This window comes from Ambystoma mexicanum, chromosome 3p (genome assembly GCF_040938575.1).
Source record: "Ambystoma mexicanum isolate Mex_15411 chromosome 3p, UKY_AmexF1_1, whole genome shotgun sequence".
Taxonomy (NCBI): Eukaryota; Metazoa; Chordata; class Amphibia; order Caudata; family Ambystomatidae; genus Ambystoma; species Ambystoma mexicanum.
The window spans coordinates 2,174,928-2,317,922 of record NC_090925.1 but is presented as its reverse complement, the minus strand read 5'-3'; the positions used below and the strand labels follow the sequence as shown (position 1 = coordinate 2,317,922).

Below are 142,995 nucleotides of genomic sequence, written 5' to 3'. Positions count from 1 at the left end.
GGCTGTCTGGCACAATCTGGCTATCCGGCACAATCTGGCTATCCGGCACAATCTGGCTATCTGGTACAATTAGGCTAAATGTTGAATGCTGCTATCTGGTGCAGTCAGGCTATCTGGCACAATCCGCTAAATGCGAAATTCGGCTATCTGGCATAATCATGCTATCTGGCACAATCAGGTTACCTAGCACAGTCGGGCTAAATGTAGAATGCTGCTATGTGGCACAGTCCGGCTATCTGGCACAATCAGGCAAGATGTTGAATGCTGGCACAATCAGGCTATGTGGCGCAGCCAGGCTGTCTGGCACAATCATGCTAAATGCGAAATGCTGCTATCTGGCACAATTAGGTTACCTGGCACAATCAGGCTGGATGTGGAATGCTGCTATCTGCCACAATCATGCTAAATGCGAAATGCTGCTATCTGGCACAATTAGGTTACCTGGCACAATCAGGCTGGAAGTGGAATGCTGCTATCTGCCACAATCGGGCTATCTGGCACAATCAGGCTAAATGGGAAATGCGGCTATCTGGCACAATTAGGCTATCTGGCACAATCGGGCTATCTGGCACAGTTAGGTTAAGTGTGAAGGTAATAAGGAGGTTATGGGTTAGCCAGTTTAGTGGGGGGCAGTAATGGCTGCACCCCCTGCCCGTAACCGCACTTACTCAGTCAGTGGCTGATGGGTTACAGTTGCGGGCCCCACAGGCTAACACGGGCCAACACAGTCTGGAGTTGTATCTGCAGACGCTGTCCTTTGCCTCGGGTCCTTCGCCGCAGGGGCTGAAACGGGCAGTGGGCTGCCCTAGCACAATGAATGTTATGAGGCACTGGGCCAATCACGGTAAGTGGTGGGATTACGCCTTGGTAACAAATCATGGCTCAGAGGAGAGATGGGAGGTGGAGAGAGGTCAAATCGTGGCAACGGGGCTCGAGAGAGGGGTTTTGGGCGACAGTCCCACAAAAAGGAGCACTAGGAGGGGCTGGGGGCTCTAAAGCACCACTCACCTGTGCCAGGGAGCAAATTAGATAAAATCGGAAGTCTGTTCCGATGCAGGCATCAAGCAGGATGGGGCTCTGGGACTCACCCGGAATGCAGCAGTATCCAAAAAAACAGCTTGGGCTGCAGGCAGGGTGATTACACCCTCCTAGGCATTTCGGGGAGGGCACTAGGCCCAATCAGGAGTTCGTGGTAAAGGGGGACACGAAGGGGCTATGGGAGGTGGGGGGGGGCTAATGCAACTGCCGTGAGGCAGCCTGGTGCAACAAAAATAGATACATATATAAAGCTGCACTCACCCAGGCTGCAGCTGGAGGTGAAAAACCAGCGTGGATTACACCCTCCAAGGTGTTTCAGGGAGGGCACTAGGCCCAAAGTGCGTGTGTTTGTTACAAAAGTCCTCATTGATGTAAATGTAGCTTAGAAAAGTGATGCAACCAGTGCATTAATCCTTCTTCATGGTCGGCAACATCTGGACATTGGAACTTCCTCGAGTAAAGTTAGGTTATATTTAACTTGACTGCATTATTTCTATTTTATCAATAAATAGACCTTGTCCAAAAAAGGGAGGGGGGGCTGTAGGGAATCAGTATTGCTGAATTGAGAGTCCAGGTTCATAAAAATATCTTTATTCAATACATACAAATTGGGCACGCCTTAGTCGGGTTTACAATTCCCCTGAATGAGTTGTCACCCCATTAAAACAAGACATTGGTGGTGAAAACGACATATTATCAGAACTTAAATCAGGCATTTATAACTGCTATTTCCAAGCCTGTCAGGATCCTACCCACTGTTTTAACTTCAGGCCAGTCTCTCTTATTAATACCCATCTGAAAAGTTTGGCAAAATACCTACCGCATCGATTGAAGAACATCATTGTATCCTAAGTGCCGAAATTCAACAGGATGAAAATATATCAGTGATTCCCACCACGGCGGGGGAAGTCAATGCGCGGTTATATGTGGATGATATTTTACTCATGATTAGAATTTCTCTGGGGAAAGGGAACTTTATCTGTCTCTCCAGGCAGCTGGTGTAGCAAGTGGCTCGGATGAGCCATCGCCGAGGATGGCTCACAGTTCTGTTCTGGGTCTTGGGGCCGGCTAGCCTTTCCTCTTCAGCGGTCCTCACTTTGATTCTAACCTCCTAACCATGTCCCCTTGGTGCAACTCTCTGAGCCAATCTATTTGTAACTGTATGACAGCGGAGGTTGTGTACAATGAATGGCTGTTTGACAAATTGTTTTTCCTACTCAATTCTTGGGTGAGGGGAGCTGAGCATGCCGGACCACAGGCCACATTTCCTGGACCCCATACGGTTTGCACTACTCATGTTTTGGGGCTGCGCCCATTAAAGGTGCTTTTTCCCCTAGATGGGACCAGGGGATCCTTCCCATGCCACAAGAGGACCCTTCATTCTCTAGCTTGGATAGGCATCAGCCTGCATTGTCACCCCAATGGAGGTTCCCAGAGTGTGGCAGGGCACTTCATCACAATATATATCTGTAAAGACCAGAGGGGGAGCCTGCACGTCCGCTCTCTATATGGTAGAGGGGAGACACAGAGACCCCTGCCAAGATTCTCTATTATTGGTACGTGGTCGAGCAATCAAGGCCTAGCTTCTCAGGAGGTGATGCAAGCTGGTTCTTAAGTACAGTGTAGTCCCCGAACACCCGCCGAAGGAATATCCACACACTGTATCGGGTAAAACACAGTCTTTATATAATTAATATTCAAGGTCATATACACAATCACGATAACTCACTTTGTACTCCGAAAATCAACAATGGTAAATATGTACAAGTCTAAAGTGGTACCACTAACGTTATTAGATCTCCTTAAAGTGCATACGGTCCGAATGACACACAGATCAAAATAAAGAGGAAACCAGCAGTAGAGAGAGGAAGGAAAGCAAGATGGTTGAGCAATAGGCAGAATACTGGTAACTACCGTTAAACACAGCTCTGTGTGGAGATACCCCCACCTGGGCAACCTGTAGGAGAAAGATACAAGCCCAGTCCATATATTGTTCCCACTAGACTTTCCAATAGTTCTGCAACCCCAAAGTACCTGGCGTTGTAGCGTTCCTCATCAGGGAAATCGACAACCCTTCTTGAGTGCCCTCCCTTTAAGGCAGGAGTCACGGGTTGTCGAACGTCCGATGGAGAACAGGTTCAGCTATGACATGAAGTGGCAGCTTCGTTCCTAGCAGTGCTCGTTGACAGGGAAGCGTTAACGTCCTGCCAGGAAAAGGCATGCGGGGCACTTCAGTGTCGATAGTTCTGGACCGCAAAGAGTTGAAGAACTGTGGCCCAGCAGGGGCATTGAGTCATCGGCGTCTCTTTGGTATTTGGGTGGCGGGAAACCCACTGGTGGATGCTCCTCTGTGCGTCGACGGTCAGGCTGGCATTCGCCCTTTTTTCATCAAGCATTGGGACCGATGGAAATTGAGCCGCCATCACTTGTCCCATTATGTTTGACGCGTTCCTGGGCTGCAATCTAGTCTTTTTTCCAACATGGTCGCTCCCAGCTTATCAGTGTACAGTTGCCGCCGGCTCGTCGCGTTTCAACTGTGTTTGTTTCTCTATCTTGCTGTTGCCACGCTCCTGGTTATTTCCCTTGGCTTTGCTGAGCCCTGCCTTTCCTCGGGTCCTTGCCCTCTCTCTCTCGGTTCCTTCTTTTTCATCTTCCCTTTCTTCCCACTTTACTATTGGAATGCCCTCATTGTTCCGTCTGTGTTCACCCGCTTCCTCTCCACTCCTCCTCCCGAGAGGCTACAGTGTTTTCTCCCCGGCGTCTCGCCCTTCTCTCCTGTCTACTACTCTCTGTTTCTCCTTCACCAGGGTTCCCTGAGTGCCCTCTCCTACTCAAGGGCTCTCCCTTATACTACTGGTGCCACTACTGACACTTTCCTTACCTGTTCGAAGCTTCGTGTCTCGCATTGATCTTCAGTGCCTTTTCAAGTACATCCCTGCTGCAAGGAGGTTCTGGGGTTTTTCGCCTGCATGGCTTTTTCCCCTTTCTGGCTGTCACGGTCTCGGGCCCCTGGTTTCCGGAAGTCCTGCGCAACCAGTGTGGCGTCGTTCCGTGGTAGACCGTATCTTCTAAAAAAAGAAATCATCAGCCAAAGAAAGAAGAAAGTAGACGTCCAAAGATAACTCTTCAGGTGAGGAGGAGGGGGAGGTAACAGAACTAGAAAGTGATTTGGATATTACCGACAAACCCCCTATTTGTGACAGTTTGCAACGCCAAACACCAACCAAGATGGCTACGCCTGAACAGCTCCAAGAATTGGTTACTGCAGTTCAATCCCTTAACTTGGAAATCCGGAATCTCAATCAGGAAGTACAGAACCTTAAAGCAGAGAACAATGTACACCGACAATTGGTGTCTACTCGGGAAACACGTTCTGATCTCCCATCACTCCCTTTGTCTGTGGCAGATTTGATGGCACACCCAAATCACTCAAAGAATTTATTGAAGCCTGTAACGTGTACTTTGCCTTCCGACCTACAGCATATTCGACAGGTCTGAGCAAGGTAGGGTTTGTGGTTTCCAACATGACCGGAAACGCTTTGGCCTGGGCCAACCCGTTGGTCACTGGACATGATCCAGTATTACAAGATTGGTAAGCCTTTCTTACCAAACTAAGGCAGACCTTTGAAAGACCAGAAATAACCTATATGGCATGTGAGGAGCTCTTGGAGGTACACCAAGGTCGGATGGATCGTTTGTCCTACATCACAAAGTTTAAAGGGCTAGCCGCCGAATCCACTTGGTCAGAGCAAGCACAATTTACCATATTTCGCAGAGGTCTCAAGGAGGAACTAAAAGATGAACTGGCAAGAGTTCCTCGGCCTGCCTCTTTCTAAGTGTTTGTGTCAGTAGTCCTACAGATGGAGCACCGAATCAATGAATGCAGGCAAGAGAGAAAGAGAGGCAAGGGAATAACAAGTTATCCTGCCCCCATACCTCCTCACTCACCTTCATCGACTACCATGAGCAAGGAAGAACCAATGCAAATTGGATCCATGAGAGCCCCACTAACTCAGGAAGAGCGGAAGAGACGTAGAGACTTGGTTCTCTGCATGTATTGTGGATCCTCTTCACATCTGCTTCGGAATTGTCCTCAAGTCCCTCCAAGGCGGTCGGGAAACGGGGTGCCTCGAACCTAGGGGGGACAACGGTTCGAGGATTTACTGGAAGTCCCTATGTTTCCTTATCCATCACACCTTCTACACAGTCAGATGATACTCGTTTGATGGTGGTTACTCTACACTTGTCCTGGAGGGATAAGTCAGAGGAAACCCTCGCTCTTATAGATTGCGGAGCAGCAGGCAATTTTGTGGACACCTTGTGGGCAGAAAGGATGGGGATCCGACGCATTCTTAATCAGGAAGATCTCAAGGTGGAGGGAGTTGATGGGACTCCTCTTTGTTCGGGTCCCATTACCCATTCCACGGAACTGATCAGCCTTACCATCCAACAGCATAAGGAGGAAATTTCTTTCAAGATTATCCGGGCCTCTCATTTCCACATCATCCTGGGCATCGCTTGGCTTCGTCTACACAATCCCACCATAGACTGGTCTAAGAACACCCTCAGTTTTCTGTCCCCCCATTGCTGACGATCCTGCCTTCAATCTGCCAGCTACCTACCAGCGCTTCTAGAGGCTGTAGAAGCTCAACCACGAACTATACACTTGATTCCCCCTCAGTTTCAGGTATATCGTCAGGTCTTCATGGAAAAGGCCGACCACGATCTTCCACCACACCGTCCTGAAGACTGTGCTATCGATTTAGTACCCGATGACTTAGTTCCTTTTGGCAGGATGTTTTCTCTTTCCCTAAAAAAAAAGGAAGTGCTCCGGAAATACTTGGATGCCAACCAAACCAACGGCCTTATTCAACCCTCAAAATCTCTGGCCGGTGCCCCATTGTTTTTCATAGCCAAGAGAGACTCTACAGAGCTTAGACCCTGCATTGACTATAGAGGGATCAACATGGTAACCATTCAGGATAGATACCCCATGCCACTGATTGCAGACATACTGGAGGCTGTGAGAGGTGCCACAGTTTTTTCTAAGCTCGACATGAGAAAGGCTTATCTTTTGCGCATCCGAACAGGCGATGAATGGAAGACGGCGTTCCGAACACCTTATGGTCTGTACGAGTATAAGGTCATGCCGTTTGGTTTGTTTAATGCACCTGCCAGTTTTCAACGATTCATGGACCGCACATTTTCAGACTTACTATTTCATTCAGTGATCATTTACCTGGACGACATCTTGGTATTTTCCAAAACCCACCAAGAACACATCATTCATCTCCACAAAGGTTTCCGTCGCCTTCAAGAGAACCATCTTTTAGTGAAACCCAGTAAATGTGAATTCCGTGTTTCATCTGTCCATTATTTAGGATTCATACTCTCTAAAGAGGGGATAAAGATGGACAATAAGAAGGTCTCAGCCATCCTGGACTGGCCATCTCCTAAGACTATAAAAGAGGTCCAGAGATTCCTGGGGTTCACTAATTTTTGCAGGAAATGTATTCAAAGTTTTTCAGCCACTGTAGCTCCTATTACTGCTCTTTTGAAGAAAGTAAATCAACCCTTCGTTTGGTCTCCTGCAGCTGAGACAGCATTTCTAGCTTTGAAGCAAAGGTTTAGTTCTGCACCCATTCTGGTTCAACCCAATCAAGCCAAAAGGTTTATTGTAGAGGCGGATGCCTCAGCCAACGCGGTAGGAGCTGTTCTCCTGCAGGAAGAGGAAGGAGAAGAACACCCCATTGCATATCTCTCAAAAACTCTCACCTCCAGTCAACAGAATTATTCTGTTATAGAGCGAGAACTATTAGCCATCAAATTGGCATGTGAAGAGTGGAGGCATCTGTTGCAAGGAGGAAGTCAACCCTTCCTCATTAGGACAGATCACAAGAATCTTAGATCTTTACAAAATATGGAATGTGTAAACACTCGCCAAGCCAGGTGGGCACACTTCTTTGCTCATTTTGACTTCGAAATCACTTATGTACCAGGTACTCAAAATGTGATTGCAGATGCACTTTCCCGTCGATATACCACAGAAGATTCTTCACAGAGCCTTAAAGAAAGACTGTTCCCCAACAGAGTGTTTATTGGTTTTGCCTCATCATTCCTCTCTCAAGTCAGGTCTGCCACCACTAAAGCACCATTACCCGTTTTTTCCTCACCTCATATTCAGGTGAACATGAGAAACGGTTTATGCTTTGTTGACAAAAGATTGTTTTTGCCGAAGGTCAGCTTGCAGCAGAAGGTGATATCTTGGTGTCACGACCACCCCACCGCAGGACATCGGGGTGTGAAGAACACGGAGGCTCTTGTTCAAAGATCCTTCTTTTGGCAAGGAATGTCATCAGACATTAAGAAGTATGTCCAAGCGTGTGCACAATGTGCTCGAAACAAGACTTGTAATCAGAAACCCATCAGATTATTGGAACAGATTCCTTTACCTAGGGTGCCTTGGGAACAAATTTCTACAGATTTTGTAGTTGACCTCCCGGAGTCTCGAGGTCACACGTCATGGTCACTATCGATACACTTACCAAATTGGCTCATTTTTCCTCCTTCCCGGGAATCCCTACGGCCTCCCAGATGGCAGAGGTATTCGTGCGTGACATATTTCGATTGCACGGATTGCCTACTAAAATCATCTCAGACCGAGGAAGTCAATGTACCTCTAAATTCTGGGCTGCTCTCTGTCAGAGACTGGGAATCGAACAATCGCTATCCTCAGGTTTCCATCCTCAGACTAACTGACAGACAGAGAGACTTAATGGTACACTGGAACAATATCTTCGATGCTACACTAATGATACACAAGACAACTGGTACGATCTACTGCCCACTGCAGAATTTGCTTATAATAATAGCATCCATTCTGCCACGGGACTGAGTCCTTTTTTCTCAACCTTTGGTATTCACCCGAGAAGCATTATACCGCGTTCGGAATCTGCAGCGGTATGTCCCACCATTGAAGACCGTTTACAGCAGATTACAGAAGTCCATCGAACTGCTAAGGCAGCCCTCGTCCAAGCTCGCGTCCGGTACAAACACTCGGCGGATCGAAGACGGATTGAGGATCCCACAATTAATACTGGATCAAGGGTTTGGTTGTCCACCAGATTCCTTCCGAGGTGGATTCACCCGTCTAAGTTGTCACCCAGGTTTGTGGGCCTTTATACGGTGACTTCTCAAATTAATCCTGTGGCCTTCCGACTTCAACTGCCCACTCGCATGAAAAGGATTGATCCTGTGTTCCATGCTTCCTAGTTACGCCCGGCTTTGGCTAGCATTCCTACAGCTCCTCTGGGTCCCTTGGTAGAGGAACAGGGTCATGAGGGTGAGGAATATGAAGTAGCCAATATCAAGGATTCCCGTTATCATCATGGACGGTTGGAATTTTTACTCTCTTGGAAGGGTTACCCGTCATCCGAGGGCTCTTGGGAGCCCAGTTCCAATGTTCACACCTCCCGTATGATTAAACAGTTCTATCGGGCCCATCCGGGTAAGCCAGGGTATTCCTGCTTTGGAGGGGGCATACTGCCATGCACCCTTTTTTCGTCAAGCATTGGGACCAATGGAAATTGAGCCGCCATCATTTGTCCCATTACGTTTGACGCGTCCCTGGGCTGCGGTCTAGTCTTCTTTCCAACATGGCCGCTCACAGCTTATCAGTGTACAGTTGCCGCCGGCTCGCCGCGTTGCAACTGTGTTTGTTTCTCCATCTTGCTGTTGCCACGCTCCTGGTTATTTCCCTTGGCTTTGCTGAGCCCTGACTTTCCTCGGGTCCTTGCCCTCTCTCTCTCGGTTCCTTCTTTTTCGTCTTCCCTTTCTTCCCACTTTCCTATTGGAACGCCCTCATTGTTCCGTCTGTGTTCGCCCGCTTCCTCTCCACTCCTCCTCCCGAGAGGCTATGGTGTTTTCTCCCCGGTGTCTCGCCCTTCTCTCCCGTCTACTACTCTCTGTTTCTCCTTCACCAGGGTTCCCTGAGCGCCCTCTCCTACTCAAGGGCTCTCCCTTATACTACTGGTGCCGCTACTGACAAGTTCCTTACCTGTTCGGAGCTTCGTGTCTCGCATTGATCTTCAGTGCCTTTTCGAGTACATCCCTGCTGCAAGAAGGTTCCGGGGTTTTTCGCCTACGTGGCTTTTTCCCCCTTTCTGGCTGTCACGGTCCTGGGGCCCCTGGTTTCCGGAAGTCCGCCGCAACCAGTGTGGCGTTGTTCCGTGGTAGACCGTATCTTCTAAAAAAGAAATCGTCAGCCAAAGAAAGAAGAAAGAAGACGTCCAAAGATATCTCTTCAGGTGAGGAGGAGGTGGAGGTAACAGAACTAGAAAGTTATTTGGACATTACCGACAAACCCCCTATTTGTGACACAGGCCTTCTCCAGCAGGAGAAGGCCTGACCGTCGACAGGCTTATGATTGGTTTGGACCTTGAAGGTAAACCCGGTAAGGTAGGGTCTAAAACGCCTAAGGCTCCAAACTATACTAAAACATTCCTTTTCAACAGTAGCCCACCTAAGTTCCCTACCCTTAAGTTGTCTATTGATGAATATGATCGGATGTTCTCTTCCTTTGTCATCTAACTGGGACAGGACAGCTCCAATTCTGGTGTCGCAGGCGTCAGTTTGAAGATAAAGGGCTTGCTGTAATCAGGCGCGCACAACACGGGTGCCCTACACAGACTTCCATTCAAGCCATCAAAGGCTCTCTGACAGCCTTCTGTCCAATTAACCTTCCTAGGTTGTTTGGGCGGAGTCAACGCTGTCAGGGGTGCAGCTATGGTTCCATAGTCTGCCATGAAATTGCGATAATACCCAGTGAGGCCCAAAAAGGCTCTCACCTGGGTTTGTGTAGTGGGAGTCTCTCAGTCCTGTGCATTCTGTATTTTACTGGGGAGAGTTTGGATTGGACCCCCTCCTACCTCATGACCAAGATAGGTGACTTTCCCCTGCGCTATCTGGCACTTGGTGGCCTTGATAGTGAGGTTAGCCCTTTTTAACACCTGCAACACTTTATCCAGATGAGTCAAATGCTCTTTCCAGGTGGAAATGTAGACAGCAATGTCGTCTAAGTAAGCCACGCAAAAGGCTTCCAGCCCACTGAGCGCATGGTTGACTAATCTCTGGAAAGTGGCAGGGGTGTTCTTCAGCCCAAAAGGCATGACTCTAAACTGGTAGAGTCCTTCTGGTGTTGAGAACGCCGTCTTTTCCTTGGCATGGTCCGTCAGAGCTATTTGCCAATAGCCTTAGGTAAGGTCGAAGGTGCTCACAAATTTGGCAGCACCTATGGTGTCCACAAGCTCATCAGCCCGGGCAAAGGGTGCGTGTCAGTTTTGATGACGGCATTGACTCCTCAGTAGTCCACACAGAACCTCCAATCCTTGGTACCTGCCTGGGAACCTGCCTTGAGGACAAGGACCATGGGACTGGACCAGGAACTGGTTGAGGGTTCAATAACACCCAGATCCAACATCTTGGCGACCTCAGCCTGGATGTGGTTCTTGACGGTATCCGACATACAGTAGCACCTGCATTTGACAGGCACACTATCACCAGTGTCATTCTCGTGCCTACACCACAGTGTAAGGTCTGTGTCAGTGAGAACAGAGAGGCGTACTGCCGGAGCAAAGTCCTGCAGGCCCTCTGCTGCTGTGTCGTCAGATCTGGAGAGAGATGTACTCCCTCCGCTGAGCCATCCTGAGGGTTGCTATGCTGCAAATCAGGAAGGGGCCCACTCTCATCCTCTTCTTGCCCGGAAGCTAGCAAGAGACATGAGACTTCGGCCCGCCTGTGGAAAGGCTTGAGCCTGTTAACATGGACTAACTGAGGGGCAACCCCAGAGGCTCCCATGTCAACCAGATAATTGACCTCGCCCATCTTGGAGATTATCCTGAAGGGTCCAGTAAACTTATCTGCCAAAACACGAGGCTTGGTAGGCTCCATCACGAGGACCTCCTGACTCGGAGTCCAATCCACTTGCGATGCTTTAAGGTCATGCCAGTACTTATTCAATTCCTGGCTGGCCTTAAGATTCGCTGTCTGTGTCACCCTCCATCTGAGGCCTAACACATAGTCCCCAACTTGCTTGGCGGGACCTGGAGGGGTGGCCTCCTAACCTTCTCGGATCAAGGCGAGGGGCCCCCTCACGGGGTGCCCAAAGAGTAACTCAAAGGGGCTGAAACCAACACCCTCTTGAGGTACCTCTTGGTAAGCAAACAGCAGGCACGGCAGGAGAAGATCCCACTTCTTCCTGAGGGGCTCTTCTAAAGCACCGATCATGCCTTTGAGTGTTTTATTAAATCTCTCAACCAGACCATTGGCCTTGGGGTGGTAAGAGGTGGAGAACTTATAGGTTACCCCACACTCTTTCCACATGGTTTTCATGTAACTCAACATGAAGTTGGATCCTCTATCAGAGACAACCTCCTTAGGGAATCCAACACGGGTGAAAATGCCCAGCAGGGCCCTGGCAACCACCTTGGCCGTAACCGTCCGAAGGGGTATAGCCTCATGGTACCTGGTGGCATGATATACTAAGACTAGGATGAACCGATGTGGGAGGGTCAAGGGGACTGACAATGTCAATGCCCACCCTCTCAAAAGGTGTGCCAACCACTGGCAATGCCAGACAACTGACAAGTTGGGCGGGTCCTGCAGTGGGACTCCACTTCTACTCCCATTCGTGGCCAGCAGAAATGGGCAGAGAGCCTCTGCTTGGTCTTCTTTGTACCAAGATGACCAGCCAAGGGCACCTCATGTGCCAACTACAGCAGGAAGGGCCTGTAAACCTGGGGTACCACCAACCTCTTGAGGGCACCAGGTTCAGGCTTAGTGGGCTCACTAACAAGGAGCTCACTCTCCCAATAAATCTGAAATGTCCTAGGTACTTCTCCTCATGCCTGGGACAGGGCCTGTGTCCTCAGACCCTCGAGAGTGTGGCACTCTCTCTGTCCCTTACAGAAGTCCGCCCGGGAGAGTCCCCCTTCAGCCAACAGGCATTGAAGGTCGGGATGATCCTCCGGGTTAAGAGCCTCTCCCACAGGAAAGTCTTCTGGCTCGTCTCCCACAGGAGTTGAGACGGGATTTACCACTGGACCCAGCCCGTCAGGAGCAAGGATCCCAATGGGTGCTGTCGAAACAGCGGGAAGAGCAGGGGCTCCCTCCATATGGGCGGCCTTCTTACTCCTCTGTTTCTTTCGTGCCTTGGGTTTCCCCGTCGGCGTCGGCAAGGGTACCGGGCTTGCAGCCGGACCCCGTGTGACCTGCGATTGGGTGACTGCCACAGCAGCCATGGGTAGACCATCCGTGATCATCCCCAATTCGACCAAATCGTTTCCCAACAAAATGTTCGCAGGCATGTTGTCCAGGACTGGAAGCTTTGCTGTCTTGTCTCCAATCGTAATGTTGACTAAGGCTACAGGCAATAATTTGGGAGGCTCACCAGCTAACCTGGTGGTTCTCAGAGGAGCACCTACATAGTCCTCTGGCTTGAGCAGGGTACTGTCCACCACTGTCATACTTGCCCCAGTGTCTCTCAAACCAGTAGAAGGCTGGCTATTCAAGAGGACACTTCTCAAAAACCTACGAGTGTTTTACGGGATAGTTGTCAGTACTTCTGCGTACTGGTCCCAGGCCCCAAGGGACACTAAGGAAATCTCTACGGGAGCACCAAAGGTGATCCCAGTAGAGGAGGGGAGGATGGTGGCCTCCACCTCAGGTATGGAGTAGAGATAGGTCAGGCTAACAGCCTGGACTCCAAGTGCCTTACCCTTACACTTGGGTCACCCCTACGGTGATCCAGAGCCCCACAATCCCAACATGTGCCGGGCGTGCGGGGTACAGTACTGGAACCACTGGGACCCTGCCTTGCAGCAGGCGGACCACTACTCTTACTCCCACCCACAACAGACTTATCCCCACTAGGTTTTTGGGTGTTCGGAGAGGAAGGTTTTGGTTTACCTGACTGACTGCTTTTGGGATTCCTCAGCTTGCTGAGAGGCCCCCTTTTCTTTGTTCTTGACCTTCCCACTGGAGTCCTTAGGGGACACCCGGTGGGAGACCCACTGGTCAGCCAACCTAGCCAGCTTAAAGGGGTCCAAAATGTTCTGGTCAGCAACATACTGACGCAGCTCTGGTGAACAGGCTTCCGGAAAATGCTAAAAAAAAACAAGAGGTAAGACAATTCAACAAACGTTTTCACTTTGTAACCATCAATCCACCCCATCATGTTCATGTGCGCAGCACTCACCCAGTCAACCCAAGACACATTCTCTCGTTTCTTAAAATCCCTGAACCGTTTAAGATATTGGGTAGGCGTTTTGCCAAACTTTGAGATTAAGGCAGACTTCATGCACTCATACTGACCCCTCTCTTCCACACTCATTTTCAGATAACAGTCATATCCAGTTTGAGGCACTCTGCTTAACAAACACTTAGCCCAATCTCTCTTATCAACATTGTGAATTGCACAAGCCATTTCAAATGCTTCAATCCATTGGAGGATATCAGAACCCTCTGCATACACACCCACCAAATCTTTCATGAACTTGTTTGCTGGGGACCTGACACTCTCAACTGGTTTTGCTGAAGTCTCCACTCGAGCTTTCTCTAGCTGGATTCGCTGACATTCAGTGTCCTTATCTTTGAGTTCATGATCCCTATTTTTGAGTTCCACTTTCTGTGCCAACTCCTCTTTCTTAAGCTCAGCATCTATTTCCAACTTGCGATATTCAAAGGCCAACTTCATCCTTAATAACTCAAGTTCTAAAGAACTGCTGGTGTTCCGAACAGAGGCAGCAGGAATGGTGGCATTCCCAGAATCAGTTTCGACGACAACCCCCGGGGTAGAGTCCTCATTGGTTGCATCCCCCCCTTCAAGAGTTTCACAATCGATCTGGTAGTCCACCAGGGCAGCTATCAGCTCAGCCCTAGACTTATTCACAAAGCCTAATTCCCTGGCTTCACAAGCACTCTGGAGAGCCTCTAAGCTCATCCGAGTCAATTTACCATGCGTAATAGATTCCATTGCTTGTAATGCAGTTATCTTGTACACGACTAAACCTTAATTTAATCAAGTGCAGATATCCTTCGTAAGTGGCACGGTTAACACTGAGTCTTAAAACCATAAGCATCCCACTGCAGCCACCAACTGTAAAGACCAGAGGGGGGGGGGTCTGCACTTCCGCTCTCTATATGGTAGAGGGGAGACACAGAGTCCCCTGCCAAGATTCTCTATTATTGGTACGTGGTCGAGCAATCAAGGCCTAGCTTGAGGTGATGCGAGCTGGTTCTTAAGTACAGTGTAGTCCCCGAGCACCCACGAAGGAATGTTGTTAAGGAAAGCGTCTCGTGGGCGCTGAGTACCTGAACTTCCAGTTGATGGTCGTGGTGAAGTAGCCAGGCTGTCCGACTGATGGTTGCTGAATGTGTGACGCGAGGAACCAGCGCAACACCGACCCTGAATCAAACAAGGTTAGCGGTGTGCCGGCTCCCAACGCCACGGATGCGCACTTCCCTGATTTGCGTGGCGTCGGGACAGTGCAAGCACTGACAGGGAAGGCGGGTCTTGACTGGAGGGATCCACGGATAGTAGCAAAAGGAATGCTCCAGTAGTAGCAGTAGTCCGATGGATGAATTTGGCAGGGGAGGAAGCAGGTGGAAGAGGCGGAGAACACAGGAAGGCAGGAGGCAAGAAACCGAACTAACAAGCAAGGGAAAAGGAAGGATCAGGCTCCAGAGCTTAAGAAGGAGAGGAGCAGACAGGCAAAAGGAGGCTGGAAGGGAATGGACCACTGGGGCAGGACAAGGAACCGGGGGCCAACAGGAACAGGAAGGAACTAACAGGGAAGGACGAGGAGCAAGGACTAGAAGACTGGACAAGGTGTTACAAGAGTAACACGGGCGAGGACACGATCCGGAAACAAACCGCGTTGAGACGCGGTTTGTTCCAACAAACTGGCCCTTAATATAGGGCAGGCAGCACCCGGGAGGCTTGGAACGCAATCTGCGCTGTCCCCGGGTGCTGACGCGCCCAGAACGAGGCTTGGGAAGCAAGCCTGCAACTTCCCAAGCGCTCTGTGGACTGCGCATGCGCGGAGGACGAAAGACGGCCTTCCGCGCCTGCGCGAACCATGCAAACGGGAAAACCCGGAAGCGGCATGAGCCGCAAATGACCGAGGGCCCCCCAACCTATATCGGGGGTAGATGCGCCAGGATGGGAAGCGCCGGGACCTGCAGATGCGTCCCGCACCGCGCCCCATACCCCAGGTGAGTGGCATGACACTATGTCCCCTCCCAGAAAGGCCAGGGGACCCAGGTTTCCAAGGGAATCGGAGATGGAACTCGCGCACCAGACGGGGTGCATGCACATGACTGAAAGGTTCCCAGGTGCGATCACAGGCAGGGTAACCCTTCCAGTCTACCAAGTACTGAAGTACACCCCGTCGTATGCGCGAATCACAGATCTCTTGTACCTCAAATTCAGGAACTCCGCTGACATCAACAGAGGCAGGACGGGAAAAGGACCGCTGGAAAGTGTCAACCACGTAAGGCTTCAAAAGGGAGACATGAAAGACAGGATGAATCCGCCAGGCCTGGGGTAATAGTAGGCGATATGCTACGGAGGACAAACGCTTGGTAACCTTGAATGGGCCAAAATAACGGGGAGCCAATTTGGTAGGAAGATTACGCACTGGTAGATTTTTGGAGGACAACCATACTAAATCACCCACATGGAGTATGGGTTCAGGAGTGCGCCGCCTATCAGCTTGTTGTTTCATGCGTTCCTGTGCCTCTGTAAGAGTTCTGCGTGCCAACGAATGTTGCTTCTGGAGGGTAACAACCAGATGATCAGCAGATGGAACTGCACTGGGTGGTACAGGATGAAAAGGCACCAATTTAGGATGCTGACCAAAAGAACAGAAAAACGGACTAAATCCGGTAGCGGAATGTTTAGTATTGTTGTAAGAGGCTTCGGCAAGAACCAGATGTGTTTTCCAATTGGTCTGAGTGGCATTAGCAAAGCACCGAAGGTAGTGTTCCAATGTTTGATTAGTCCTCTCAGTCTGGCCGTTGGTGTGTGGATGATAACCCGAACTCAAGGCTCTGTGAATGCCTAGATGATTGCACAACTGACTCCAGAAAGAGGACAGGAACTGGGATCCACGGTCGGATATGATTTTTTCTGGTAGTCCATGCAACCTATAAATTTCTTGGAAGAACGCCAAAGCCATCTGGGACGCCGTGGGTATCCTGGGGAACGGGACAAAATGGGCAGTCTTGGTAAAGCAGTCTACTACCACCATAATGCAGGTATATCCATCAGACGGAGGAAGGTCCACGATGAAATCTGCGGCAATGGTATGCCATGGGTATGGAGGTATCTCTGTGGGATGAAGTAACCCCAAAGGCTTTTTTCTTGGAACCTTGGTCTGGGCACACATAGGACAACTCTTGACATACCGCTCGATTTCTTCGGCCCAGCCTGGCCACCAGAATTGCCTGGAAATTAGTTCTTGAGTGGCTTTTATGCCACGATGTCCACCCACTCGGGAACCATGGAACCCGTGTAGTACAAGAGTCCGAAGAGAGACCGTGGGTATGTATAATCTGTTCCGATAAAAAAGCAACCCATTGCGTTCGGTGATCTGTGGTCGTTCCAAGAGACTCGACCGAGCTGGATCTATTCGGGTGTCTTGTACTATTGTCTGGAGATGAGGGGTGAGCGTGAGTAGAAAATGCTTCGGAGAGATCAATGGCTTGTTATTACAGTCGCTCTTAACGTCTCCTTCCATGGAACGGGATAAGGCATCTGCCTTCAAGTTCTGAGCACAAGGAATGTAGGTTATGTGGAAATCATAGTGAGAGAAAAAGAAGGCCCATCGGGCTTGGCGAGAGGTACGACACTGAAGTGAACGTAAATACTGTAAATTGCGATGGTCGGTACGAACTTCCACCGTATGTCGTCCTCCGAGGAGATGATGCCTCCATTCTTCAAATGCTGCTTTTATGGCTAACAGCTCCTTCTCTATCACGGCATAGTTCCGTTCACTGGGAGTGAGTTTACGGGAGAAATATGCCACAGGATGTTCCATGCCAGATTCGGATTGCTTCTGCAGGAGAACCGCACCAATAGCGAAATCGGAAGCGTCTGCTTCTACGATGTATGGTGTCTCGTCATTGGGATGACACAGAATGGGTGCTGTGCTGAAGGAATTTTTCAAGGCGTCAAAGGCCATGGTAGCCTGTAAATCCCAAAGAAAAGGTACTTTGCTGCTGGTTAATCGAGTTAAAGGAGTCGTAAGCTGTGAGAAATGGGGTATGAACTGTCGATAAAAGTTGGCGAACCCTAAAAATCGTTGCAGAGATTTCAGATCGAGAGGTTGGTTCCATTCCTGAATGGATCGTATCTTAGCGGGATCCATGAAGACGCCTGATCCACTGATCACATAGCCCAAGAACTCCATGCTTCCCTTGTGAAAAGAGCACTTCTCTGCTTTTGCGTACAGTTGATTCTGGGATAACCGTCGAAGGACCTCGCGTACGTGTTCCACGTGTTGTTCTTGGGAAACAGAGAAAACGAGGATATCATCCAGGTATACCCAAACTGAGACGCCGATCAGGTCACAAAATACGTGGTCCATAAAGCGCTGGAAGACCGCCGGGGCATTACATAAACCGAATGGCATTACCCGGTATTCATAATGCCCGGATGGTGTTTTGAAGGCCGTCTTCCATTCATCGCCTTCCTTTATCCGGATCAGATGATAAGCTCCACGGAGATCTAGCTTGGTGAAGACTTTAGCTGTTCGAAGTGATTCCATGATATTCCGGATCAATGGCAGTGGGTATCTGTCTTTTCGTGTAATATCATTCAATTGGCGGTAGTCAATACAAGGACGTAAAGTACCTTCTTTCTTCTTCACAAAGAATAAAGGAAAACCAGCAGGAGATTTCGAAGGTGTTATGTATCCTTTTTTGATGCAGTCATCCAGATATTCCTGTAAGACTTGTTTCTCGTTTAGGGACAAGGCGTAAATCTTCCCATGAGGTATTACCGAACCTGGTATCAGATCAATAGAACAATCGAATGTTCTGTGAGGAGGTAGAGGTATATCCCTGGGCTCGGAAAAGACCATTCTAAAGTCATCGTACTCTTGAGGAATGGGCAGCAATGAACAAAGACCAGGTGGACTACTGCTTCTAGCAAGAGGTGTGGAGATGACGATGTTCTGAGACCTGCCAGGCGAACAACAATTCTGAAGGCAATGAGCGGAAGCAAAAACCAAAGTGCGTGTTTCCCAATCGATGGTGGGATTGTGGCATAGCAGCCACGGTAAACCCAAAACTACTGAATATGATGGTGATTTGATGACGTCCAGGGCGATTCTCTCACCATGTTCCTTAATCTGGACAAACAGACCCATGGTATGTTGACGTATAGGCCCCGAAGATAAAGGAGTCCCATCAATCACCTCCACTGGCAGAACATTCTTCCGGGAAAACAAAGGTATACCATGCCTTGCTGCGAAGTTCTCATCGATGTAATTACCAGAAGCTCCACAGTCCAATAAGCCGAGAACATTCACCTCTTTGCTTAAAGATTGTCAATTTGATCTCCAGAACTAATAAAACAGCAGGTTGCATGGGCTGAAGCAAGGAGCAGAGGCCGGAAAGGACTGGAGGCGAAGAGAGACCTGTCGTTGCCTTTCCAATAGACGACAGGTCTTTTAGTTTTCCGACTTCCGTTGAGGGCGTGAAGGGCAGGTACCCAAGTAATGCCCAGCGGCTCCACAGTACAAACACAGTCTTAGAGACCTTCGGCGTTTCCGTTCTGCTTCGGATAACGGACCCCTAACAGCCCCCAACTGCATGGGTTCTGGACCGGATTCCGAAGACCCAGGAATCCCAGTAGACGTGTTTGTAGGTCTGGAAAACAACCTCTCGGTTCGACGTCTCTCTCCTCTTCGTTCTGCTAGTCTGTGATCGATCCGCAATACTTGTTCCACAAGTTGTTGAAGGGTGTCGGGCTCAGGAATGTGTAACAACTCGTCTTTATATTCTTCTCTCAATCCCCGACGAAACAGAGTCTTTTGGGTTACTTCAGGCCACTGGGAATCGGTGGCCAATTGCCGAAAGCGGCCAATATAAGCTATTATGTCCATGGCTCCCTGCTTGAGGTCCATCAATTGATTTTGAGCCGCGGAGGCCAGATTGGGTGATTGGAAAACCTCTAGGAAAGCTTTTTCAAACGCTGCAAAATCGTTGAGAATGGGACTATTGGCAGCCACCAAAGGCGTTGCCCAAGCAAGTGCGTTCCCAGTCAAATTACCCAGAATATACCCAATCTTGGCCTTGTCAGAGTTGAAGTAAGTGGACCTGAAGAGGAAGTGTATCCTACAATGATTACAAAACTCGACCACACGTCTTGAATCACCATCGAATTTGATTGGTGCAGTATGAGCCATTGCACCTTCACCCTGAGGTGTAGTCCCGGTACCTTGTGCCACCAACTGTTTCAGACCAATGTTCTCTTGATGGAGTGCAGTCATCTCGGCTCGAAGGGCCCGCATCTCTTCCCTGAGTTCCAGGGATTCATCCATCTCAAAATCAGAAGGTAGGCGTCTCAATCTGTTAAGGAAAGCGTCACGTGGGCGCTGAGTACCTGAACTTCCAGTTGATGGTCGTGGTGAAGTAGCCAGGCTGTCCGACTGATGGTTGCTGAATGTGTGACGCGAGGAACGAGCGCAACACCGACCCTGAATCAAACAAGGTTAGCGGTGTGCCGGCTCCCAACGCCACGGATGCGCACTTCCCTGATTTGCGTGGCGTCGGGACAGTGCAAGCACTGACAGGGAAGGCGGGTCTTGACTGGAGGGATCCACGGATAGTAGCAAAAGGAATGCTCCAGTAGTAGCAGTAGTCCGATGGATGAATTTGGCAGGGGAGGAAGCAGGTGGAAGAGGCGGAGAACACAGGAAGGCAGGAGGCAAGAAACCGAACTAACAAGCAAGGGAAAAGGAAGGATCAGGCTCCAGAGCTGAAGAAGGAGAGGAGCAGACAGGCAAAAGGAGGCTGGAAGGGAATGGACCCCTGGGGCAGGACAAGGAACCGGGGGCCAACAGGAACAGGAAGGAACTAACAGGGAAGGACGAGGAGCAAGGACTAGAAGACTGGACAAGGTGTTACAAGAGTAGCACGGGCGAGGACACGATCCGGAAACAAACCGCGTTGAGACGCGGTTTGTTCCAACAAACTGGCCCTTAATATAGGGCAGGCAGCACCCGGGAGGCTTGGAACGCAATCTGCGCCGTCCCCGGGTGCTGACGCGCCCAGAACGAGGCTTGGGAAGCAAGCCTGCAACTTCCCAAGCGCTCTGTGGACTGCGCATGCGCGGAGGACGAAAGACGGCCTTCCGCGCCTGCGCGAACCATGCAAACGGGAAAACCCGGAAGCGGCATGAGCCGCAAATGACCGAGGGCCCCCCAACCTATATCGGGGGTAGATGCGCCAGGATGGGAAGCGCCGGGACCTGCAGATGCGTCCCGCACCGCGCCCCATACCCCAGGTGAGTGGCATGACAAATGTCCACACACTGTATTGGTTAAAACAGAGTCTTTATATAATTAATATTCAAGGTCATATACACAATCACGATAACTCACTTTGTACTCCGAAAATCAACAATGGTAAATATGTACAAGTCTAAAGTGGTACCACTAACGTTATTAGATCTCCTTAAAGTGCATACGGTCTGAGTGACACACAGATGAAAATAAAGAGGAAACCAGCAGTAGAGAGAGGAAGGAAAGCAAGATGGTTGAGCAATAGGCAGAATACTGGTAACTACCGTTAAACACAGCTCTGTGTGGAGATCCTCCCACCTGGGCAACGTGTTGGAGAAAGATATAAGCCCAGTCCATATATTGTTCCCACTAGACTTTCCAATAGCTCTGCAACCCCAAAGTACCTGGCGTTGTAGCGTTCCTCGTCGGGGAAATCGACAACCCTTCTTGAGTGTCCTCCCTTTCAGGCAGGAGTCACGGGTCGAACGTCCGACTGAGAACAGGTCGAGCTACGACGGTGAAGTGGCAGCTTCGTTCCTAGCAGTGCTCTTTGACGGGGAAGCGTAAACGTCCTGCCAGGAAAAGGCATGCAGGGCACCTCGGTGTCGATAGTTCTGGACCGCAAAGAGTTGAAGAACTGTGGCCCAGCAAGGGCGTCGAGTCATCAGCGTCTCTGTGGTCTTTGGGTGGCGGAAAACCCACCGGTGGATGCTCCTCGCCGTGTCGACGGTCAGGCCTTCTCCAGCAGGATACAGTGGCGACGATTCGGACAAGAGCATCCTTGGATCAATGAAGTTCTTAGGCAACGGGAGCACGGCGGCTCCAGTCGGCGACGGCCGTCGTCGACAGTGGCGGACAACAGTCCGGCAGCTTCTCCTTGGAGTTCCGCAGCAGTCCCCGTATCGGGTCGGCAGCCTGTCGAAGGTCTGTCTACCAGGTAGCTTAGGCAAAGATCAGCTGTGCACGATGGTCCCTCGTAGCTCGGGAAGAGGGCGCCTTACCAGGTCCTCTCTGGGTCAGTTCTTGAGGCACAGCAGCTTTCAGATTGCGAAGGAGAGCAACAGAAATTCTTCTCATCCAGCAGGGCTTCAAGATCAAGCTTCAGTTACTCCAGTTACTGGTAGTGGACTTCAGCTTCTGAACACGATTCCTAGCAGTGAGAGGTCTCCAGATATACTGTTGAGCTCCCATTCATTCCGCTGGGTCACACTCAAGCATCCAATCACAACTATGGGCATTCATGCAGGCAGGCAGCCAATCAGGCACACGAGGTATTCAGGCCATTCACTTCTCTCCAGACACTCACAAAAAGTTATGTGTATTGGGACAAGTACCGAGCCATTCAACACTCCAAACTGCATTCATACCGTTTCGGGCAGGGCTGTCTCAACCATTGTGTCAAACACCAGATACTAGACAGCCACAACATAGAATGTATATTCATCACACACTCCATTCCCCAGGTCCCACCCATAGGCGTACCCACAACATACGGTCGTTGAGAAGGCTCCAGCCAGTCTGGTCGGCACTTCCCTACACTACCATATACAGAACTTACACCCAAGGGGAAGGGACAGAGGCAGGGCTTCCCGGGACTTTGGGAAGATCAAGGTAACAGGTGATGGAAGGCAAGAGGCCATGGGGGCCATTTTGTCTCCATCAGGAATCTACCGATTCCAATGACAGGGCCTGGGCATCCCAAAATGGAGGACGCTCAGGGCACCAGTCATTTCAACACGGCGCTGCCACCAGCCCGTACCCTGCTCTGTGGGTCACACACAGGTGCCCAAAAACATACAATAGGGGCACAGAGGTGCACCCCTACCCATGGGTGACATAAGGGTATCCCATGGGTCTGTTCACCAAACCAAAAGAGAGAGAGCTGCACCGCCAGGAGTCCCACATGAACTTCAGCGCAGAAAACACGACAGGACACACGATAAAAAGCAGTAAAGGACAAGGATACAATGCATTTCCAGCATCACAATGTCAAATTGTAGATATTATATGGGGGCGCTGTTGAGCAGCCTGCAGAATGGCTGCTTAGCTTGGAAGCTCCGTGCCTGGCCGCTGATTATCCGACTACATCGGCGGTTCCGGTCATGATCCGGCATTTTCATCTGGCCCCCTGTGCTGCTGACTGCCTGGGCTACCTGCACGTCTGATCCCGAGGTGAATCGGACCCCCCAAGACCCCCATCCGACCATTACGCTGAGCCTCGCTGGAGGCCGACCCCGGGCCTGCGGAGTGCCGCGGTGACTGCTGCGAGCCGGCTGCGTGCCGCTGCATCGGCGGTTCCGGACATAATCCGGCATTTTCATTTGGCCCCCTGTGCTGGTGACTACCAGGGCTACCTGCACTCCTGAGCTCGAGGCGAATCGGACACCCCAGACCCCCATCCGACCACCACGCTGTGCCTCGCTGGGGGCCGACTCCGGGCCTGCGGAGTGCCGCGGTGACTGCTGCGGGCCGGCTGGGTGCCGCCATCTGGACCTTCCGCCTGCTGCCTCGGACCTGGCGCCTCCGGACCCAACACCTGCCCCGGAACTGGTCCACTCCACGCGCGCAGCCTTCCCGGCTGGACCCGGGCTGACGGAGACCCCCGCGTGTGGCGTGCTCCGGTCCTGCGCTGCTTGGGGGGGCGAGCGGGACTGCCGCGGTGGCTTGCACCCCCTTCCTTCCACTTTGGACCTGCGGCGAGGATCCCGTCCTGACCGCCTGCGGGGGTCCACGCCCGGCGCCCTACAGCGGGCGCTCCGACTCTGCCGAGCCGCTGGGGTGCGCGGCGGCGCTCCCATCCTGGGTCCTCTGCCCACCGCTGGAACTCTTGGGCTCCCTGCTGATCTCTCCCCGCTCGGAACTGCGGCCTACAGGTGAGGAGCTCTGCGCTGGGGCCATCTGCCAGCTTTGTCCCCGCGGCGGCTGCCTTTCCCCTTCCCCCCCCGGATTGCCTAATAACAACCCTGGGGACCCATTGGAGCTGCTCACGTTAAAAGAGGTCCCCCTGCCCCCCTGGCGGTTGCGCAACTGGGTTTCCTGAAATTGGGACCCCCTCACAAGTCGACTGACCGGTTGGGCGGTTAACTACATACCCACGGAAGCTGGTCGCCGCACTACGCCTAGTGCTATCTGCCGACGTTGCCACACCTGCTGCAGACCCTCCACTCCATAGTGGCCCGCCTCCTCCTCGCCACCAATTGCCCCCACGGTGCGATCACACAGCACCTAGACTCCTACTTCCTGCAATGTCGAGCCGCTCCAAGGGGACTGCCAAAGGGGGTACCATGGACAGGTTCGCTAAGGCGATTTCTCGAGCTGAAGCGGTCCACATGTCGCCCCCACACGAGGTGCTCGATAATGAAACCATTCCCGGAGCTGCGGCGCCAGATCTTACCGCACTAATGGAATCGATGGCAAAAAACTTCGCCTCATTCCACGAAAAGCTTGACGACATCAATGCAAATGTTGCCTCACTCAAGACTCGGGTGGATCAGGCGGGATCCAGAATCACAGAGGCCGAAAATAGAATTTCCACTAACGAAGATGCTATACACACGCTCCAAGACACTGTGGCCTCCCTGTCGCGGGACATGAAGAGTGTAAGGGCGAAATGTGACGATTTGGAATCTCGTTCACGCAGGAACAAACTGCGCATCATCGGGGTTCCCGAGAACGCTCTCAAAGGGCGGATGGAAGACTCTGTGGAGGAACTGCTTAAAGTCCTGCTTGATAATCCGGCCCTCTCCCCATACTTCACGGTGGAGCGTGCCCACCGGGCCCTATCACCGCGACCTAAACCGGGCGACAGCCCTAGACCCATAATCGCTAGAATCCTCAACTACCGCGACAGGGACCTCATCCTCCGCCTGTCACGAGAGAAGGGTGACCTACGTCTGGAGGCCCACACCATTAGAATCTTCCCGGATTTCTCGGTGGCGGTGCAGCAGGAGAGACGTCAATTTCTCGGCGTTAAGAAACTGCTCAGGGAGCGCAACGTCCCATATGCCATCCTGTTCCCCGCACGGCTCAAGATCACCCATAATGGCAAATTGTACTTTTTCACCGTCCCAGATGAGGCGGTAAAATTCATCGAGATGCAAATTCCGCTCCACAATCCGGGAGATGACCACGCTGGCGACATCTGAACGCGCACGGTGTGGCCCAACGGAACTTACTGAGTCTACTGATCCCTGAGTTGTGATATGCTATTGGCAACATGGTTTTGTTTACTATGATGTTGTGGTTCGCTACTGCATGCATTTGTATTGTGGCCTGGCTCCCGATCATGGGGCCAATGCATCATTAATCCGGCCTTCCCTTTAATAATTACTGTCACTTGTCGCTTAAATCGCAATGCCTCGATGCCTCTGCGGCAGCCCTTACTCCCTACTTGAGATGGGGGGGCATCCGCCATGTGACTGCTGTAAATGTTTGAATTGTTATTGATTTGCTACGACGCATATGCTGGTCCCTGTTTCCCACTTAGATAGGCGGGGCCATACACTGAGTGACCGCCGACACTGCTCGTCTTGTAACGGAACCACCTGGTTCCAAGCGTGCTAGTGCACGGCAACGGCGCACCCCACTGCGATTGCACTGTTCTTGGATACACCCTTGTTGTGGGTTAGCCCCTGTTGGGCTTTTGGACAGTCTGAGCCAAGTTGGGGACGGCTCAGCTGCGAACAGTTTGGGGAGGGGAATGTTCACACTGCTAATCTTGGGTTGGTGGTGAGGGTGGCGGGCGGGAAGGGGGAATTATTTAAAAAAGGCACACGAGGTTTCGCGGTGCGTACACTGAAGGGCACCAAGCGCACTCTCAGCCCCGACTACTTGGGCTCACACTACCCCTGGACATGGGATGTTCACTGAGTCACGCATTGTGCGATTAATTACTCACTAATGAAATGCCTACTGTCATAATGTCCTGGAACATCCGGGGTTTAAGCAACCACACCAAGGCCCGTAAAATCATGGCCTTTGCTAATAGGCATAGCTGTAGGGTATTATTTCTACAGGAGACACACTCCAATGGTCACATCCCAAGGACCATAGCCCCATCATGGGGCCCCGCTAGATTCTTCACCTCTTATTCCTCCCAGTCCAGGGGCGTACTAACGATGATTCATAAAACCATCAAATTCATATTGCATAAAAGCTACATAGATTCGGAGGGACGTTATGTTATATTACACTGCACTCTGATTAATAAGGAATATCTTCTGGTCAACACTTACTGCCCCAACATAGACTCTCCCGAATTCTTTAGCGCGGTAGCCACCATACTGCTGGGCTTCGTGGATGTACCAATTATATGGGGAGGTGATCTGAACCTTATTCTGGACACTGTCCTGGATAGGACTGGTACTGCTACCAGAGCTCTGTCCAGTGCTGCACGTCAGCTACGTAGCCATATACAGATACTGAAAATTTGCGACGTCTGGAGGACACTGCACCCCCAGCGACGTGAGTACACTTATTACTCGTCTGTGCATGACAGCTCGTCTAGGATAGACCTGTTCCTAGTGTCAAGGGAAATTATGGGCAGGGTGGAGGGCTCCTGGATCCTACCCCGCACACTATCGGACCATGCCCCAATCACAGTCACGGTGGAACTGGTGATGCCCATCCCGATGTTCAGCACCTGGCGCTTTAAATCCGAGGCTCTCAGAGACATTGTCTTTAAGGCTGGAATATTGGCTGACATCGAATCTTTCTTTGAGTGTAACTCCCTTCAAGATACATCAGCCGCGGTGAGGTGGGGCGCCTTCAAGGTGTATATTAGGGGAATATCTATTTCCAGAGAGGCTGGAGTGCTGAAAGCGATAAGAGCTGCCCTTGGGCGCTCCGAAGCCAAATTGAAACAACTTGAGCTCCAATGTACCACGGCTGCTGACCCCGGCACTTTCGCCCAAATTAGTGTTGAACTCCAGATATATAATACACTCGCTATTAACGAAATCCAATACTTCAGCCGCCCACAGGCCGCAAGGAAATATGGGGAGGGGGACAGACCCGGGAGAACGCTAGCAACACTAGTTAAAAGGGAATCTGGCCGGACGCAGATTACCTCCATCAAAGACCAACATGGCAACCCACAATGGGCGGACCAACGTATCTTAGACATATTCACTGACTTCTATAGATCCCTCTACTCCCAACCTACCAAACACACCGAACGACACATGCGCGAGCTCCTTGACCAGATCCCCACCACTGAGATATCCCTTCACACCCGGGACCAACTGGACTCCCCGATTACATTGGACGAGATAGTGACGGCCATTTCAGACCTACCCAAAGGAAAGGCACCGGGCCCAGACGGGCTTACCACTGAATTTTTCCAGGAGCACGTCGCTATCTTGGCCCCCAGGCTGCTCGAGATCTGGGACGAGGCACTGCGTGTCTCCGTCCTTCCCCCTTCCATGCGCGAAGCTGTCATCACGGTGCTGCTCAAACCTGGTAAACCTGACTATGAATGCGGATCTTACAGACCTCTTTCCCTCATGAACCTCGACACCAAAATATTTGCTAAGATCATAGCGAACCGCTTTCTACCCATTATGCCAGACTTGGTTCACGAGGACCAGGCAGGCTTCGTCCCCGGTAGGTCCACCTCCCACAATATCAGACGGTTGTTCAACGTTATGTCCCGTATGGACCACGACGTCCAGGCTGTAGCGGTCACTCTGGACGCCCAAAAGGCCTTTGATATGGTCTCCTGGAAATATATGTGGCTGGTGCTTGAAACAATGGGCGTTGGCCCGAACATGATCGGGTTCATCAAACTACTATACACCTCCCCTGTTGCAAGAGTAAGAGCTAACTCACTGACATCTGACCTCTTCACACTTTTCAGGGGTACCAGACAGGGTTGCCCCTTCTCCCCGATCCTTTTTGCATTGGCAATAGAGCCGATGGCGGACTATGTCCGTTCACGCCATGCCCGCAAGGGAATACGACTGTTTGATGATCCCGAAATCATTTCCCTATACGCCGACGATGTCCTACTGTATATCAGGGAACCCACGGCCCATCTTGACCCTATACTAAGAGATATCACTCGCATCGGCACCCACTCCGGGTTCACGATTAACTACTCGAAGTCTGAGATCTTCCCTCTTACTAAATCCACCACACAACCCACCACCGAATACCCCCTCCGTTGGTCTCCGGATGGTGTCAAATATCTGGGTGTGCAAATTTCCCTAACCAAATCCACCTTGCTCACCGATAATTACTCAGCTGTAGCACAGTTAGTTGAAACCAAGCTTTCACGGTGGCGCGCCCTCCCATTATCCATGACAGGTCGTCTCTCCCTCATTAAAATGATTCTGCTGCCTAAGCTCCTTTATACCTTCAACAACATACCTGTATGGCCTGGAATGGAATACTTCTCCAAACTACATGCATTATGTGCACAGTTCCTATGGCACTCCGGTGCTGTACGCAAGAAGTGGACTGATATGGTGCTTCCATACAAGCGAGGGGGAATCTCTGCTCCGGACCTGATGCTGTATTGGACTGCGGCCCAGGCCCAACACGCCACTCATTGGTACCCCGGTTCTCCTGCCCGCCCACATGTTAAGTTGGAACGACTGACAGCCGACGGCACTAACATAATGTCCCTCATACTGCATCAGCACTATATATCTAACTCCCCTATCGATCCAATCAGTGCAACCCTGCGTGCCTGGGCACGCCTGTTGTGTCTGTCATCCGACTCCTACCCTTACTATAAATGGCTCCCGATATGGGCGTTCCCGGGCCTAGAACCCACGTATGACACTGCTCTTGCCCGTCACTGGGGCGCATTGGGATACCGGGCATTGTCGGATTTCTATCCGGAGGGCCGGTTCATTAACCCCCAAACATGGAAACAGGGGCACACCGGATCCGCTCTAGAGACCCTCCAATATTATAGGCTCCGAGCAGCGTTTCGCACTAAATGGCCCTCATTCCCAGATGAGCCCCCTAATAACCCGGCGATCGCATATATCACCAACTCGGGCGGCGCCCGCGGCGTCGTCTCTTCATTATATAAGATCCTACAAGACACCACCCCGACCCCAGCGCTCAGAGCACGTGACGAATGGGCAGCTGAACTGGGCCTAGAAATTTCCGACAGAGTCTGGGAGAAAATGTGCCTACATACCCAAAAGGTCTCTCTCAATTTCCACCACCGGGCCATGCAATACAAACTCCTAAACAGGCTTTACTACACGCCGCACAAGACTTCGAAGTTCACCCGCACCACGGTGCACCCCTGCCCTCGCTGTGGAGCAGAGGGAGCTGACCATCTACATATGTTTTGGTCCTGTAATAAACTATCTGGATTCTGGGAAAGCATTCTAAATACACTCACCGAGATTACCGAAACCGAGGTCGATTCTGATCCCTTAACAGTCCTTTTCGGGGCCTGGAGAACGGAGGACACTAGACGTCTGGCTAAATTTTTAAACATAAGCTGTATGATAGCCAAGAAATGCATACTCCATAGCTGGAAAAGTTCCTCCCCTCCGGCCTTTAAGAAATGCCTGAATTTGCTCACCTGGTCGCGAAACTGTGAGGAGGAATACCTGGCCATGCTCCCCGCCCACTCTCGCCCCAAGAACACCTGGGTTGAATTTAACACCTATCTTAATAACCAAAGTGAAAATACACCCACGACTGACCTGTCCCCTGCCCCACAGGGGACACTCCCCGCATCATGAGGCCTTATATCCTCTGCTTAAGGCCCACCCTGATGTTATTACTATGACTGCTGTACTGTGATTACTTTGTTGCTCAAGAATAATATGTTATACACATGTGTTGCCTTGATGTGTGTGCCTTGTGAACCTCTGCCTGCAAAAATAAAAGTTTAAAAAAAAAAAAATGTAGATATTATATGGAGAAGTCTGCATGAGCATTCCTGATTATTTGTGTTTGTGTCGAAACCTAGGTCTGCGGTAGTCAGGCCTATCTTCGCGCAAAGATCGATGTTGTCTATTTAGTTCTTCCTCAGGTGTCCAGCTTAATAATTGTGCAGATATTCTTTATTTTTAACTGTCACGTGTCGGCTAGCGATCACTACTGGCTAGTAAGAACTCTGCCCTTGTCCCAAGCTCCGCTCAGAGAAAGATCTTGCCTTCTTCTAATGCGACGGAGGAAGCTATCGGCCACTGGCCTGACCACAGAGGATGTCCCCCCTCGATCAATTCAGAGCTGATTTGGTGCTCTTGCTACAATTATTATAATTATAATTTCTGGGCCTCAAAGTGTGTTTCTTTTCCCAGCTCACTGTCACACTTCCACCTAATGCTCATATAGTGACACAGAGATTGACAAAGAGAAAGAATTTGAAGAGAGAGGCAAAATGCATCATATAACGCAGTGCTGCAGTGCTGTTGATTAGCATTTCAGTGTGCCAACGTATCCCAGAGTCTAGAACGACTAACTTTGTATAAAATAAGTGTTTTATTTAGATTCATATTCCCTCAGTTCATCTTGCTAGATAAACACTTTGCTGAAACATCTTTATCATGGTTAATGACACTCAGTTTTTCTCACTAGTTCAACATAAGATTCAAACACATCTGTTTGGTGGGTAACCAGTCGTTTTTATTTAATTAAAATCAATAGACATCAATTCTCTCATCCTGGGCTTAAGTCATGTTCCCAATACAGGAAGCCCTGGCACAAGACTTCTAAAAACAAATCACAATGCTCAATTCCCTAAAGCAATACTCTTTGGAGCAATGTTGTATACAGGTATGCAAACCTATTCTATGGTTTCCAAACTAAAGCAAAAGCTTAAATCAATAAAGCAATCATGTGTGTTTCAATATATATACGACAATATTTAATGCAAAGCACAACATCACAGCTAAGAAACAGAATTGTTGCGCAATATTTAATCAAATATAAACCCATTGCATCTCAATCTGTAACATGATTCTAAGGCGTGGCTCGGAGCTAGTACTCCGTGCACCCTCTGGCATGACATCAGCATAAGCACGAGCCGCAGCCCCGACGTGTGGGAGCATGAGCGGCAGCCCCAACGTGTGGGAGCACGAGCGGCAGCCCCAACGTGTGGGCTTGCAGCATATTTATAGGGTCCCTTGCTTAGAAATCCCCCTTACCATAAAATGCTGTCACTTCGTGGGCAAATCCCCTGCTTCCAACTCTAATTTGGACGCCTCCCCCTTATTTGCATGATGTGGGTATGCAATATGGGGAGTACCTCCCCTTAGCTTTCTGCTGAATTATCAAGTCTTGGCTTCAGGTTAAATTATCTCTAAGGCACTAAATGTTCCTAGTTCGAGGAACTAACACAATAATTGTTTGTCTTAGTTCTTAAGCAAAATGCTGTTTTATTAAGTTTATAAAGCAGATATGATTCACTGCTTCCTCGTTATAGCTGCATGTTATGTTCATTCATATTGGGTTAATGTACTGGCTTGCGCAAAACTACATATGTAAGCGTGTTTGCTTGCATGTATATATGATATGATCAAGCTATCAAGCTGCTTGCTTTGCTATAATAAATGGTTACATAAATGAATAAATGAATGAATGCTAACACAAACTTCTCACTTTGTGTTTGTTACACTGCTAATAAAGGACCCTAGAGGCTTAAAGTGCTATGAGTATACTTGTGCCGTTTTCAGCACTACTGTTGCCTTTTTAAGTTTTGCATTCTAGACTGCTCTTCAGACATGCATCACACTATTTGCTCTTTCCCTTTAAGCTACTACAGTCTGATGAATCTGAGGTGATTATCCGAAAGACCCTGGCCTTGGACCCTTCTCATGTGACCAGGGAAAGGAAGACGCTTCCTGATTCCGATCCTAGGGGTGGTGTTCTGTGCGAGGAGCACATGGGAGGGGACCCCTACTTGTAGCAATCATCACGGAGGAGAGAAATATAACCTGCATTGCTTGTGGCAGACAAATCAGAGAAACAAACAGCATCAATGTGTATTGTATCCTTATGAAGGAAGTTGTGAAGTTCAATGCTGTTAAATGTGAAAGACTTTTCTGAAGTTTGAAGCAAACCACATCACAGAGCACTTCTAGTATTGGTAGGTGATTTATCCTGGCAGGCGAGTATATCAGGAAAGGGACCTTTTAGCGGTTAGGTGGCATGCTAGAGGACCAGGAAGAAGACATTGAAGTACTGTACTATGGTGGAGGTGGAATTTAAAAGAATGTGGCAAACTTGCTATTGTGTTGTGAGGAACTGTGGTAAAAATCATCAAAGACATTGTAGTTTATGAAGAAGAAGTGTGGACTATTTATCCTTCAAAGAAGAAGACTGATATTGAATACTTTGAAGAAGTATGAAGACAAAAGGGGTCATTCTGAGTTTGGAGGTAGCCATGGTGCTATTAGCATCATGGCTGCCTCCAAACCCGGGTCCGGTCTCACTGAATGGGGACTTACCGGGTCATTCTGACCTTGGAGGACCCGGTAAGTCCCCATTCAGTAAACAATTCCCCATTCCCATTCGAGCCCCCATAGGGCTCAATGGGAATGGGGAAGGCGCTAATTACTGGCCCGCAAATAACAGGCCCGTTATTAGCACCCTAGTCCCTTAGCGGGACCTCGGAATAGGGCGGTAAAAGTTTACCGGCACCAGCATCCTTACCGGTGCCCGTAAACCCTTACTGCCCAACTCAGAATGACCCCCCAAAGTCCTTTTGTTCCGTTTATAAAGTATGAACATGTGGAAGCTTTGAATAATCATCTGTGGAAGATTGATACCAAGTCAAAGAGACAACATGAATAGGGGCATTCGTGCACCATATGAACTGTATGAATGAGATGATTATCAAGAATATGTGGTTAAGAAGACCAAGTGTTGGTGGGTGTATATATCCGCAGGCATTTACAATTACATCTTCATGATATGATATATGATATGTGATATGATATGAGGCATTTGTAACGCGCCTATACACAAGTATTTCAAGGTGCAACTAAGCTTGTTCAATAAAGTTGTTAGAAGAACATTTTTAATTATTACACATCGCTGCATCAACAATGTGGCAATGCTACTGAGTATATAAATATACAATATGTCCTTCCAGAAACGCACAAAATCAATAATACAATTATAGTAAAGAAAAAGTGATTGTACATTAAATAGAAAGAATCTGACTCACTCTCCTCTTTTGTACACACATCAATTAGCAAGCAATGAAACAGTTCATTGTCGTTTCTGGGTGAACGAGCTTATGTAAAAAATGTAACATTTCACTTAGGTATTAGACATAAAAGTGTGAAACCTCACATTACATTGTGTGCAGGCAAGCAATTCATTTGTATACCATTAAATGCACAAAACAATTAACACTGTACAATGTGCTTGTCATGCTTGGTTTAAAATACACATGATTTATCCTAAATCAACAACTGGAATGTCAAAAAGTGCAACCGAATAAGGCACCTGCATTGAAATGTATGGATGTATTTTAAAATTACTATTTTAGTTTTGTAAAGATATACAATTTTTAGAGGTTCTATCACTCAAACTCTGCTCACCCTTAGGCTGGCCTTCTAAAACACGAGCTACAAAATTCTAATTCCACCCTTTAAACTAAGTTTGAGATTCTCCAGAACTTGCAGATTAGCAAACACAGACTGAAGATTTCACGTGTGTTCTAAAATCTCTCCACTGACTGGTCACTAAAAAAAATGCACAAGTGCACTGGCCATCCTAGATAATAAATTCATCTTTAGGGATGTCTCAAACTACTGACTGATTCCAGATCACCATCAAGACTCTTCCGTCTTGCCCAGTGAGCCTTAAAACCATCATTATAAACCTAAGTGGGAAGGAGATCAGCCAAAACTATTGCCTCAATCTCTCTGAAACAACTCTAACCTCCTCCAAATCAGAAGACTGCTGAAAACGTGCCTATTTCGAAAACCTTTTCTTCAGGTGGTCTTTACCAAGCACCAACATGTCGTTTGTGACATGCTTTGTCTGAGTGCTCTCTGACGTTGTTATTGAAGACCCTTTTGAATAAAAGCCTAGTCACATTCAGAATATGTACTTTGAGTTCTCTGGTGCATAATCTGCTCCCTCTTTTAAACCCTGTCAGAACATTTGAATGGTTTTTCCAGAGTATGGTGTAATGACAGAGCAGACTTAAAAAAATAAATATGCAACATTCAGAAAATGTCTATGGTCCATTCAGGCTCTTCTTTCTCTGGTGACATGAACAATCACCCTTGTGTTTTAACTCATTGCAATAATTGCCAATGGTTTCCGCCACTGTCTGGGACGTTGCAAAAGATAACCCTTTTGATTGACAGCCTTGTCACAGGGAAACCATTTAGATGGTTCCTCACCAGTGTCATTCCTCTGATCAGGTGGGAACACTTCAAGTTGCACGCTGCTATTCAGGCATAACAAGTTACTTGCCACCGATGTTCTCAACATGCACATAGCACACCATGTTTTACATGAAACCTGTGTGGATTCTCTTATGTTCCATTAAGCGACTCTTTCGCTTAAAAGCCCTGTCACACTGAGAACATTCAAATGGTTTCTCACCTGTGTGATTTCTCTGATGTATAATCAGCCCTCCCTTTGTTGTGAAAGCATTGTCACATTCTGAACATTTAAATGGTTTCTCACCAGTGTGAGTTCTAAGATGCCTTGAAAGTTGATTCTTTTGCTTAAAATGCTTGTCACATTCAGAACAGGTATATGGTTTCTCACCATTGTGGATTCTCTCATGTTGCAATAAATGATCCTTTCGCTTAAAAGCCATGTCACATTCAGAACATGTATATGGTTTTTCACCTGTGTGCCTTCTCTGATGTATAATCAGCTCTCCCTTTGTTTTAAAAGCCATGTCACATTCAGAGCATACAAATGGTTTCTCACCAGTGTGAGTGCTCAGATGAATGGAAAGATGAGCCTTTTGTTTGAAAACCTTGTCACATTCAGAACATGTATATGGTTTCTCGCCAGTGTGCACTCTCTGATGCCGCAATAGATTAGCCCTTTGCTTGAAAGCCATGTCACATTCACAACATGTATATGGTTTCTCGCCAGTGTGATTCCTCTCATGTATAATGAGCTGCCCCCTTCTTATAAAGGCCTTTTCACATTCCGAACATTTAAATGGTTTCACACCAGTGTGGTTTCTCTGATGTACTGAAAGCTGAAACTTTTGCTTGAATGCCTTGTCACATTCAGAGCATTTGAATGGTCTCTCCCCAGCGTGTTTTACTTGATGCAACAATAGATCAGACTTTTGCCTAAAAGCCCTGCAACATTCAGAACAATTATGTGGCCTCTTCTTATTCTGCCGTTTTTGATGTTGCAAAAGATCACCCTTTTTCTTGAAAAACTGGTAACATTCAGAACATTTAAATGGCCTCTCCCCAGTGTGGACATTTTCATGTCGTGTTAGATCACCCTTGGAAATGAAAGACCTTTGACACTCTGAACAGTTAAATGTTTTTTTTCCAGTGTGGAATATCTGATGTTTCAAAAAATGTCTCTTTCGTGTAAAAGCCTCATCACAGTCTGAGCATTTATATGGTGTCCAGCCTGTGTGTATTCTCTGATGTACTACCAGCCCTCCGTTGGTTAGGAAGGCTTTTTCACATTCAGAACATTTGAAGGGTTTCTCATCAGTGTGGGTTTCCTGGTGCTGAAATAAATGATCCTTTTCCTTGTCGCAGTTAGAACATGTATATTGTTCCTCCACTGTGTGAATTCTCTGAAGCACAATCAGTGCTCTCTTCATAACAAACGCCATGTCACATTCAGGACAGTTATATGGTCTCTCCTTGGGGCGATTTCTCTCATGTATGATCGGAGCTCACTTTGTTATAAAAGTCTTGCCAAATAGAGAACATGTAAATGTTTCTCAGAAATATGCTCAATAGACCTATCACATGCAACACACATACATGTGATTTCTCGGGTGCTGTAATAGATGATTATATTACTTGAAAGACTTGATATATTCAGAACATGCATACAGTTTATCTCTGGTGTGTTTTACCGTGTCTCATTACTGTGTAATGAGCACTTTGTGACATTCAGTTCATTGAAATTATTTTTCCTGGTAGTTCCCATGTAGACATAGACAGTTCCTTGGCCTGAAACCACTGCCACATTCAGTAAACACATGCAGTCCCTCCACAGTCTCTATGTAATGGGTACATTGCTATTAAGAAAGTGCATTTATATGGCCTGTCCACACCCTTGTGTTAGTCTAGGTTGGTGTCTCCACATTAGGCAATGACATGACTAAACATCATTTCAAAACGAGGGCTTCCCAACTTACTACTACGCATATGCCCTGTTTATTTCTAGAGGACAGTTTCTAGCCTTGAAGGTTTCCTATTGATGGATGTCTCTGGGTGGTGTAGAGGGGTTGCTAATATTTAGGTGCAGCTGGCACTACACTGCATACTGGACGTGATGCTGTGACTTTGCACAACTAACATTTGCCCAGACTCAGAATTTCATTAAGAGTTGACGTTTCATATCTTGTAGACGCAGATCACCTCTTCAATATGTGGTACTGACAGGTCAAAGGAAGATATTGTTTGCAATGTAAGCTCCTCTCACATCTGTTGGTGCATTCAATGCCCAGTTCCATGTGTATCCCATAGATAGTCTTTCTATGCTGGAAATTAATTCTCATAGAGGAGACGTTTGTGAGACCACAGGTGTGAATGCATGATTTCTTACTGACAAACACGTTTGCAGTTATTCATGCAGAAGACTTGTCTGAAAAGAAATATTTCACTTTGTCTGTTTTTCTTCATTTCTTTTACCTTTTGGACAGAAAAGAAACTTTAATTATTTTTCCACAATATAAAAGTCAAGACTTATTAATAGTACATGTGAACCATTAAAGCATGTTTTGTAATTAAAGAAACTGAGCTAATGCCATCCACGAATACAAGTAAAACAGATGGAACGCACTGAGATAATGAGGGCATCTCGCCTCTCTGAGCACCTTCTCTTTCCTTCAACAAGTGATAACACAGAAGCAAAGAGACGTGTGATTCCATGACAACCAATAGAACATGGATTAACACAGAACCCAGCCTGCTTGTGATTCAATGCCAAGCCATCAAGCTTGGATTAACAAAGAAACTAAAACATGTGATCCAATGCCAAGCTAGTACAAGCCAAGACCATCCTTGCATGGCCTCCTGCTTTGTTATTGGTGGCAGACCATTCCCGAATTGCGGCCAGACAGTCTGGTATGAGAGAAGGAGCAGAGGCGGCTGAGGAGAGCCTGAAAGAGAGCTGGGTGTCATCCTCATAACATTTGAAAATTGGAACAGAAAGTAGCGATGCAGTGGGAAAGAGGTGCCAGGTAGTGGTTGAAAAGCCAGGGCGAGAGGTTAGAGCCCTGGGGAAAAGAAAGAAAGAAAGAAAGAAAGAAAGAAAGAAAGAAAGAAAGAAAGAAAGAAAGAAAGAAAGAAAGAAAGAAAGAAAGAAAGAAAGAAAGAAAGAAAGAAAGAAAGAAAGAAAGAAAGAAAGAAAGAAAGAAAGAAAGAAAGAAAGAAAGAAAGAAAGAAAGAAAGAAAGAAAGAAAGAAAGAAAGAAAGAAAGAAAGAAAGAAAGAAAGAAAGAAAGAAAGAAAGAAAGAAAGAAAGAAAGAAAGAAAGAAGTCCAATGCGTGCAAGCCTTCTGTTTATGTTTCAATACTTACATAGCAGCAGACTAGCCTGTAGGCATCAGGGCGCTAACAAACCAGAATAGACAATAAATAATAACAGAAGTATAAGGCAATAGAAAGTAACACAGGCAATGATTAGACAAAACAAGTTAAGAAAAGCATCTATATATTGCAGAAGGCCCAAGAGTTCAAGAGCATAGAATAGATCATAACTACTGATCCACATAACCAGAATGTACACTTAAGGATATAATGTAATTACAAAGATCTGAATAATTTATACAAAAGAAAAAAATAAGGGACACCCATGTACAACAAAAAAAGCCCAACAATAATCAGCATAAAGCCGCTCAAATAATAAACAATCATAACAACAGTCGGGGCAATAGACAACAAGCAATAGACAGCACATGCAGAGCATCTATGCAACAATAACAACGAGCAGTAGACAGCACATGCAGAGCATCTATGCAACAATAGACAGCACATGCAGTGCATCTATGCAACAATTACGAGCAATAGACAGCACATGCAGTGCATCTATGCAACAATTACGAGCAATAGACAGCACATGCAGAGCATCTATGCAACAATAGACAACAAGCAATAAAAAGCACATGCAGAGCATCTATTCAACAATAGACAAGGAGCAGTAGACAGCACATGCAGATCATCAATGCAACAATAGACGTGCAATAGACAGCACATGCAGAGCATCTATGCAACAATAGACGTGCAATAGACAGCACATGCAGAGCATCTATGCAACAATAGACGTGCAATAGACAGCACATGCAGAGCATCTATGCAACAATAGACAACGAGCAGTAGACAGCACATGCAGATCATCAATGCAACAATAGACGTGCAATAGACAGCACATGCAGTGCATCTATGCAACAATAACGAGCAATAGACAGCACATGCAGAGCATCTATGCAACAATAGACAACAAGCAATAAAAAGCACATGCAGAGCATCTATGCAACAATAGACAACAAGCAATAAAAAGCACATGCAGAGCATCCATGCAACAATAGACAACAAGCAATAAAAAGCACATGCAGAGCATCTATTCAACAATAGACAACGAGCAGTAGACAGCACATGCAGATCATCAATGCAACAATAGACGTGCAATAGAAAGCACATGCAGAGCATCTATGCAACAATTACGAGCAATAGACAGCACATGCAGAGCATCTATGCAACAATAGACAACAAGCAATAAAAAGCACATGCAGAGCATCTATGCAACAATAGACAACAAGCAATAAAAAGCACATGCAGAGCATCTATTCAACAATAGACAGCAAGCACTAACACAGAGGCAAAGCTGGAGAAGGAGAGACAGGGCCAGTCACAGGGAAGTACTAACACAGAGGCGGAGCTGGAGAAGGAGAGACAGGGCAAGTCACATGAAGCACTAACACAGAGGTGGAGCTGAAAAAGGAGAGACAGGGCAAGTCACAGGGAAGCACTAACACAGAGGTGGAGCTGGAGAAGGAGGGACAGGGCAAGTCACAGGGAAGCACTAACACAGAGGTGGAGCTATAGAAGGAGAGACAGGGCCAGTCACAGGGAAGCACTAACACAGAGATGAGAAGTAGAGACAGGGCAAGTCACAGGGAAGCACTAACACAGAGGTGGAGCTGGAGAAGGAGAGACAGGGCAAGTCACAGGGAAGCACAAACACTCAGGCAGAGCTGGAGAAGGAGAGACAGGGCAAGTCACAGAGAAGCACTAACACAGAGGCAGATCTGGAGAAGAAGCGACAGGCAAGTCACAGGGAAGTCACAGGGAAGCACTAACACAGAGGCGGAGCTGGAGAAGGAGAGACAGGGCAAGTCACAGGGAAGCACTAACACAGAGGCGGAGCTGGAGAAGGAGAGACAGGGCCAGTCACAGGGAAGAACTAACACAGAGGCGAGAAGGAGAGACAGGGCAAGTCACAGGAAAGCACAAATACAGAGGTGAGAAGGAGAGACAGGGCACGTCACAGGGAAGCACTAACACAGAGGCGGAGCTGGAGAAGGAGAGAGAGGGCAAGTCACAGGAAAGCCCTAACACAGATGCAGAGCTCGAGAAGGAGAGACAGGGCAAGTCACATGGAAGCATTAACACAGAGGTGAGAAGGAGAGACAGGGCAAGTCACAGGGAAGCGCTAACACAGAGGCGGAGCTCGAGAAGGAGAGACAGGGCAAGTTACAGGGAAGCCTTAACACAGAGGCGGAGCTGGAGAAGAAGAGAGAGGGCAAGTCACAGGGAAGCACTAACACAGCGGAGCTGGAGAAGGAGAGACAGGGCCAGTCACAGGGAAGCACTAACACAGAGGTGAGAAGGAGAGACAGGGCAAGTCACAGGGAAACACTAACACAGAGGCGGAGATGGAGAAGGAGAGACAGGGCCAGTCCCAGGGAAGCACTAATACAGTTGCGGAGCTAGAGAAGGAGAGACAGGGCAGGTCACAGGGAAGCACTAACACAGAGGCGAGAAGGAGAGACAGGGCAGGTCACAGGGAAGCACTAACATAGGCAGAGCCTGAGAAGGAGAGACAGGGCAGGTCACAGGGAAGCACTAACACAGAGGCAGAGCTGGAGAAGGAGAGACAGGGCAGGTCACAGGGAAGCACTAACACATAGGCAGAGCTGGAGAAGGAGAGACAGGGCAAGTCACAGGGAAGCACTAACACAGTGGCAGAGCTGGAGAAGGAGAGACAGGGTAAGTAACAGGGAGGCACTAACACAGAGGCGCCAAGGAGAGACAGGGCAAGTCACAGGGAAGCACTAACACAGCGGAGCTGGAGAAGGAGGGACAGGGCAATTTACAGAAAAGCACTAACACAGAGGTGGAGCTATAGAAGGAGAGATAGGGCCAGTCACAGGGAAGCACTAACACAGAGGCGGAGCTGGAGAACGAGAGACAGGGAAAGTCACAGGGAAGCACTAACACAGAGGCAGAGCTGGAGAAGGAGAGACAGGGCAAGTCATAGGGAAGCACTAACACAGAGGTGAGAAGGAGAGACAGGGCAAGTCACAGGGAAGCACTAACACAGAGGAGGAGCTAGAGAAGGAGGGACAGGGCAAGTCACAGAAAAGCACTAACAGATGCGGAGCTGGAAAAGGAGAGACAGGGCAAGTTACAGGGAAGCACTAACACAGAGGCGAGAAAGAGAGACAGGGCAGGTCACAGGGAAGCACTAATACAGTTGCGGAGCTAGAGAAGGAGAGACAGGGCAGGTCACAGGGAAGCACTAACACAGAGGCGAGAAGGAGAGACAGGGCAGGTCACAGGGAAGCACTAACATAGGCAGAGCCTGAGAAGGAGAGACAGGGCAGGTCACAGGGAAGCACTAACACAGAGGCAGAGCTGGAGAAGGAGAGACAGGGCAGGTCACAGGGAAGCACTAACACATAGGCAGAGCTGGAGAAGGAGAGACAGGGCAAGTCACAGGGAAGCACTAACACAGTGGCAGAGCTGGAGAAGGAGAGACAGGGTAAGTAACAGGGAGGCACTAACACAGAGGCGCCAAGGAGAGACAGGGCAAGTCACAGGGAAGCACTAACACAGCGGAGCTGGAGAAGGAGGGACAGGGCAATTTACAGAAAAGCACTAACACAGAGGTGGAGCTATAGAAGGAGAGACAGGGCCAGTCACAGGGAAGCACTAACACAGAGGCGGAGCTGGAGAACGAGAGACAGGGAAAGTCACAGGGAAGCACTAACACAGAGGCAGAGCTGGAGAAGGAGAGACAGGGCAAGTCATAGGGAAGCACTAACACAGAGGTGAGAAGGAGAGACAGGGCAAGTCACAGGGAAGCACTAACACAGAGGAGGAGCTAGAGAAGGAGGGACAGGGCAAGTCACAGAAAAGCACTAACAGATGCGGAGCTGGAAAAGGAGAGACAGGGCAAGTTACAGGGAAGCACTAACAGAGGTGAGAAGGAGAGACAGGGCAAGTCACAGGGAAGCACTAACACAGAAGTGGAGCTATAGAAGAAGAGACCGGGCCAGTCACAGGGAAGCACTAACACAGAGGCAGAGCTGGAGAAGGATAGACAGGGTAAGTCAAAGGGAAGCACTAACACAGTGGCGGAGCTGGAGAGGAGCGACAGGGCAAGTCATAGGGACTAACACAGAGGCGGAGCTTGGGGAACGAAGAGAGAGGGCAAGTCACAGGAAAGCCCTAACACAGAGGAGGAGCTGGAGAAGGAGAGACAGGGTAAGTCACAGGGAAGCACTTACACAGAGGTGAGAAGGAGAGACAGGGCAAGTCACAGGGAAGAACTAACACAGAGGCGAGAAGGTGAGACAGGGCAGGTCACAGGGAAGCACTAACACAGAGGCAGAGCTGGAGAAGGAGAGACAGGGTAAGTAACAGGGAGGCACTAACACACAGACGTGAAGGAGAGACAGGGCAGGTCACAGGGAAGCATTAACACAGTGGTGGAGCTGGAGAAGGAGAGACAGGGCAAGTCACAGGGAAGCACTAACACAGAGGAGGAGCTAGAGAAGGAGGGACAGGGCAAGTCACAGAAAGCACTAACACAGATGCAGAGCAGGAGAAGGAGAGACGGGGCAAGTTACAGGGAAGCACTAACACAGAGGCGGAGTCGGAGAAGGAGAGACAGGGCAAGTCACAGAAAAGCACTAACACGGAGGCAGAGATGGGGAAGGAGAGACAGAGGCAGATCTGGAGAAGGAGAGACAGGCAGGTCACAGGGAAGCACTAACACAGAGGCGGAGCTGGAGCTGGAGAAGGAGAGACTGGGCAAGTCACATTGAAGCACTAACACAGAGGCGAAGCTGGAGAAGGAGGGACAGGGCAAGTCATAGAAAAGCACTAACACAGAGGTGGAGCTGGAGAAGAAGAGACAGGGCAAGTTACAGGGAGGCACTAACATAGAGGTGAGAAGGAGAGAGAGGGCAAGTCACAGGGAAACACTAACACGGAGGTGAGAAGGAGAGAGAGGGCAAGTCATAGGGACTAACACAGAGGCGGAGCTGGAGGACGGAGAGAGAGGGCGAGTCACAGGAAAGCCCTAAGACAGAGGCGGAGCTGGAGTCAGAGAGAAAGGGCAAGAAACAGGGAAGCAGTAACACAGCTGCGGAGCTAGAGAAGGAGGGACAGGGCAAGTCACAGGGAAGCACTAACACAAAGGCGAGAAGGAGAGACAGAGCAGGTCACAGGGAAGCACTAACACAGAGTGGGAAGGAGAGAGAGGGCAAGTCACAGGGAAGCACTAACACAGAGGCGAAGCAGGAGAAGGAGAGACAGGGCAAGTCAGAGGGAAGCACTAAGACAGAGGCGGAGCTGGAGAAGGAGAGACAGGGCAAGTCATAGGGAAGCGCTAACACAGAGGCAGAGCTGGAGAAGGAGGGACAGGGCAAGTCCCAGGGAAGCAATAACACAGAGGCGGAGCTAGAGAAGGAGGTACAGGGCAAGTCACAGAAAAGCACTAACACAGAGGTGGAGCTGGAGAAGGAGAGACAGGGCAGGTTACAGGGAAGCCCTAACACAGAGGTGGAGCTGGAGAATGAGGGACAGGGCAAGTCACAAGTAAGCACTAACACAGATATGGAGCTGGAGAAGGAGAGACAGGGCAAGTTACAGGGAAGCACTAACATAGAGGTGAGAAGGAGAGACAGGGCAAGTCACAGGGAAGCATTAACACAGAGGTGAGAAGAAGAGACAGGGCAAGTCACAGGGAAGCGCTAACACAGAGGCGGAGCCGGAGAAGGAGAGACAGAGCAAGTTACAGGGAAGCACTAACACAGAGGCAGAGATGGAGAAGGAGAGACAGGGCAAGTCACAGGGAAGCACTAACACAGAGGCAGAGATGGAGAAGGAGAGACAGGGCAAGTCACAGGGAAGCACTAACACAGAGGCGAAGCCGGAGAAGGAGAGACGGGGCAAGTCAGAGGGAAGCACTAACCGAGGCGGCGCTCAAGAAGGAGAGACAGGGCAAGTTACAGGGAAGCACTAACACAGATGCGGAGCTGGAGAAGGAGAGACAGGGCAAGTCACAGGGAAAAACGAACACAGATGTGAGAAGGAGAGACAGGGCAAGTCACAGGAAAGCACTAACACAGAGGCAGAACTGGAGAAGGAGAGACAGAGGCAGAGCTGGAGAAGGAGAGACAGGCAGGCCACAGGGAAGCACTAACACAGCTGAGGAGCTGGAGAAGGAGAGACAGGGCAAGTCACATGGAAGCAGTAACACAGTGGTGAGAAGGAGAGAGAGGGCAAGTCACAGTGAAGCACTAACACAGAGGCGGAGCTCGAGAAAGAGAGACAGGGCAAGTTACAGGGAAGCACTAACACAGAGGTGGAGCTAGAGAAGGAGGAACAGGGCAAGTCAAAGAAAAGCACTAACAGAGGTGGAGCTGGAGAAGGAGAGACAGGGCAGGTTACAGGGAAGCACTAACATAGAGGTTAGAAGGACAGACAGGGCAAGTCACAGGGAAGCACTAACACAGAGGCGAGAAGGAGAGACAGGGCAGGTCACAGGGAAGCACTAACACAGAGGCAGAGCTGGAGAAGGAGAGACAGGGCAGGCTACAGGGAAGCACTAACACAGAGGCAGAGCTGGAGAAGGAGAGACAGGGCAGGTTACAGGGAAGCACTAACATAGAGGTGAGAAGGAGAGAGAGGGCAAGTCACAGTGAAGCACTAACACAGAGGCGAAGCAGGAGAAGGGGAGACAGAGCAAGTCACAGGGAAGCACTAACACAGAGGCGGAGCCGGAGCAGGAGAGACAGAGCAAGTCACAGGGAAGCACTAACACAGAGGCGGAGCTGGAGAAGGAGGGACAGGGCAATTCACAGGGAAGCACTAACAGAGGCGGAGCTCGAGAAGGAGAGACAGGGCAAGTTACAGGGAAACACTAACACAGGGGTGAGAAATAGAGACAGGGCAAGTCACAGGGAAGCACTAACACAGAGACGGAGCTCGAGAAGGAGAGAGAGGCGGAGCTGGAGAAGGAGAGACAGGGCAAGTCACGGGGAAGCACTAACACAGAGGTGAAAGGAGAGACAGGGCAAGTCACAGGAAAGCACTAACAAAGAGGCAGAGCTGGAGAAGCAGAGACAGGGCAAGTCATAGGGACTAACACAGAGGCGGAGCTGGAGGACTGAGAGAGAGGGCAAGTCACAGGAAAGCCCTAACACAGAGGCAGAGCTGGAGAAGGAGAGACAGAGCCAGTCCCAGGGAAGCACTATCACAGCTGCGGAGCTAGAGAAGGAGGGACAGGGCAAGTCACAGGGAAGCACTAACACAAAGGCGGAGCTTGGGAAGGAGAGACAGAGGCGGAGCTGGAGAAGGAGAGACAGGGCCAGTCCCAGGGAAGCACTAACACAGTTGCAGAGCTAGAGAAGGAGGGACAGGGCAAGTCACAGGGAAGCACAAACACAGAGGTGGAGCTGGAGAAGGAGAGACAGGGCAGGTTACAGGGAAGCCCTAACACAGAGGTGGAGCTGGAGAATGAGGGACAGGGCAATTCACAAGTAAGCATTAACACAGATATGGAGCTGGAGAAGGAGAGACAGGGCAAGTTACAGGGAAGCACTAACATAGAGGTGAGAAGGAGAGACAGGGCAAGTCACAGGGAAGCATTAACACAGAGGTGAGAAGAAGAGACAGGGCAAGTCACAGGGAAGCGCTAACACAGAGGCGGAGCCGGAGAAGGAGAGACAGAGCAAGTTACAGGGAAGCACTAACACAGAGGCAGAGATGGAGAAGGAGAGACAGGGCAAGTCACAGGGAAGCACTAACACAGAGGCAGAGATGGAGAAGGAGAGACAGGGCAAGTCACAGGGAAGCACTAACACAGAGGCGAAGCCGGAGAAGGAGAGACGGGGCAAGTCAGAGGGAAGCACTAACCGAGGCGGAGCTCAAGAAGGAGAGACAGGGCAAGTTACAGGGAAGCACTAACACAGATGCGGAGCTGGAGAAGGAGAGACAGGGCAAGTCACAGGGAAAAACGAACACAGATGTGAGAAGGAGAGACAGGGCAAGTCACAGGGAAGCACTAACACAGAGGCGGAGCCGGAGCAGGAGAGACAGAGCAAGTCACAGGGAAGCACTAACACAGAGGCGGAGCTGGAGAAGGAGAGACAGGGCAAGTCACAGGGAAGCACTAACACGGAGGCGGAGCTGGAGAAGGAGGGACAGGGCAAGTCACAGGGAAGCACTAACAGAGGCGGAGCTCGAGAAGGAGAGACAGGGCAAGTTACAGGGAAACACTAACACAGGGGTGAGAAATAGAGACAGGGCAAGTCACAGGGAAGCACTAACACAGAGGTGAAAGGAGAGACAGGAAAAGTCACAGGAAAGCACTAACAAAGAGGCAGAGCTGGAGAAGCAGAGACAGGGCAAGTCATAGGGACTAACACAGAGGCGGAGCTGGAGGACGGAGAGAGAGGGCAAGTCACAGGAAAGCCCTAACACAGAGGCAGAGCTGGAGAAGGAGAGATAGAGCCAGTCCCAGGGAAGCACTATCACAGCTGCGGAGCTAGAGAAGGAGGGACAGGGCAAGTCACAGGGAAGCACTAACACAGAGGCGAGAAGGAGAGAAAGGGCAGGTCACAGGAAGCACTAACACAGAGGCGAGACGAAGAGACAGGGCAGGTCACAGGGAAGCACTAACACAAAGGCGGAGCTTGGGAAGGAGAGACAGAGGCGGAGCTGGAGAAGGAGAGACAGGGCCAGTCCCAGGGAAGCACTAACACAGTTGCAGAGCTAGAGAAGGAGGGACAGGGCAAGTCACAGGGAAGCACAAACACAGAGGTGAGAAGGAGAGAAGGGCAAGTCACAGGGAAGCACTAACACAGAGGCGGAGCAGGAGAGACAGGGCAAGTCACAGGGAAGCACTAACACAGAGGCGGAGCTGGAGAAGGAGGGACAGGGCAAGTCACAGGGAAGCACTAACAGAGGTGGAGCTCGAGAAAGGGAGACAGGGCAAGTTACAGGGAAACACTAACACAGAGGTGAGAAATAGAGACAGGGCAACTAACAGGGAAGCACTAACACAGAGGTGAGAAGGAGAGACAGGGCAAGTCACAGGGAAGCACTAACACAGAGACGGAGCTCGAGAAGGAGAGAGAGGCGGAGCTGGAGAAGGAGAGACAGGGCAAGTCACAGGGAAGCACTAACACAGAGGTGAAAGGAGAGACAGGGCAAGTCACAGGAAAGCACTAACAAAGAGGCAGAGCTGGAGAAGCAGAGACAGGGCAAGTCATAGGGACTAACACAGAGGCGGAGCTGGAGGACGGAGAGAGAGGGCAAGTCACAGGAAAGCCCTAACAGAGAGGCAAAGCTGGAGAAGGAGAGACAGGGCCAGTCCCAGGGAAGCACTAACACAGCTGCAGAGCTAGAGAAGGAGGGATAGGGCAAGTCACAGGGAAGCACTAACACAGAGGCGAGAAGGAGAGAAAGGGCTGGTCACAAGAAGCACTAACACAGAGGCAGAGCTGGAGAAGGAGAGACAGGGCAGGTCACAGGGAAGCACTAACACAGAGGCGGAGCTGGAGAAGGAGAGACAGGGCAGGTCACAGGGAAGCACTAACACAGGGGCAGAGCTGGAGAAGGAGAGACAGGGCAACTCACGGGGAAGCACTAACACAGAGGCAGAGCTGTAGAAGGAGAGACAGGGTAAGTAACAGGGAGGCACTAAAAGAGGTGAGAAGGAGAGACAGGGCAAGTCACAGGGAAGCACTAACACAGAACTGTGAAGGAGAGAGAGGGCAAGTCACAGGGAAGCATTAACACAAAGGCAGAGATGGAGAAGGAGAGACAGGGCAAGTCAAAGGGAAGCACAAACACACAGGCAGAGCTGGAGAAGGAGAGACAGAGAAAGTCACAGGGAAGCACTAACAGAGGCAGAGCTGGAGAAGGAGAGACTGGGCAAGTCACAGGGAAGCACTAACAGAGGCGGAGAAGGAGAGACAGGGCAAGTCACAGTGAAGCACTAACACAGAGGCGGAGCTGGAGAAGGAGAGACAGGGCCAGTCACAGGGAAGCACTAACACAGAGGCTAGAAGGAGAGACAGGGCAAGTCACAGGGAAGCACTAACACAGAGGCAGAGCTGGAGAAGGAGAGACAGGGCAAGTCATAGGGACTAACACAGAGGCAGAGCTGGAGGACGGAGAGAGAGGGCAAGTCACAGGAAAGCCCTAACACAGAGGAGGAGCTGGAGAAGGAGATACAGGGCAAGTCACAGGGAAGCACTAACACAGAGGCTAGAAGGAGAGACAGGGCAAGTCACAGGGAAGCACTAACACAGAGGCAGAGCTGGAGAAGGAGAGACAGGCAAGTCATAGGCACTAACACAGAGGCGGAACATGGAGGACGGAGAGAGAGGGCAAGTCACAGGAAAGCCCTAACACAGAGGAGGAGCTGGAGAAGGAGGGACAGGGCAAGTTACAGAAAAGCATTAACACAGAGGTGGAGCTAGAGAAGGAGAGACAGGGCATGTCACAGGGAAGCACTAACACAGAGGAGGAGCTAGAGAAGGAGGGACAGGGCAAGTCACAGGGAAGCACTAACACAGAGGCAGAGCTGGAGGAGGATAGACAGGGCAAGTCAAAGGGAAGCACTAACACAGTGCCGGAGCTGGAGATGAGCGACAGGGCAAGTCATAGGGACTAACACAGAGGCGGAGCTGGAGGACGGAGAGAGAGGGCAAGTCACAGGAAGGCCCTAACACAGAGGAGGAGATGGAGAAGGAGAGACAGGGAAGCACTAACACAGAGGTGAGAAGGAGAGACAGGGCAAGTCACAGGGAAGAACTAACACCGAGGCGCGAAGGAGAGACAGGGAAAGTCACAGGGAAGCATTAACACAGGCGGAGCTGGAGAAGGAGGGATAGGGCAAGTTGCAGAAAAGCACTAACACAGAGGTGGAGCTGGAGAAGGAGAGACAGGGCAAGTCACAGGGAAGCCCTAACACAGAGGAGGAGCTAGAGAAGGAGGGACAGGGCAAGTTCCAGAAAAAAACTAACACAGATGCGGAGCAGGTGAAGGAGAGACAGGGCAAGTTACAGGGAAGCACTAACATAGAGGTGAGAAGGAGAGACAGGGCAAGTCACAGGGAAGCACTAACACAGGCAAAGCCGGAGAAGGAGAGACAGAGCAAGTCACAGGGAAGCACTAAAACAGAGGTGGAGTCAGAGAAGGAGAGACAGGGCAAGTCACAGGGAAGCACTAACACAGAGGCGTAGCTAGTGAAGGAGGGACAGGGCAAGTCACAGAAAAGCATTAACACAGAGGCAGAGCTGGAGAAGGAGAGACAGAGGCGGAGCTGGAGAAGGAGAGACAGGCAGGTTACAGGGAAGCACTACCAAAGAGGCAGAGCTGGAGAAGGAGAGACAGGGCAAGTCACAGGGAAGCACTAACACAGAGGCGGAGCTGGAGCTGGAAAAGGAGAGACTGGGCAAGTCACATTGAAGCACTATCACAGAGGTGAGAAGAAGAGACAGGACAAGTCACAGGGAAGCGCTAACACAGAGGTGGAGCTAGAGAAGGAGAGACAGGGCATGTCACAGGGAAGCACTAACACAGAGGAGGAGCTAGAGAAGGAGGGACAGGGCAAGTCACAGGGAAGCACTAACACAGAGGCAGAGCTGGAGGAGGATAGACAGGGCAAGTCAAAGGGAAGCACTAACACAGTGCCGGAGCTGGAGATGAGCGACAGGGCAAGTCATAGGGACTAACACAGAGGCGGAGCTGGAGGACGGAGAGAGAGGGCAAGTCACAGGAAAGCCCTAACACAGAGAAGGAGATGGAGAAGGAGAGATAGGGCAAGTCACAGGGAAGCACTAACACAGAGGTGAGAAGGAGAGACAGGGCAAGTCACAGGGAAGAACTAACACAGAAGCGCGAAGGAGAGACAGGGCAAGTCACAGGGAAGCATTAACACAGAGGCGGAGCTGGAGAAGGAGGGACAGGGCAAGTTACAGAAAAGCACTAACACAGAGGTGGAGCTGGAGAAGGAGAGACAGGGCAAGTCACAGGGAAGCACTAACACAGAGGAGGAGCTAGAGAAGGAGGGACAGGGCAAGTCACAGAAAAACACTAACACAGATGCGGAGCAGGACAAGGAGAGACAGGGCAAGTTACAGGGAAGCACTAACATAGAGGTGAGAAGGAGAGACAGGGCAAGTCACAGGGAAGCACTAACACGGAGGTGAGAAGGAGAGAGAGGGCAAGTCACAGGGAAGCACTAACACAAAGGCGGAGATGGAGAAGGAGAGACAGGGCAAGTCAAAGGGAAGCACTAACACAGGCAAAGCCGGAGAAGGAGAGACAGAGCAAGTCACAGGGAAGCACTAAAACAGAGGTGGAGTCAGAGAAGGAGAGACAGGGCAAGTCACAGGGAAGCACTAACACAGAGACGTAGCTAGTGAAGGAGGGACAGGGCAAGTCACAGAAAAGCACTAACACGGAGGCAGAGCTGGAGAAGGAGAGACAGAGGCGGAGCTGGAGAAGGAGAGAGAGGCAGGTCACAGGGAAGCACTACCAAAGAGGCAGAGCTGGAAAAGGAGAGACAGGGCAAGTCACAGGGAGGCACTAACACAGAGGCGGTGCTGGAGCTGGAGAAGGAGAGACTGGGCAAGTCACATTGAAGCACTATCACAGAGGTGAGAAGAAGAGACAGGGCAAGTCACAGGGAAGCGCTAACACAGAGGCGGAGCTGGAGAAGGAGGGACAGGGCAAGTCATAGAAAAGCACTAACACAGAGGTGGAGCTGGAGAAGAAGAGACAGGGTAAGTTACAGGGAAGCACTAACACAGAGGTGGAGCTGGAGAATGAGGGACAGGGCAAGTCACATTAAAGCACTAACACAGAGGTGAGAAGAAGAGACAGGGCAAGTCACAGGGAAGCGCTAACACAGAGGCGGAGCTGGAGAAGGAGGGACAGGGCAAGTCACATTGAAGCACTAACACAGAGGTGAGAAGAAGAGACAAGGCAAGTCACAGGGAAGTGCTAACACAGAGGCAGAGCTGGAGAAGGAGAGACAGGGTAAGTCAAAGGGAAGCACTAACACAGTGGCGGAGCTGGAGATGAGCGACAGGGCAAGTCATATGGACTAACACAGAGGCGGAGCTGGAGGACGGAGAGAGAGGGCAAGTCACAGGAAAGCCCTAACACAGAGGAGGAGCTGGAGAAGGAGAGACAGGGAAAGTCACAGGGAAGGACTAACACAGAGGTGAGAAGGGGAGACAGGGCAAGTCACAGGGAAGAACTAACACTGAGGCGAGAAGGTGAGACAGGGCAGGTCACAGGGAAGCACCAACACAGGCAAAGCCAGAGAAGGAGAGACAGAGCAAGTCACATGGAAGCACTAAAACAGAGGTGGAGTCGGAGAAGGAGAGACAGGGCAAGTCACAGGGAAGAACTAACACAGAGGCGGAGCTAGAGAAGGAGGGACAGGGCAAGTCACAGAAAAGCACTATCACAGAGGCAGAGCTGGAGAAGGAGAGACAGAGGCGGAACTGGAGAAGGAGAGACAGGCAGGTCACAGGGAAGCACTACCACAGAGGCAGAGCTGGAGAAGGAGAGACAGGGCAAGTCACAGGGAAGCACTAACACAGAGGCAGAGCTGGAGAAGGAGAGAGAGGGCAAGTCACAGGGAAGCACTAACACAGAGGCAAAACCGGAGAAGGAGAGACAGGGCAAGTCAGAGGGAAGCACTAACACAGAGGCAGAGCTGGAGAAGGAGAGACAGGGCAAGTCACATGGTAGCACTAACACAGAGGTGAGAAGGAGAGACAGGGCACATCATAGAGAAGCGCTACCAGAGGCAGAGCTGGAGAAGGAGGGACAGGGCAAGTCCCAGGGAAGCAATAACACAGAGGCGGAGCTAGAGAAGGAGGTACAGGGCAAGTCACATAAAAGCACTAACACAGAGGTGGAGCTGGAGAAGGAGAGACAGGGCAGGTTACAGGGAAGCCCTAACACAGAGGTGGAGCTGGAGAATGAGGGACAGGGCAAGTCACAAGTAAGCACTAACACAGATATGGAGCTGGAGAAGGAGAGACAGGGCAAGTTACAGGGAAGCACTAACACAGAGGTGAGAAGGAGAGACAGGGCAAGTCACAGGGAAGCACTAACACAGAGGCGGAGCCGGAGAAGGAGAGACAAAGCAAGTTACAGGGAAGCACTAACACAGAGGCAGAGCTGGAGAAAGAGAGACAGAGCAAGTCACAGGGAAGCACTAACACAGAGGCAGAGATGGAGAAGGAGAGACAGGGCAAGTCACAGGGAAGCACTAACACAGATGCGGAGCTGGAGAAGGAGAGACAGGGCAAGTCACAGGGAAGCACGAACACAGAGTTGAGAAGGAGAGACAGGGCAAGTCACATGGGAAGCACTAACACAGAGGCGGAGCTGGAGAAGGAGAGACAGAGGCAGAGCTGGAGAAGGAGAGACAGGCAGGTCACAGGGAAGCACTAACACAGATGAGGAGCTGGAGAAGGAGAGACAGGGCAAGTCACATGGAAGCAGTAACACAGTGGTGAGAAGGAGAGAGAGGGCAAGTCACAGTGAAGCACTAACACAGAGGCCGAGCTCGAGAAAGAGAGACAGGGCAAGTTACAGGGAACCACTAACACAGAGGTGGAGCTAGAGAAGGGGGTACAGCACTAACAGAGGTGGAGCTGGAGAAGGACAGACAGGGCAAGTCACAGGGAAGCACTAACAGAGGCAGAGCTGGAGAAGGAGAGAGAGGGCAAGTCACAGGGAAGCACTAACATGGAGGTGAGAAGGAGAGAGAGGGCAAGTCACAGGGAAGCACTAACATGGAGGTGAGAAGGAGAGAGAGGGCAAGTCACAGGGAAGCACTAACACAGAGGCAAAGCCGGAGAAGGAGAGACAGGGCAAGTCAGAGGGAAGCACCAACACAGAGGCGGAGCTGGAGAAGGAGGGACAGGGCAAGTTCCAGGGAAGCAATAACACAGAGGCAGAGCTAGAGAAGGAGGTACAGGGCAAGTCACAGAAAAGCACTAACACAGAGGTGGAGCTGGAGAAGGAGAGACAGGGAAGGTTACAGGGAAGCCCTAACACAGAGGTGGAGCTGGAGAATGAGGGACAGTGCAAGTCACAAGTAAGCACTAACACAGATATGGAGCTGGAGAAGGAGAGACAGGGCAAGTCACAGGGAAGCACTAACACAGAGGCGGAGCCGGAGAAGGAGAGACAGAGCAAGTTACAGGGAAGCACTAACACAGAGGCGGAGCCGGAGAATGAGAGACAGAGCAAGTCACAGGGAAGCACTAACACAGAGGCAGAGATGGAGAAGGAGAGACAGGGCAAGTCACAGGGAAGCACTAACACAGAGGCGAAGCCGGAGAAGGAGAGACAGGGCAAGTCAGAGGGAAGCACTAACCGAGGCGGAGCTCAAGAAGGAGAGACAGGGCAAGTTACAGGGAAGCACTAACACAGATGCGGAGCTGGAGAAGGAGAGACAGGGCAAGTCACAGGGAAGCACGAACACACGAGGTGAGAAGGAGAGACAGGGCAAGTCACAGGGAAGCACTAACACAGAGGCGGAGCTGGAGAAGGAGAGACAGAGGCAGAGCTGGAGAAGGAGAGAGAGGCAGGTCACAGGGAAGCACTAACACAGATGAGGAGCTGGAGAAGGAGAGACAGGGCAAGTCACATGGAAGCAGTAACACAGTGGTGAGAAGGAGAGAGAGGGCAAGTCACAGTGAAGCACTAACACAGAGGCGGAGCTCGAGAAAGAGAGACAGGGCAAGTTACAGGGAACCACTAACACAGAGGTGGAGCTAGAGAAGGAGGAACAGGGCAAGTCAAAGAAAAGCACTAACAGAGGTGGAGCTGGAGAAGGAGAGACAGGGCAGGTTAAAGGGAAGCACTAACATAGAGGTGAGAAGGAGAGACAGGGCAAGTCACAGGGAAGCACAAACACAGAGGTGAGAAGGAGAGAGAGGGCAAGTCACAGTGAAGCACTAACACAGAGGCGGAGCCGGAGAAAGAGAGACAGAGCAAGTCACAGGGAAGCACTAACACAGAGGCGGAGCTGGAGAAGGAGAGACAGAGCAAGTTATAGGGAAGCACTAACAGAGGTGGAGCTTGAGAAGGAGAGACAGGGCAAGTTACAGGGAAACACTAACACAGAGGTGAGAAGGAGAGGCAGGGCAAGTTACAGGGAAGCTCTAACATAGAGACGGAGCTCGAGAAGGAGAGAGAGGCAGAGCTGGAGAAGGAGAGACAGGGCAAGTCACAGGGAAGCACTAACACAGAGGTGAAAGGAGAGACAGGGCAGGTCACAGGAAAGCACTAACAAAGAGGCAGAGCTGGAGAAGCAGAGACAGGGCAAGTCATAGGGACTAAATCAGAGGCGGAGCTGGAGGACGGAGAGAGAGGGCAAGTCACAGGAAAGCCCTAACACAGAGGCAGAGCTGTAGAAGGAGAGACAGGGCCAGTCCCAGGGAAGCACTAACACAGCTGCGGAGCTAGAGAAGGAGGGACAGGGCAAGTCACAGGGAAGCACTAACACAGAGGCGAGAAGGAGAGAAAGGGCAGGTCACAGGAAGCACTAACACAGAGGGGAGAAGGAGAGACAGGGCAGGTCACAGGGAAGCACTAACACAAAGGCAGAGCTTGGGAAGGAGAGACAGAGGCGGAGCTGGAGAAGGAGAGACAGGGCCAGTCCCAGGGAAGCACTAACACAGTTGCAAAGCTAGAGAAGGAGGGACAGGGCAAGTCACAGGGAAGCACTAACACAGAGGCGAGAAGGAGAGACAGGGCAGGTCACAGGGAAGCACTAACACAGAGGCAGAGCTGGAGAAGGAGAGACAGGGCCAGTCCCAGGGAAGCACTAACACAGTTGCAAAGCGAGAGAAGGAGGGACAGGGCAAGTCACAGGGAAGCACTAACACAGAGGCGAGAAGGAGAGACAGGGCAGGTCACAGGGAAGCACTAACACAGATGCGGAGCAGGAGAAGGAGAGACAGGGCAATTTACAGGGAAGCACTAACATAGAGGTGAGAAGGAGAGACAGGGCAAGTCACAGGGAAGCACTAACACAGGCAAAGCCGGAGAAGGAGAGACAGAGCAAGTCACAGGGAAGCACTAAAACAGAGGTGGAGTCAGAGAAGGAGAGACAGGGCAAGTCACAGGGAAGCACTAACACAGAGGCGTAGCTAGTGAAGGAGGGACAGGGCAAGTCACAGAAAAGCACTAACACAGAGGCAGAGCTGGAGAAGGAGAGACAGAGGCGGAGCTGGAGAAGGAGAGACAGGCAGGTCACAGGGAAGCACTACCAAAGAGGCAGAGCTGGAGAAGGAGAGACAGGGCAAGTCACAGGGAAGCACTAACACAGAGGCGGAGCTGGAGCTGGAAAAGGAGAGACTGGGCAAGTCACATTGAAGCACTATCACAGAGGTGAGAAGAAGAGACAGGGCAAGTCACAGGGAAGCGCTAACACAGAGGTGGAGCTAGAGAAGGAGAGACAGGGCATGTCACAGGGAAGCACTAACACAGAGGAGGAGCTAGAGAAGGAGGGACAGGGCAAGTCACAGGGAAGCACTAACACAGAGGCAGAGCTGGAGGAGGATAGACAGGGCAAGTCAAAGGGAAGCACTAACACAGTGCCGGAGCTGGAGATGAGCGACAGGGCAAGTCATAGGGACTAACACAGAGGCGGAGCTGGAGGACGGAGAGAGAGGGCAAGTCACAGGAAAGCCCTAACACAGAGAAGGAGATGGAGAAGGAGAAGGAGAGATAGGGCAAGTCACAGGGAAGCACTAACACAGAGGTGAGAAGGAGAGACAGGGCAAGTCACAGGGAAGAACTAACACAGAAGCGCGAAGGAGAGACAGGGCAAGTCACAGGGAAGCATTAACACAGAGGCGGAGCTGGAGAAGGAGGGACAGGGCAAGTTACAGAAAAGCACTAACACAGAGGTGGAGCTGGAGAAGGAGAGACAGGGCAAGTCACAGGGAAGCACTAACACAGAGGAGGAGCTAGAGAAGGAGGGACAGGGCAAGTCACAGAAAAACACTAACACAGATGCGGAGCAGGACAAGGAGAGACAGGGCAAGTTACAGGGAAGCACTAACATAGAGGTGAGAAGGAGAGACAGGGCAAGTCACAGGGAAGCACTAACACAGAGGCGAGAAGGAGAGAAAGGGCTGGTCACAAGAAGCACTAACACAGAGGCAGAGCTGGAGAAGGAGAGACAGGGCAGGTCACAGGGAAGCACTAACACAGAGGCGGAGCTGGAGAAGGAGAGACAGGGCAGGTCACAGGGAAGCACTAACACAGGGGCAGAGCTGGAGAAGGAGAGACAGGGCAACTCACGGGGAAGCACTAACACAGAGGCAGAGCTGTAGAAGGAGAGACAGGGTAAGTAACAGGGAGGCACTAAAAGAGGTGAGAAGGAGAGACAGGGCAAGTCACAGGGAAGCACTAACACAGAACTGTGAAGGAGAGAGAGGGCAAGTCACAGGGAAGCATTAACACAAAGGCAGAGATGGAGAAGGAGAGACAGGGCAAGTCAAAGGGAAGCACAAACACACAGGCAGAGCTGGAGAAGGAGAGACAGAGAAAGTCACAGGGAAGCACTAACAGAGGCAGAGCTGGAGAAGGAGAGACTGGGCAAGTCACAGGGAAGCACTAACAGAGGCGGAGAAGGAGAGACAGGGCAAGTCACAGTGAAGCACTAACACAGAGGCGGAGCTGGAGAAGGAGAGACAGGGCCAGTCACAGGGAAGCACTAACACAGAGGCTAGAAGGAGAGACAGGGCAAGTCACAGGGAAGCACTAACACAGAGGCAGAGCTGGAGAAGGAGAGACAGGGCAAGTCATAGGGACTAACACAGAGGCAGAGCTGGAGGACGGAGAGAGAGGGCAAGTCACAGGAAAGCCCTAACACAGAGGAGGAGCTGGAGAAGGAGATACAGGGCAAGTCACAGGGAAGCACTAACACAGAGGCTAGAAGGAGAGACAGGGCAAGTCACAGGGAAGCACTAACACAGAGGCAGAGCTGGAGAAGGAGAGACAGGCAAGTCATAGGCACTAACACAGAGGCGGAACATGGAGGACGGAGAGAGAGGGCAAGTCACAGGAAAGCCCTAACACAGAGGAGGAGCTGGAGAAGGAGGGACAGGGCAAGTTACAGAAAAGCATTAACACAGAGGTGGAGCTAGAGAAGGAGAGACAGGGCATGTCACAGGGAAGCACTAACACAGAGGAGGAGCTAGAGAAGGAGGGACAGGGCAAGTCACAGGGAAGCACTAACACAGAGGCAGAGCTGGAGGAGGATAGACAGGGCAAGTCAAAGGGAAGCACTAACACAGTGCCGGAGCTGGAGATGAGCGACAGGGCAAGTCATAGGGACTAACACAGAGGCGGAGCTGGAGGACGGAGAGAGAGGGCAAGTCACAGGAAGGCCCTAACACAGAGGAGGAGATGGAGAAGGAGAGACAGGGAAGCACTAACACAGAGGTGAGAAGGAGAGACAGGGCAAGTCACAGGGAAGAACTAACACAGAGGCGCGAAGGAGAGACAGGGAAAGTCACAGGGAAGCATTAACACAGGCGGAGCTGGAGAAGGAGGGATAGGGCAAGTTGCAGAAAAGCACTAACACAGAGGTGGAGCTGGAGAAGGAGAGACAGGGCAAGTCACAGGGAAGCCCTAACACAGAGGAGGAGCTAGAGAAGGAGGGACAGGGCAAGTTCCAGAAAAAAACTAACACAGATGCGGAGCAGGAGAAGGAGAGACAGGGCAAGTTACAGGGAAGCACTAACATAGAGGTGAGAAGGAGAGACAGGGCAAGTCACAGGGAAGCACTAACACAGGCAAAGCCGGAGAAGGAGAGACAGAGCAAGTCACAGGGAAGCACTAAAACAGAGGTGGAGTCAGAGAAGGAGAGACAGGGCAAGTCACAGGGAAGCACTAACACAGAGGCGTAGCTAGTGAAGGAGGGACAGGGCAAGTCACAGAAAAGCATTAACACAGAGGCAGAGCTGGAGAAGGAGAGACAGAGGCGGAGCTGGAGAAGGAGAGACAGGCAGGTTACAGGGAAGCACTACCAAAGAGGCAGAGCTGGAGAAGGAGAGACAGGGCAAGTCACAGGGAAGCACTAACACAGAGGCGGAGCTGGAGCTGGAAAAGGAGAGACTGGGCAAGTCACATTGAAGCACTATCACAGAGGTGAGAAGAAGAGACAGGACAAGTCACAGGGAAGCGCTAACACAGAGGTGGAGCTAGAGAAGGAGAGACAGGGCATGTCACAGGGAAGCACTAACACAGAGGAGGAGCTAGAGAAGGAGGGACAGGGCAAGTCACAGGGAAGCACTAACACAGAGGCAGAGCTGGAGGAGGATAGACAGGGCAAGTCAAAGGGAAGCACTAACACAGTGCCGGAGCTGGAGATGAGCGACAGGGCAAGTCATAGGGACTAACACAGAGGCAGAGCTGGAGGACGGAGAGAGAGGGCAAGTCACAGGAAAGCCCTAACACAGAGAAGGAGATGGAGAAGGAGAGATAGGGCAAGTCACAGGGAAGCACTAACACAGAGGTGAGAAGGAGAGACAGGGCAAGTCACAGGGAAGAACTAACACAGAAGCGCGAAGGAGAGACAGGGCAAGTCACAGGGAAGCATTAACACAGAGGCGGAGCTGGAGAAGGAGGGACAGGGCAAGTTACAGAAAAGCACTAACACAGAGGTGGAGCTGGAGAAGGAGAGACAGGGCAAGTCACAGGGAAGCACTAACACAGAGGAGGAGCTAGAGAAGGAGGGACAGGGCAAGTCACAGAAAAACACTAACACAGATGCGGAGCAGGACAAGGAGAGACAGGGCAAGTTACAGGGAAGCACTAACATAGAGGTGAGAAGGAGAGACAGGGCAAGTCACAGGGAAGCACTAACACGGAGGTGAGAAGGAGAGAGAGGGCAAGTCACAGGGAAGCACTAACACAAAGGCGGAGATGGAGAAGGAGAGACAGGGCAAGTCAAAGGGAAGCACTAACACAGGCAAAGCCGGAGAAGGAGAGACAGAGCAAGTCACAGGGAAGCACTAAAACAGAGGTGGAGTCAGAGAAGGAGAGACAGGGCAAGTCACAGGGAAGCACTAACACAGAGACGTAGCTAGTGAAGGAGGGACAGGGCAAGTCACACAAAAGCACTAACACGGAGGCAGAGCTGGAGAAGGAGAGACAGAGGCGGAGCTGGAGAAGGAGAGAGAGGCAGGTCACAGGGAAGCACTACCAAAGAGGCAGAGCTGGAAAAGGAGAGACAGGGCAAGTCACAGGGAGGCACTAACACAGAGGCGGTGCTGGAGCTGGAGAAGGAGAGACTGGGCAAGTCACATTGAAGCACTATCACAGAGGTGAGAAGAAGAGACAGGGCAAGTCACAGGGAAGCGCTAACAGAGGCGGAGCTGGAGAAGGAGGGACAGGGCAAGTCATAGAAAAGCACTAACACAGAGGTGGAGCTGGAGAAGAAGAGACAGGGTAAGTTACAGGGAAGCACTAACACAGAGGTGGAGCTGGAGAATGAGGGACAGGGCAAGTCACATTAAAGCACTAACACAGAGGTGAGAAGAAGAGACAGGGCAAGTCACAGGGAAGCGCTAACACAGAGGCGGAGCTGGAGAAGGAGGGACAGGGCAAGTCACATTGAAGCACTAACACAGAGGTGAGAAGAAGAGACAAGGCAAGTCACAGGGAAGTGCTAACACAGAGGCAGAGCTGGAGAAGGAGAGACAGGGTAAGTCAAAGGGAAGCACTAACACAGTGGCGGAGCTGGAGATGAGCGACAGGGCAAGTCATAGGGACTAACACAGAGGCGGAGCTGGAGGACGGAGAGAGAGGGCAAGTCACAGGAAAGCCCTAACACAGAGGAGGAGCTGGAGAAGGAGAGACAGGGAAAGTCACAGGGAAGGACTAACACAGAGGTGAGAAGGGGAGACAGGGCAAGTCACAGGGAAGAACTAACACTGAGGCGAGAAGGTGAGACAGGGCAGGTCACAGGGAAGCACCAACACAGGCAAAGCCAGAGAAGGAGAGACAGAGCAAGTCACATGGAAGCACTAAAACAGAGGTGGAGTCGGAGAAGGAGAGACAGGGCAAGTCACAGGGAAGAACTAACACAGAGGCGGAGCTAGAGAAGGAGGGACAGGGCAAGTCACAGAAAAGCACTATCACAGAGGCAGAGCTGGAGAAGGAGAGACAGAGGCGGAACTGGAGAAGGAGAGACAGGCAGGTCACAGGGAAGCACTACCACAGAGGCAGAGCTGGAGAAGGAGAGACAGGGCAAGTCACAGGGAAGCACTAACACAGAGGCAGAGCTGGAGAAGGAGAGAGAGGTCAAGTCACAGGGAAGCACTAACACAGAGGCAAAACCGGAGAAGGAGAGACAGGGCAAGTCAGAGGGAAGCACTAACACAGAGGCAGAGCTGGAGAAGGAGAGACAGGGCAAGTCACATGGTAGCACTAACACAGAGGTGAGAAGGAGAGACAGGGCACATCATAGAGAAGCGCTACCAGAGGCAGAGCTGGAGAAGGAGGGACAGGGCAAGTCCCAGGGAAGCAATAACACAGAGGCGGAGCTAGAGAAGGAGGTACAGGGCAAGTCACATAAAAGCACTAACACAGAGGTGGAGCTGGAGAAGGAGAGACAGGGCAGGTTACAGGGAAGCCCTAACACAGAGGTGGAGCTGGAGAATGAGGGACAGGGCAAGTCACAAGTAAGCACTAACACAGATATGGAGCTGGAGAAGGAGAGACAGGGCAAGTTACAGGGAAGCACTAACACAGAGGTGAGAAGGAGAGACAGGGCAAGTCACAGGGAAGCACTAACACAGAGGCGGAGCCGGAGAAGGAGAGACAAAGCAAGTTACAGGGAAGCACTAACACAGAGGCAGAGCTGGAGAAAGAGAGACAGAGCAAGTCACAGGGAAGCACTAACACAGAGGCAGAGATGGAGAAGGAGAGACAGGGCAAGTCACAGGGAAGCACTAACACAGATGCGGAGCTGGAGAAGGAGAGACAGGGCAAGTCACAGGGAAGCACGAACACAGAGTTGAGAAGGAGAGACAGGGCAAGTCACATGGGAAGCACTAACACAGAGGCGGAGCTGGAGAAGGAGAGACAGAGGCAGAGCTGGAGAAGGAGAGACAGGCAGGTCACAGGGAAGCACTAACACAGATGAGGAGCTGGAGAAGGAGAGACAGGGCAAGTCACATGGAAGCAGTAACACAGTGGTGAGAAGGAGAGAGAGGGCAAGTAACAGTGAAGCACTAACACAGAGGCCGAGCTCGAGAAAGAGAGACAGGGCAAGTTACAGGGAACCACTAACACAGAGGTGGAGCTAGAGAAGGGGGTACAGCACTAACAGAGGTGGAGCTGGAGAAGGACAGACAGGGCAAGTCACAGGGAAGCACTAATAGAGGCAGAGCTGGAGAAGGAGAGAGAGGGCAAGTCACAGGGAAGCACTAACATGGAGGTGAGAAGGAGAGAGAGGGCAAGTCACAGGGAAGCACTAACATGGAGGTGAGAAGGAGAGAGAGGGCAAGTCACAGGGAAGCACTAACACAGAGGCAAAGCCGGAGAAGGAGAGACAGGGCAAGTCAGAGGGAAGCACCAACACAGAGGCGGAGCTGGAGAAGGAGGGACAGGGCAAGTTCCAGGGAAGCAATAACACAGAGGCAGAGCTAGAGAAGGAGGTACAGGGCAAGTCACAGAAAAGCACTAACACAGAGGTGGAGCTGGAGAAGGAGAGACAGGGAAGGTTACAGGGAAGCCCTAACACAGAGGTGGAGCTGGAGAATGAGGGACAGTGCAAGTCACAAGTAAGCACTAACACAGATATGGAGCTGGAGAAGGAGAGACAGGGCAAGTCACAGGGAAGCACTAACACAGAGGCGGAGCCGGAGAAGGAGAGACAGAGCAAGTTACAGGGAAGCACTAACACAGAGGCGGAGCCGGAGAATGAGAGACAGAGCAAGTCACAGGGAAGCACTAACACAGAGGCAGAGATGGAGAAGGAGAGACAGGGCAAGTCACAGGGAAGCACTAACACAGAGGCGAAGCCGGAGAAGGAGAGACAGGGCAAGTCAGAGGGAAGCACTAACCGAGGCGGAGCTCAAGAAGGAGAGACAGGGCAAGTTACAGGGAAGCACTAACACAGATGCGGAGCTGGAGAAGGAGAGACAGGGCAAGTCACAGGGAAGCACGAACACACGAGGTGAGAAGGAGAGACAGGGCAAGTCACAGGGAAGCACTAACACAGAGGCGGAGCTGGAGAAGGAGAGACAGAGGCAGAGCTGGAGAAGGAGAGACAGGCAGGTCACAGGGAAGCACTAACACAGATGAGGAGCTGGAGAAGGAGAGGCAGGGCAAGTCACATGGAAGCAGTAACACAGTGGTGAGAAGGAGAGAGAGGGCAAGTCACAGTGAAGCACTAACACAGAGGCGGAGCTCGAGAAAGAGAGACAGGGCAAGTTACAGGGAACCACTAACACAGAGGTGGAGCTAGAGAAGGAGGAACAGGGCAAGTCAAAGAAAAGCACTAACAGAGGTGGAGCTGGAGAAGGAGAGACAGGGCAGGTTAAAGGGAAGCACTAACATAGAGGTGAGAAGGAGAGACAGGGCAAGTCACAGGGAAGCACAAACACAGAGGTGAGAAGGAGAGAGAGGGCAAGTCACAGTGAAGCACTAACACAGAGGCGGAGCCGGAGAAAGAGAGACAGAGCAAGTCACAGGGAAGCACTAACACAGAGGCAGAGCTGGAGAAGGAGAGACAGAGCAAGTTATAGGGAAGCACTAACAGAGGTGGAGCTCGAGAAGGAGAGACAGGGCAAGTTACAGGGAAACACTAACACAGAGGTGAGAAGGAGAGGCAGGGCAAGTCACAGGGAAGCTCTAACATAGAGACGCAGCTCGAGAAGGAGAGAGAGGCAGAGCTGGAGAAGGAGAGACAGGGCAAGTCACAGGGAAGCACTAACACAGAGGTGAAAGGAGAGACAGGGCAGGTCACAGGAAAGCCCTAACACAGAGGCAGAGCTGTAGAAGGAGAGACAGGGCCAGTCCCAGGGAAGCACTAACACAGCTGCGGAGCTAGAGAAGGAGGGACAGGGCAAGTCACAGGGAAGCACTAACACAGAGGCGAGAAGGAGAGAAAGGGCAGGTCACAGGAAGCACTAACACAGAGGGGAGAAGGAGAGACAGGGCAGGTCAGAGGGAAGCACTAACACAAAGGCAGAGCTTGGGAAGGAGAGACAGAGGCGGAGCTGGAGAAGGAGAGACAGGGCCAGTCCCAGGGAAGCACTAACACAGTTGCAAAGCTAGAGAAGGAGGGACAGGGCAAGTCACAGGGAAGCACTAACACAGAGGCGAGAAGGAGAGACAGGGCAGGTCACAGGGAAGCACTAACACAGAGGCAGAGCTGGAGAAGGAGAGACAGGGCCAGTCCCAGGGAAGCACTAACACAGTTGCAAAGCGAGAGAAGGAGGGACAGGGCAAGTCACAGGGAAGCACTAACACAGAGGCGAGAAGGAGAGACAGGGCAGGTCACAGGGAAGCACTAACACAGATGCGGAGCAGGAGAAGGAGAGACAGGGCAATTTACAGGGAAGCACTAACATAGAGGTGAGAAGGAGAGACAGGGCAAGTCACAGGGAAGCACTAACACAGGCAAAGCCGGAGAAGGAGAGACAGAGCAAGTCACAGGGAAGCACTAAAACAGAGGTGGAGTCAGAGAAGGAGAGACAGGGCAAGTCACAGGGAAGCACTAACACAGAGGCGTAGCTAGTGAAGGAGGGACAGGGCAAGTCACAGAAAAGCACTAACACAGAGGCAGAGCTGGAGAAGGAGAGACAGAGGCGGAGCTGGAGAAGGAGAGACAGGCAGGTCACAGGGAAGCACTACCAAAGAGGCAGAGCTGGAGAAGGAGAGACAGGGCAAGTCACAGGAAAGCACTAACACAGAGGCAGAGCTGGAGCTGGAAAAGGAGAGACTGGGCAAGTCACATTGAAGCACTATCACAGAGGTGAGAAGAAGAGACAGGGCAAGTCACAGGGAAGCGCTAACACAGAGGTGGAGCTAGAGAAGGAGAGACAGGGCATGTCACAGGGAAGCACTAACACAGAGGAGGAGCTAGAGAAGGAGGGACAGGGCAAGTCACAGGGAAGCACTAACACAGAGGCAGAGCTGGAGGAGGATAGACAGGGCAAGTCAAAGGGAAGCACTAACACAGTGCCGGAGCTGGAGATGAGCGACAGGGCAAGTCATAGGGACTAACACAGAGGCGGAGCTGGAGGACGGAGAGAGAGGGCAAGTCACAGGAAAGCCCTAACACAGAGAAGGAGATGGAGAAGGAGAAGGAGAGATAGGGCAAGTCACAGGGAAGCACTAACACAGAGGTGAGAAGGAGAGACAGGGCAAGTCACAGGGAAGAACTAACACAGAAGCGCGAAGGAGAGACAGGGCAAGTCACAGGGAAGCATTAACACAGAGGCGGAGCTGGAGAAGGAGGGACAGGGCAAGTTACAGAAAAGCACTAACACAGAGGTGGAGCTGGAGAAGGAGAGACAGGGCAAGTCACAGGGAAGCACTAACACAGAGGAGGAGCTAGAGAAGGAGGGACAGGGCAAGTCACAGAAAAACACTAACACAGATGCGGAGCAGGACAAGGAGAGACAGGGCAAGTTACAGGGAAGCACTAACATAGAGGTGAGAAGGAGAGACAGGGCAAGTCACAGGGAAGCACTAACACGGAGGTGAGAAGGAGAGAGAGGGCAAGTCACAGGGAAGCACTAACACAAAGGCGGAGATGGAGAAGGAGAGACAGGGCAAGTCAAAGGGAAGCACTAACACAGGCAAAGCCGGAGAAGGAGAGACAGAGCAAGTCACAGGGAAGCACTAAAACAGAGGTGGAGTCAGAGAAGGAGAGACAGGGCAAGTCACAGGGAAGCACTAACACAGAGGCGTAGCTAGTGAAGGAGGGACAGGGCAAGTCACAGAAAAGCACTAACATGGAGGCAGAGCTGGAGAAGGAGAGACAGAGGCGGAGCTGGAGAAGGAGAGAGAGGCAGGTCACAGGGAAGCACTACCAAAGAGGCAGAGCTGGAGAAGGAGAGACAGGGCAAGTCACAGGGAGGCACTAACACAGAGGCGGAGCTGGAGCTGGAGAAGGAGAGACTGGGCAAGTCACATTGAAGCACTATCACAGAGGTGAGAAGAAGAGATAGGGCAAGTCACAGGGAAGCGCTAACACAGAGGCGGAGCTGGAGAAGGAGGGACAGGGCAAGTCATAGAAAAGCACTAACACAGAGGTGGAGCTGGAGAAGAAGAGACAGGGTAAATTACAGGGAAGCACTAACACAGAGGTGGAGCTGGAGAATGAGGGACAGGGCAAGTCACATTAAAGCACTAACACAGAGGTGAGAAGAAGAGACAGGGCAAGTCACAGGGAAGCGCTAACACAGAGGCAGAGCTGGAGAAGGAGGGACAGGGCAAGTCACATTGAAGCACTAACACAGAGGTGAGAAGAAGAGACAGGGCAAGTCACAGGGAAGCGCTAACACAGAGGCAGAGCTGGAGAAGGAGAGACAGGGTAAGTCAAAGGGAAGCACTAACACAGTGGCGGAGCTGGAGATGAGCGACAGGGCAAGTCATAGGGACTAACACAGAGGCGGAGCTGGAGGACAGAGAGAGAGGGCAAGTCACAGGAAAGCCCTAACACAGAGGAGGAGCTGGAGAAGGAGAGACAGGGAAAGTCACAGGGAAGCACTAACACAGAGGTGAGAAGGAGAGACAGGGCAAGTCACAGGGAAGAACTAACACTGAGGCGAGAAGGTGAGACAGGGCAGGTCACAGGGAAGCACCAACACAGGCAAAGCCAGAGAAGGAGAGACAGAGCAAGTCACATGGAAGCACTAAAACAGAGGTGGAGTCGGAGAAGGAGAGACAGGGCAAGTCACAGGGAAGAACACAGAGGCGGAGCTAGAGAAGGAGGGACAGGGCAATTCACAGAAAAGCACTATCACAGAGGCAGAGCTGGAGAAGGAGAGACAGAGGCGGAACTGGAGAAGGAGAGACAGGCAGGTCACAGGGAAGCACTACCACAGAGGCAGAGCTGGAGAAGGAGAGACAGGGCAAGTCACAGGGAAGCACTAACACAGAGGCAGAGCTGGAGAAGGAGAGAGAGGGCAAGTCACAGGGAAGCACTAACACAGAGGCAAAACCGGAGAAGGAGAGACAGGGCAAGTCAGAGGGAAGCACTAACACAGAGGCAGAGCTGGAGAAGGAGAGACAGGGCAAGTCACATGGTAGCACTAACACAGAGGTGGAGCTTGAGAAGGAGGGACAGGGCAAGTCCCAGGGAAGCAATAACACAGAGGCGGAGCTAGAGAAGGAGGTACAGGGCAAGTCACATAAAAGCACTAACACAGAGGTGGAGCTTGAGAAGGAGAGACAGGGCAGGTTACAGGGAAGCCCTAACACAGAGGTGGAGCTGGAGAATGAGGGACAGGGCAAGTCACAAGTAAGCACTAACACAGATATGGAGCTGGAGAAGGAGAGACAGGGCAAGTTACAGGGAAGCACTAACATAGAGGTGAGAAGGAGAGACAGGGCAAGTCACAGGGAAGCACTAACACAGAGGCGGAGCCGGAGAAGGAGAGACAGAGCAAGTTACAGGGAAGCACTAACACAGAGGCAGAGCCGGAGAAAGAGAGACAGAGCAAGTCACAGGGAAGCACTAACACAGAGGCAGAGATGGAGAAGGAGAGACAGGGCAAGTCACAGGGAAGCACTAACACAGATGCGGAGCTGGAGAAGGAGAGACAGGGCAAGTCACAGGGAAGCACGAACACAGAGGTGAGAAGGAGAGACAGGGCAAGTCACAGGGAAGCACTAACACAGAGGCGGAGCTGGAGAAGGAGAGACAGAGGCAGAGCTGGAGAAGGAGAGACAGGCAGGTCACAGGGAAGCACTAACACAGATGAGGAGCTGGAGAAGGAGAGACAGGGCAAGTCACATGGAAGCAGTAACACAGTGGTGAGAAGGAGAGAGAGGGCAAGTCACAGTGAAGCACTAACACAGAGGCCGAGCTCGAGAAAGAGAGACAGGGCAAGTTACAGGGAACCACTAACACAGAGGTGGAGCTAGAGAAGGGGGTACAGCACTAACAGAGGTGGAGCTGGAGAAGGACAGACAGGGCAAGTCACAGGGAAGCACTAACAGAGGCAGAGCTGGAGAAGGAGAGAGAGGGCAAGTCACAGGGAAGCACTAACATGGAGGTGAGAAGGAGAGAGAGGGCAAGTCACAGGGAAGCACTAACATGGAGGTGAGAAGGAGAGAGAGGGCAAGTCACAGGGAAGCACTAACACAGAGGCAAAGCCGGAGAAGGAGAGACAGGGCAAGTCAGAGGGAAGCACCAACACAGAGGCGGAGCTGGAGAAGGAGGGACAGGGCAAGTTCCAGGGAAGCAATAACACAGAGGCGGAGCTAGAGAAGGAGGTACAGGGCAAGTCACAGAAAAGCACTAACACAGAGGTGGAGCTGGAGAAGGAGAGACAGGGAAGGTTACAGGGAAGCCCTAACACAGAGGTGGAGCTGGAGAATGAGGGACAGGGCAAGTCACAAGTAAGCACTAACACAGATATGGAGCTGGAGAAGGAGAGACAGGGCAAGTCACAGGGAAGCACTAACACATAGGCGGAGCCGGAGAAGGAGAGACAGAGCAAGTTACAGGGAAGCACTAACACAGAGGCGGAGCCGGAGAATGAGAGACAGAGCAAGTCACAGGGAAGTACTAACACAGAGGCAGAGATGGAGAAGGAGAGACAGGGCAAGTCACAGGGAAGCACTAACACAGAGGCGAAGCCGGAGAAGGAGAGACAGGGCAAGTCAGAGGGAAGCACTAACCGAGGCGGAGCTCAAGAAGGAGAGACAGGGCAAGTTACAGGGAAGCACTAACACAGATGCGTAGCTGGAGAAGGAGAGACAGGGCAAGTCACAGGGAAGCACGAACACAGAGGTGAGAAGGAGAGACAGGGCAAGTCACAGGGAAGCACTAACACAGAGGCGGAGCTGGAGAAGGAGAGACAGAGGCAGAGCTGGAGAAGGAGAGACAGGCAGGTCACAGGGAAGCACTAACACAGATGAGGAGCTGGAGAAGGAGAGACAGGGCAAGTCACATGGAAGCAGTAACACAGTGGTGAGAAGGAGAGAGAGGGCAAGTCACAGTGAAGCACTAACACAGAGGCGGAGCTCGAGAAAGAGAGACAGGGCAAGTTACAGGGAACCACTAACACAGAGGTGGAGCTAGAGAAGGAGGAACAGGGCAAGTCAAAGAAAAGCACTAACAGAGGTGGAGCTGGAGAAGGAGAGACAGGGCAGGTTAAAGGGAAGCACTAACATAGAGATGAGAAGGAGAGACAGGGCAAGTCACAGGGAAGCACAAACACAGAGGTGAGAAGGAGAGAGAGGGCAAGTCACAGTGAAGCACTAACACAGAGGCGGAGCCGGAGAAAGAGAGACAGAGCAAGTCACAGGGAAGCACTAACACAGAGGCGGAGCTGGAGAAGGAGAGACAGAGCAAGTTACAGGGAAGCACTAACAGAGGTGGAGCTCGAGAAGGAGAGACAGGGCAAGTTACAGGGAAACACTAACACAGAGGTGAGAAGGAGAGGCAGGGCAAGTCACAGGGAAGCTCTAACATAGAGACGGAGCTCGAGAAGGAGAGAGAGGCAGAGCCGGAGAAGGAGAGACAGGGCAAGTCACAGGGAAGCACTAACACAGAAGTGAAAGGAGAGACAGGGCAGGTCACAGGAAAGCACTAACAAAGAGGCAGAGCTGGAGAAGCAGAGACAGGGCAAGTCATAGGGACTAACACAGAGGCGGAGCTGGAGGACGGAGAGAGAGGGCAAGTCACAGGAAAGCCCTAACACAGAGGCAGAGCTGGAGAAGGAGAGACAGGGCCAGTCCCAGGGAAGCACTAACACAGCTGCGGAGCTAGAGAAGGAGGGACAGGGCAAGTCACAGGGAAGCACTAACACAGAGGTGAGAAGGAGAGAAAGGGCAGGTCACAGGAAGCACTAACACAGAGGGGAGAAGGAGAGACAGGGCAGGTCACAGGGAAGCACTAACACAAAGGCGGAGCTTGGGAAGGAGAGAGAGGCAGAGCTGGAGAAGGAGAGACAGGGCCAGTCCCAGGGAAGCACTAACACAGTTGCAAAGCTAGAGAAGGAGGGACAGGGCAAGTCACAGGGAAGCACTAACACAGAGGCGAGAAGGAGAGACAGGGCAGGTCACAGGGAAGCACTAACACAGAGGCAGAGCTGGAGAAGGAGAGACAGGGCAGGTCACAGGGAAGCACTAACACAGGGGCAGAGCTGGAGAAGGAGAGACAGGGCAAGTCACGGGGGAAGCACTAACACAGAGGCAGAGCTGGAGAAGGAGAGACAGGGTAAGTAACAGGGAGGCACTAAAAGAGGTGAGAAGGAGAGACAGGGCAAGTCAAAGGGAAGCACTAACACAGTGGCGGAGCTGGAGATGAGCGACAGGGCAAGTCATAGGGACTAACACAGAGGCGGAGCTGGAGGACGGAGAGAGAGGGCAAGTCACAGGAAAGCCCTAACACAGAGAAGGAGATGGAGAAGGAGAGATAGGGCAAGTCACAGGGAAGCACTAACACAGAGGTGAGAAGGAGAGACAGGGCAAGTCACAGGGAAGAACTAACACAGAAGCGCGAAGGAGAGACAGGGCAAGTCACAGGGAAGCATTAACACAGAGGCGGAGCTGGAGAAGGAGGGACAGGGCAAGTTACAGAAAAGCACTAACACAGAGGTGGAGCTGGAGAAGGAGAGACAGGGCAAGTCACAGGGAAGCACTAACACAGAGGAGGAGTTAGAGAAGGAGGGACAGGGCAAGTCACAGAAAAACACTAACACAGATGCGGAGCAGGACAAGGAGAGACAGGGCAAGTTACAGGGAAGCACTAACATAGAGGTGAGAAGGAGAGAGAGGGCAAGTCACAGGGAAGCACTAACACAAAGGCGGAGATGGAGAAGGAGAGACAGGGCAAGTCAAAGGGAAGCACTAACACAGGCAAAGCCGGAGAAGGAGAGACAGAGCAAGTCACAGGGAAGCACTAAAACAGAGGTGGAGTCAGAGAAGGAGAGACAGGGCAAGTCACAGGGAAGCACTAACACAGAGGCGTAGCTAGTGAAGGAGGGACAGGGCAAGTCACAGAAAAGCACTAACATGGAGGCAGAGCTGGAGAAGGAGAGACAGAGGCGGAGCTGGAGAAGGAGAGAGAGGCAGGTCACAGGGAAGCACTACCAAAGAGGCAGAGCTGGAGAAGGAGAGACAGGGCAAGTCACAGGGAGGCACTAACACAGAGGCGGAGCTGGAGCTGGAGAAGGAGAGACTGGGCAAGTCACATTGAAGCACTATCACAGAGGTGAGAAGAAGAGATAGGGCAAGTCACAGGGAAGCGCTAACACAGAGGCGGAGCTGGAGAAGGAGGGACAGGGCAAGTCATAGAAAAGCACTAACACAGAGGTGGAGCTGGAGAAGAAGAGACAGGGTAAATTACAGGGAAGCACTAACACAGAGGTGGAGCTGGAGAATGAGGGACAGGGCAAGTCACATTAAAGCACTAACACAGAGGTGAGAAGAAGAGACAGGGCAAGTCACAGGGAAGCGCTAACACAGAGGCAGAGCTGGAGAAGGAGGGACAGGGCAAGTCACATTGAAGCACTAACACAGAGGTGAGAAGAAGAGACAGGGCAAGTCACAGGGAAGCGCTAACACAGAGGCAGAGCTGGAGAAGGAGAGACAGGGTAAGTCAAAGGGAAGCACTAACACAGTGGCGGAGCTGGAGATGAGCGACAGGGCAAGTCATAGGGACTAACACAGAGGCGGAGCTGGAGGACAGAGAGAGAGGGCAAGTCACAGGAAAGCCCTAACACAGAGGAGGAGCTGGAGAAGGAGAGACAGGGAAAGTCACAGGGAAGCACTAACACAGAGGTGAGAAGGAGAGACAGGGCAAGTCACAGGGAAGAACTAACACTGAGGCGAGAAGGTGAGACAGGGCAGGTCACAGGGAAGCACCAACACAGGCAAAGCCAGAGAAGGAGAGACAGAGCAAGTCACATGGAAGCACTAAAACAGAGGTGGAGTCGGAGAAGGAGAGACAGGGCAAGTCACAGGGAAGAACACAGAGGCAGAGCTAGAGAAGGAGGGACAGGGCAATTCACAGAAAAGCACTATCACAGAGGCAGAGCTGGAGAAGGAGAGACAGAGGCGGAACTGGAGAAGGAGAGACAGGCAGGTCACAGGGAAGCACTACCACAGAGGCAGAGCTGGAGAAGGAGAGACAGGGCAAGTCACAGGGAAGCACTAACACAGAGGCAGAGCTGGAGAAGGAGAGAGAGGGCAAGTCACAGGGAAGCACTAACACAGAGGCAAAACCGGAGAAGGAGAGACAGGGCAAGTCAGAGGGAAGCACTAACACAGAGGCAGAGCTGGAGAAGGAGAGACAGGGCAAGTCACATGGTAGCACTAACACAGAGGTGGAGCTTGAGAAGGAGGGACAGGGCAAGTCCCAGGGAAGCAATAACACAGAGGCGGAGCTAGAGAAGGAGGTACAGGGCAAGTCACATAAAAGCACTAACACAGAGGTGGAGCTTGAGAAGGAGAGACAGGGCAGGTTACAGGGAAGCCCTAACACAGAGGTGGAGCTGGAGAATGAGGGACAGGGCAAGTCACAAGTAAGCACTAACACAGATATGGAGCTGGAGAAGGAGAGACAGGGCAAGTTACAGGGAAGCACTAACATAGAGGTGAGAAGGAGAGACAGGGCAAGTCACAGGGAAGCACTAACACAGAGGCGGAGCCGGAGAAGGAGAGACAGAGCAAGTTACAGGGAAGCACTAACACAGAGGCAGAGCCGGAGAAAGAGAGACAGAGCAAGTCACAGGGAAGCACTAACACAGAGGCAGAGATGGAGAAGGAGAGACAGGGCAAGTCACAGGGAAGCACTAACACAGATGCGGAGCTGGAGAAGGAGAGACAGGGCAAGTCACAGGGAAGCACGAACACAGAGGTGAGAAGGAGAGACAGGGCAAGTCACAGGGAAGCACTAACACAGAGGCGGAGCTGGAGAAGGAGAGACAGAGGCAGAGCTGGAGAAGGAGAGACAGGCAGGTCACAGGGAAGCACTAACACAGATGAGGAGCTGGAGAAGGAGAGACAGGGCAAGTCACATGGAAGCAGTAACACAGTGGTGAGAAGGAGAGAGAGGGCAAGTCACAGTGAAGCACTAACACAGAGGCCGAGCTCGAGAAAGAGAGACAGGGCAAGTTACAGGGAACCACTAACACAGAGGTGGAGCTAGAGAAGGGGGTACAGCACTAACAGAGGTGGAGCTGGAGAAGGACAGACAGGGCAAGTCACAGGGAAGCACTAACAGAGGCAGAGCTGGAGAAGGAGAGAGAGGGCAAGTCACAGGGAAGCACTAACATGGAGGTGAGAAGGAGAGAGAGGGCAAGTCACAGGGAAGCACTAACATGGAGGTGAGAAGGAGAGAGAGGGCAAGTCACAGGGAAGCACTAACACAGAGGCAAAGCCGGAGAAGGAGAGACAGGGCAAGTCAGAGGGAAGCACCAACACAGAGGCGGAGCTGGAGAAGGAGGGACAGGGCAAGTTCCAGGGAAGCAATAACACAGAGGCGGAGCTAGAGAAGGAGGTACAGGGCAAGTCACAGAAAAGCACTAACACAGAGGTGGAGCTGGAGAAGGAGAGACAGGGAAGGTTACAGGGAAGCCCTAACACAGAGGTGGAGCTGGAGAATGAGGGACAGGGCAAGTCACAAGTAAGCACTAACACAGATATGGAGCTGGAGAAGGAGAGACAGGGCAAGTCACAGGGAAGCACTAACACATAGGCGGAGCCGGAGAAGGAGAGACAGAGCAAGTTACAGGGAAGCACTAACACAGAGGCGGAGCCGGAGAATGAGAGACAGAGCAAGTCACAGGGAAGTACTAACACAGAGGCAGAGATGGAGAAGGAGAGACAGGGCAAGTCACAGGGAAGCACTAACACAGAGGCGAAGCCGGAGAAGGAGAGACAGGGCAAGTCAGAGGGAAGCACTAACCGAGGCGGAGCTCAAGAAGGAGAGACAGGGCAAGTTACAGGGAAGCACTAACACAGATGCGTAGCTGGAGAAGGAGAGACAGGGCAAGTCACAGGGAAGCACGAACACAGAGGTGAGAAGGAGAGACAGGGCAAGTCACAGGGAAGCACTAACACAGAGGCGGAGCTGGAGAAGGAGAGACAGAGGCAGAGCTGGAGAAGGAGAGACAGGCAGGTCACAGGGAAGCACTAACACAGATGAGGAGCTGGAGAAGGAGAGACAGGGCAAGTCACATGGAAGCAGTAACACAGTGGTGAGAAGGAGAGAGAGGGCAAGTCACAGTGAAGCACTAACACAGAGGCGGAGCTCGAGAAAGAGAGACAGGGCAAGTTACAGGGAACCACTAACACAGAGGTGGAGCTAGAGAAGGAGGAACAGGGCAAGTCAAAGAAAAGCACTAACAGAGGTGGAGCTGGAGAAGGAGAGACAGGGCAGGTTAAAGGGAAGCACTAACATAGAGATGAGAAGGAGAGACAGGGCAAGTCACAGGGAAGCACAAACACAGAGGTGAGAAGGAGAGAGAGGGCAAGTCACAGTGAAGCACTAACACAGAGGCGGAGCCGGAGAAAGAGAGACAGAGCAAGTCACAGGGAAGCACTAACACAGAGGCGGAGCTGGAGAAGGAGAGACAGAGCAAGTTACAGGGAAGCACTAACAGAGGTGGAGCTCGAGAAGGAGAGACAGGGCAAGTTACAGGGAAACACTAACACAGAGGTGAGAAGGAGAGGCAGGGCAAGTCACAGGGAAGCTCTAACATAGAGACGGAGCTCGAGAAGGAGAGAGAGGCAGAGCCGGAGAAGGAGAGACAGGGCAAGTCACAGGGAAGCACTAACACAGAAGTGAAAGGAGAGACAGGGCAGGTCACAGGAAAGCACTAACAAAGAGGCAGAGCTGGAGAAGCAGAGACAGGGCAAGTCATAGGGACTAACACAGAGGCGGAGCTGGAGGACGGAGAGAGAGGGCAAGTCACAGGAAAGCCCTAACACAGAGGCAGAGCTGGAGAAGGAGAGACAGGGCCAGTCCCAGGGAAGCACTAACACAGCTGCGGAGCTAGAGAAGGAGGGACAGGGCAAGTCACAGGGAAGCACTAACACAGAGGTGAGAAGGAGAGAAAGGGCAGGTCACAGGAAGCACTAACACAGAGGGGAGAAGGAGAGACAGGGCAGGTCACAGGGAAGCACTAACACAAAGGCGGAGCTTGGGAAGGAGAGAGAGGCGGAGCTGGAGAAGGAGAGACAGGGCCAGTCCCAGGGAAGCACTAACACAGTTGCAAAGCTAGAGAAGGAGGGACAGGGCAAGTCACAGGGAAGCACTAACACAGAGGCGAGAAGGAGAGACAGGGCAGGTCACAGGGAAGCACTAACACAGAGGCAGAGCTGGAGAAGGAGAGACAGGGCAGGTCACAGGGAAGCACTAACACAGGGGCAGAGCTGGAGAAGGAGAGACAGGGCAAGTCACGGGGGAAGCACTAACACAGAGGCAGAGCTGGAGAAGGAGAGACAGGGTAAGTAACAGGGAGGCACTAAAAGAGGTGAGAAGGAGAGACAGGGCAAGTCAAAGGGAAGCACTAACACAGTGGCGGAGCTGGAGATGAGCGACAGGGCAAGTCATAGGGACTAACACAGAGGCGGAGCTGGAGGACGGAGAGAGAGGGCAAGTCACAGGAAAGCCCTAACACAGAGAAGGAGATGGAGAAGGAGAGATAGGGCAAGTCACAGGGAAGCACTAACACAGAGGTGAGAAGGAGAGACAGGGCAAGTCACAGGGAAGAACTAACACAGAAGCGCGAAGGAGAGACAGGGCAAGTCACAGGGAAGCATTAACACAGAGGCGGAGCTGGAGAAGGAGGGACAGGGCAAGTTACAGAAAAGCACTAACACAGAGGTGGAGCTGGAGAAGGAGAGACAGGGCAAGTCACAGGGAAGCACTAACACAGAGGAGGAGTTAGAGAAGGAGGGACAGGGCAAGTCACAGAAAAACACTAACACAGATGCGGAGCAGGACAAGGAGAGACAGGGCAAGTTACAGGGAAGCACTAACATAGAGGTGAGAAGGAGAGACAGGGCAAGTCACAGGGAAGCACTAACACGGAGGTGAGAAGGAGAGAGAGGGCAAGTCACAGGGAAGCACTAACACAAAGGCGGAAATGGAGAAGGAGAGACAGGGCAAGTCAAAGGGAAGCACTAACACAGGCAAAGCCGGAGAAGGAGAGACAGAGCAAGTCACAGGGAAGCACTAAAACAGAGGTGGAGTCAGAGAAGGAGAGACAGGGCAAGTCACAGGGAAGCACTAACACAGAGGCGTAGCTAGTGAAGGAGGGACAGGGCAAGTCACAGAAAAGCACTAACACGGAGGCAGAGCTGGAGAAGGAGAGACAGAGGCGGAGCTGGAGAAGGAGAGAGAGGCAGGTCACAGGGAAGCACTACCAAAGAGGCAGAGCTGGAGAAGGAGAGACAGGGCAAGTCACAGGGAGGCACTAACACAGAGGCGGAGCTGGAGCTGGAGAAGGGGAGACTGGGCAAGTCACATTGAAGCACTATCACAGAGGTCAGAAGAAGAGACAGGGCAAGTCACAGGGAAGCGCTAACACAGAGGCGGAGCTGGAGAAGGAGGGACAGGGCAAGTCATAGAAAAGCACTAACACAGAGGTGGAGCTGGAGAAGAAGAGACAGGGTAAGTTACAGGGAAGCACTAACACAGAGGTGGAGCTGGAGAATGAGGGACAGGGCAAGTCACATTAAAGCACTAACACAGAGGTGAGAAGAAGAGACAGGGCAAGTCACAGGGAAGCGCTAACACAGAGGCGGAGCTGGAGAAGGAGGGACAGGGCAAGTCACATTGAAGCACTAACACAGAGGTGAGAAGAAGAGACAGGGCAAGTCACAGGGAAGTGCTAACACAGAGGCAGAGCTGGAGAAGGAGAGACAGGGTAAGTCAAAGGGAAGCACTAACACAGTGGCGGAGCTGGAGATGAGCGACAGGGCAAGTCATAGGGACTAACACAGAGGCGGAGCTGGAGGACGGAGAGAGAGGGCAAGTCACAGGAAAGCCCTAACACAGAGGAGGAGCTGGAGAAGGAGAGACAGGGAAAGTCACAGGGAAGCACTAACACAGAGGTGAGAAGGAGAGACAGGGCAAGTCACAGGGAAGAACTAACACTGAGGCGAGAAGGTGAGACAGGGCAGGTCACAGGGAAGCACCAACACAGGCAAAGCCAGAGAAGGAGAGACAGAGCAAGTCTCTAAAACAGAGGTGGAGTCGGAGAAGGAGAGACAGGGCAAGTCACAGGGAAGAACTAACACAGAGGCGGAGCTAGAGAAGGAGGGACAGGGCAAGTCACAGAAAAGCACTATCACAGAGGCAGAGCTGGAGAAGGAGAGACAGAGGCGGAACTGGAGAAGGAGAGACAGGCAGGTCACAGGGAAGCACTACCACAGAGGCAGAGCTGGAGAAGGAGAGACAGGGCAAGTCACAGGGAAGCACTAACACAGAGGCAGAGCTGGAGAAGGAGAGAGAGGGCAAGTCACAGGGAAGCACTAACACAGAGGCAAAACCGGAGAAGGAGAGACAGGGCAAGTCAGAGGGAAGCACTAACACAGAGGCAGAGCTGGAGAAGGAGAGACAGGGCAAGTCACATGGTAGCAATAACACAGAGCTGAGAAGGAGAGACAGGGCACATGGCACATCATAGAGAAGCGCTACCAGAGGCAGAGCTGGAGAAGGAGGGACAGGGCAAGTCCCAGGGAAGCAATAACACAGAGGCGGAGCTAGAGAAGGAGGTACAGGGCAAGTCACATAAAAGCACTAACACAGAGTTGGAGCTGGAGAAGGAGAGACAGGGCAGGTTACAGGGAAGCCCTAACACAGAGGTGGGGCTGGAGAATGAGGGACAGGGCAAGTCACAAGTAAGCACTAACACAGATATGGAGCTGGAGAAGGAGAGTCAGGGCAAGTTACAGGGAAGCACTAACATAGAGGTGAGAAGGAGAGACAGGGCAAGTCACAGGGAAGCACTAACACAGAGGCGGAGCCGGAGAAGGAGAGACAGAGCAAGTTACAGGGAAGCACTAACACAGAGGCAGAGCCGGAGAAAGAGAGACAGAGCAAGTCACAGGGAAGCACTAACACAGAGGCAGAGATGGAGAAGGAGAGACAGGGCAAGTCACAGGGAAGCACTAACACAGATGCGGAGCTGGAGAAGGAGAGACAGGGCAAGTCACAGGGAAGCACGAACACAGAGGTGAGAAGGAGAGACAGGGCAAGTCACAGGGAAGCACTAACACAGAGGCGGAGCTGGAGAAAGAGAGACAGAGGCAGAGCTGGAGAAGGAGAGACAGGCAGGTCACAGGGAAGCACTAACACAGATGAGGAGCTGGAGAAGGAGAGACAGGGCAAGTCACATGGAAGCAGTAACACAGTGGTGAGAAGGAGAGAGAGGGCAAGTCACAGTGAAGCACTAACACAGAGGCCGAGCTTGAGAAAGAGAGACAGGGCAAGTTACAGGGAACCACTAACACAGAGGTGGAGCTAGAGAAGGAGGTACAGCACTAACAGATGTGGAGCTGGAGAAGGAGAGACAGGGCAAGTCACAGGGAAGCACTAACAGAGGCAGAGCTGGAGAAGGAGAGAGAGGGCAAGTCACAGGGAAGCACTAACATGGAGGTGAGAAGGAGAGAGAGGGCAAGTCACAGGGAAGCACTAACATGGAGGTGAGAAGGAGAGAGAGGGCAAGTCACAGGGAAGCACTAACACAGAGGCAAAGCCGGAGAAGGAGAGACAGGGCAAGTCAGAGGGAAGCACCAACACAGAGGCGGAGCTGGAGAAGGAGGGACAGGGCAAGTTCCAGGGAAGCAATAACACAGAGGCGGAGCTAGAGAAGGAGGTACAGGGCAAGTCACAGAAAAGCACTAACACAGAGGTGGAGCTGGAGAAGGAGAGACAGGGAAGGTTACAGGGAAGCCCTAACACAGAGGTGGAGCTGGAGAATGAGGGACAGGGCAAGTCACAAGTAAGCACTAACACAGATATGGAGCTGGAGAAGGAGAGACAGGGCAAGTCACAGGGAAGCACTAACACAGAGGCGGAGCCGGAGAAGGAGAGACAGAGCAAGTCACAGGGAAGCACTAACACAGAGGCAGAGATGGAGAAGGAGAGACAGGGCAAGTCACAGGGAAGCACTAACACAGAGGCGAAGCCGGAGAAGGCGAGACAGGGCAAGTCAGAGGGAAGCACTAACCGAGGCGGAGCTCAAGAAGGAGAGACAGGGCAAGTTACAGGGAAGCACTAACACAGATGCGGAGCTGGAGAAGGAGAGACAGGGCAGGTCACAGGGAAGCACGAACACAGAGGTGAGAAGGAGAGACAGGGCAAGTCACAGGGAAGCACTAACACAGAGGCGGAGCTGGAGAAGGAGAGGCAGAGGCAGAGCTGGAGAAGGAGAGACAGGCAGGTCACAGGGAAGCACTAACACAGATGAGGAGCTGGAGAAGGAGAGACAGGGCAAGTCACATGGAAGCAGTAACACAGTGGTGAGAAGGAGAGAGAGGGCAAGTCACAGTGAAGCACTAACACAGAGGCGGAGCTCGAGAAAGAGAGACAGGGCAAGTTACAGGGAACCACTAACACAGAGGTGGAGCTAGAGAAGGAGGTACAGGGCAAGTCACAGAAAAGCACTAACAGAGGTGGAGCTGGAGAAGGAGAGACAGGGCAGGTTAAAGGGAAGCACTAACATAGAGGTGAGAAGGAGAGATAGGGCAAGTCACAGGGAAGCACAAACACAGAGGTGAGAAGGAGAGAGAGGGCAAGTCACAGTGAAGCACTAACACAGAGGCGGAGCCGGAGAAAGAGAGACAGAGGAAGTCACAGGGAAGCACTAACACAGAGGCGGAGCTGGAGAAGGAGAGACAGGGCAAATCACAGGGAAGCACTAACACGGAGGTGGAGCTGGAGAAGGAGGGACAGGGCAAGTCACAGGGAAGCACTAACAGAGGTGGAGCTCGAGAAGGAGAGACAGGGCAAGTTACAGGGAAACACTAACACAGAGGTGAGAAGGAGAGGCAGGGCAAGTCACAGGGAAGCTCTAACACAGAGACGGAGCTCGAGAAGGAGAGAGAGGCAGAGCTGGAGTAGGAGAGACAGGGCAAGTTACAGGGAAGCACTAACACAGATGCGGAGCTGGAGAAGGAGAGACAGGGCAAGTCACAGGGAAGCACGAACACAGAGGTGAGAAGGAGAGACAGGGCAAGTCACAGGGAAGCACTAACACAGAGGCGGAGCTGGAGAAGGAGAGACAGAGGCAGAGCTGGAGAAGGAGAGACAGGCAGGTCACAGGGAAGCACTAACACAGATGAGGAGCTGGAGAAGGAGAGACAGGGCAAGTCACATGGAAGCAGTAACACAGTGGTGAGAAGGAGAGAGAGGGCAAGTCACAGTGAAGCACTAACACAGAGGCGGAGCTCGAGAAAGAGAGACAGGGCAAGTTACAGGGAACCACTAACACAGAGGTGGAGCTAGAGAAGGAGGAACAGGGCAAGTCAAAGAAAAGCACTAACAGAGGTGGAGCTGGAGAAGGAGAGACAGGGCAGGTTAAAGGGAAGCACTAACATAGAGGTGAGAAGGAGAGACAGGGCAAGTCACAGGGAAGCACAAACACAGAGGTGAGAAGGAGAGAGAGGGCAAGTCACAGTGAAGCACTAACACAGAGGCGGAGCCGGAGAAAGAGAGACAGAGCAAGTCACAGGGAAGCACTAACACAGAGGCGGAGCTGGAGAAGGAGAGACAGAGCAAGTTACAGGGAAGCACTAACAGAGGTGGAGCTCGAGAAGGAGAGACAGGGCAAGTTACAGGGAAACACTAACACAGAGGTGAGAAGGAGAGGCAGGGCAAGTCACAGGGAAGCTCTAACATAGAGACGGAGCTCGAGAAGGAGAGAGAGGCAGAGCCGGAGAAGGAGAGACAGGGCAAGTCACAGGGAAGCACTAACACAGAAGTGAAAGGAGAGACAGGGCAGGTCACAGGAAAGCACTAACAAAGAGGCAGAGCTGGAGAAGCAGAGACAGGGCAAGTCATAGGGACTAACACAGAGGCGGAGCTGGAGGACGGAGAGAGAGGGCAAGTCACAGGAAAGCCCTAACACAGAGGCAGAGCTGGAGAAGGAGAGACAGGGCCAGTCCCAGGGAAGCACTAACACAGCTGCGGAGCTAGAGAAGGAGGGACAGGGCAAGTCACAGGGAAGCACTAACACAGAGGTGAGAAGGAGAGAAAGGGCAGGTCACAGGAAGCACTAACACAGAGGGGAGAAGGAGAGACAGGGCAGGTCACAGGGAAGCACTAACACAAAGGCGGAGCTTGGGAAGGAGAGAGAGGCGGAGCTGGAGAAGGAGAGACAGGGCCAGTCCCAGGGAAGCACTAACACAGTTGCAAAGCTAGAGAAGGAGGGACAGGGCAAGTCACAGGGAAGCACTAACACAGAGGCGAGAAGGAGAGACAGGGCAGGTCACAGGGAAGCACTAACACAGAGGCAGAGCTGGAGAAGGAGAGACAGGGCAGGTCACAGGGAAGCACTAACACAGGGGCAGAGCTGGAGAAGGAGAGACAGGGCAAGTCACGGGGTAAGCACTAACACAGAGGCAGAGCTGGAGAAGGAGAGACAGGGTAAGTAACAGGGAGGCACTAAAAGAGGTGAGAAGGAGAGACAGGGCAAGTCAAAGGGAAGCACTAACACAGTGGCGGAGCTGGAGATGAGCGACAGGGCAAGTCATAGGGACTAACACAGAGGCGGAGCTGGAGGACGGAGAGAGAGGGCAAGTCACAGGAAAGCCCTAACACAGAGAAGGAGATGGAGAAGGAGAGATAGGGCAAGTCACAGGGAAGCACTAACACAGAGGTGAGAAGGAGAGACAGGGCAAGTCACAGGGAAGAACTAACACAGAAGCGCGAAGGAGAGACAGGGCAAGTCACAGGGAAACATTAACACAGAGGCGGAGCTGGAGAAGGAGGGACAGGGCAAGTTACAGAAAAGCACTAACACAGAGGTGGAGCTGGAGAAGGAGAGACAGGGCAAGTCACAGGGAAGCACTAACACAGAGGAGGCGTTAGAGAAGGAGGGACAGGGCAAGTCACAGAAAAACACTAACACAGATGCGGAGCAGGACAAGGAGAGACAGGGCAAGTTACAGGGAAGCACTAACATAGAGGTGAGAAGGAGAGACAGGGCAAGTCACAGGGAAGCACTAACACGGAGGTGAGAAGGAGAGAGAGGGCAAGTCACAGGGAAGCACTAACACAAAGGCGGAAATGGAGAAGGAGAGACAGGGCAAGTCAAACGGAAGCACTAACACAGGCAAAGCCGGAGAAGGAGAGACAGAGCAAGTCACAGGGAAGCACTAAAACAGAGGTGGAGTCAGAGAAGGAGAGACAGGGCAAGTCACAGGGAAGCACTAACACAGAGGCGTAGCTAGTGAAGGAGGGACAGGGCAAGTCACAGAAAAGCACTAACACGGAGGCAGAGCTGGAGAAGGAGAGACAGAGGCGGAGCTGGAGAAGGAGAGAGAGGCAGGTCACAGGGAAGCACTACCAAAGAGGCAGAGCTGGAGAAGGAGAGACAGGGCAAGTCACAGGGAGGCACTAACACAGAGGCGGAGCTGGAGCTGGAGAAGGAGAGACTGGGCAAGTCACATTGAAGCACTATCACAGAGGTCAGAAGAAGAGACAGGGCAAGTCACAGGGAAGCGCTAACACAGAGGCGGAGCTGGAGAAGGAGGGACAGGGCAAGTCATAGAAAAGCACTAACACAGAGGTGGAGCTGGAGAAGAAGAGACAGGGTAAGTTACAGGGAAGCACTAACACAGAGGTGGAGCTGGAGAATGAGGGACAGGGCAAGTCACATTAAAGCACTAACACAGAGGTGAGAAGAAGAGACAGGGCAAGTCACAGGGAAGCGCTAACACAGAGGCGGAGCTGGAGAAGGAGGGACAGGGCAAGTCACATTGAAGCACTAACACAGAGGTGAGAAGAAGAGACAGGGCAAGTCACAGGGAAGTGCTAACACAGAGGCAGAGCTGGAGAAGGAGAGACAGGGTAAGTCAAAGGGAAGCACTAACACAGTGGCGGAGCTGGAGATGAGCGACAGGGCAAGTCATAGGGACTAACACAGAGGCGGAGCTGGAGGACGGAGAGAGAGGGCAAGTCACAGGAAAGCCCTAACACAGAGGAGGAGCTGGAGAAGGAGAGACAGGGAAAGTCACAGGGAAGCACTAACACAGAGGTGAGAAGGAGAGACAGGGCAAGTCACAGGGAAGAACTAACACTGAGGCGAGAAGGTGAGACAGGGCAGGTCACAGGGAAGCACCAACACAGGCAAAGCCAGAGAAGGAGAGACAGAGCAAGTCTCTAAAACAGAGGTGGAGTCGGAGAAGGAGAGACAGGGCAAGTCACAGGGAAGAACTAACACAGAGGCGGAGCTAGAGAAGGAGGGACAGGGCAAGTCACAGAAAAGCACTATCACAGAGGCAGAGCTGGAGAAGGAGAGACAGAGGCGGAACTGGAGAAGGAGAGACAGGCAGGTCACAGGGAAGCACTACCACAGAGGCAGAGCTGGAGAAGGAGAGACAGGGCAAGTCACAGGGAAGCACTAACACAGAGGCAGAGCTGGAGAAGGAGAGAGAGGGCAAGTCACAGGGAAGCACTAACACAGAGGCAAAACCGGAGAAGGAGAGACAGGGCAAGTCAGAGGGAAGCACTAACACAGAGGCAGAGCTGGAGAAGGAGAGACAGGGCAAGTCACATGGTAGCAATAACACAGAGCTGAGAAGGAGAGACAGGGCACATGGCACATCATAGAGAAGCGCTACCAGAGGCAGAGCTGGAGAAGGAGGGACAGGGCAAGTCCCAGGGAAGCAATAACACAGAGGCGGAGCTAGAGAAGGAGGTACAGGGCAAGTCACATAAAAGCACTAACACAGAGTTGGAGCTGGAGAAGGAGAGACAGGGCAGGTTACAGGGAAGCCCTAACACAGAGGTGGGGCTGGAGAATGAGGGACAGGGCAAGTCACAAGTAAGCACTAACACAGATATGGAGCTGGAGAAGGAGAGTCAGGGCAAGTTACAGGGAAGCACTAACATAGAGGTGAGAAGGAGAGACAGGGCAAGTCACAGGGAAGCACTAACACAGAGGCGGAGCCGGAGAAGGAGAGACAGAGCAAGTTACAGGGAAGCACTAACACAGAGGCAGAGCCGGAGAAAGAGAGACAGAGCAAGTCACAGGGAAGCACTAACACAGAGGCAGAGATGGAGAAGGAGAGACAGGGCAAGTCACAGGGAAGCACTAACACAGATGCGGAGCTGGAGAAGGAGAGACAGGGCAAGTCACAGGGAAGCACGAACACAGAGGTGAGAAGGAGAGACAGGGCAAGTCACAGGGAAGCACTAACACAGAGGCGGAGCTGGAGAAAGAGAGACAGAGGCAGAGCTGGAGAAGGAGAGACAGGCAGGTCACAGGGAAGCACTAACACAGATGAGGAGCTGGAGAAGGAGAGACAGGGCAAGTCACATGGAAGCAGTAACACAGTGGTGAGAAGGAGAGAGAGGGCAAGTCACAGTGAAGCACTAACACAGAGGCCGAGCTTGAGAAAGAGAGACAGGGCAAGTTACAGGGAACCACTAACACAGAGGTGGAGCTAGAGAAGGAGGTACAGCACTAACAGATATGGAGCTGGAGAAGGAGAGACAGGGCAAGTCACAGGGAAGCACTAACAGAGGCAGAGCTGGAGAAGGAGAGAGAGGGCAAGTCACAGGGAAGCACTAACATGGAGGTGAGAAGGAGAGAGAGGGCAAGTCACAGGGAAGCACTAACATGGAGGTGAGAAGGAGAGAGAGGGCAAGTCACAGGGAAGCACTAACACAGAGGCAAAGCCGGAGAAGGAGAGACAGGGCAAGTCAGAGGGAAGCACCAACACAGAGGCGGAGCTGGAGAAGGAGGGACAGGGCAAGTTCCAGGGAAGCAATAACACAGAGGCGGAGCTAGAGAAGGAGGTACAGGGCAAGTCACAGAAAAGCACTAACACAGAGGTGGAGCTGGAGAAGGAGAGACAGGGAAGGTTACAGGGAAGCCCTAACACAGAGGTGGAGCTGGAGAATGAGGGACAGGGCAAGTCACAAGTAAGCACTAACACAGATATGGAGCTGGAGAAGGAGAGACAGGGCAAGTCACAGGGAAGCACTAACACAGAGGCGGAGCCGGAGAAGGAGAGACAGAGCAAGTCACAGGGAAGCACTAACACAGAGGCAGAGATGGAGAAGGAGAGACAGGGCAAGTCACAGGGAAGCACTAACACAGAGGCGAAGCCGGAGAAGGCGAGACAGGGCAAGTCAGAGGGAAGCACTAACCGAGGCGGAGCTCAAGAAGGAGAGACAGGGCAAGTTACAGGGAAGCACTAACACAGATGCGGAGCTGGAGAAGGAGAGACAGGGCAGGTCACAGGGAAGCACGAACACAGAGGTGAGAAGGAGAGACAGGGCAAGTCACAGGGAAGCACTAACACAGAGGCGGAGCTGGAGAAGGAGAGGCAGAGGCAGAGCTGGAGAAGGAGAGACAGGCAGGTCACAGGGAAGCACTAACACAGATGAGGAGCTGGAGAAGGAGAGACAGGGCAAGTCACATGGAAGCAGTAACACAGTGGTGAGAAGGAGAGAGAGGGCAAGTCACAGTGAAGCACTAACACAGAGGCGGAGCTCGAGAAAGAGAGACAGGGCAAGTTACAGGGAACCACTAACACAGAGGTGGAGCTAGAGAAGGAGGTACAGGGCAAGTCACAGAAAAGCACTAACAGAGGTGGAGCTGGAGAAGGAGAGACAGGGCAGGTTAAAGGGAAGCACTAACATAGAGGTGAGAAGGAGAGATAGGGCAAGTCACAGGGAAGACCAAACACAGAGGTGAGAAGGAGAGAGAGGGCAAGTCACAGTGAAGCACTAACACAGAGGCAGAGCCGGAGAAAGAGAGACAGAGGAAGTCACAGGGAAGCACTAACACAGAGGCGGAGCTGGAGAAGGAGAGACAGGGCAAATCACAGGGAAGCACTAACACGGAGGCGGAGCTGGAGAAGGAGGGACAGGGCAAGTCACAGGGAAGCACTAACAGAGGTGGAGCTCGAGAAGGAGAGACAGGGCAAGTTACAGGGAAACACTAACACAGAGGTGAGAAGGAGAGGCAGGGCAAGTCACAGGGAAGCTCTAACACAGAGACGGAGCTCGAGAAGGAGAGAGAGGCAGAGCTGGAGAAGGAGAGACAGGGCAAGTCACAGGGAAGCACTAACACAGAGGTGAAAGGAGAGACAGGGCAGGTCACAGGAAAGCACTAACAAAGAGGCAGAGCTGGAGAAGCAGAGACAGGGCAAGTCATAGGGACTAACACAGAGGCGGAGCTGGAGGACGGAGAGAGAGGGCAAGTCACAGGAAAGCCCTAACACAGAGGCAGAGCTGGAGAAGGAGAGACAGGGCCAGTCCCAGGGAAGCACTAACACAGCTGCGGAGCTAGAGAAGGAGGGACAGGGCAAGTCACAGGGAAGCACTAACACAGAGGCGAGAAGGAGAGAAAGGGCAGGTCACAGGAAGCACTAACACAGAGGGGAGAAGGAGAGACAGGGCAGGTCACAGGGAAGCACTAACACAAAGGCGGAGCTTGGGAAGGAGAGACAGAGGCGGAGCTGGAGAAGGAGAGACAGGGCCAGTCCCAGGGAAGCACTAACACAGTTGCGAAGCTAGAGAAGGAGGGACAGGGCAAGTCACAGGGAAGCACTAACACAGAGGCGAGAAGGAGAGACAGGGCAGGTCACAGGGAAGCACTAACACAGAGGCAGAGCTGGAGAAGGAGAGACAGGGCAGGTCACAGGGAAGCACTAACACAGGGGCAGAGCTGGAGAAGGAGAGACAGGGCAAGTCACGGGGGAAGCACTAACACAGAGGCAGAGCTGGAGAAGGAGAGACAGGGTAAGTAACAGGGAGGCACTAAAAGAGGTGAGAAGGAGAGACAGGGCAAGTCACAGGGAAGCACTAACACAGAACTGAGAAGGAGAGAGAGGGCAAGTCACAGGGAAGCACTAACACAAAGGCGGAGATGGAGAAGGAGAGACAGGGCAAATCAAAGGGAAGCACAAACACACAGGCAGAGCTGGAGAAGGAGAGACAGGGAAAGTCACAGGGAAGCACTAACGGAGGCGGAGCTGGAGAAGGAGAGACGGGGCAAGTCACAGGGAAGCACTAACAGAGGCGGAGAAGGAGAGACAGGGCAAGTCCCAGGGAAGCACTAACACAGTTGCGGAGCTAGAGAAGGAGGGACAGGGCAAGTCACAGGGAAGCACTAACACAGAGTCGAGAAGGAGAGACAAGGCAGGTCACAGGGAAGCACTAACACAGAGGCAGAGAAGGAGAGACAGGGCAGGTCACAGGGAAGCACTAACACAGGGGCAGAGCTGGAGAAGGAGAGACAGGGCAAGTCACGGGGAAGCACTAACACAGAGGCAGAGCTGGAGAAGGAGAGACAGGGTAAGTAACAGGGAGGCACTAAAAGAGGTGAGAAGGAGAGAGAGGGCAAGTCACAGGGAAGCACTAACACAAAGGCAGAGATGGAGAAGGAGAGACAGGGCAAATCAAAGGGAAGCACAAACACACAGGCAGAGCTGGAGAAGGAGAGACAGGGAAAGTCACAGGGAAGCACTAACAGAGGCGGAGCTGGAGAAGGAGAGACAGGGAAGGTTACAGGGAAGCCCTAACACAGAGGTGGAGCTGGAGAATGAGGGACAGGGCAAGTCACAAGTAAGCACTAACACAGATATGGAGCTGGAGAAGGAGAGACAGGGCAAGTCACAGGGAAGCACTAACACAGAGGCGGAGCCGGAGAAGGAGAGACAGAGCAAGTTACAGGGAAGCACTAACACAGAGGCGGAGCCGGAGAATGAGAGACAGAGCAAGTCACAGGGAAGCACTAACACAGAGGCAGAGATGGAGAAGGAGAGACAGGGCAAGTCACAGGGAAGCACTAACACAGAGGCGAAGCCGGAGAAGGAGAGACAGGGCAAGTCAGAGGGAAGCACTAACCGAGGCGGAGCTCAAGAAGGAGAGACAGGGCAAGTTACAGGGAAGCACTAACACAGATGCGGAGCTGGAGAAGGAGAGACAGGGCAAGTCACAGGGAAGCACTAACACAGAGGCGGAGCTGGAGAATGAGAGACAGAGGCAGAGCTGGAGAAGGAGAGACAGGCAGGTCACAGGGAAGCACTAACACAGATGAGGAGCTGGAGAAGGAGAGACAGGGCAAGTCACATGGAAGCAGTAACAGTGGTGAGAAGGAGAGAGAGGGCAAGTCACAGTGAAGCACTAACACAGAGGCGGAGCTTGAGAAAGAGAGACAGGGCAAGTTACAGGGAACCACTAACACAGAGGTGGAGCTAGAGAAGGAGGTACAGGGCAAGTCACAGAAAAGCACTAACAGAGGTGGAGCTGGAGAAGGAGAGACAGGGCAGGTTAAAGGGAAGCACTAACATAGAGGTGAGAAGGAGAGACAGGGAAAGTCACAGGGAAGCACTAACACAGAGGCGGAGCTGGAGAAGGAGAGACAGAGGCAGAGCTGGAGAAGGAGAGACAGGCAGGTCACAGGGAAGCACTAACACAGATGAGGAGCTGGAGAAGGAGAGACAGGGCAAGTCACATGGAAGCAGTAACACAGTGGTGAGAAGGAGAGAGAGGGCAAGTCACAGTGAAGCACAAACACAGAGGTGAGAAGGAGAGAGAGGGCAAGTCACAGTGAAGCACTAACACAGAGGCGGAGCCGGAGAAAGAGAGAGAGCAAGTCACAGGGAAGCACTAACAAAGAGGCGGAGCTGGAGAAGGGGAGACAGAGCAAGTTACAGGGAAGCACTAACACAGAGGTGAGAAGGAGAGGCAGGGCAAGTCACAGGGAAGCTCTAACATAGAGACGGAGCTCGAGAAGGAGAGAGAGGCAGAGCTGGAGAAGGAGAGACAGGGCAAGTCACAGGGAAGCACTAACACAGAGGTGAAAGGAGAGACAGGGCAGGTCACAGGAAAGCACTAACAAAGAGGCAGAGCTGGAGAAGCAGAGACAGGGCAAGTCATAGGGACTAACACAGAGGCGGAGCTGGAGGACGGAGAGAGAGGGCAAGTCACAGGAAAACCCTAACACAGAGGCAGAGCTGGAGAAGGAGAGACAGGGCCAGTCCCAGGGAAGCACTAACACAGCTGCGGAGCTAGAGAAGGAGGGACAGGGCAAGTCACAGGGAAGCACTAACACAGAGGCGAGAAGGAGAGAAAGGGCAGGTCACAGGAAGCACTAACACAGAGGGGAGAAGGAGAGACAGGGCAGGTCACAGGGAAGCACTAACACAAAGGCGGAGCTTGGGAAGGAGAGACAGAGGCGGAGCTGGAGAAGGAGAGACAGGGCCAGTCCCAGGGAAGCACTAACACAGTTGCGAAGCTAGAGAAGGAGGGACAGGGCAAGTCACAGGGAAGCACTAACACAGAGGCGAGAAGGAGAGACAGAGCAGGTCACAGGGAAGCACTAACACGGAGGCAGAGCTGGAGAAGGAGAGACAGAGGAGGAGCTGGAGAAGGAGAGAGAGGCAGGTCACAGGGAAGCACTACCAAAGAGGCAGAGCTGGAGAAGGAGAGACAGGGCAAGTCACAGGGAGGCACTAACACAGAGGCGGAGCTGGAGCTGGAGAAGGAGAGACTGGGCAAGTCACATTGAAGCACTATCACAGAGGTGAGAAGAAGAGACAGGGCAAGTCACAGGGAAGTGCTAACACAGAGGCGGAGCTGGAGAAGGAGGGACAGGGCAAGTCATAGAAAAGCACTAACAGAGGTGGAGCTGGAGAAGAAGAGACAGGGTAAGTTACAGGGAAGCACTAACACAGAGGTGGAGCTGGAGAATGAGGGACAGGGCAAGTCACATTAAAGCACTAACACAGAGGTGAGAAGAAGAGACAGGGCAAGTCAAAGGGAAGCACTAACACAGTGGCGGAGCTGGAGGACGGAGAGAGAGGGCAAGTCACAGGAAAGCCCTAACACAGAGGAGGAGCTGGAGAAGGAGAGACAGGGAAAGTCACAGGGAAGCACTAACACAGAGGTGAGAAGGAGAGACAGGGCAAGTCACAGGGAAGAACTAACACTGAGGCGAGAAGGTGAGACAGGGCAGGTCACTGGGAAGCACCAACACAGGCAAAGCCAGAGAAGGAGAGACAGAGCAAGTCACAGGGAAGCACTAAAACAGAGGTGGAGTCAGAGAAGGAGAGACAGAGCAAGTCACAGGGAAGCACTAACACAGAGGCGAGAAGGAGAGACAGAGCAGGTCACAGGGAAGCACTAACACAGAGGCAGAGCTGGAGAAGGAGGGACAGGGCAAGTTCCAGGGAAGCAATAACACAGAGGCGGAGCTAGAGAAGGAGAGACAGAGGAGGAGCTGGAGAAGGAGAGAGAGGCAGGTCACAGGGAAGCACTACCAAAGAGGCAGAGCTGGAGAAGGAGAGACAGGGCAAGTCACAGGGAGGCACTAACACAGAGGCGGAGCTGGAGCTGGAGAAGGAGAGACTGGGCAAGTCACATTGAAGCACTATCACAGAGGTGAGAAGAAGAGACAGGGCAAGTCACAGGGAAGTGCTAACACAGAGGCGGAGCTGGAGAAGGAGGGACAGGGCAAGTCATAGAAAAGCACTAACAGAGGTGGAGCTGGAGAAGAAGAGACAGGGTAAGTTACAGGGAAGCACTAACACAGAGTTGGAGCTGGAGAAGGAGAGACAGGGCAGGTTACAGGGAAGCCCTAACACAGAGGTGGGGCTGGAGAATGAGGGACAGGGCAAGTCACAAGTAAGCACTAACACAGATATGGAGCTGGAGAAGGAGAGTCAGGGCAAGTTACAGGGAAACACTAACATAGAGGTGAGAAGGAGAGACAGGGCAAGTCACAGGGAAGCACTAACACAGAGGCGGAGCCGGAGAAGGAGAGACAGAGCAAGTTACAGGGAAGCACTAACACAGAGGCAGAGCCGGAGAAAGAGAGACAGAGCAAGTCACAGGGAAGCACTAACACAGAGGCAGAGATGGAGAAGGAGAGACAGGGCAAGTCACAGGGAAGCACTAACACAGATGCGGAGCTGGAGAAGGAGAGACAGGGCAAGTCACAGGGAAGCACGAACACAGAGGTGAGAAGGAGAGACAGGGCAAGTCACAGGGAAGCACTAACACAGAGGCGGAGCTGGAGAAGGAGAGACAGAGGCAGAGCTGGAGAAGGAGAGACAGGCAGGTCACAGGGAAGCACTAACACAGATGAGGAGCTGGAGAAGGAGAGACAGGGCAAGTCACATGGAAGCAGTAACACAGTGGTGAGAAGGAGAGAGAGGGCAAGTCACAGTGAAGCACTAACACAGAGGCCGAGCTTGAGAAAGAGAGACAGGGCAAGTTACAGGGAACCACTAACACAGAGGTGGAGCTAGAGAAGGAGGTACAGCACTAACAGATGTGGAGCTGGAGAAGGAGAGACAGGGCAAGTCACAGGGAAGCACTAACAGAGGCAGAGCTGGAGAAGGAGAGAGAGGGCAAGTCACAGGGAAGCACTAACATGGAGGTGAGAAGGAGAGAGAGGGCAAGTCACAGGGAAGCACTAACATGGAGGTGAGAAGGAGAGAGAGGGCAAGTCACAGGGAAGCACTAACACAGAGGCAAAGCCGGAGAAGGAGAGACAGGGCAAGTCAGAGGGAAGCACCAACACAGAGGCGGAGCTGGAGAAGGAGGGACAGGGCAAGTTCCAGGGAAGCAATAACACAGAGGCGGAGCTAGAGAAGGAGGTACAGGGCAAGTCACAGAAAAGCACTAACACAGAGGTGGAGCTGGAGAAGGAGAGACAGGGAAGGTTACAGGGAAGCCCTAACATAGAGGTGGAGCTGGAGAATGAGGGACAGGGCAAGTCACAAGTAAGCACTAACACAGATATGGAGCTGGAGAAGGAGAGACAGGGCAAGTCACAGGGAAGCACTAACACAGAGGCGGAGCCGGAGAAGGAGAGACAGAGCAAGTTACAGGGAAGCACTAACACAGAGGCGGAGCCGGAGAATGAGAGACAGAGCAAGTCACAGGGAAGCACTAACACAGAGGCAGAGATGGAGAAGGAGAGACAGGGCAAGTCACAGGGAAGCACTAACACAGAGGCGAAGCCGGAGAAGGCGAGACAGGGCAAGTCAGAGGGAAGCACTAACCGAGGCGGAGCTCAAGAAGGAGAGACAGGGCAAGTTACAGGGAAGCACTAACACAGATGCGGAGCTGGAGAAGGAGAGACAGGGCAGGTCACAGGGAAGCACGAACACAGAGGTGAGAAGGAGAGACAGGGCAAGTCACAGGGAAGCACTAACACAGAGGCGGAGCTGGAGAAGGAGAGGCAGAGCTGGAGAAGGAGAGACAGGCAGGTCACAGGGAAGCACTAACACAGATGAGGAGCTGGAGAAGGAGAGACAGGGCAAGTCACATGGAAGCAGTAACACAGTGGTGAGAAGGAGAGAGAGGGCAAGTCACAGTGAAGCACTAACACAGAGGCGGAGCTCGAGAAAGAGAGACAGGGCAAGTTACAGGGAACCACTAACACAGAGATGGAGCTAGAGAAGGAGGTACAGGGCAAGTCACAGAAAAGCACTAACAGAGGTGGAGCTGGAGAAGGAGAGACAGGGCAGGTTACAGGGAAGCACTAACATAGAGGTGAGAAGGAGAGACAGGGCAAGTCACAGGGAAGCACAAACACAGAGGTGAGAAGGAGAGAGAGGGCAAGTCACAGTGAAGCACTAACACAGAGGCGAAGCCGGAGAAGGGGAGACAGAGCAAGTCACAGGGAAGCACTAACACAGAGGCGGAGCCGGAGAAAGAGAGACAGAGGAAGTCACAGGGAAGCACTAACACAGAGGCGGAGCTGGAGAAGGAGAGACAGGGCAAATCACAGGGAAGCACTAACACGGAGGCGGAGCTGGAGAAGGAGGGACAGGGCAAGTCACAGGGAAGCACTAACAGAGGTGGAGCTCGAGAAGGAGAGACAGGGCAAGTTACAGGGAAACACTAACACAGAGGTGAGAAGGAGAGGCAGGGCAAGTCACAGGGAAGCTCTAACACAGAGACGGAGCTTGAGAAGGAGAGAGAGGCAGAGCTGGAGAAGGAGAGACAGGGCAAGTCACAGGGAAGCACTAACACAGAGGTGAAAGGAGAGACAGGGCAGGTCACAGGAAAGCACTAACAAAGAGGCAGAGCTGGAGAAGCAGAGACAGGGCAAGTCATAGGGACTAACACAGAGGCGGAGCTGGAGGACGGAGAGAGAGGGCAAGTCACAGGAAAGCCCTAACACAGAGGCAGAGCTGGAGAAGGAGAGACAGGGCCAGTCCCAGGGAAGCACTAACACAGCTGCGGAGCTAGAGAAGGAGGGACAGGGCAAGTCACAGGGAAGCACTAACACAGAGGCGAGAAGGAGAGAAAGGGCAGGTCACAGGAAGCACTAACACAGAGGGGAGAAGGAGAGACAGGGCAGGTCACAGGGAAGCACTAACACAAAGGCGGAGCTTGGGAAGGAGAGACAGAGGCGGAGCTGGAGAAGGAGAGACAGGGCCAGTCCCAGGGAAGCACTAACACAGTTGCGAAGCTAGAGAAGGAGGGACAGGGCAAGTCACAGGGAAGCACTAACACAGAGGCGAGAAGGAGAGACAGAGCAGGTCACAGGGAAGCACTAACACAGAGGCAGAGCTGGAGAAGGAGAGACAGGGCAGGTCACAGGGAAGCACTAACACAGGGGCAGAGCTGGAGAAGGAGAGACAGGGCAAGTCACGGGGGAAGCACTAACACAGATGCGGAGCAGGACAAGGAGAGACAGGGTAAGTAACAGGGAGGCACTAAAAGAGGTGAGAAGGAGAGACAGGGCAAGTCAAAGGGAAGCACTAACACAGTGGCGGAGCTGGAGATGAGCGACAGGGCAAGTCATAGGGACTAACACAGAGGCGGAGCTGGAGGACGGAGAGAGAGGGCAATTCACAGGAAAGCCCTAACACAGAGAAGGAGATGGAGAAGGAGAGATAGGGCAAGTCACAGGGAAGCAATAACACAGGGGTGAGAAGGAGAGACAGGGCAAGTCACAGGGAAGAACTAACACAGAAGCGCGAAGGAGAGACAGGGCAAGTCACAGGGAAGCATTAACACAGAGGTGGAGCTGGAGAAGGAGAGACAGGGCAAGTCACAGGGAAGCACTAACACAGAGGAGGAGCTAGAGAAGGAGGGACAGGGCAAGTCACAGAAAAACACTAACACAGATGCGGAGCAGGACAAGGAGAGACAGGGCAAGTTACAGGGAAGCACTAACATAGAGGTGAGAAGGAGAGACAGGGCAAGTCACAGGGAAGCACTAAGACGGAGGTGAGAAGGAGAGAGAGGGCAAGTCACAGGGAAGCACTAACACAAAGGCGGAGATGGAGAAGGAGAGACAGGGCAAGTCAAAGGGAAGCACTAACACAGGCAAAGCCGGAGAAGGAGAGACAGAGCAAGTCACAGGGAAGCACTAAAACAGAGGTGGAGTCAGAGAAGGAGAGACAGAGCAAGTCACAGGGAAGCACTAACACAGAGGCGTAGCTAGTGAAGGAGGGACAGGGCAAGTCACAGAAAAGCACTAACACGGAGGCAGAGCTGGAGAAGGAGAGACAGAGGAGGAGCTGGAGAAGGAGAGAGAGGCAGGTCACAGGGAAGCACTACCAAAGAGGCAGAGCTGGAGAAGGAGAGACAGGGCAAGTCACAGGGAGGCACTAACACAGAGGCGGAGCTGGAGCTGGAGAAGGAGAGACTGGGCAAGTCACATTGAAGCACTATCACAGAGGTGAGAAGAAGAGACAGGGCAAGTCACAGGGAAGTGCTAACACAGAGGCGGAGCTGGAGAAGGAGGGACAGGGCAAGTCATAGAAAAGCACTAACACAGAGGTGGAGCTGGAGAAGAAGAGACAGGGTAAGTTACAGGGAAGCACTAACACAGAGGTGGAGCTGGAGAATGAGGGACAGGGCAAGTCACATTAAAGCACTAACACAGAGGTGAGAAGAAGAGACAGGGCAAGTCAAAGGGAAGCACTAACACAGTGGCGGAGCTGGAGATGAGCGACAGGGCAAGTCATAGGGACTAACACAGAGGCGGAGCTGGAGGACGGAGAGAGAGGGCAAGTCACAGGAAAGCCCTAACACAGAGGAGGAGCTGGAGAAGGAGAGACAGGGAAAGTCACAGGGAAGCACTAACACAGAGGTGAGAAGGAGAGACAGGGCAAGTCACAGGGAAGAACTAACACTGAGGCGAGAAGGTGAGACAGAGCAGGTCACTGGGAAGCACCAACACAGGCAAAGCCAGAGAAGGAGAGACAGAGCAAGTCACATGGAAGCACTAAAACAGAGGTGGAGTCGGAGAAGGAGAGACAGGGCAAGTCACAGGGAAGAACTAACACAGAGGCGGAGCTAGAGAAGGAGGGACAGGGCAAGTCACAGAAAAGCACTATCACAGAGGCAGAGCTGGAGAAGGAGAGACAGAGGCGGAACTGGAGAAGGAGAGACAGGCAGGTCACAGGGAAGCACTACCACAGAGGCAGAGCTGGAGAAGGAGAGACAGGGCAAGTCACAGGGAAGCACTAACATAGAGGCAGAGCTGGAGAAGGAGAGAGAGGGCAAGTCACAGGGAAGCACTAACACAGAGGCAAAACCGGAGAAGGAGAGACAGGGCAAGTCAGAGGGAAGCACTAACACAGAGGCAGAGCTGGAGAAGGAGAGACAGGGCAAGTCACATGGTAGCAATAACACAGAGCTGAGAAGGAGAGACAGGGCACATGGCACATCATAGAGAAGCGCTACCAGAGGCAGAGCTGGAGAAGGAGGGACAGGGCAAGTCCCAGGGAAGCAATAACACAGAGGCGGAGCTAGAGAAGGAGGTACAGGGCAAGTCACATAAAAGCACTAACACAGAGTTGGAGCTGGAGAAGGAGAGACAGGGCAGGTTACAGGGAAGCCCTAACACAGAGGTGGGGCTGGAGAATGAGGGACAGGGCAAGTCACAAGTAAGCACTAACACAGATATGGAGCTGGAGAAGGAGAGTCAGGGCAAGTTACAGGGAAACACTAACATAGAGGTGAGAAGGAGAGACAGGGCAAGTCACAGGGAAGCACTAACACAGAGGCGGAGCCGGAGAAGGAGAGACAGAGCAAGTTACAGGGAAGCACTAACACAGAGGCAGAGCCGGAGAAAGAGAGACAGAGCAAGTCACAGGGAAGCACTAACACAGAGGCAGAGATGGAGAAGGAGAGACAGGGCAAGTCACAGGGAAGCACTAACACAGATGCGGAGCTGGAGAAGGAGAGACAGGGCAAGTCACAGGGAAGCACGAACACAGAGGTGAGAAGGAGAGACAGGGCAAGTCACAGGGAAGCACTAACACAGAGGCGGAGCTGGAGAAGGAGAGACAGAGGCAGAGCTGGAGAAGGAGAGACAGGCAGGTCACAGGGAAGCACTAACACAGATGAGGAGCTGGAGAAGGAGAGACAGGGCAAATCACATGGAAGCAGTAACACAGTGGTGAGAAGGAGAGAGAGGGCAAGTCACAGTGAAGCACTAACACAGAGGCCGAGCTTGAGAAAGAGAGACAGGGCAAGTTACAGGGAACCACTAACACAGAGGTGGAGCTAGAGAAGGAGGTACAGCACTAACAGATGTGGAGCTGGAGAAGGAGAGACAGGGCAAGTCACAGGGAAGCACTAACAGAGGCAGAGCTGGAGAAGGAGAGAGAGGGCAAGTCACAGGGAAGCACTAACATGGAGGTGAGAAGGAGAGAGAGGGCAAGTCACAGGGAAGCACTAACATGGAGGTGAGAAGGAGAGAGAGGGCAAGTCACAGGGAAGCACTAACACAGAGGCAAAGCCGGAGAAGGAGAGACAGGGCAAGTCAGAGGGAAGCACCAACACAGAGGCGGAGCTGGAGAAGGAGGGACAGGGCAAGTTCCAGGGAAGCAATAACACAGAGGCGGAGCTAGAGAAGGAGGTACAGGGCAAGTCACAGAAAAGCACTAACACAGAGGTGGAGCTGGAGAAGGAGAGACAGGGAAGGTTACAGGGAAGCCCTAACATAGAGGTGGAGCTGGAGAATGAGGGACAGGGCAAGTCACAAGTAAGCACTAACACAGATATGGAGCTGGAGAAGGAGAGACAGGGCAAGTCACAGGGAAGCACTAACACAGAGGCGGAGCCGGAGAAGGAGAGACAGAGCAAGTTACAGGGAAGCACTAACACAGAGGCGGAGCCGGAGAATGAGAGACAGAGCAAGTCACAGGGAAGCACTAACACAGAGGCAGAGATGGAGAAGGAGAGACAGGGCAAGTCACAGGGAAGCACTAACACAGAGGCGAAGCCGGAGAAGGCGAGACAGGGCAAGTCAGAGGGAAGCACTAACCGAGGCGGAGCTCAAGAAGGAGAGACAGGGCAAGTTACAGGGAAGCACTAACACAGATGCGGAGCTGGAGAAGGAGAGACAGGGCAGGTCACAGGGAAGCACGAACACAGAGGTGAGAAGGAGAGACAGGGCAAGTCACAGGGAAGCACTAACACAGAGGCGGAGCTGGAGAAGGAGAGACAGAGGCAGAGCTGGAGAAGGAGAGACAGGCAGGTCACAGGGAAGCACTAACACAGATGAGGAGCTGGAGAAGGAGAGACAGGGCAAGTCACATGGAAGCAGTAACACAGTGGTGAGAAGGAGAGAGAGGGCAAGTCACAGTGAAGCACTAACACAGAGGCGGAGCTCGAGAAAGAGAGACAGGGCAAGTTACAGGGAACCACTAACACAGAGATGGAGCTAGAGAAGGAGGTACAGGGCAAGTCACAGAAAAGCACTAACAGAGGTGGAGCTGGAGAAGGAGAGACAGGGCAGGTTACAGGGAAGCACTAACATAGAGGTGAGAAGGAGAGACAGGGCAAGTCACAGGGAAGCACAAACACAGAGGTGAGAAGGAGAGAGAGGGCAAGTCACAGTGAAGCACTAACACAGAGGCGAAGCCGGAGAAGGGGAGACAGAGCAAGTCACAGGGAAGCACTAACACAGAGGCGGAGCCGGAGAAAGAGAGACAGAGGAAGTCACAGGGAAGCACTAACACAGAGGCGGAGCTGGAGAAGGAGAGACAGGGCAAATCACAGGGAAGCACTAACACGGAGGCGGAGCTGGAGAAGGAGGGACAGGGCAAGTCACAGGGAAGCACTAACAGAGGTGGAGCTCGAGAAGGAGAGACAGGGCAAGTTACAGGGAAACACTAACAGAGAGGTGAGAAGGAGAGGCAGGGCAAGTCACAGGGAAGCTCTAACACAGAGACGGAGCTCGAGAAGGAGAGAGAGGCAGAGCTGGAGAAGGAGAGACAGGGCAAGTCACAGGGAAGCACTAACACAGAGGTGAAAGGAGAGACAGGGCAGGTCACAGGAAAGCACTAACAAAGAGGCAGAGCTGGAGAAGCAGAGACAGGGCAAGTCATAGGGACTAACACAGAGGCGGAGCTGGAGGACGGAGAGAGAGGGCAAGTCACAGGAAAGCCCTAACACAGAGGCAGAGCTGGAGAAGGAGAGACAGGGCCAGTCCCAGGGAAGCACTAACACAGCTGCGGAGCTAGAGAAGGAGGGACAGGGCAAGTCACAGGGAAGCACTAACACAGAGGCGAGAAGGAGAGAAAGGGCAGGTCACAGGAAGCACTAACACAGAGGGGAGAAGGAGAGACAGGGCAGGTCACAGGGAAGCACTAACACAAAGGCAGAGCTTGGGAAGGAGAGACAGAGGCGGAGCTGGAGAAGGAGAGACAGGGCCAGTCCCAGGGAAGCACTAACACAGTTGCGAAGCTAGAGAAGGAGGGACAGGGCAAGTCACAGGGAAGCACTAACACAGAGGCGAGAAGGAGAGACAGGGCAGGTCACAGGGAAGCACTAACACAGAGGCAGAGAAGGAGAGACAGGGCAGGTCACAGGGAAGCACTAACACAGGGGCAGAGCTGGAGAAGGAGAGACAGGGCAAGTCACGGGGGAAGCACTAACACAGAGGCAGAGCTGGAGAAGGAGAGACAGGGTAAGTAACAGGGAGGCACTAAAAGAGGTGAGAAGGAGAGACAGGGCAAGTCACAGGGAAGCACTAACACAGAACTGAGAAGGAGAGAGAGGGCAAGTCACAGGGAAGCACTAACACAAAGGCGGAGATGGAGAAGGAGAGACAGGGCAAATCAAAGGGAAGCACAAACACACAGGCAGAGCTGGAGAAGGAGAGACAGGGAAAGTCACAGGGAAGCACTAACGGAGGCGGAGCTGGAGAAGGAGAGACGGGGCAAGTCACAGGGAAGCACTAACAGAGGCGGAGAAGGAGAGACAGGGCAAGTCCCAGGGAAGCACTAACACAGTTGCGGAGCTAGAGAAGGAGGGACAGGGCAAGTCACAGGGAAGCACTAACACAGAGGCGAGAAGGAGAGACAAGGCAGGTCACAGGGAAGCACTAACACAGAGGCAGAGCTGGAGAAGGAGAGACAGGGCAGGTCACAGGGAAGCACTAACACAGGGGCAGAGCTGGAGAAGGAGAGACAGGGCAAGTCACGGGGAAGCACTAACACAGAGGCAGAGCTGGAGAAGGAGAGACAGGGTAAGTAACAGGGAGGCACTAAAAGAGGTGAGAAGGAGAGAGAGGGCAAGTCACAGGGAAGCACTAACACAAAGGCAGAGATGGAGAAGGAGAGACAGGGCAAATCAAAGGGAAGCACAAACACACAGGCAGAGCTGGAGAAGGAGAGACAGGGAAAGTCACAGGGAAGCACTAACAGAGGCGGAGCTGGAGAAGGAGAGACAGGGAAGGTTACAGGGAAGCCCTAACACAGAGGTGGAGCTGGAGAATGAGGGACAGGGCAAGTCACAAGTAAGCACTAACACAGATATGGAGCTGGAGAAGGAGAGACAGGGCAAGTCACAGGGAAGCACTAACACAGAGGCGGAGCCGGAGAAGGAGAGACAGAGCAAGTTACAGGGAAGCACTAACACAGAGGCGGAGCCGGAGAATGAGAGACAGAGCAAGTCACAGGGAAGCACTAACACAGAGGCAGAGATAGAGAAGGAGAGACAGGGCAAGTCAGAGGGAAGCACTAACACAGTTGCGGAGCTAGAGAAGGAGGGACAGGGCAAGTCACAGGGAAGCACTAACACAGAGGCGAGAAGGAGAGACAAGGCAGGTCACAGGGAAGCACTAACACAGAGGCAGAGCTGGAGAAGGAGAGACAGGGCAGGTCACAGGGAAGCACTAACACAGGGGCAGAGCTGGAGAAGGAGAGACAGGGCAAGTCACGGGGAAGCACTAACACAGAGGCAGAGCTGGAGAAGGAGAGACAGGGTAAGTAACAGGGAGGCACTAAAAGAGGTGAGAAGGAGAGAGAGGGCAAGTCACAGGGAAGCACTAACACAAAGGCAGAGATGGAGAAGGAGAGACAGGGCAAATCAAAGGGAAGCACAAACACACAGGCAGAGCTGGAGAAGGAGAGACAGGGAAAGTCACAGGGAAGCACTAACAGAGGCGGAGCTGGAGAAGGAGAGACAGGGAAGGTTACAGGGAAGCCCTAACACAGAGGTGGAGCTGGAGAATGAGGGACAGGGCAAGTCACAAGTAAGCACTAACACAGATATGGAGCTGGAGAAGGAGAGACAGGGCAAGTCACAGGGAAGCACTAACACAGAGGCGGAGCCGGAGAAGGAGAGACAGAGCAAGTTACAGGGAAGCACTAACACAGAGGCGGAGCCGGAGAATGAGAGACAGAGCAAGTCACAGGGAAGCACTAACACAGAGGCAGAGATAGAGAAGGAGAGACAGGGCAAGTCAGAGGGAAGCACTAACCGAGGCGGAGCTCAAGAAGGAGAGACAGGGCAAGTTACAGGGAAGCACTAACACAGATGCGGAGCTGGAGAAGGAGAGACAGGGCAGGTCACAGGGAAGCACGAACACAGAGGTGAGAAGGAGAGACAGGGCAAGTCACAGGGAAGCACTAACACAGAGGCGGAGCTGGAGAAGGAGAGACAGAGGCAGAGCTGGAGAAGGAGAGACAGGCAGGTCACAGGGAAGCACTAACACAGATGAGGAGCTGGAGAAGGAGAGACAGGGCAAGTCACATGGAAGCAGTAACACAGTGGTGAGAAGGAGAGAGAGGGCAAGTCACAGTGAAGCACTAACACAGAGGCGGAGCTCGAGAAAGAGAGACAGGGCAAGTTACAGGGAACCACTAAGACAGAGGTGGAGCTAGAGAAGGAGGTACAGGGCAAGTCACAGAAAAGCACTAACAGAGGTGGAGCTGGAGAAGGAGAGACAGGGCAGGTTAAAGGGAAGCACTAACATAGAGGTGAGAAGGAGAGACAGGGAAAGTCACAGGGAAGCACTAACACAGAGGCGGAGCTGGAGAAGGAGAGACAGAGGCAGAGCTGGAGAAGGAGAGACAGGCAGGTCACAGGGAAGCACTAACACAGATGAGGAGCTGGAGAAGGAGAGACAGGGCAAGTCACATGGAAGCAGTAACACAGTGGTGAGAAGGAGAGAGAGGGCAAGTCACAGTGAAGCACTAACACAGAGACGGAGCTCGAGAAAGAGAGACAGGGCAAGTTACAGGGAACCACTAACACAGAGGTGGAGCTAGAGAAGGAGGAACAGGGCAAGTCAAAGAAAAGCACTAACAGAGGTGGAGCTGGAGAAGGAGAGACAGGGCAGGTTAAAGGGAAGCACTAACATAGAGGTGAGAAGGAGTGACAGGGCAAGTCACAGGGAAGCACAAATACAGAGGTGAGAAGGAGAGAGAGGGCAAGTCACAAGTAAGCACTAACACAGAGGCGGAGCCGGAGAAAGAGAGACAGAGCAAGTCACAGGGAAGCACTAACAAAGAGGCGGAGCTGGAGAAGGGGAGACAGAGCAAGTTACAGGGAAGCACTAACACAGAGGTGAGAAGGAGAGGCAGGGCAAGTCACAGGGAAGCTCTAACATAGAGACGGAGCTCGAGAAGGAGAGAGAGGCAGAGCTGGAGAAGGAGAGACAGGGCAAGTCACAGGGAAGCACTAACACAGAGGTGAAAGGAGAGACAGGGCAGGTCACAGGAAAGCACTAACAAAGAGGCAGAGCTGGAGAAGCAGAGACAGGGCAAGTCATAGGGACTAACACAGAGGCGGAGCTGGAGGACGGAGAGAGAGGGCAAGTCACAGGAAAACCCTAACACAGAGGCAGAGCTGGAGAAGGAGAGACAGGGCCAGTCCCAGGGAAGCACTAACACAGCTGCGGAGCTAGAGAAGGAGGGACAGGGCAAGTCACAGGGAAGCACTAACACAGAGGCGAGAAGGAGAGAAAGGGCAGGTCACAGGAAGCACTAACACAGAGGGGAGAAGGAGAGACAGGGCAGGTCACAGGGAAGCACTAACACAAAGGCGGAGCTTGGGAAGGAGAGACAGAGGCGGAGCTGGAGAAGGAGAGACAGGGCCAGTCCCAGGGAAGCACTAACACAGTTGCGAAGCTAGAGAAGGAGGGACAGGGCAAGTCACAGGGAAGCACTAACACAGAGGCGAGAAGGAGAGACAGAGCAGGTCACAGGGAAGCACTAACACAGAGGCAGAGCTGGAGAAGGAGAGACAGGGCAGGTCACAGGGAAGCACTAACACAGGGGCAGAGCTGGAGAAGGAGAGACAGGGCAAGTCACGGGGGAAGCACTAACACAGAGGCAGAGCTGGAGAAGGAGAGACAGGGTAAGTAACAGGGAGGCACTAAAAGAGGTGAGAAGGAGAGACAGGGCAAGTCAAAGGGAAGCACTAACACAGTGGCAGAGCTGGAGATGAGCGACAGGGCAAGTCATAGGGACTAACACAGAGGCGGAGCTGGAGGACGGAGAGAGAGGGCAAGTCACAGGAAAGCCCTAACACAGAGAAGGAGATGGAGAAGGAGAGATAGGGCAAGTCACAGGGAAGCACTAACACAGGGGTGAGAAGGAGAGACAGGGCAAGTCACAGGGAAGAACTAACACAGAAGCGCGAAGGAGAGACGGGGCAAGTCACAGGGAAGCATTAACACAGAGGCGGAGCTGGAGAAGGAGGGACAGGGCAAGTTACAGAAAAGCACTAACACAGAGGTGGAGCTGGAGAAGGAGAGACAGGGCAAGTCACAGGGAAGCACTAACACAGAGGAGGAGCTAGAGAAGGAGGGACAGGGCAAGTCACAGAAAAACACTAACACAGATGCGGAGCAGGACAAGGAGAGACAGGGCAAGTTACAGGGAAGCACTAACATAGAGGTGAGAAGGAGAGACAGGGCAAGTCACAGGGAAGCACTAACACGGAGGTGAGAAGGAGAGAGAGGGCAAGTCACAGGGAAGCACTAACACAAAGGCGGAGATGGAGAAGGAGAGACAGGGCAAGTCAAAGGGAAGCACTAACACAGGCAAAGCCGGAGAAGGAGAGACAGAGCAAGTCACAGGGAAGCACTAAAACAGAGGTGGAGTCAGAGAAGGAGAGACAGAGCAAGTCACAGGGAAGCACTAACACAGAGGCGTAGCTAGTGAAGGAGGGACAGGGCAAGTCACAGAAAAGCACTAACACGGAGGCAGAGCTGGAGAAGGAGAGACAGCGGAGGAGCTGGAGAAGGAGAGAGAGGCAGGTCACAGGGAAGCACTACCAAAGAGGCAGAGCTGGAGAAGGAGAGACAGGGCAAGTCACAGGGAGGCACTAACACAGAGGCAGAGCTGGAGCTGGAGAAGGAGAGACTGGGCAAGTCACATTGAAGCACTATCACAGAGGTGAGAAGAAGAGACAGGGCAAGTCACAGGGAAGCGCTAACACAGAGGCGGAGCTGGAGAAGGAGGGACAGGGCAAGTCATAGAAAAGCACTAACACAGAGGTGGAGCTGGAGAAGAAGAGACAGGGTAAGTTACAGGGAAGCACTAACACAGAGGTGGAGCTGGAGAATGAGGGACAGGGCAAGTCACATTAAAGCACTAACACAGAGGTGAGAAGAAGAGACAGGGCAAGTCACAGGGAAGCGCTAACACAGAGGCGGAGCTGGAGAAGGAGGGACAGGGCAAGTCACATTGAAGCACTAACACAGAGGTGAGAAGAAGAGACAGGGCAAGTCACAGGGAAGCGCTAACACAGAGGCAGAGCTGGAGAAGGAGAGACAGGGTAAGTCAAAGGGAAGCACTAACACAGTGGCGGAGCTGGAGATGAGCGACAGGGCAAGTCATAGGGACTAACACAGAGGCGGAGCTGGAGGACGGAGAGAGAGGGCAAGTCACAGGAAAGCCCTAACACAGAGGAGGAGCTGGAGAAGGAGAGACAGGGAAAGTCACAGGGAAGCACTAACACAGAGGTGAGAAGGAGAGACAGGGCAAGTCACAGGGAAGAACTAACACTGAGGCGAGAAGGTGAGACAGGGCAGGTCACAGGGAAGCACCAACACAGGCAAAGCCAGAGAAGGAGAGACAGAGCAAGTCACATGGAAGCACTAAAACAGAGGTGGAGTCGGAGAAGGAGAGACAGGGCAAGTCACAGGGAAGAACTAACACAGAGGCGGAGCTAGAGAAGGAGGGACAGGGCAAGTCACAGAAAAGCACTATCACAGAGGCAGAGCTGGAGAAGGAGAGACAGAGGCGGAACTGGAGAAGGAGAGACAGGCAGGTCACAGGGAAGCACTACCACAGAGGCAGAGCTGGAGAAGGAGAGACAGGGCAAGTCACAGGGAAGCACTAACACAGAGGCAGAGCTGGAGAAGGAGAGAGAGGGCAAGTCACAGGGAAGCACTAACCCAGAGGCAAAACCGGAGAAGGAGAGACAGGGCAAGTCAGAGGGAAGCACTAACACAGAGGCAGAGCTGGAGAAGGAGAGACAGGGCAAGTCACATGGTAGCAATAACACAGAGGTGAGAAGGAGAGACAGGGCACATCATAGAGAAGCGCTACCAGAGGCAGAGCTGGAGAAGGAGGGACAGGGCAAGTCCCAGGGAAGCAATAACACAGAGGCGGAGCTAGAGAAGGAGGTACAGGGCAAGTCACATAAAAGCACTAACACAGAGTTGGAGCTGGAGAAGGAGAGACAGGTCAGGTTACAGGGAAGCCCTAACACAGAGGTGGGGCTGGAGAATGAGGGACAGGGCAAGTCACAAGTAAGCACTAACACAGATATGGAGCTGGAGAAGGAGAGTCAGGGCAAGTTACAGGGAAGCACTAACATAGAGGTGAGAAGGAGAGACAGGGCAAGTCACAGGGAAGCACTAACACAGAGGCGGAGCCGGAGAAGGAGAGACAGAGCAAGTTACAGGGAAGCACTAACACAGAGGCAGAGCCGGAGAAAGAGAGACAGAGCAAGTCACAGGGAAGCACTAACACAGAGGCAGAGATGGAGAAGGAGAGGCAGGGCAAGTCACAGGGAAGCACTAACACAGATGCGGAGCTGGAGAAGGAGAGACAGGGCAAGTCACAGGGAAGCATGAACACACAGGTGAGAAGGAGAGACAGGGCAAGTCACAGGGAAGCACTAACACAGAGGCGGAGCTGGAGAAGGAGAGACAGAGGCAGAGCTGGAGAAGGAGAGACAGGCAGGTCACAGGGAAGCACTAACACAGATGAGGAGCTGGAGAAGGAGAGACAGGGCAAGTCACATGGAAGCAGTAACACAGTGGTGAGAAGGAGAGAGAGGGCAAGTCACAGTGAAGCACTAACACAGAGGCCGAGCTCGAGAAAGAGAGACAGGGCAAGTTACAGGGAACCACTAACACAGAGGTGGAGCTAGAGAAGGAGGTACAGCACTAACAGAGGTGGAGCTGGAGAAGGAGAGACAGGGCAAGTCACAGGGAAGCACTAACAGAGGCAGAGCTGGAGAAGGAGAGAGAGGGCAAGTCACAGGGAAGCACTAACATGGAGGTGAGAAGGAGAGAGAGGGCAAGTCACAGGGAAGCACTAACATGGAGGTGAGAAGGAGAGAGAGGGCAAGTCACAGGGAAGCACTAACACAGAGGCAAAGCCGGAGAAGGAGAGACAGGGCAAGTCAGAGGGAAGCACCAACACAGAGGCGGAGCTGGAGAAGGAGGGACAGGGCAAGTTCCAGGGAAGCAATAACACAGAGGCGGAGCTAGAGAAGGAGGTACAGGGCAAGTCACAGAAAAGCACTAACACAGAGGTGGAGCTGGAGAAGGAGAGACAGGGAAGGTTACAGGGAAGCCCTAACACAGAGGTGGAGCTGGAGAATGAGGGACAGGGCAAGTCACAAGTAAGCACTAACACAGATATGGAGCTGGAGAAGGAGAGACAGGGCAAGTCACAGGGAAGCACTAACACAGAGGCGGAGCCGGAGAAGGAGAGACAGAGCAAGTTACAGGGAAGCACTAACACAGAGGCGGAGCCGGAGAATGAGAGACAGAGCAAGTCACAGGGAAGCACTAACACAGAGGCAGAGATGGAGAAGGAGAGACAGGGCAAGTCACAGGGAAGCACTAACACAGAGGCGAAGCCGGAGAAGGAGAGACAGGGCAAGTCAGAGGGAAGCACTAACCAAGGCAGAGCTCTAGAAGGAGAGACAGGGCAAGTTACAGGGAAGCACTAACACAGATGCGGAGCTGGAGAAGGAGAGACAGGGCAAGTCACAGGGAAGCACGAACACAGAGGTGAGAAGGAGAGACAGGGCAAGTCACAGGGAAGCACTAACACAGAGGCGGAGCTGGAGAGACAGAGGCAGAGCTGGGGAAGGAGAGACAGGCAGGTCACAGGGAAGCACTAACACAGATGAGGAGCTGGAGAAGGAGAGACAGGGCAAGTCACATGGAAGCAGTAACACAGTGGTGAGAAGGAGAGAGAGGGCAAGTCACAGTGAAGCACTAACACAGAGGCGGAGCTCGAGAAAGAGAGACAGGGCAAGTTACAGGGAACCACTAACACAGAGGTGGAGCTAGAGAAGGAGGTACAGGGCAAGTCACAGAAAAGCACTAACAGAGGTGGAGCTGGAGAAGGAGAGACAGGGCAGGTTAAAGGGAAGCACTAACATAGAGGTGAGAAGGAGAGACAGGGCAAGTCACAGGGAAGCACAAACACAGAGGTGAGAAGGAGAGAGAGGGCAAGTCACAGTGAAGCACTAACAAAGAGGCGAAGCCGGAGAAGGGAGACAGAGCAAGTCACAGGGAAGCACTAACACAGAGGCGGAGCCGGAGAAAGAGAGACAGAGCAAGTCACAGGGAAGCACTAACACAGAGGCGGAGCTGGAGAAGGAGAGACAGGGCAAATCACAGGGAAGCACTAACACGGAGGCGGAGCTGGAGAAGGAGGGACAGGGCAAGTCACAGGGAAGCACTAACAGAGGTGGAGCTCGAGAAGGAGAGACAGGGCAACTTACAGGGAAAAACTAACACAGAGGTGAGAAGGAGAGGCAGGGCAAGTCACAGGGAAGCTCTAACACAGAGACGGAGCTCGAGAAGGAGAGAGAGGCAGAGTTGGAGAAGGAGAGACAGGGCAAGTCACAGGGAAGCACTAACACAGAGGTGAAAGGAGAGACAGGGCAGGTCACAGGAAAGCACTAACAAAGAGGCAGAGCTGGAGAAGCAGAGACAGGGCAAGTCATAGGGACTAACACAGAGGCGGAGCTGGAGGACGGAGAGAGAGGGCAAGTCACAGGAAAGCCCTAACACAGAGGCAGAGCTGGAGAAGGAGAGACAGGGCCAGTCCCAGGGAAGCACTAACACAGCTGCGGAGCTAGAGAAGGAGGGACAGGGAAAGTCACAGGGAAGCACTAACACAGAGGCGAGAAGGAGAGAAAGGGCTGGTCACAGGAAGCACTAACACAGAGGGGAGAAGGAGAGACAGGGCAGGTCACAGGGAAGCACTAACACAAAGGCGGAGCTTGGGAAGGAGAGACAGAGGCGGAGCTGGAGAAGGAGAGAAAGGGCCAGTCCCAGGGAAGCACTAACACAGTTGCGAAGCTACAGAAGGAGGGACAGGGCAAGTCACAGGGAAGCACTAACACAGAGGCGAGAAGGAGAGACAGGGCAGGTCACAGGGAAGCACTAACACAGAGGCAGAGCTGGAGAAGGAGAGACAGGGCAGGTCACAGGGAAGCACTAACACAGGGGCAGAGCTGGAGAAGGAGAGACGGGCAAGTCACGGGGGAAGCACTAACACAGAGGCAGAGCTGGAGAAGGAGAGACAGGGAAAGTCACAGGGAAGCACTAACAGAGGCGGAGCTGGAGAAGGAGAGACAGGGAAAGTCACAGGGAAGCACTAACAGAGGCGGAGCTGGAGAAAGAGAGACGGGGCAAGTCACAGGGAAGCACTAACACAGAACTGAGAAGGAGAGAGAGGGCAAGTCACAGGGAAGCACTAACACAAAGGCGGAGATGGAGAAGGAGAGACAGGGCAAATCAAAGGGAAGCACAAACACACAGGCAGAGCTGGAGAAGGAGAGACAGGGAAAGTCACAGGGAAGCACTAACAGAGGCGGAGCTGGAGAAAGAGAGACGGGGCAAGTCACAGGGAAGCACTAACAGAGGCGGAGAAGGAGAGACAGGGCAAGTCCCAGGGAAGCACTAACACAGTTGCGGAGCTAGAGAAGGAGGGACAGGGCAAGTCACAGGGAAGCACTAACACAGAGGCGAGAAGGAGAGACAAGGCAGGTCACAGGGAAGCACTAACACAGAGGCAGAGCTGGAGAAGGAGAGACAGGGCAGGTCACAGGGAAGCACTAACACAGGGGCAGAGCTGGAGAAGGAGAGACAGGGCAAGTCACGGGGAAGCACTAACACAGAGGCAGAGCTGGAGAAGGAGAGACAGGGTAAGTAACAGGGAGGCACTAAAAGAGGTGAGAAGGAGAGAGAGGGCAAGTCACAGGGAAGCACTAACACAAAGGCAGAGATGGAGAAGGAGAGACAGGGCAAATCAAAGGGAAGCACAAACACACAGGCAGAGCTGGAGAAGGAGAGAAAGGGAAAGTCACAGGGAAGCACTAACAGAGGCGGAGCTGGAGAAGGAGAGACGGGGCAAGTAACAGGGAAGCACTAACAGAGGCGGAGAAGGAGAGACAGGGCAAGTCACAGCAAAGCACTAACACAGAGGCGGAGCTGGAGAAGGAGAGACAGGGCAAGTCATAGGGAAGCACTAACACAGAGGCGGAGCTGGAGAAGGAGAGACAGGGCCAGTCACAGGGAAGCACTAACACAGAGGGTAGAAGGAGAGACAGGGCAAGTCACAGGGAAGCACTAACACAGAGGCAGAGCTGGAGAAGGAGAGACAGGGCAAGTCATAGGGACTAACACAGAGGCGGAGCTGGAGGACGGAGAGAGAGGGCAAGTCACAGGAAAGCCCTAACACAGAGGCGGAGCTGGAGAAGGAGGGACAGGGCAAGTTACAGAAAAGCACTAACACAGAGGTGGAGCTAGAGAAGGAGAGACAGGGCATGTCACAGGGAAGCACTAACACAGAGGAGGAGCTAGAGAAGGAGGGACAGGGTAAGTCACAGGGAAGCACTAACACAGATGCAGAGCTGGAGGAGGATAGACAGGGCAAGTGAAAGGGAAGCACTAACACAGTGGCGGAGCTGGAGATGAGCGACAGGGCAAGTCATAGAGAATATCACAGAGGCGGAGCTGGAGAAGGAGAGACAGACAGGTCACAGGGAAGCAGTACACAGATGAGGAGCTGGAGAAGGAGAGACAGGGCAAGTCACATGGAAGCAGTAACACAGTGGTGAGAAGGAGAGAGAGGGCAAGTCACAGTGAAGCACTAACACAGAGGCGGAGCTCGAGAAAGAGAGACAGGGCAAGTTACAGGGAACCACTAACACAGAGGTGGAGCTAGAGAAGGAGGTACAGGGCAAGTCACAGAAAAGCACTAACAGAGGTGGAGCTGGAGAAGGAGAGACAGGGCAGGTTAAAGGGAAGCACTAACATAGAGGTGAGAAGGAGAGACAGGGCAAGTCACAGGGAAGCACAAACACAGAGGTGAGAAGGAGAGAGAGGGCAAGTCACAGTGAAGCACTAACACAGAGGCGAAGCCGGAGAAGGGGAGACAGAGCAAGTCACAGGGAAGCACTAACACGGAGGCGGAGCTGAAGAAGGAGGGACAGGGCAAGTCACAGGGAAGCACTAACAGAGGTGGAGCTCGAGAAGGAGAGACAGGTCAAGTTACAGGGAAACACTAACACCGAGGTGAGAAGGAGAGGCAGGGCAAGTCACAGGGAAGCTCTAACACAGAGACGGAGCTCGAGAAGGAGAGAGAGGCAGAGCTGGAGAAGGAGAGACAGGGCAAGTCACAGGGAAGCACTAACACAGAGGTGAAAGGAGAGACAGGGCAGGTCACAGGAAAGCACTAACAAAGAGGCAGAGCTGGAGAAGCAGAGACAGGGCAAGTCATAGGGACTAACACAGCTGCGGAGCTAGAGAAGGAGGGACAGGGCAAGTCACAGGGAAGCACTAACACAGAGGCAAGAAGGAGAGAAAGGGCAGGTCACAGGAAGCACTAACACAGAGGGGAGAAGGAGAGACAGGGCAGGTCACAGGGAAGCACTAACACAAAGGCGGAGCTTGGGAAGGAGAGACAGAGGCGGAGCTGGAGAAGGAGTGACAGGGCCAGTCCCAGGGAAGCACTAACACAGTTGCGAAGCTAGAGAAGGAGGGACAGGGCAAGTCACAGGGAAGCACTAACACAGAGACGAGAAGGAGAGACAGGGCAGGTCACAGGGAAGCACTAACACAGAGGCAGAGCTGGAGAAGGAGAGACAGGGCAGGTCACAGGGAAGCACTAACACAGGGGCAGAGCTGGAGAAGGAGAGACAGGGCAAGTCACAGGGAAGCACTAACACAAAGGCGGAGATGGAGAAGGAGAAACAGGGCAAATCAAAGGGAAGCACAAACACACAGGCAGAGCTGGAGAAGGAGAGACAGGGAAAGTCACAGGGAAGCACTAACGGAGGCGGAGCTGGAGAAGGAGAGACGGGGCAAGTCACAGGGAAGCACTAACAGAGGCGGAGAAGGAGAGACAGGGCAAGTCCCAGGGAAGCACTAACACAGTTGCGGAGCTAGAGAAGGAGGGACAGGGCAAGTCACAGGGAAGCACTAACACAGAGGCGGGAAGGAGAGACAAGGCAGGTCACAGGGAAGCACTAACACAGAGGCAGAGCTGGAGAAGGAGAGACAGGGCAGGTCACAGGGAAGCACTAACACAGGGGCAGAGCTGGAGAAGGAGAGACAGGGCAAGTCACGGGGAAGCACTAACACAGAGGCAGAGCTGGAGAAGGAGAGACAGGGTAAGTAACAGGGAGGCACTAAAAGAGGTGAGAAGGAGAGAGAGGGCAAGTCACAGGGAAGCACTAACACAAAGGCAGAGATGGAGAAGGAGAGACAGGGCAAATCAAAGGGAAGCACAAACACACAGGCAGAGCTGGAGAAGGAGAGACGGGGCAAGTAACAGGGAAGCACTAACAGAGGCGGAGAAGGAGAGACAGGGCAAGTCACAGCAAAGCACTAACACAGAGGCGGAGCTGGAGAAGGAGAGACAGGGCAAGTCATAGGGAAGCACTAACACAGAGGCGGAGCTGGAGAAGGAGAGACAGGGCCAGTCACAGGGAAGCACTAACACAGAGGGTAGAAGGAGAGACAGGGCAAGTCACAGGGAAGCACTAACACAGAGGCAGAGCTGGAGAAGGAGAGACAGGGCAAGTCATAGGGACTAACACAGAGGCGGAGCTGGAGGACGGAGAGAGAGGGCAAGTCACAGGAAAGCCCTAACACAGAGGCGGAGCTGGAGAAGGAGGGACAGGGCAAGTTACAGAAAAGCACTAACACAGAGGTGGAGCTAGAGAAGGAGAGACAGGGCATGTCACAGGGAAGCACTAACACAGAGGAGGAGCTAGAGAAGGAGGGACAGGGTAAGTCACAGGGAAGCACTAACACAGATGCAGAGCTGGAGGAGGATAGACAGGGCAAGTGAAAGGGAAGCACTAACACAGTGGCGGAGCTGGAGATGAGCGACAGGGCAAGTCATAGAGAATAACACAGAGGCGGAGCTGGAGAAGGAGAGACAGGCAGGTCACAGGGAAGCACTACACAGATGAGGAGCTGGAGAAGGAGAGACAGGGCAAGTCACATGGAAGCAGTAACACAGTGGTGAGAAGGAGAGAGAGGGCAAGTCACAGTGAAGCACTAACAGAGGCGGAGCTCGAGAAAGAGAGACAGGGCAAGTTACAGGGAACCACTAACACAGAGGTGGAGCTAGAGAAGGAGGTACAGGGCAAGTCACAGAAACGCACTAACAGAGGTGGAGCTGGAGAAGGAGAGACAGGGCAGGCTACAGGGAAGCACTAACATAGAGGTGAGAAGGAGAGACAGGGCAAGTCACAGGGAAGCACAAACACAGAGGTGAGAAGGAGAGAGAGGGCAAGTCACAGTGAAGCACTAACACAGAGGCGAAGCGGGAGAAGGGGAGACAGAGCAAGTCACAGGGAAGCACTAACACAGAGGCGGAGCCGGAGAAGGAGAGACAGAGCAAGTCACAGGGAAGCACTAACACAGAGGCGGAGCTGGAGAAGGAGAGACAGGGCAAGTTACAGGGAAGCACTAACACGGAGGCGGAGCTGGAGAAGGAGGGACAGGGCAAGTCACAGGGAAGCACTAACAGAGGTGGAGCTCGAGAAGGAGAGACAGGGCAAGTTACAGGGAAACACTAAGACAGAGGTGAGAAATAGAGACAGGGCAACTAACAGGGAAGCACTAACACAGCGGTGAGAAGGAGAGGCAGGGCAAGTCACAGGGAAGCTCTAACACAGAGACGGAGCTCGAGAAGGAGAGAGAGGCAGAGCTGGAGAAGGAGAGACAGGGCAAGTCACAGGGAAGCACTAACACAGAGGTGAAAGGAGAGACAGGGCAGGTCACAGGAAAGCACTAACAAAGAGGCAGAGCTGGAGAAGCAGAGACAGGGCAAGTCATAGGGACTAACACAGAGGCGTAGCTGGAGGACGGAGAGAGAGGGCAAGTCACAGGAAAGCCCTAACACAGAGGCAGAGCTGGAGAAGGAGAGACAGGGCCAGTCCCAGGGAAGCACTAACACAGCTGCGGAGCTAGAGAAGGAGGGACAGGGCAAGTCACAGGGAAGCACTAACACAGAGGCGAGAAGGAGAGAAAGGGCAGGTCACAGGAAGCACTAACACAGAGGGGAGAAGGAGAGACAGGGCAGGTCACAGGGAAGCACTAACACAAAGGCGGAGCTTGGGAAGGAGAGACAGAGGCGGAGCTGGAGAAGGAGAGACAGGGCCATTCCCAGGGAAGCACTAACACAGTTGCAGAGCTAGAGAAGGAGGGACAGGGCAAGTCACAGGGAAGCACTAACACAGGGGCAGAGCTGGAGAAGGAGAGACAGGGCAAGTCACGGGGAAGCACTAACACAGAGGCAGAGCTGGAGAAGGAGAGACAGGGCAAATCAAAGGGAAGCACAAACACACAGGCAGAGCTGGAGAAGGAGAGACAGGGAAAGTCACAGGGAAGCACTAACAGAGGCGGAGCTGGAGAAGGAGAGACGGGGCAAGTAACAGGGAAGCACTAACAGAGGCGGAGAAGGAGAGACAGGGCAAGTCACAGCAAAGCACTAACACAGAGGCGGAGCTGGAGAAGGAGAGACAGGGCAAGTCATAGGGAAGCACGAACACAGAGGCGGAGCTGGAGAAGGAGAGACAGGGCCAGTCACAGGGAAGCACTAACACAGAGGGTAGAAGGATAGACAGGGCAAGTCACAGGGAAGCACAAACACAGAGGTGAGAAGGAGAGAGAGGGCAAGTCACAGGGAAGCACAAACACAGAGGTGAGAAGGAGAGAGAGGGCAAGTCACAGTGAAGCACTAACACAAAGGCGAAGCCGGAGAAGGGGAGACAGAGCAAGTCACAGGGAAGCACTAACACAGAGGCGGAGCCGGAGAAGGAGAGACAGAGCAAGTCACAGGGAAGCACTAACACAGAGGCGGAGCTGGAGAAGGAGAGACAGGGCAAGTCACAGGGAAGCACTAACACGGAGGCGGAGCTGGAGAAGGAGGGACAGGGCAAGTCACAGGGAAGCACTAACAGAGGTGGAGCTCGAGAAGGAGAGACAGGGCAAGTTACAGGGAAACACTAACACAGAGGTGAGAAATAGAGACAGGACAACTAACAGGGAAGCACTAACACAGCGAAGAGAAGGAGAGGCAGGGCAAGTCACAGGGAATCTCTAACACAGAGACGGAGCTGGAGAAGGAGAGAGAGGCAGAGCTGGAGAAGGAGAGACAGGGCAAGTCACAGGGAAGCACTAACACAGAGGTGAAAGGAGAGACAGGGCAGGTCACAGGAAAGCACTAACAAAGAGGCAGAGCTGGAGAAGCAGAGACAGGGCAAGTCATAGGGTCTAACACAGAGGCGGAGCTGGAGGACGGAGAGAGAGGGCAAGTCACAGGAAAGCCCTAACACAGAGGCAGAGCTGGAGAAGGAGAGACAGGGCCAGTCCCAGGGAAGCACTAACACAGCTGCGGAGCTAGAGAAGGAGGGACAGGGCAAGTCACAGGGAAGCACTAACACAGAGGCGAGAAGGAGAGAAAGGGCAGGTCACATGAAGCACTAACACAGAGGGGAGAAGGAGAGACAGGGCAGGTCACAGGGAAGCACTAACACAAAGGCGGAGCTTGGGAAGGAGAGACAGAGGCGGAGCTGGAGAAGGAGAGACAGGGCCAGTCCCAGGGAAGCACTAACACAGTTGCAGAGCTAGAGAAGGAGGGACAGGGCAGGTCACAGGGAAGCACTAACACAGGGGCAGAGCTGGAGAAGGAGAGACAGGGTAAGTAACAGGGAGGCACTAAAAGAGGTGAGAAGGAGAGACAGGGCAAGTCACAGGGAAGCACTAACACAGAACTGAGAAGGAGAGAGAGGGCAAGTCACAGGGAAGCACTAACACAAAGGCGGAGATGGAGAAGGAGAGACAGGGCAAATCAAAGGGAAGCACAAACACACAGGCAGAGCTGGAGAAGGAGTGACAGGGAAAGTCACAGGGAAGCACTAACAGAGGCGGAGCTGGAGAAGGAGAGACGGGGCAAGTCACAGAGAAGCACTAACAGAGGCGGAGAAGGAGAGACAGGGCAAGTCCCAGGGAAGCACTAACACAGTTGCGGAGCTAGAGAAGGAGGGACAGGGCAAGTCACAGGGAAGCACTAACACAGAGGCGAGAAGGAGAGACAGGGCAGGTCACAGGGAAGCACTAACACAGAGGCAGAGCTGGAGAAGGAGAGACAGGGCAGGTCATAGGGAAGCACTAACACAGGGGCAGAGCTGGAGAAGGAGAGACAGGGCAAGTCACGGGGAAGCACTAACACAGAGGCAGAGCTGGAGAAGGAGAGACAGGGTAAGTAACAGGGAGGCACTAAAAGAGGTGAGAAGGAGAGAGAGGGCAAGTCACAGGGAAGCACAAACACAAAGGCGGAGATGGAGAAGGAGAGACAGGGCAAATCAAAGGGAAGCACAAACACACAGGCAGAGCTGGAGAAGGAGAGACAGGGAAAGTCACAGGGAAGCACTAACAGGCGGAGCTGGAGAAGGAGAGACGGGGCAAGTAACAGGGAAGCACTAACAGAGGTGGAGAAGGAGAGACAGGGCAAGTCACAGCAAAGCACTAACACAGAGGCGGAGCTGGAGAAGGAGAGACAGGGCAAGTCATAGGGAAGCACTAACACAGAGGCGGAGCTGGAGAAGGAGAGACAGGGCCAGTCACAGGGAAGCACTAACACAGAGGGTAGAAGGAGAGACAGGGCAAGTCACAGGGAAGCACTAACACAGAGGCAGAGCTGGAGAAGCAGAGACAGGGCAAGTCATAGGGACTAACACAGAGGCGTAGCTGGAGGACGGAGAGAGAGGGCAAGTCACAGGAAAGCCCTAACACAGAGGCAGAGCTGGAGAAGGAGAGACAGGGCCAGTCCCAGGGAAGCACTAACACAGCTGCGGAGCTAGAGAAGGAGGGACAGGGCAAGTCACAGGGAAGCACTAACACAGAGGCGAGAAGGAGAGAAAGGGCAGGTCACAGGAAGCACTAACACAGAGGGGAGAAGGAGAGACAGGGCAGGTCACAGGGAAGCACTAACACAAAGGCGGAGCTTGGGAAGGAGAGACAGAGGCGGAGCTGGAGAAGGAGAGACAGGGCCAGTCCCAGGGAAGCACTAACACAGTTGCAGAGCTAGAGAAGGAGGGACAGGGCAAGTCACAGGGAAGCACTAACACAGAGGCGAGAAGGAGAGACAGGGCAGGTCACAGGGAAGCACTAACACAGAGGCAGAGCTGGAGAAGGAGAGACAGGGTAGGTCACAGGGAAGCACTAACACAGGGGCAGAGCTGGAGAAGGAGAGACAGGGCAAGTCACGGGGAAGCACTAACACAGAGGCAGAGCTGGAGAAGGAGAGACAGGGCAAATCAAAGGGAAGCACAAACACACAGGCAGAGCTGGAGAAGGAGAGACAGGGAAAGTCACAGGGAAGCACTAACAGAGGCGGAGCTGGAGAAGGAGAGACGGGGCAAGTAACAGGGAAGCACTAACAGAGGCGGAGAAGGAGAGACAGGGCAAGTCACAGCAAAGCACTAACACAGAGGCGGAGCTGGAGAAGGAGAGACAGGGCAAGTCATAGGGAAGCACGAACACAGAGGCGGAGCTGGAGAAGGAGAGACAGGGCCAGTCACAGGGAAGCACTAACACAGAGGGTAGAAGGATAGACAGGGCAAGTCACAGGGAAGCACAAACACAGAGGTGAGAAGGAGAGAGAGGGCAAGTCACAGGGAAGCACAAACACAGAGGTGAGAAGGAGAGAGAGGGCAAGTCACAGTGAAGCACTAACACAGAGGCGAAGCCGGAGAAGGGGAGACAGAGCAAGTCACAGGGAAGCACTAACACAGAGGCGGAGCCGGAGAAGGAGAGACAGAGCAAGTCACAGGGAAGCACTAACACAGAGGCGGAGCTGGAGAAGGAGAGACAGGGCAAGTCACAGGGAAGCACTAACACGGAGGCGGAGCTGGAGAAGGAGGGACAGGGCAAGTCACAGGGAAGCACTAACAGAGGTGGAGCTCGAGAAGGAGAGGCAGGGCAAGTCACAGGGAAGCTCTAACACAGAGACGGAGCTCGAGAAGGAGAGAGGGGCAGAGCTGGAGAAGGAGAGACAGGGCAAGTCACAGGGAAGCACTAACACAGAGGTGAAAGGAGAGACAGGGCAGGTCACAGGAAAGCACTAACAAAGAGGCAGAGCTGCAGAAGCAGAGACAGGGCAAGTCATAGGGTCTAACACAGAGGCGGAGCTGGAGGACGGAGAGAGAGGGCAAGTCACAGGAAAGCCCTAACACAGAGGCAGAGCTGGAGAAGGAGAGACAGGGCCAGTCCCAGGGAAGCACTAACACAGCTGCGGAGCTAGAGAAGGAGGGACAGGGCAAGTCACAGGGAAGCACTAACACAGAGGCGAGAAGGAGAGAAAGGGCAAGTCACAGGGAAGCACTAACACAGAGGCGAGAAGGAGAGACAGGGCAGGTCACAGGGAAGCACTAACACAGAGGCAGAGCTGGAGAAGGAGGGGCAGGTCACAGGGAAGCATTAACACAGGGGCAGAGCTGGAGAAGGAGAGACAGGGCAAGTCACTGGGAAGCACTAACACAGAGGCAGAGCTGGAGAAGGAGAGACAGGGTAAGTAACAGGGAGGCACTAAAAGAGGTGAGAAGGAGAGACAGGGCAAGTCACAGGGAAGCACTAACACAGAACTGAGAAGGAGAGAGAGGGCAAGTCACAGGGAAGCACTAACACAAAGGCGGAGATGGAGAAGGAGAGACAGGGCAAATCAAAGGGAAGCACAAACACACAGGCAGAGCTGGAGAAGGAGAGACAGGGAAAGTCACAGGGAAGCACTAACAGAGGCGGAGCTGGAGAAGGAGAGACGGGGCAAGTCACAGAGAAGCACTAACAGAGGCGGAGAAGGAGAGACAGGGCAAGTCCCAGGGAAGCACTAACACAGTTGCGGAGCTAGAGAAGGAGGGACAGGGCAAGTCACAGGGAAGCACTAACACAGAGGCGAGAAGGAGAGACAGGGCAGGTCACAGGGAAGCACTAACACAGAGGCAGAGCTGGAGAAGGAGAGACAGGGCAGGTCATAGGGAAGCACTAACACAGGGGCAGAGCTGGAGAAGGAGAGACAGGGCAAGTCACGGGGAAGCACTAACACAGAGGCAGAGCTGGAGAAGGAGAGACAGGGTAAGTAACAGGGAGGCACTAAAAGAGGTGAGAAGGAGAGAGAGGGCAAGTCACAGGGAAGCACAAACACAAAGGCGGAGATGGAGAAGGAGAGACAGGGCAAATCAAAGGGAAGCACAAACACACAGGCAGAGCTGGAGAAGGAGACAGGGAAAGTCACAGGGAAGCACTAACAGGCGGAGCTGGAGAAGGAGAGACGGGGCAAGTAACAGGGAAGCACTAACAGAGGTGGAGAAGGAGAGACAGGGCAAGTCACAGCAAAGCACTAACACAGAGGCGGAGCTGGAGAAGGAGAGACAGGGCCAGTCACAGGGAAGCACTAACACAGAGGGTAGAAGGAGAGACAGGGCAAGTCACAGGGAAGCACTAACACAGAGGCAGAGCTGGAGAAGGAGAGACAGGGCAAGTCATAGGGACTAACACAGAGGCAGAGCTGGAGGACGGAGAGAGAGGGCAAGTCACAGGAAAGCCCTAACACAGAGGCGGAGCTGGAGAAGGAGGGACAGGGCAAGTTACAGAAAAGCACTAACACAGAGGTGGAGCTAGAGAAGGAGAGACAGGGCATGTCACAGGGAAGCACTAACACAGAGGAGGAGCTAGAGAAGGAGGGACAGGGTAAGTCACAGGGAAGCACTAACACAGATGCAGAGCTGGAGGAGGATAGACAGGGCAAGTCAAAGGGAAGCACTAACACAGTGGCGGAGCTGGAGAAGGAGAGACAGGGCCAGTCCCAGGGAAGCACTAACACAGCTGCGGAGCTAGAGAAGGAGGGGCAGGGCAAGTCACAGGGAAGCACTAACACAGAGGCGAGAGGGAGAGAAAGGGCAGGTCACAGGAAGCACTAACACAGAGGGGAGAAGGAGAGACAGGGCCAGTCCCAGGTAAGCACTAACACAGTTGCGGAGCTAGAGAAGGAGGGACAGGGCAAGTCACAGGGAAGCACTAACACAGAGGCGAGAAGGAGAGACAGGGCAGGTCACAGGGAAGCACTAACACAGAGGCAGAGCTGGAGAAGGAGAGACAGGGCATGTCACAGGGAAGCACAAACACAGGGGCAGAGCTGGAGAAGGAGAGACAGGGCAAGTCACGGGGAAGCACTAACACAGAGGCAGAGCTGGAGAAGGAGAGACAGGGTAAGTAACAGGGAGGCACTAAAAGAGGTGAGAAGGAGAGACAGGGCAAGTCACAGGGAAGCACTAACACAGAACTGAGAAGGAGAGAGAGGGCAAGTCACAGGGAAGCACTAACACAAAGGCGGAGATGGAGAAGGAGAGACAGGGCAAATCAAAGGGAAGCACAAACACACAGGCAGAGTTGGAGAAGGAGAGACAGGGAAAGTCACAGGGAAGCACTAACAGAGGCGGAGCTGGAGAAGGAGAGACGGGGCAAGTCACAGGGAAGCACTAACAGAGGCGGAGAAGGAGAGACAGGGCAAGTCCCAGGGAAGCACTAACACAGTTGCGGAGCTAGAGAAGGAGGGACAGGGCAAGTCACAGGGAAGCACTAACACAGAGGCGAGAAGGAGAGACAGGGCAGGTCACAGGGAAGCACTAACACAGAGGCAGAGCTGGAGAAGGAGAGACAGGGCAGGTCATAGGGAAGCACTAACACAGGGGCAGAGCTGGAGAAGGAGAGACAGGGCAAGTCACGGGGAAGCACTAACACAGAGGCAGAGCTGGAGAAGAAGAGACAGGGTAAGTAACAGGGAGGCACTAAAAGAGGTGAGAAGGAGAGAGAGGGCAAGTCACAGGGAAGCACTAACACAAAGGCGGAGATGGAGAAGGAGAGACAGGGCAAATCAAAGGGAAGCACAAACACACAGGCAGAGTTGGAGAAGGAGAGACAGGGAAAGTCACAGGGAAGCACTAACAGAGGCGGAGCTGGAGAAGGAGAGACGGGGCAAGTAACAGGGAAGCACTACCGGAGGCGGAGAAGGAGAGACAGGGCAAGTCACAGCAAAGCACTAACACAGAGGTGGAGCTGGAGAAGGAGAGACAGGGCAAGTCATAGGGAATCACTAACACAGAGGCGGAGCTGGAGAAGGAGAGACAGGGCCAGTCACAGGGAAGCACTAACACAGAGGGTAGAAGGAGAGACAGGGCAAGTCACAGGGAAGCACTAACACAGAGGCAGAGCTGGAGAAGGAGAGACAGGGCAAGTCATAGGGACTAACACAGAGGCGGAGCTGGAGGACGGAGAGAGAGGGCATGTCACAGGAAAGCCCTAACACAGAGGTGGAGCTAGAGAAGGAGAGACAGGGCATGTCACAGGGAAGCACTAACACAGAGGAGGGGCTAGAGAAGGAGGGACAGGGTAAGTCACATGGAAGCACTAACACAGATGCAGAGCTGGAGGAGGATAGACAGGGCAAGTCAAAGGGAAGCACTAACACAGTGGCGGAGCTGGAGATGAGCGACAGGGCAAGTCATAGGGACTAACACAGAGGCGGAGTTGGAGGACGGAGAGAGAGGGCAAGTCACAGGAAAGCCCTAACACAGAGGAGGAGCTGGAGAAGGAGAGACAGGGCAAGTCACAGGGAAGCACTAACACAGAGGTGAGAAGGAGAGACAGGGCAAGTCACAGTGAAGAACTAACACAGAGGCAGAGCTGGAGAAGGAGAGACAGGGCAAGTCACAGGGAAGCACTAACACAGAGGCAGAGCTGGAGAAGGAGAGACAGGGTAAGTAACAGGGAGGCACTAACACAGAGGCGCGAAGGAGAGACAGGGCAAGTCACAGGGAAGCATTAACACAGAGGCGGAGCTGGAGAAGGAGGGACAGGGCAAGTTACAGAAAAGCACTAACACAGAGGTGGAGCTGGAGAAGGAGAGACAGGGCAAGTCACAGGGAAGCACTAACACAGAGGAGGAGCTAGAGAAGGAGGGACAGGGCAAGTCACAAGTAAGCACTAACACAGATATGGAGCTGGAGAAGGAGAGACAGGGCAAGTCACAGGGAAGCACTAACACAGAGGCGGAGCTAGAGAAAGAGGGACAGGGCGAGTCACAGAAAAGCACTAACACAGAGGCAGAGCTGGAGAAGGAGAGACAGAGGCGGAACTGGAGAAGGAGAGACAGGCAGGTCACAGGGAAGCACTACCACAGAGGCAGAGGTGGAGAAGGAGAGACAGGGCAAGTCACAGGGAAGCACTAACACAGAGGCAGAGCTGGAGAAGGAGAGAGAGGGCAAGTCACAGGGAAGCACTAACACAGAGGCGAAGCCGGACACGGAGAGACAGGGCAAGTCAGAGGGAAGCACTAACACAGAGGCGGAGCTGGAGAAGGAGAGACAGGGCAAGTCACATGGTAGCACTAACACAGAGGTGAGAAGGAGAGACAGGGCACGTCATAGGGAAGCGCTAACACAGAGGCAGAGCTGGAGAAGGAGGGACAGGGCAAGTCACAGAAAAGCACTAACACAGAGGTGGAGCTGGAGAAGGAGAGACAGGGCAGGTTACAGGGAAGCCCTAACACAGAGGTGGAGCTGGAGAATGAGGGACAGGGCAAGTCACAAGTAAGCACTAACACAGATATGGAGCTGGAGAAGGAGAGACAGGGCAAGTTACAGGGAAGCACTAACATAGAGGTGAGAAGGAGAGACAGGGCAAGTCACAGGGAAGCACTAACAGAGAGGCAGAGCCGGAGAAGGAGAGACAGAGCAAGTCACAGGGAAGCACTAACACAGAGGCAGAGATGGAGAAGGAGAGACAGGGCAAGTCACAGGGAAGCACTAACACAGATGCGGAGCTGGAGAAGGAGAGACAGGGCAAGTCACAGGGAAGCACGAACACAGAGGTGAGAAGGAGAGACAGGGCAAGTCACAGGGAAGCACTAACACAGAGGTGGAGCTGGAGAAGGAGAGACAGAGGCAGAGCTGGAGAAGGAGAGACAGGCAGGTCACAGGGAAGCACTAACACAGATGAGGAGCTGGAGAAGGAGAGACAGGGCAAGTCACATGGAAGCAGTAACACAGTGGTGAGAAGGAGAGAGAGGGCAAGTCACAGTGAAGCACTAACACAGAGGCAGAGCTTCAGAAAGAGAGACAGGGCAAGTTACAGGGAACCACTAACACAGAGGTGGAGCTAGAGAAGGAGGTACAGGGCAAGTCACAGAAAAGCACTAACAGAGGTGGAGCTGGAGAAGGAGAGACAGGGCAAGTCACAGGGAAGCACTAACAGAGGCAGAGCTGGAGAAGGAGAGAGAGGGCAAGTCACAGGGAAGCACTAACATGGAGGTGAGAAGGAGAGAGAGGGCAAGTCACAGGGTAGCACTAACATGGAGGTGAGAAGGAGAGAGAGGGCAAGTCACAGGGAAGCACCAACACAGAGACGGAGCTGGAGAAGGAGAGACGGGGCAAGTAACAGGGAAGCACTAACAGAGGCGGAGAAGGAGAGACAGGGCAAGTAACAGCAAAGCACTAACACAGAGGCGGAGCTGGAGAAGGAGAGACAGGGCAAGTCATAGGGAAGCACTAACACAGAGGCGGAGCTGGAGAAGGAGAGACAGGGCCTGTCACAGGGAAGCACTAACACAGAGGGTAGAAGGAGAGACAGGGCAAGTCACAGGGAAGCACTAACACAGAGGCAGAGCTGGAGAAGGAGAGACAGGGCAAGTCATAGGGACTAACACAGAGGCGGAGCTGGAGGACGGAGAGAGAGGGCAAGTCACAGGAAAGCCCTAACACAGAGGCGGAGCTGGAGACGGAGGGACAGGGCAAGTTAAAGAAAAGCACTAACACAGAGGTGGAGCTAGAGAAGGAGAGACAGGGCATGTCACAGGGAAGCACTAACACAGAGGAGGGGCTAGAGAAGGAGGGACAGGGTAAGTCACAGGGAAGCACTAACACAGATGCAGAGCTGGAGGAGGATAGACAGGGCAAGTCAAAGGGAAGCACTAACACAGTGGCGGAGCTGGAGATGAGCGACAGGGCAAGTCATAGGGACTAACACAGAGGCTGAGTTGGAGGACGGAGAGAGAGGGCAAGTCACAGGAAAGCCCTAACACAGAGGAGGAGCTGGAGAAGGAGAGACAGGGCAAGTCACAGGGAAGCACTAACACAGAGGCAGAGCTGGAGAAGGAGAGACAGGGTAAATAACAGGGAGGCACTAACACAGAGGCGCGAAGGAGAGACAGGGCAAGTCACAGGGAAGCATTAACACAGAGGCGGAGCTGGAGAAGGAGGGACAGGGCAAGTTACAGAAAAGCACTAACACAGAGGTGGAGCTGGAGAAGGAGAGACAGGGCAAGTCACAGGGAAGCACTAACACAGAGGAGGAGCTAGAGAAGGAGGGACAGGGCAGGTCACAAGTAAGCACTAACACAGATATGGAGCTGGAGAAGGAGAGACAGGGCAAGTCACAGGGAAGCACTAACACAGAGGCGGAGCTAGAGAAGGAGGGACAGGGCGAGTCACAGAAAAGCACTAACACAGAGGCAGAGCTGGAGAAGGAGAGACAGAGGCGGAACTGGAGAAGGAGAGACAGGCAGGTCACAGGGAAGCACTACCACAGAGGCAGAGGTGGAGAAGGAGAGACAGGGCAAGTGACAGGGAAGCACTAACACAGAGGCAGAGCTGGAGAAGGAGAGAGAGGACAAGTCACAGGGAAGCACTAACACAGAGGCGAAGCCGGACACGGAGAGACAGGGCAAGTCAAAGGGAAGCACTAACACAGAGGCGGAGCTGGAGAAGGAGAGACAGGGCAAGTCACATGGTAGCACTAACACAGAGGTGAGAAGGAGAGACAGGGCACGTCATAGGGAAGCGCTAACACAGAGGCAGAGCTGGAGAAGGAGGGACAGGGCAAGTCCCAGGGAAGCAATAACACAGAGGCGGAGCTAGAGAAGGAGGTACAGGGCAAGTCACAGAAAAGCACTAACAAAGAGGTGGAGCTGGAGAAGGAGAGACAGGGCAGGTTACAGGGAAGCCCTAACACAGAGGTGGAGCTGGAGAATGAGGGACAGGGCAAGTCACAAGTAAGCACTAACACAGATATGGAGCTGGAGAAGGAGAGACAGGGCAAGTTACAGGGAAGCACTAACATAGAGGTGAGAAGGAGAGACAGGGCAAGTCACAGGGAAGCACTAACAGAGAGGCGGAGCGGGAGAAGGAGAGACAGAGCAAGTCACAGGGAAGCACTAACACAGAGGCAGAGATGGAGAAGGAGAGACAGGGCAAGTCACAGGGAAGCACTAACACAGATGCGGAGCTGGAGAAGGAGAGACAGGGCAAGTCACAGGGAAGCACGAACACAGAGATGAGAAGGAGAGACAGGGCAAGTCACAGGGAAGCACTAACACAGAGGTGGAGCTGGAGAAGGAGAGACAGAGGCGGAGCTGGAGAAGGAGAGACAGAGGCAGAGCTGGAGAAGGAGAGACAGGCAGGTCACAGGGAAGCACTAACACAGATGAGGAGCTGGAGAAGGAGAGACAGGGCAAGTCACATGGAAGCAGTAACACAGTGGTGAGAAGGAGAGAGAGGGCAAGTCACAGTGAAGCACTAACACAGATGCAGAGCTTGAGAAAGAGAGACAGGGCAAGTTACAGGGAACCACTAACACAGAGGTGGTGCTAGAGAAGGAGGTACAGGGCAAGTCACAGAAAAGCACTAACAGAGGTGGAGCTGGAGAAGGAGAGACAGGGCAAGTCACAGGGAAGCACTAACAGAGGCAGAGCTGGAGAAGGAGAGAGAGGGCAGTTCACAGGGAAGCACTAACATGGAGGTGAGAAGGAGAGAGAGGGCAAGTCACAGGGAAGCACCAACACAGAGGCGGAGCTGGAGAAGGAGAGACAGGGTAAGTAACAGGGAGGCACTAAAACAGAGGTGCGAAGGAGAGACAGGGCAAGTGACAGGGAAGCATTAACACAGAGGCGGAGCTGGAGAAGGAAGGACAGGGCAAGTTACAGAAAAGCACTAACATAGAGGTGGAGCTGGAGAAGGAGAGACAGGGCAAGTCACAGGGAAGCACTAACACAGAGGAGGAGCTAGAGAAGGAGGGACAGGGCAAGTTACAGAAAAGCACTAACACAGAGGTGGAGCTGGAGAAGGAGAGACAGGGCAAGTCACAGGGAAGCACTAACACGGAGGCGGAGCTGGAGAAGGAGGGGCAGGGCAAGTCACAGGGAAGCACTAACACAAAGGCGGAGCTTGGGAAGGAGAGACAGAGGCGGAGCTTGGGAAGGAGAGACAGAGGCGGAGCTGGAGAAGGAGAGACAGGGCCAGCCCTAGGGAGGCACTAACACAGAGGTGAGAACGAGAGACAGGGCAGGTCACAGGGAAGCACTAACACAGAGGCAGAGCTGGAGAAGGAGAGACAGGGCAGGTCACAGGGAAGCACTAACACAGGGGCAGAGCTGGAGAAGGAGAGACAGGGCAAGTCACGGGAAGCACTAACACAGAGGCAGAGCTGGAGAAGGAGAGACAGGGAAAGTCACAGGGAAGCACTAACAGAGGCGGAGCTGGAGAAGGAGAGACGGGGCAAGTCACAGGGAAGCACTAACAGAGGCGGAGAAGGAGAGACAGGGCAAGTCACAGGGAAGCACTAAGACAGAACTGAGAAGGAGAGAGAGGGCAAGTCACAGGGAAGCACTAACACAAAGGCGGAGATGGAGAAGGAGAGACAGGGCAAGTCAAAGGGAAGCACAAACACACAGGCAGAGCTGGAGAAGGAGAGACAGGGAAAGTCACAGGGAAGCACTAACAGAGGCGGAGCTGGAGAAGGAGAGACGGGGCAAGTCACAGGGAAGCACTAACAGAGGCGGAGAAGGAGAGACAGGGCAAGTCACAGGGAAGCACTAACACAGAGGATAGAAGGAGAGACAGGGCAAGTAACAGGGAATCACTAAAACAGAGGCAGAGCTGGAGAAGGAGAGAGAGGGCAAGTCACAGGAAAGCCCTAACACAGAGGCGGAGCTGGAGAAGGAGGGACAGGGCAAGTTACAGAAAAGCACTAACACAGAGGTGTAGCTAGAGAAGGAGAGACAGGGCATGTCACAGGGAAGCACTAACACAGAGGAGGAGCTAGAGAAGGAGGGACAGGGCAAGTCACAGGGAAGCACTAACACAGATGAGGAGCTGGAGAAGGAGAGACAGGGCAAGTCACATGGAAGCAGTAACACAGTGGTGAGAAGGAGAGAGAGGGCAAGTCACAGTGAAGCACTAACACAGAGGCAGAGCTTCAGAAAGAGAGACAGGGCAAGTTACAGGGAACCACTAACACAGAGGTGGAGCTAGAGAAGGAGGTACAGGGCAAGTCACAGAAAAGCACTAACAGAGGTGGAGCTGGAGAAGGAGAGACAGGGCAAGTCACAGGGAAGCACTAACAGAGGCAGAGCTGGAGAAGGAGAGAGAGGGCAAGTAACAGGGAAGCACTAACATGGAGGTGAGAAGGAGAGAGAGGGCAAGTCACAGGGTAGCACTAACATGGAGGTGAGAAGGAGAGAGAGGGCAAGTCACAGGGAAGCACCAACACAGAGACGGAGCTGGAGAAGGAGAGACGGGGCAAGTAACAGGGAAGCACTAACAGAGGCGGAGAAGGAGAGACAGGGCAAGTAACAGCAAAGCACTAACACAGAGGCGGAGCTGGAGAAGGAGAGACAGGGCAAGTCATAGGGAAGCACTAACACAGAGGCGGAGCTGGAGAAGGAGAGACAGGGCCAGTCACAGGGAAGCACTAACACAGAGGGTAGAAGGAGAGACAGGGCAAGTCACAGGGAAGCACTAACACAGAGGCAGAGCTGGAGAAGGAGAGACAGGGCAAGTCATAGGGACTAACACAGAGGCGGAGCTGGAGGACGGAGAGAGAGGGCAAGTCACAGGAAAGCCCTAACACAGAGGCGGAGCTGGAGACGGAGGGACAGGGCAAGTTAAAGAAAAGCACTAACACAGAGGTGGAGCTAGAGAAGGAGAGACAGGGCATGTCACAGGGAAGCACTAACACAGAGGAGGGGCTAGAGAAGGAGGGACAGGGTAAGTCACAGGGAAGCACTAACACAGATGCAGAGCTGGAGGAGGATAGACAGGGCAAGTCAAAGGGAAGCACTAACACAGTGGCGGAGCTGGAGATGAGCGACAGGGCAAGTCATAGGGACTAACACAGAGGCTGAGTTGGAGGACGGAGAGAGAGGGCAAGTCACAGGAAAGCCCTAACACAGAGGAGGAGCTGGAGAAGGAGAGACAGGGCAAGTCACAGTGAAGAACTAACACAGAGGCAGAGCTGGAGAAGGAGAGACAGGGCAAGTCACAGGGAAGCACTAACACAGAGGCAGAGCTGGAGAAGGAGAGACAGGGTAAATAACAGGGAGGCACTAACACAGAGGCGCGAAGGAGAGACAGGGCAAGTCACAGGGAAGCATTAACACAGAGGCGGAGCTGGAGAAGGAGGGACAGGGCAAGTTACAGAAAAGCACTAACACAGAGGTGGAGCTGGAGAAGGAGAGACAGGGCAAGTCACAGGGAAGCACTAACACAGAGGAGGAGCTAGAGAAGGAGGGACAGGGCAGGTCACAAGTAAGCACTAACACAGATATGGAGCTGGAGAAGGAGAGACAGGGCAAGTCACAGGGAAGCACTAACACAGAGGCGGAGCTAGAGAAGGAGGGACAGGGCGAGTCACAGAAAAGCACTAACACAGAGGCAGAGCTGGAGAAGGAGAGACAGAGGCGGAACTGGAGAAGGAGAGACAGGCAGGTCACAGGGAAGCACTACCACAGAGGCAGAGGTGGAGAAGGAGAGACAGGGCAAGTGACAGGGAAGCACTAACACAGAGGCAGAGCTGGAGAAGGAGAGAGAGGACAAGTCACAGGGAAGCACTAACACAGAGGCGAAGCCGGACACGGAGAGACAGGGCAAGTCAAAGGGAAGCTCTAACACAGAGGCGGAGCTGGAGAAGGAGAGACAGGGCAAGTCACATGGTAGCACTAACACAGAGGTGAGAAGGAGAGACAGGGCACGTCATAGGGAAGCGCTAACACAGAGGCAGAGCTGGAGAAGGAGGGACAGGGCAAGTCCCAGGGAAGCAATAACACAGAGGCGGAGCTAGAGAAGGAGGTACAGGGCAAGTCACAGAAAAGCACTAACAAAGAGGTGGAGCTGGAGAAGGAGAGACAGGGCAGGTTACAGGGAAGCCCTAACACAGAGGTGGAGCTGGAGAATGAGGGACAGGGCAAGTCACAAGTAAGCACTAACACAGATATGGAGCTGGAGAAGGAGAGACAGGGCAAGTTACAGGGAAGCACTAACAGAGAGGCGGAGCCGGAGAAGGAGAGACAGAGCAAGTCACAGGGAAGCACTAACACAGAGGCAGAGATGGAGAAGGAGAGACAGGGCAAGTCACAGGGAAGCACTAACACAGATGCGGAGCTGGAGAAGGAGAGACAGGGCAAGTCACAGGGAAGCACGAACACAGATGCGGAGCTGGAGAAGGAGAGACAGGGCAAGTCACAGGGAAGCACGAACACAGAGATGAGAAGGAGAGACAGGGCAAGTCACAGGGAAGCACTAACAGAGAGGCGGAGCCGGAGAAGGAGAGACAGAGCAAGTCACAGGGAAGCACTAACACAGAGGCAGAGATGGAGAAGGAGAGACAGGGCAAGTCACAGGGAAGCACTAACACAGATGCGGAGCTGGAGAAGGAGAGACAGGGCAAGTCACAGGGAAGCACGAACACAGAGATGAGAAGGAGAGACAGGGCAAGTCACAGGGAAGCACTAACACAGAGGTGGAGCTGGAGAAGGAGAGACAGAGGCAGAGCTGGAGAAGGAGAGACAGGCAGGTCACAGGGAAGCACTAACACAGATGAGGAGCTGGAGAAGGAGAGACAGGGCAAGTCACATGGAAGCAGTAACACAGTGGTGAGAAGGAGAGAGAGGGCAAGTCACAGTGAAGCACTAACACAGAGGCAGAGCTTGAGAAAGAGAGACAGGGCAAGTTACAGGGAACCACTAACACAGAGGTGGTGCTAGAGAAGGAGGTACAGGGCAAGTCACAGAAAAGCACTAACAGAGGTGGAGCTGGAGAAGGAGAGACAGGGCAAGTCACAGGGAAGCACTAACAGAGGCAGAGCTGGAGAAGGAGAGAGAGGGCAGTTCACAGGGAAGCACTAACATGGAGGTGAGAAGGAGAGAGAGGGCAAGTCACAGGGAAGCACCAACACAGAGGCGGAGCTGGAGAAGGAGAGACAGGGTAAGTAACAGGGAGGCACTAAAACAGAGGTGCGAAGGAGAGACAGGGCAAGTGACAGGGAAGCATTAACACAGAGGCGGAGCTGGAGAAGGAAGGACAGGGCAAGTTACAGAAAAGCACTAACATAGAGGTGGAGCTGGAGAAGGAGAGACAGGGCAAGTCACAGGGAAGCACTAACACAGAGGAGGAGCTAGAGAAGGAGGGACAGGGCAAGTTACAGAAAAGCACTAACACAGAGGTGGAGCTGGAGAAGGAGAGACAGGGCAAGTCACAGGGAAGCACTAACACGGAGGCGGAGCTGGAGAAGGAGGGGCAGGGCAAGTCACAGGGAAGCACTAACACAAAGGCGGAGCTTGGGAAGGAGAGACAGAGGCGGAGCTTGGGAAGGAGAGACAGAGGCGGAGCTGGAGAAGGAGAGACAGGGCCAGCCCTAGGGAGGCACTAACACAGAGGTGAGAACGAGAGACAGGGCAGGTCACAGGGAAGCACTAACACAGAGGCAGAGCTGGAGAAGGAGAGACAGGGCAGGTCACAGGGAAGCACTAACACAGGGGCAGAGCTGGAGAAGGAGAGACAGGGCAAGTCACGGGAAGCACTAACACAGAGGCAGAGCTGGAGAAGGAGAGACAGGGAAAGTCACAGGGAAGCACTAACAGAGGCGGAGCTGAAGAAGGAGAGACGGGGCAAGTCACAGGGAAGCACTAACAGAGGCGGAGAAGGAGAGACAGGGCAAGTCACAGGGAAGCACTAAGACAGAACTGAGAAGGAGAGAGAGGGCAAGTCACAGGGAAGCACTAACACAAAGGCGGAGATGGAGAAGGAGAGACAGGGCAAGTCAAAGGGAAGCACAAACACACAGGCAGAGCTGGAGAAGGAGAGACAGGGAAAGTCACAGGGAAGCACTAACAGAGGCGGAGCTGGAGAAGGAGAGACGGGGCAAGTCACAGGGAAGCACTAACAGAGGCGGAGAAGGAGAGACAGGGCAAGTCACAGGGAAGCACTAACACAGAGGATAGAAGGAGAGACAGGGCAAGTAACAGGGAATCACTAAAACAGAGGCAGAGCTGGAGAAGGAGAGAGAGGGCAAGTCACAGGAAAGCCCTAACACAGAGGCGGAGCTGGAGAAGGAGGGACAGGGCAAGTTACAGAAAAGCACTAACACAGAGGTGTAGCTAGAGAAGGAGAGACAGGGCATGTCACAGGGAAGCACTAACACAGAGGAGGAGCTAGAGAAGGAGGGACAGGGCAAGTCACAGGGAAGCACTAACACAGAGGGGGAGATGGAGAAGGAGAGACAAGGCAAGTCACAGGGAAGCACTAACACGGAGGCGGACATGGAGAAGGAGAGACTAGGCAAGTCATAGGGAAGCACTAACACAGAGCTGAGAAATAGAGACAGGGCAAGTAACAGGGAAGCAATAACACAGATGCGGAGCTGGAGAAGGAGAGACAGGGCAAGTCACAGGGAAGCACTAACACAGCGGCGGAGCTCGAGAAGGAGAGGCAGGCAGGTCACAGGTAAGCACTAACACAGAGGTGAGAAGGAGAGACAGGGCACGTCACAGGGAAGCACTAACACAGAGGCGGAGCTCGAGAAGGAGAGACAGAGGCACAGCTGGGGAAGGAGAGACAGGCAGGTCACAGGGAAGCACTAACACAGAGGTGAGAAGGAGAGACAGGGCAAGTCACAGGGAAGCACTAACACAGAGGTGAGAAGGAGAGACAGGGCAAGTCACTGGGAAGCACTAACACAGAGGCGAAGATGGAGAAGGAGAGACAGAGGCAGAGCTGGAGAAGGAGAGACAGGGCAAGTCACAGGGAAGCACGAACACAGAGGTGAGAAGGAGAGACAGGGCAGGTCACAGGGAAGCACTAACACAGAGGTGGAGCTGGACAAGGAGAGACAGAGGCAGAGCTGGAGAAGGAGAGACAGGCAGGTCACAGGGAAGCACTAACACAGATGAGGAGCTGGAGAAGGAGAGACAGGGCAAGTCACATGGAAGCAGTAACACAGTGGTGAGAAGGAGAGAGAGGGCAAGTCACAGTGAAGCACTAACACAGAGGCAGAGCTCGAGAAAGAGAGACAGGGCAAGTTACAGGGAACCACTAACACAGAGGTGGAGCTAGAGAAGGAGGTACAGGGCAAGTCACAGAGGTGGAGCTGGAGAAGGAGAGAGAGGGCAAGTCACAGGGAAGCACTAACAGAGGCAGAGCTGGAGAAGGAGAGAGAGGGCAAGTCACAGGGAAGCACTAACATGGAGGTGAGAAGGAGAGAGAGGGCAAGTCACAGGGAAGCACTAACATGGAGGTGAGAAGGAGAGAAAGGGCAAGTCACAGGGAAGCACCAACACAGAGGCGGAGCTGGAGAAGGAGAGACAGGGCAAGTCAGAGGGAAGCACCAACACAGAGGCGAAGCCGGAGAAGGAGAGACAGGGCAAGTCAGAGGGAAGCACCAACACAGAGGCGGAGCTGGAGAAGGAGAGACAGGGCAAGTCACATGGTAGCACTAACACAGAGGTGAGAAGGAGAGACAGGGCACGTCATAGGGAAGCGCTAACACAGAGGCAGAGCTGGAGAAGGAGGGACAGGGCAAGTTCCAGGGAAGCAATAACACAGAGGCGGAGCTAGAGAAGGAGGTACAGGGCAAGTCACAGAAAAGCACTAACACAGAGGTGGAGCTGGAGAAGGAGAGACAGGGAAGGTTACAGGGAAGCCCTAACACAGAGGTGGAGCTGGAGAATGAGGGACAGGGCAAGTCACAACTAAGCACTAACACAGATATGGAGCTGGAGAAGGAGAGACAGGGCAAGTCACATTGAAGCACTAACACAGAGGTGAGAAGAAGAGACAGGGCAAGTCACAGGGAAGCGCTAACACAGAGGCAGAGCTGGAGAAGGAGAGACAGGGTAAGTCAAAGGGAAGCACTAACACAGTGGCGGAGCTGGAGATGAGCGACAGGGCAAGTCATAGGGACTAACACAGAGGCGGAGCTGGAGGACAGAGAGAGAGGGCAAATCACGGGAAAGCCCTAACACAGAGGAGGAGCTGGAGAAGGTGAGACAGGGCAGGTCACAGGGAAGCACTAACAGAGGCAGAGCTGGAGAAGGATAGACAGAGCAAGTCACAGGGAAGCACAAATACAGAGGCAGAGCTGGAGAAGGAGAGACAGGGTAAGTAACAGGGAGGCACTAACACAGAGGTGCGAAGGAGAGACAGGGCACGTCACAGGGAAGCACTAACACAGAGGCGGAGCTGGAGAAGGAGGGACAGGGCAAGTCACAGGGAAGCACTAACACAGAGGAGGAGCTAGAGAAGGAGAGACAGGGCAAGTCACAGGGAAGCACTAACACGGAGGCGGAGCTGGAGAAAGAGGGGCAGGGCAAGTCACAGGGAAGCACTAACACAAAGGCGGAGCTTGGGAAGGAGAAACAGAGGCGGAGCTTGGGAAGGAGAGACAGAGGCGGAGCTGGAGAAGGAGAGACAGGGCCAGCCCTAGGGAGGCACTAACACAGAGGCGAGAACGAGAGACAGGGCAGGTCACAGGGAAGCACTAACACAGGGGCAGAGCTGGAGAAGGAGAGACAGGGCAGGTCACAGGGAAGCACTAACAAAGGGGCAGAGCTGGAGAAGGAGAGACAGGGCAAGTCACGGGGAAGCACTAACACAGAGGCAGAGCTGGAGAAGGAGAGACAGGGTAAGTAACAGGGAGGCACTAAAAGAGGTGAGAAGGAGAGAGACAGGGCAAGTCACAGGGAAGCACTAAGACAGAACTGAGAAGGAGAGAGAGGGCAAGTCAAAGGGAAGCACTAACACAAAGGCGGAGATGGAGAAGGAGAGACAGGGCAAGTCAAAGGGAAGCACAAACACACAGGCAGAGCTGGAGAAGGAGAGACAGGGAAAGTCACAGGGAAGCACTAACAGAGGCGGAGCTGGAGAAGGAGAGACGGGGCAAGTCACAGGGAAGCACTAACAGAGGCGGAGAAGGAGAGACAGGGCAAGTCACAGGGAAGCACTAACACAGAGGATAGAAGGAGAGACAGGGCAAGTAACAGGGAATCACTAACACAGAGGAAGAGCTGGAGAAGGAGAGAGAGGGCAAGTCACAGGAAAGCCCTAACACAGAGGCGGAGCTGGAGAAGGAGGGACAGGGCAAGTTACAGAAAAGCACTAACACAGAGGTGTAGCTCGAGAAGGAGAGACAAGGCAAGTCACAGGGAAGCACTAACACGGAGGCGGACATGGAGAAGGAGAGACTAGGCAAGTCATAGGGAAGCACTAACACAGAGCTGAGAAATAGAGACAGGGCAAGTAACAGGGAAGCACTAACACAGATGCGGAGCTGGAGAAGGAGAGACAGGGCAAGTCACAGGGAAGCACTAACACAGCGGCGGAGCTCGAGAAGGAGAGGCAGGCAGGTCACAGGTAAGCACTAACACAGAGGTGAGAAGGAGAGACAGGGCACGTCACAGGGAAGCACTAACACAGAGGCGGAGCTCGAGAAGGAGAGACAGAGGCACAGCTGGGGAAGGAGAGACAGGCAGGTCACAGGGAAGCACTAACACAGAGGTGAGAAGGAGAGACAGGGCAAGTCACAGGGAAGCACTAACACAGAGGTGGAGCTGGAGAAGGAGAGACAGAGGCAGAGCTGGAGAAGGAGAGACAGGCAGGTCACAGGGAAGCACTAACACAGATGAGGAGCTGGAGAAGGAGAGACAGGGCAAGTCACTGGGAAGCACTAACACAGAGGTGAGAAGGAGAGACAGGGCAAGTCACTGGGAAGCACTAACACAGAGGCGAAGATGGAGAAGGAGGGACAAGGCAAGTCACAGGGACTAACACAGAGGCGAGTGGCATTTATTGGTGGAATGGGTCCAAGCCCGTGAGAAATATCAAATGAGACAGAGTTATGCATGTCACTGTGAAGGGGCGATAAGCTGTGCAGTGTGTAGCGGCATGTCTTTAAACTGGAGTTCTTTTGAGCTTCAAGGGAGTGAGAAGAGTGCAAATGAGGGACGGGCTTGAGCGCAAATATTCCTTTTGAATTCCAGCATGGGGTGACACCAAGTGTACTCGAGAGATCAAGTCTATTCTCAGGGTATGGTGCCCACAGGTGGCTTTTGCTGAGAGTTTAATGACCAAGGAGCTAATTTTCTAATAATTCGTAATTTGACGGCGGGGACCTGGTGCGTTTGCACTCAGCTGTAGCCTGGACCCTACTGCCATATTTTCATTAATTACACGGCCGAGTGCAAATGTGCAGGTCAAAATGGAACGTACATGCGCCATGCAAAGTGAGTAAATCCTGCCTGCCATGCTCACATGCAAGGCAGAGTTTACTTTTGATTGTACACGCTGCCTGCCATGCTCACAGCACGCATTGCAGGCAGCATGTGCAATGGATCTCTATGGGGTTGGCCTGGTTGATGATGGTGCATAAATTGGGCAGATTCTCCAGCATTCGCGCCAGCATGAAAACGCATGAACATTCGTACGGCAGAGAGGAAGTAAGGCGGTAGAAATCCAAGTTGAATTCCGCGCCTCCTCCACACCATTCAAAATGCGTGAAAACGTGGCGTGAATGAAAGGTGCAAAAGTCTTAATCAAGGCGTTTACGCCTTTCAATCAGGTTACGCCACCTCCTGCGTAGTGAGTCCAGGAGTAGCTAGAAGAAAGCAAAGTGATGAGGTATGAGACTAATCCTCCTCTGCACCATATTCCACCAGGGTGTATGCCGCAGCAGAGCTGGGGGTCCATAGTATTGGGGTACCCTTAAGCCTATTTGTAATCTTTGCAATATGTGGTTTCATCAACCCGCATGCAAGCTGTCCTGGGCAGGATCAATAACGCGAGCTTGTCGCCGTGAGATGAGCTGCTCTAATGTTCCTTGAAACTATAGCGCTGCACACTGCCATACGATAGACTGGAGACACATGCAAGCCTGGCGTTAGTAATGGTTTCTGTATCAGAGCATTGAGTGCCTTGAGATAATAGCGCTGTTTTCAAGTTCACAGAAACTCCCTCCAATACAGATAAACTGGGAAATATCAAAGCCTGCAGTGAGGGAGGGGTTATCTCTACTAGTTTTTGAGTCTTTGGACTTGCAGCCTGATCTGAACTCACTGATCGTGGAGAACACATGCAGCATGCCACGAGTGATGGCTTCTGTGTAGCAGGCGAGCATCAGCCCAGAAGGGTAAAGATCTCCTAGTTAGGCCTCGAGGACCTTAGGTATGTTAATATCTGCATAATGACTTCCTAATGCCCTGGGAGCGCCAGTCTCTTGCCATCTTCATGGCAGGAAGAAGCGATGAGAAGTCCTGTTATGAGTGTTTTCATGTATGCTCTTCCATCATTGTGACAGTGCAGGTGCCAGAGCTGAGGTACAGCCTCGAAGGAGGTTCTAGAGAGGTGCCCTCTACCTGTCTGTACATGAAAGGGTGAAATACCAGGTGCCAGAGCTGAGGTACAGCCTCGAAGGAGGTTCTAGACAGCTGCCCCCCACCTGTCTGTACATGAAAGGGTGAAATACCAGGTGCCAGAGCTGAGGTACAGCCTCGAAGGAGGTTCTAGACAGCTGCCCCCACCTGTCTGTACATGAAAGGGTGATAGTCCAGATGCCCAAGCTGAGATCAAGCCTCGAAGGAGGTTCTAGAGAGGTGCACCAACCTTTTTGTACATACGAGGATGATAGTCCAGGTGCCCAAGCTTCAGTCGAGCCTTGAAGAAGGTTCTAGAGAGGTGCCCCCACCCACCTGAACATGAAGGGGTGATAGTCCAGATGCCCAAGCTGAAGTCACCCTTGAAGGAGGTTCTAAAAAGGTGCTCCCATCTGTATGCCCATGAAAGGGTGATACACTAGGTGCCCATGCTGAGCTTGAGCCACAAAGGAGGTTCCAGAGAGGGCCCCCAACCGTCTGCACTTTAAGGGGTGATAGTTCACGTGCCCAAGCTTCATCCGAGACTTGAAGGAGGTTTAGAGAGGTGCCCCCACCAGCCTGTACATGAAAGGGTGATAGCCCAGGTCCTAAAGCTGGGGTAGAGCCTCAAAGGAGGTTCCAGAGAGGTGCCCCCACCACTGTCTGCACATGACCGTTATAGACCAGGCACCCAAGCCTAGGTCAAGCTTTGAAGGAAGTTCTAGAGTGGTGCCCCCACCGGTCTACAAATGAAAGGGTGATAGCCCAGGTGCCAAAGCTGAGCGGAAGCTTTGAAGAAGGTTCCAGAGAGCTACCCCATACCTGTCTGTACTTTAGAAGGTGATAGTCCAGATGCTAAAGGTGAAGTCAAGCATTACACGAGGTTCTAGAGAGGTGACCCCCCACCCATCTGTGCATAAATCAGATAAATGTTGGGGGTGATGCCCTTTAAGTCTGTGCAAGGAATAACGATAATGGGTTAAGGGAGGACGAGGGAAAGCGAACAGGAAGGGGGACGGGGTGCAGTGGGAGGATTTTGCTCCTATTCATATGTTAACCTTTCGATTACCAATGTCTACGTCTCTGCTTCAGGGTGGGTGGGGAGAGTGAGGAAGGGGTGTCTGGGCTTGTCGTGCATTCATGTGCACTCAAAGCATGCACGTGAAGGCTGCTAGGGAAGTGGTGGGATGAGGAAGAACAGGGAATGTGGAACATGGGAGGGCGTTGTAAAGTTGTTTCATCGTTGGGTCGGATGTGGGTACTTTTTCAAGTGCCTACTGCTAAGGTGTAGGGCAAGTCGGCGCTTGATAGTCTGACCTTGATAGAAGCGGGTTATGGCATTGACCCAGCACCCATGATGTGAGGGCTAGTAGCTATGGCATGCTAGGGAAATAAAGCGGTCTAGCAAGGGGACCATAGGTGCAGGATGGCAGGAGGGATGCCATGGGGTGAGAACGCCACAATGAGGGCGGGTCAGACACCCCTGGTCATGCCCTTCAGTTAGGAGAATAGAGTGTGAGCAGGGCGGTACCACGTGCCATGGTCTTGAGGGAAATGTCTCGAGCTTAAAAGCACACAATAAGGAGATGCATAACATGGCAAGTAAAAAAAAACAGAAAATAGCACATGAAACATCAAATCACTGTAGTAAAATACTGGAACTGGGTAATGCCCGACACATCTGCCCTACCTGCTCCCCACACACAACCCCCCCCATTCCTGGAGCCCCCACACACATCCCTCCTGACCCCCCCACTGAAGCAGCCCTGCACCAGTCAGAGCATCTCCTCCTATTCTCCCTGAGGTCTATTGCCCTGGAAAGGAGGGAGCGGGCTCCAGCCACTCATGCCCCACGCCCTGCTAGAGTCCAGGCTATAAACATAAATATGCCATGTCTTAAGAGCTGTGGGACTCCGCTGTTGCAAGTAACCATGCACTCGCTCCAAGACAGGAGCCCCTCAAAGCAACCATGCACCCCCAAACCCATTTCAACCTCCCACATGCCCGCACCACCCATCCCAGTCACGCGGACCCTCACATATCGTATTGTCTGTAGGATCCCAATTTACCATTTGGGGAGCTTTACCCTTGCAGAACATCTCTATTCGCCCAGTACCCCTGTATCCTCCCGCCTCCTCTAGTACTGGGCAAGATGGGCGACCAGATGACGACCAGACACTCATCAAAAGTTGGAGCCTATGTTCTCTGTGTCCAAATGCTGCTAGGACATCTCTAATCCTGCTGGGTAATACCTCCATGGCTGACTGCTGCTAGGAGTCGCTAATCCTGCTGGGGAGTCTCTCCATGGCTGACTGATGCTAGGACATCTCCAATCCTGCTGGGGAGTCTCTCCATGGCTGACTGCTGCTAAGAGTCTTTAATCCTGCTGGGGAGTCTCTCCTTACATGACTGTTGCTAGGACATCGCTAATCCTGCGGGGGAGTCTCTGCTTACCTTACTGCTGCTAGGACATCTCTAATCCTGCTGGGGAGTCTCTCCATGGCTGACTGCTGCTAAGAGTCTCTAATTCTTCTGGGGAGTCTCTGCTTACCTGACTGCTGCTAGGACTTCTCTAATCCTGCCGGGGAGTCTCTCCATGGCTGGCTGTTGCTAGGAGTCTCTAATCCTGCCGGGGAGTCTCTCAATGGCTGGCTGCTGCTAGGAGTCTCTAATCCTGCCGGGGAGTCTCTCAATGGCTGGCTGCTGCTAGGAGTCTCTAATCCTGCCGGGGAGTATCTCAATGGCTGGCTGCTGCTAGGAGTCTCTAATCCTGCCGGGGAGTCTCTCCATGGGTGGCTGGAGATCTCTAATCATGCTAGGAGTCTCTCCATGGGTGGCTGCTGCTAGGAGTCTCTAATCCTGCTGGGGAGTCTCTCCATGGCTGGCTGCTGCTAGGAGTCTCTAATCCTGCCAGGAAGTCTCTCCATGGGTGGCTGGAGATCTCTAATCCTGCTAGGAGTCTCTCCATGGGTGGCTGCTCCTAGGAGTCTCTAATCCTGCTGGGGAGTCTCTCCATGGTTGGCTGCTGCTAGGAGTCTCTAATCCTGCCGGGGAGTCTCTCCATGGGTGGCTGCTGCTAGGAGTCTCTCCATGGCTGGCTGCTGCTAGGAGTCTCTCCATGGCTGGCTGCTGCTAGGAGTCTCTAATCCTGCCGGGGAGTCTCTCCATGGGTGGCTGGAGATCTCTAATCCTGCCGGGGAGTCTCTCCATGGGTGGCTGCTGCTAGGAGTCTCTCCATGGCTGGCTGCTGCTAGGAGTCTCTCCATGGCTGGCTGCTGCTAGGAGTCTCTAATCCTGCCGGGGAGTCTCTCCATGGGTGGCTGGAGATCTCTAATCCTGCCAGGGAGTCTCTCCATGGGTGGCTGCTGCTAGGAGTCTCTCCATGGCTGGCTGCTGCTAGGAGTCTCTAATCCTGCTGGGGAGTCTCTCCATGGTTGGCTGCTGCTAGGAGTCTCTAATCCTGCCGGGGAGTCTCTCCATGGGTGGCTGCTGCTAGGAGTCTCTCCATGGCTGGCTGCTGCTAGGAGTCTCTAATCCTGCCGGGGAGTCTCTCCATGGGTGGCTGGAGATCTCTAATCCTGCCGGGGAGTCTCTCCATGGGTGGCTGCTGCTAGGAGTCTCTCCATGGCTGGCTGCTGCTAGGAGTCTTTCCATGGATGGCTGCTGCTAGGAGTCTCTAATCCTGCCGGGGAGTCTCTCCATGGGTGGCTGGAGATCTCTAATCCTGCTGGGGAGTCTCTCCATGGGTGGCTGCTGCTAGGAGTCTCTCCATGGCTGGCTGCTGCTAGGAGTCTCTCCATGGATGGCTGCTGCTAGGAGTCTCTAATCCTGCCGGGGAGTCTCTCCATGGGTGGCTGGAGATCTCTAATCCTGCCGGGGAGTCTCTCCATGGCTGGCTGCTGCTAGGAGTCTCTCCATGGCTGGCTGCTGCTAGGAGTCTCTCCATGGCTGGCTGCTGCTAGGAGTCTCTCCATGGCTGGCTGCTGCTAGGAGTCTCTAATCCTGCTGGGGAGTCTCTCCATGGCTGGCTGCTGCTAGGAGTCTCTAATCCTGCTGGGGAGTCTCTCCATGGCTGGCTGCTGCTAGGAGTCTCTAATCCTGCTAGGAGTCTCTCCATGGCTGGCTGCTGCTAGGAGTCTCTCCATGGCTGGCTGCTGCTAGGAGTCTCTCCATGGCTGGCTGCTGCTAGGAGTCTCTCCATGGCTGGCTGCTGCTAGGAGTCTCTCCATGGCTGGCTGCTGCTAGGAGTCTCTAATCCTGCTGGGGAGTCTCTCCATGGCTGGCTGCTGCTAGGAGTCTCTAATCCTGCTAGGAGTCTCTCCATGGCTGGCTGCTGCTAGGAGTCTCTAATCCTGCTAGGAGTCTCTCCATGGCTGGCTGCTGCTAGGAGTCTCTCCATGGCTGGCTGCTGCTAGGAGTCTCTCCATGGCTGGCTGCTGCTAGGAGTCTCTCCATGGCTGGCTGCTGCTAGGAGTCTCTCCATGGCTGGCTGCTGCTAGGAGTCTCTAATCCTGCTGGGGAGTCTCTCCATGGCTGGCTGCTGCTAGGAGTCTCTAATCCTGCTAGGAGTCTCTCCATGGCTGGCTGCTGCTAGGAGTCTCTAATCCTGCTAGGAGTCTCTCCATGGCTGGCTGCTGCTAGGAGTCTCTAATCCTGCTAGGAGTCTCTCCATGGCTGGCTGCTGCTAGGAGTCTCTAATCCTGCTAGGAGTCTCTCCATGGCTGGCTGCTGCTAGGAGTCTCTAATCCTGCTAGGAGTCTCTCCATGGCTGGCTGCTGCTAGGAGTCTCTAATCCTGCTAGGAGTCTCTCCATGGCTGGCTGCTGCTAGGAGTCTCTAATCCTGCTAGGAGTCTCTCCATGGCTGGCTGCTGCTAGGAGTCTCTCCATGGCTGGCTGCTGCTAGGAGTCTCTAATCCTGCTAGGAGTCTCTCCATGGCTGGCTGCTGCTAGGAGTCTCTAATCCTGCTAGGAGTCTCTCCATGGCTGGCTGCTGCTAGGAGTCTCTCCATGGCTGGCTGCTGCTAGGAGTCTCTCCATGGCTGGCTGCTGCTAGGAGTCTCTCCATGGCTGGCTGCTGCCGGGGAGTCTCTCCTTACCTGAATCTTGCTGGTAGTGTCCCTCGTTGCGTGACTTCTGCTGGGGTATCACTGGAGCCTGTATTTCCGGGTACAGATGAGCCTGAGCGGCAACACTGATGGGTCCCGAGGACCCCGGGTGGGTGGCTCTGGCCCCCGCATGCAGGACCCCACAGACACGAGGTATCAGATGCGATGACAAAAAGACACGGCACAAAGTCGGGTTCTGAGGCATCAAGTGATCCCGGAAGCGGAACCATGCTGCTGCAGAGCCGAATAGCGTCGCACCCACCGCGCATGCCCGTGTGAGTAGCGTCCCACCTTCTGCGCATGCCCCTGTCAATACGTAGCGCCTTCTGCGCATGCCCGTGTCAGTAGTATCCCGCCTTCTACGCATGCCCGTTTCAGTAGTATCCCGCCTTCTGCGCATGCCCCTGTTAGTAGTATCCCGCCTACTGCGCATGCCCGTGTGAGTTGCGTCCCACCTTCTGCCGTGCCCGTCAGTAGTATCCTGCCTTCTGCGCATGCCCGTGTGGTTCCTGTCTCCTCTTCAGAGCATATCTTTGTTCATGTTCTGGGCAGTGTCTCTCTATTGCTTCCAGACGGTGGCCCCTGGAAAACCAAGACTCAGCCCAGCTGCAGTCAGGTTTGGAGAGACGCACAGTCAGGCGAGGAGAGACAGCATAGCAGCAGTCAGGTAAGGAGACACAGCCCAGCAGCAGTCAGGCAAGGAGAGACAGCATAGCAGCAGTCAGGTAAGGAGAGACAGCCCAGCAGCAGTCAGGTAAGAAGCCACAGCCCAGCAGCACTCAGGTAAGGAGAGACAGCATAGCAGCAGTCAGGTAAGGAGATACAACCCAGCAGCAGTCAGGTAAGGAGACACAAGCAGTCAGGTAAGGAGACACAGCCCAGCAGCAGTCAGGTAAGGAGAGACAGCCCAGCAGCAGTCAGGTAAGGAGAGACAGCCCAGCAGCACTCAGGTAAGGAGAGACAGCATAGCAGCAGTCAGGTAAGGAGAGACAGCCCAGCAGCACTCAGGTATGGAGACACAGTCCAGCAGCAGTCAGGTAAGGAGAGACAGCCCAGCATCACTCGGGTAAGGAGAGACAGCCCAGCAGCAGTCAGGTAAGGAGAGACAGCCCAGCAGAAATCAGGTAAGGAGGGACAGCGCAACAACAGTCAGGTAAGGAGAGCCAGCCCGACAGCAGTCAGGTAAGGAGAAACAGCCCAACAGCAGCCAGGTAACGAGAGATAGCCCAACAGCAGTCAGATAAGGGGAGACAGTCCAACAGCAGCCAGGCAAGGAGAGGCAGCACAGTCAGGTAAGGAGAGACATCCCAACAGCAGTCAGGTAAGGAGCCACAGCCCAAAAGCAGCCAGGCAAGGAGAGACAGCCCAGCAACAGTCGGGTAGCGAGAGAAAGCACAACAGCAGTCAAGTAAGGAGAGACAGCCCAGCAGCACTCAGGGAAGGAGCCACAGTCCAGCAGCAGTAAGGTAAGGAGAGACAGCATAGCAGCAGTCAGGTATGGAGACACAGTCCAGCAGCAGTCAGGTAAGAAGCCACAGCCCAGCAGCACTCAGGTAAGGAGAGACAGCATAGCAGCAGTCAGGTAAGGAGAGACAGCCCAGCAGCACTCAGGTAAGGAGAGACAGCATAGCAGCAGTCAGGTAAAGAGAGACAGCCCAGCAGCACTCAGGTAAGGAGAGACAGCCCAGCAGCAGTCAGGTAAGGAGAGACAGCCCAGCAGCAGTCAGGTAAGGAGAGACAGCATAGCAGCAGTCAGGTATGGAGACACAGTCCAGCAGCAGTCAGGTAAGAAGCCACAGCCCAGCAGCACTCAGGTAAGGAGAGACAGCATAGCAGCAGTCAGGTAAGGAGACACAGCCCAGCAGCAGTCAGGTAAGGAGTGACAGCCCAGCAGCTGTCATGTAAGGAGAGACAGCCCAACAGCAGTCAGATAAGGAACCACAGCCCATCAGCAGTCAGGTAAGGAAAGCCAGCCCAGCAGCAGCCAGGTAAGGAGAGACAGCCCAACAGCAGCCAGGTAAGGAGAGACAGCCCAACAGCAGTCAGGTAAGGAGCCACAGCCAGGTAAGGAAAGCCATCCCAGCAGCAGTCAGGTAAGTAGGGACAGCCCAACTACAGTCAGGTAAGGAGAGACAGCCCGACAGCAGTCAGTTAAGGAGAAACAGCCCAACAACAGCCAGGTAAGGAGAGACAGCCCAACAGCAGTCAGATAAGGGGAGACAGTCCAACAGCAGCCAGGTAAGGAGAGACAGCCCAGGAACAGTCGGATAGGGAGCGAAAGCACAGCAGCAGTCAAGTTAGGAGAGACAGCCCAGCAGCACTCAGGTAAGGAGCCACAGCCCAGCAGCAGTCACGTAAGGAAAGCCAGCCCAGCAGCAGTCAGGTAAGGAGAGACAGCCCTACAGCAGCCAGGTAAGGAGAGACAGCCCAACAGCAGTCAGGTAAGGAGAGGCAGCACAGTCAGGTAAGGAGAGACAGCCATACAGCAGTCAGGTAAGGAGCCACAGCCCAGCAGCAGTCAGGTAAGGAGAGACAGCCCAACAGCAGTCAGGTAAGGAGACACAGCCCAACACCAGTCAGGTAAGGAAAGCCAGTCCAGCAGCAGCCAGGTAAGGAGAGACAGCATAGCAGCAGTCAGGTAAGAAGCCACAGCCCAGCAGCAGTCAGGTAAAGAGAGACAGCCCAGCAGCTTTCAGCTAAGGATCACAGCCCAGCAGCAGCCAGGTAAGAAGAGACAGCTCAGTCAGGTAAGGAGAGACATCCCAACAGCAGTCAGATATTAGAGCCACAGCCCATCAGCAGTCAGGTAAGGAAAGCCAGCCCAGCAGCAGCCAGGTAAGGAGAGACAGCCCAACAGCAGTCAGGTAAGGAGCCACAGCCAAGTAAGGAAAACCAGCCCAGCAGCAGTCAGGTAAGGAGAGACAGCCCGACAGCAGTCAGTAAAGGAGAAACAGCCCAACAACAGCCAGGTAAGGAGAGACAGCCCAGCAGCACTCAGGTAAGGAGCCACAGCCCAGCAGCAGTCACGTAAGGAAAGCCAGCCCAGCAGCAGTCAGGTAAGGAGAGACAGCCCAACAGCAGTCAGGTAAGGAGAGACAGCCCTACAGCAGCCAGGTAAGGAGAGACATCCCAACAGCAGTCAGGTAAGGAGCCGCAGCCCAGCACTAGTCAGGTAAGGAGAGACAGACCAACAGCAGTCAGGTAAGGAGTCACAGCCCAATAGCAGTCAGGTAAGGAAAGCCAGTCCAGAAGCAGCCAGGTAAGGAGAGACAGCATAGCAGCAGTCAGGTAAGAAGCCACAGCCCAACAGCAGTCAGGCAAGGAGCCACAGCCCAACAGCAGTCAGGTAAGGAAAGCCAGTCCAGCAGCAGCCAGGTAAGGAGAGACAGCATAGCAGCAGTCAGGTTAGAAGCCACAGCCCTGCAGCACTCAGGTAAGGAGTGACAGCCCAGCAGCTGTCAGGTAAGGAGAGACAGCCCAGCAGCAGTCAGGTAAAGAGAGACAGCCCAGCAGCTTTCAGGTAAGGATCACAGCCCAGCAGCAGCCAGGTAAGGA

The 142,995-nt window shown here is 52.9% G+C and overlaps 1 protein-coding gene across 1 annotated transcript; it reads right to left on the bottom strand.

Moving 5' to 3' along the window:
- Nucleotides 1-30,184: 30,184 nt before the first annotated feature.
- LOC138580056 (zinc finger protein 84-like) lies at nucleotides 30,185-139,719 on the bottom strand. Its single transcript, XM_069650293.1, has 2 exons — nucleotides 139,432-139,719; nucleotides 30,185-36,397 (listed from the first exon to the last, which is right to left on the bottom strand). Exon 2 carries the CDS (start codon nucleotides 35,365-35,367, stop codon nucleotides 34,054-34,056), a length of 1,314 nt encoding a protein of 437 aa, XP_069506394.1. The 5' UTR covers nucleotides 35,368-36,397; nucleotides 139,432-139,719; the 3' UTR covers nucleotides 30,185-34,053.
- Between the last annotated feature and the right edge of the window lie 3,276 nt (nucleotides 139,720-142,995).

Bases quoted from the DNA above. Each gene is read 5' to 3' on its own strand.
- LOC138580056 (XM_069650293.1), bottom strand. From the start codon at position 35,367: ATGGCGTTTGTTATGAAGAGAGCACTGATTGTGCTTCAGAGAATTCAC.